General features: G+C 41.8%; 2 protein-coding genes and 1 long non-coding RNA gene across 6 annotated transcripts; all 3 read right to left on the reverse strand.

Annotated features, from left to right (window-relative positions):
- Positions 1-3,727: 3,727 nt before the first annotated feature.
- On the reverse strand, positions 3,728-9,569 carry LOC122427290. The gene is made up of 3 exons (XR_006265382.1): positions 9,538-9,569; positions 8,183-8,282; positions 3,728-3,786 (listed from the first exon to the last, which is right to left on the reverse strand). It is a non-coding gene; the product is annotated as an uncharacterized LOC122427290 (long non-coding RNA).
- A 351-nt stretch (positions 9,570-9,920) lies between these two features.
- On the reverse strand, positions 9,921-57,782 carry THEM4 (thioesterase superfamily member 4). 4 transcript variants are annotated; one of them, XM_043458632.1, is made up of 7 exons: positions 57,264-57,782; positions 45,432-45,618; positions 35,996-36,158; positions 34,716-34,826; positions 26,757-26,881; positions 23,617-23,668; positions 9,921-9,952 (listed from the first exon to the last, which is right to left on the reverse strand). In XM_043458632.1, the coding sequence occupies exons 1-6, from the start codon at positions 57,498-57,500 to the stop codon at positions 23,628-23,630; spliced, it is 864 nt and encodes a 287-aa protein (XP_043314567.1). In that variant the 5' UTR covers positions 57,501-57,782; the 3' UTR covers positions 9,921-9,952; positions 23,617-23,627. The 4 variants fall into 4 exon arrangements, with proteins under 4 accessions (XP_043314567.1, XP_043314559.1, XP_043314553.1 ...); XM_043458624.1 differs by lacking the exon at positions 9,921-9,952 and adding an exon at positions 23,255-23,417 and having other exon boundaries at positions 57,264-57,781; XM_043458618.1 differs by lacking the exon at positions 9,921-9,952 and having other exon boundaries at positions 23,255-23,668; positions 57,264-57,777.
- Positions 57,783-125,730: 67,948 nt separating this feature from the next.
- On the reverse strand, positions 125,731-136,724 carry S100A10 (S100 calcium binding protein A10). Its single transcript, XM_043458668.1, has 3 exons — positions 136,570-136,724; positions 129,501-129,653; positions 125,731-126,141 (listed from the first exon to the last, which is right to left on the reverse strand). The coding sequence occupies exons 2-3, from the start codon at positions 129,630-129,632 to the stop codon at positions 125,980-125,982; spliced, it is 294 nt and encodes a 97-aa protein (XP_043314603.1). The 5' UTR covers positions 129,633-129,653; positions 136,570-136,724; the 3' UTR covers positions 125,731-125,979.
- Positions 136,725-144,179: the final 7,455 nt, after the last annotated feature.

A 144,179-nucleotide genomic window follows, 5' to 3' on the forward strand; every position in this document is an offset into this window, starting at 1 on the left:
AATTGGAATTCCATCACCTCCACTAGCTTTGTTCGTAGTGATGCTTTCTAAGGCCCATTTGACTTCACATTCCAAGATGTCTGGCTCTAGGTGAGTGATCACACCATTGTGATTATCTGAGTTGTGAAGATCTTTTTTGTACAGTTCTTCTTTGTATTCTTGCCACCTCTTCTTAATATCTTCTGCTTCTGTTAGGTCCATACCATTTCTGTCCTTTATCGAACCCATCTTTGCATGGAATGTTCCCTTGGTATCTCTAATTTTCTTGAAGAGATCTCTAGTCTTTCCCACTCAGTTGTTTTCTTCTATTTTTCTTTGCAATGATCGCTGAGGAAGGCTTTCTTATGTCTCCTTGCTATTCTTTGGAACTCTGCGTTCAAATGGGAGTATCTTTCCTTTTCTCCTTTGCTTTTCATTTTTAAAATAAGTTTGGTCTATTGACTGCATAGGCTCTTCTATGCTGATTCTGGTATAATTCCTCAGAAAGAGTCTCAAACTAAATTCCCAAGGGCAAGAAAGCCATGTGAAAGGCCTGCCATCAGATTTGTCTAGGTGGATTTCTCTGTTTTAGAAAGAACCCTTTTTAGAGGTTTTCAAAATATTTCGAGACTCCTGTACATATCAGGAGACAATCTTTTTTTATTTAGCTGATAACCAAAATAACAAAAAATTTTAAAGCAAGCATAAATTACTTAAAGGCAAAGAAATTCATGCAGCCTGCTATCAAAAACAGCATCCCGAGAGAACTTTGTTCTCTCAACAGAGAGAAAGCCAAATTTAAGTCTGGTACCAGCTTACTATTAATCACAAAATTTATTTACCTAATTAAATTCAATCTAGTCCTAATTAATCTTAGAAAGTCCTGACCACATACAAAAGTCTTTTCCCAATGCTCCTTTTGTACAAACCTTTTATCACTTTCTGGATCTATATTAACTTGTCCTATTTTCCCCCCTCCATATACAGTCGGCTCTAGAACAAAATTATTCTCATTTCCTTTGTCAGGTGAGTGTATGCTCCTTGGTTCTTTGTTTCGTCACAACAAAAATTTGGAGTGACGGATATTAAAGCCCCCTGTCACAGCTCTCGGGTCTTGGACAGACAGTGCTATAGCTCTCAAGTCTCGACTGGACCATGTTATAGCTCTTAAATAAATCAGTGTTACAGCTTTATTTTATTTAGATAATAGCAGGAAAATCCATCTTCAAGGCGTGAGGACACATTGATCCAAAGACGTGAAGAGAAGAGCACCCCATCGCGCGGGGGCGGGGGGGGGGGTGTGGGGGTGGGGGAGAGAGAGAGGGAGAGAGCGAGCGTACGCACGCGTGGGAGAGAGAGAGGGAGAGAACCCTTTGGCTCCTCTTTTTATATGTTTTTTCCTTCCCCCTGGGCCTGTTTTATGCAAATTGGGCTTAGGCAGGAGCGCTGTCCTACCTGAAGTCCTCACTCTGGTCCTCGGACCTTCCTTTGACCTTCCTCTGCTCTATTTTCGCGGGCTTTTCCCTTCCGGTCTTTTAGCCACTGCCATTTTGGACTCCTTTTCCCTAGTCTAACTACCTAACATTCCCCCCTCAAGAGATGGGAGGCCCAATTCTTTGGGAATAGGGGCGTCGAGGTCTTTCTGGCTACTTCCTGCTGAACTGGGACTGTGAGGGGTATTGGGCCTCCCCCTCTTGCTAGTCTCAGGCCTCAGAGTTCTCATAGCGGTGTCCATTTTAAGGGTGAGTGATATTTTCCATAGTCGGCTGTAGTTTTGTATCTTTGTTGAACTGGCACCAAGTGTTGTAGCTTGTTGACCTGAGCAGAGACAAGACAGGTTACACAATTGACAGTACATGGAACAATCATCAGCAGCATCAGTATGGTGTAACAAGGACTAGTAGGGGCATTAGCCAGTTTCAAATTTACATCACCAGGATGGCTCAAGTCTCTCCTTGTTCAGAGATCAGAAGATCTATCTCCTGTCTGTTTTGGAGCATTATTTTTGCCAAGCTGTGTTGGCTCTTTAGAGCTATTTTGAGAAATCTTATCCCCAGAGGCCAGATTTTGGGGTTGTTTATTAGAATGGCACTCATTTGTAGTTCTGAATAGGTATCAGAGAGCTCCCAGGGGCTCACAGGTATATTGAGTGTCCTCTTCTGTTTTCTTCCACGGCTGGATTCATGAGTAGTGAATCCAGGAGTCATGTCCTGGTACCTTGACCGCTGTGGGGGTAGAAAGTATTACTGGGTAGGGGCCCTTCCATGTGGGCTGGAGTTGAGCCTTTGGGGACCCATCTTTCCAGACTTTAATTAGGACTTGAGTCCCTGGAGCATACAGTGGTGACTTCTTAGAGTCTTTTGGGTCCTGGTTCATACCCCACAAGCGTATATCCTGTTGGAATTGCCCAGTGGCCATGGTATAAGACTGGAGGGTCTGAACCTCTGGATCTAGGAAGAGGTCATTGACATAAACAAAAGGTCTCCCACACAGCATCTCATAAGGACTAAAACCAACCTGTTCCTTAGGGGCAATACAGGTATGGAGGAGAGCTATTGGTAAAGCTTCCTTCCATCCCAGGGAGGTCTCTTGGGCTATCTTTTTTATCACTGATTTTAAGAATTGGTTGGCTCTTTCTACTTTTCCTGAAGACTGAGGCCTCCAGGCACAATGGAGATAATAAGTAATGCCCAATGCTTTAGAGACTCCTTGGGTGATCTTAGAAGTAAATGATGTCCCATTGTCACTTTGTAATGACCTGGGCAGACCAAACCTTGGAATGATTTCATGGAGCAGTTTTTTTACCACCTCCTCAGCCTTCTCAGTTCAGGTGGGAAAGCCTTCAATCCATCCTGTGAATGTATCTATCATGACTAATAGGTATTCATACCCTTGAGAATCTGGCATCTGGGTGAAGTCCATCTGCCAGTCCTCTCCTGCATAGGTCCCATGTCGTTGGATGGACTGGGCCAGCTGGGGTCTTCGAGCTCCTTGGGGCTTGTTTAATTGGCAAGTGGGACAAGAGGAGACCACTTGTCTTATAGTTGTTTGGAAGCCTGTTCCTCTGAAAGACCTTTCTAGTAATCTTTGGAGGGCCTTTTTTCCTAAATGAGTGGTGGCATGTAAGGAGTTAACCAACTTCCATTGGGGGTTCCCAGGCAGAAAAAAGAGCCCCTCCTTTTGGAACCACCCCATATGATCTTCTTGAAAGCCCTCACTCTTAGCTTTAAGAGTCTCACCTTCAGTATATGAAGGAGTTTCTGGCAAGTTAGTCTGTGGAACTAAGGTGGCAACCCCTATTATGTCATGGTTCTGTAACGCTGCTCTCTTAGCTGCCTGATCGGCTGCTTGGTTCCCTCGTGCCACTTCAGTGCGCTCTTTTTGGTGTCCTTTACAGTGGGAGACTGAAACCTCAGTGGGCAGATGGACTGCTCCAAGAGCCTAAGGATTTGATCACCATATTTGCTTGGGGACCCTCAGGTGGTCAAATGGCCCCTTTCTTTCCAAATAGCTGCATGTGCATGTAGTACCAGAAAGGCATACTTGGAGTCAGTATAAATGGCTATTCTTTTTCCTTTTCCAGCTCTAAAGCTGGAGTCAGGGCTATGAGCTCAGCTAGTTGGGCTGAAGTACCTGGTGGCAGAGGCTTAGCCTCTATGATCTCAAAATCTGAGACTACTGCATATCCGGCTCTTCTTTTTCCATCCAAGACAAAGCTGCTTCTGTCAGTGTACCAGATTTCCTCAGGATTGGTCAGAGGATCTTCTGATAATCCCTCTCGGGGTTTTGTCCAGTGGTCCAAGGTTTCTAGACAGGAGTTAAAGGGGAGAGAGCCCTCAGGGGTAGGCAGGAGGGCAGCTGGGTTAAGAACCTCAGAAGGGGATATAGTGAGGCCTGGATTTTCCATCAGTGTTACTTGATATCTGAGGATTCTTTGATCAGACATCCATAAATGGCCTCTCCCATTTGTTGTTTTACTTGGTGGCTGGTAAAAATAGTTAGTTTGCCCCCAAAGGAGAGTTTTGAAGCATCTTCTATCATGATTACAATAGCTGCAAGATTCCGAAGGCAGGGGGGCCAGCCTTGGGCGGTTGGATCAAGTCTCTTGGATAAGTAAGCTACAGGCTGAGGCTCAGATCCCAACCTTGAGTTAACACTCCTAAGGCTATTCCCTCTCTTTCATGGACATAAACTTGGAATGCTTTTTTTGGATCTGGCAATCTCAAGGCAGGTGCCTGAGTTAAGGCCTGTTTTAGTGTAGCCTCTGCCTTCTTTTGAGGAGTTCCCCACATCAGTGGAATTGAATCATCTCGTCCCTTTAAGCTTTTATGTAAGGGCTGGGCAATTAGACCATAGTTGTGTATCCAGATTCTACAATACCCAGTTAGTCCCAGGAAAGCTCGCAATTGTTTTGGAGTCGTGGGGGAGTGCAACTGGAGGATTCCTTGTACCCGATCAGAGGACAGCCTCCTGGACCCACGTGTAATCTGAACTCCCAGGTAAGTGACCTTTGTCTTGACCATCTGTGCCTTAGCACGGGAGACTTTATATCCCCTTTCTGCCAAAAAGTTTAGAACCTGAATTGCATGTTGTGGGGCATTTTCCTCATCTGGAGAGCAGATTAGTAGATCATCTATGTATTGTAATATTTTCCCATTAGGCCCCAGGTCCAGATCTAGGACATCCCGGCTAAGGGCCTGTCCAAACAAGTGGGGGCTATCTCTGAACCACTGAGGTAATACTGTCCAAGTCATCTGTTGGTGTTTTTCTCCTGGGGCTTCCCACTCAAACACAAAAAGATATTGGGATTCTTTAGCCAGTGGTATGCAAAAAAATGCATCTTTGAGATCCAAGAGTGTAAACCACTTGGCACTGGGTGGGATTTCTCCCAAGATTACATAGGGATTGGGTACTGTGGGATGGAGGGGGACTATAGCTTCATTTATGATCCGGAGATCTTGAACCATTCGCCAGGTTCCATCCTTTTTCTTTACTGAGAGGATTGGTGTGTTACATAGCGAACTGGTGGGGACCAATAGCCCACAAGCAAGGAAGTTATTTATTAAAGGCTGTAGTCCCTCCTGAGCATCTCTTTTGAGAGGATATTGTTTCTGGTTAGGAAACCGAGTGGGATCTCGGAGGACAATGATGACCGGTTCAGCTTGGTGGGCTCATCCAGGAATCCCCTGGTCCCACACCTGGGGGTTAATTTTGTCCTTCCATAGTCTTTGTTCTCTCTCTATTGGAGAAGGTGTAATGGATTCTTCAGTAGTAACCAGAAGCTGTAGGGCCCTAGGGGCTGAAAAGCTTTCCATCACAAGGGTGGTCCCCAGTTTAGTGTGCCGGGGTCCAGCCCCAGCAGGATCCAGGGGGTACCCTCAGGATGAACGGCGTCGGCAAGAGAAAGAGAAGACATGTGAGACTAGCCTTGATAGGGCCAAGTTTGCGAGGGAGAGAGAGAGAGAGAGAGAAATGACCAGAGTCTGGAAGAGTCTGGCAATGATTTATTTTTTACCATAGCTTTTATACCCTAAGTTAGTACATTTCTAAGGGGAAGATAGTTTAACATTACATCAGCTTGTCCTTCACGAAACCAGGGTGTTTTCTGCATACTTCTTTGTTTATGAGGGTCTTGTACATTATCTTCTGGCCTTGGGGCCTATTAACATTTTTGCAGGTCAGGTGAATGTAAACCTATTTTCTGTTTTTATGGTGACCTTAACTGAAAGGTAACAGTGTCATAGGGAAATAGTACAGAGTAGAATTATATTCTTGTTAATACAAAAATTAATCTTTCTGCAAAAGTTGTCAGTTGTGTTTATCTAAGAAGTTTACCCTATACAGACTCTGCGGCTTCAGTGAGGCAGCTTCTGCCTAGTACTCCTGGCTGACAATTAACAACCATCTCATTGTTACCACACTTGGGCTAAGTTCTTATTTCTCTAGATCTTTAACTATATTAACAATGGTTTTTATAACACAACCTTAGCACATTAAAGGCAAAAATATAGCAAGCAAAACACAGCAAGCAAATCACAACCCAATAACCACCTATAGAATATTTTTTCTTATGTTTTCTAATAGGACTCTTTTACCCCTTAAAAGGGCTCTATATCTATTAGGGCTTTTATATAATCAGGTTCTTTATGCTATTTTATGATTAGGATATTATAAGCAATCATGCATATTAGTACCAAGGGCATAAATGCATTTGGCTAACAAACTACCAGCAAAGGAGTTTAAATTAAAACACTCCTTTCACCCTAAATAATCTCATAAAATACCACCACCTGGGAAACTTATTGATTAAATTTCTAAATTGATTCTTATTTGGGAAGAGATCGGGGAAGGCCTTCCTCCCTGTGTCAGAGAAATTAGGGAGTAGTCCATTGAGGCAGGCATCAGAAAGACAGATATCATCTTTAAGGTGAGAGCCGGGGGCAGCTTTTCGAAATCTCTGAAAACCTGATCTGCCTTGCCTGTCAGGCTTTCTCCTCGTGACCTTGTCATGGGTGGGATCCCGTGAGCTGGCCTTTTCGAAAACCCCTGAAAACCTGATCCGCCTTGCCCGTCAGGTTTTCTCCCTTATGGCCTTGTTAGGGGTGGGGTCTCGTGTGTTGGCTCCCGGCATTAGTGAATATGTCTCTTCCCATTAGGGTGAAGAAGGAATTCATAGGGCCTGGACTCCATCTCAGGCCTGTCTGTGCTGATCGTGCGCGGCCACCTCTCCAGTGGACTCTGAACTCTGTGCTTAGCGCCTGTGGGAATGACAATGGAAGGGTAAGACCCCCCTCTGGGCAGGGGAATCTTGAAGAAGAGAAAACAGACACTAATCACCCCTGCCTCCGGACACTATCTATCAGAATGTAAGCACAGGCTTGTCAGTTATTAACTATTTGGAATGTAACTGCGGGCTTATTGATTATTGACTGTTTGAACACATAACACATGAATGATGGGGTTATTGTAGTTGTATTTACCCTTCCTTTGTTTATGTAAGTCTCAAGGGAATTGGGGTAGTGGGTTTGGACACATGGGGTATAAAAGATTTTCACAAATGCTGGTCGGGGTCCTTGGCTAAGAGGAGACTCTGCCTTGGGCCCGCCGGTGTAATAAACTGCACTCCACTATCTGCATTGTCCTTCTGAGTGAGTCTGTTTCCCGGAAAGCGTGGCTATAACAAGGGGAGTAGGACACTCAGGGACCACCAGAAACTGGTGGGAGAATATCTCTCCATCCCAGCAACAAAGAAGTGCTTGGTGAATCTTTTAGTAGTTGCTTTTCCTGTAGCACCCAAAATGGTACAGGTTTGGGAGGAGAAGGCTCCAGAGTAGGAGATCAAGACAGAGTAGGTGGCCCCTGTGTCAACCAAGAAATTCTCGGACCTACCTGCCACATCCAGTTGCACCCTTGGCTCCAGCCCCGTGATGGTTATCCGTGACAGGCGGGCTGGCTGGAGCGGGCTGCTTCAGTCCTCTTGAACCATCGTGAGGGAAGGCTTGGAGCTTGACCTTGAGGCTCTTGGGTCCCGAGGGCAGAGTGCTGCCCAATGTCCCAGTTGATGGCATTTGTGGCAAGCCATTCTAGGGGACTTGTCACGGTTAGGACACTCTTTGGCCCAATGCCCCGCCTGTCTACAGATTAGGCATTTGCCTCGTGCCTTGTCATTCAAGGAATCGGGCTGTGCCATAGGGCTTCCCTGGAGGGCGGCCAGCATCTGGGCATTCCTTGTCTCTTTCTCTCCCTCTCCTGGGCCTTGGCCTCCTTCTCCTGTTCTCTGTTATAAAAGGTATTGGTGGCTGTCTGGATCATCTCATCTGAAGAGGCAGCAGAGTCCTGCTGCTGTAGCTGCTGTAACTTGATTCTGATATCTGATGCACATTGGGACAGGAATTTGTCCTTTAAAATCACCTGTCCCTCGTAAGAGTCTAAGTCCAAATTGGTAAACTTTTGGAGGGCCTCTTTTAGCCTTTCCAGAAAGGCTATGGGGATCTCACTGGGCTCCTGAGTTATTGCTGAGACCCGGGCATAGCTAATTACTTTTTGTTGAGCTGCTTTTAGTCCTGCCTTCACACAGATTAGAAAATGATCCCTTTCCCAGATGTGCTCAGGGTCATTATAATTCCAGTTAGGATCAGAGGAGAAGACTGCAGTTTCCCCTACTGGGTATCTATCACTTGACATGTGAAGCCCTGTTGCATACCTCCAGGCTTCCTTTAAGACCCTAGTATGTTCAGGGTCATCCAGTTATCAAGGATGCATCTCAAAGGCGTCTGCCAGGAAGTGGGTTGGTTATTTCTCATCTGAAAAACAGTCATGACAGGGAGGAAAAGGAAAAGAAAAAAATAGGCTTTTTGAAGCTTATCCTACCCAGTACTGTCGCAACCTGAGAGCCAGGCGTCCCTGGGTCAGGGTGCAGATCCCCAGGCAGGCTGAGGCGTGACAGCCTCCTAGAGATCGAATCCCTGGGCAGGTAGAGGCGTGACGGCCTCCCGAGAATTGGGCCCCTGGGCAGGTCGAAGCATGACAACCTCCTGGGATCCTTGGGACTAGCGGATCCCCGAGCAGGTTGAGGCGTGACAGCCTTTCGAGGACCAGATCCCTAGGCAGGTCAAGGCGTGATGACCTCCTGGGACCCCCAGACTGGAGTTTGGGCATCCCCAAGATCTCCAGTGTGACCAGTGCTAGGTAGGATTAAGGGGTTGGGTATTATACAGTACTTCCCTCCCAAGGCCAGCTCTTTTCTGGTTATCCCTCTAGAAGACTGTAGAGGCAACATTGTGGGCCCAGATGGGGCTGAGGAAAGGAGCATGAAACAGGAGGGAAAGGGGGGCAGAGTACAACCTCTGAAAGAATGACATAGCACAAGGGCATAACGTATACTGATTAAAATCAATTGGGTCCAACATGACAAGCCAAATTCAAGTAAACCTGAATTCCCAATCTATAAGCCAAAAGACACACCCAGAGGTGGCAGAACAGCTCTAAGGTGCTGTCAAAAGACAGAGGAGTGGGTGGTTCCCCAATGACTGGGATGATCCTTCCGCTCATTAGCATATGAATTAACCCTGCTTGCAAAACTTAGTCTGGCCGCAATCCATGACCCAAGCCTTTGCCCTCGGCAATGGCCCACACCCTGAAGCGTGTGCTTCTCGGAATCCTAACAAATCCACCTCTTTTTGGCCCGCTTGGAGTCCTGGGATAGAGCTGAAGGACAGGAGGAAAAAGCAGTGGGAAAAACGTGCCAAGGAATCCCCTTCATAGCCTGCTGGAAAATTTGCTAGATATCTGACCGGTGCTCACAGTTTTCATTGGTCTGATTTTTTTTTGCACAGAGAAGAGTAGGGACAGAAGAACCCCCAACGGCTTGGGTAACAGCTACTGGGGTCCAGCAGATATTGCCTTTGGGATATACCGAAGAGTAGCCTCTCCAGAGTCCCTCAGTTGCACCCACTGCTGCCCGCCTATTTGCGGGGGGTTCAAGGAAATGAGAAATGAGAGATTGTAAAGGAGTTAAGATTTTGTTAGGCATGTCCCTCCAGCCATAGGAGCGAGGACATTAGGAGGTCTTCTGGAATCTGAGGTTGAGCCACGTGGGCTTTCTGCTGAGTTCGTTTTTCGCTGTCCCGGTTTCCAGCACGACAGGCCTTCCCCTGCGCTGGGTTTTCTTCCGGTTCTGCTTCTATCGCGGGAGCTTCGCTGAGTTGGGCTCCTGCTGTGCTTGGCCTCCTCCACGCGGAGGTTGTTTCAGCCAGGTTAAATCCGAGTCACGGCACCATAGATGTCAGGCGGGTGTATGTTCCTCGGTTCTTTGTCTCGTCACAACAAAAATTTGGAGTGATGGACATTAAAGCCCCCTTGGCGGGTCACAGCTCTCGGGTCTTGGATAGACCGTGTTATAGCTCTTAAATAAATCAGTGTTACAGCTCAGTGTTACAGCTCTATTTATTTAGATAATAGCAGGAAAATCCATCTTCAAGGCGTGAGGACACGTCGATCCAAAGACGTGAAGAGAAGAGCGCCCCATTGCGCGGGGCGGAGGGGTGGGGTGGGGGGAGACAGAGAGAGAGAGAGAGAGAGCGTGAGTGAGCGAGTGTACGCATGCGTGGGAGAGAGAGGCGGGGAGAATACTTTGGCTCCTCTTTTTATATGTTTTTTTTCTCCTCGCCGGGCCTGTCCTATGCAAACTGGGTTTAGGCAGGAGTGCTGTCCTACCTGAAGTCCTCACTCCGGTCTTCGGACCTTCTTTTGACCTTCCTCTGCTCTATTTTCGCGGGCTTTTCCCTTCCTGTCTTTTAGCCATCGCCAGTTTGGACTCCTTTTCCCTATTCTAACTATCTAACACCTTTAACAAGATATCTCCAGTCCTTATATCTTCTCTCATCAAAAACATATATCTTACCTGCTTTACACTCTGAAATGCTTCCCTTGTCACTTCAGTGGTTTTGATTACAAATTATAATTTTTAGCCCTTAAAAAACCTTAATTTCTAGTGAAAACCAATATAAAAGCAATTATGAACTATTTGTCATATTGGTAATTTTTGATTAGCAAACTTAAGAACATATTCTATAACCTCAAAAAACATGCATTTTCTCAAGGCACAATTTCTTTTCTCAATGCAATACAAGGCATGTGTCTAACAAGTCCAAGCATCTTCAGTTTCTCTATTGTATTTAGAATTGCTTGATTTGTGAGTGCTTACTTTTCTTTTAAGCCAATTGAATAGAGCTTATTTACAAATTAACCTCAGCAATATTATTCAAGGGCAAAGACACATATTGAGACATACATAAATACAGAGAGAGATATCATGGTTTTCTAGGTGAAATTTAAAATGTCTATTTTCTTCTCTCCCCAACCCCCCACCGCCTCCTTGACTTGAGGTTTCACTAAGCAACCAAAGGCTGAAGTCTCAGGCAAAGTGGGCTATGTTTGTATCTCAAGGACATGTAAGAGTTAACTTCAAGCTTTTTCCTAGGCATATTTTTGTTCTTTCAGTGTCAGAATTCTGAAAAAGTATGTCAAAAGCTAGGTTTTTCTGGGACTTCCCAGGTGGTCCAGTGGTTAAGACTTCACACTTCGAGTGCAAGAGGGTGCAGGTTCAATCCCTGGTTAGGAAACAACGGTCCCACATGCTGTGTGGCTAACAGCAGAACAAAACAAGAACAGTGTCAAAAGCTAGCCTTACCTGATTGGACATGTAAAGAGGACCAGTTTTGCAATTTCAAGACAAAGTTTTATTTTAACCAGTTTTCTCTGGAATCTAAACAATATTGTGGTCATCTTGTCAAAAAAAAAATCATCTTTCCTTTCTGTAGTCATAGTTTCATAGCTAAAATATAGACTAAATAGTGCTCAAACTGACCCTGGTAACAGGGGCAGACTGGCTGATAAAATGTTGTCCCTGCAGGGATTGTTCCTCTGTGGAGTTGGGGGTCTTAGTTTGATCAGAAGAATCTGGAGGAGTATAGGAACTTTCCGAAGTGGGGGAAGATTGGTCCCCCTCTCAGAGTTGGGAGAAGTTAAAAGGGAATCATTTAGAATCTTAGGAGAGATTTTCTGATTCCTCAGGTTTTTGAGTATATGAGAGCCACATAGAGCAGGATTATGATAAGGGGCATAAAGTCTTGAACACAAGGGAACTTAAATTCATTTTCCCATCCTGTGGTGATAAAGATCTAATTGTAGGAGACCAATTTTCAGGCCATTTTTCCATCCCCAATTTATGTAAAGTCCAGGCAGTATAACAGTAAAAAGTTTCCAGCTCTTAAGGACACACTCCAGAGATGTTTCTTCTGGTTTAGAAAAAGATCCTCCCATGTTGAGTAATCTGTGCGTGTTTATACTCAGTTGCTCAGTCGTGTCTGACTCTTTGTAATCCTATGGGCTGTAGCCCGCCAGGCTCCTCTGTCTATGGGATTCTCCAGGCAAGAATACTGGAGTGGGTTGCCATTTCCTCCTCCAGGGGATCTTCTTGACCCAGAAATTGAACTCATGTCTCCTGCACCTCAACCTGCAACTGAGAGCAAAGAGTGCTTCTAGACATGTAATCCAGTGTCCTAAATACATTTAGGAGGCACATGAAATGGACTCAGAGTGTCTCCTGAATTCCCTTTGACCTTATTGCTAGACAGGACTTGAAGTACCCGCTACACCCCTGCTGATTTCTAACCCGATTATCTCAGGTTATTGGTACCTTGCACAAGGTATCCTCCTTTCATATCTGGAGAGGACATTCAGACAGTGCAGAGCGGTTGCAAAATTTTCCTTTAAGTTTTCTTATAAATAACATAATGTCTGGGAGGCAGGCTGCTTGGAAGAGGCCAGCCCAGTAAGTAGTCTGTTACTGTGTACAGGCTGCCAAGTCCTGGAGTAAAAGGGGGAACTCTGGAGTAATTGGAGTTGGCTGCAATGGAAAACACCACGGGAGTCAAGGCCAATTAATTGATATTGACCACAATGGGTTTGGCAGTAGCAACAGTACAGAGTCTTTCCCGAAGAGGGTATTAAAGCATTGGGTAAAGCTATTAGAAACCTAGTTGTGCAGGTAAAGTGGGAAAGAAAATCACAGACGCACAGGAGAGAGAAAGTTAAGAGTATCCAGCCAACAGCATGGGGAGACCAGCAGTTTACCTTGAACTTCTAGGTTTCAGTACCAAATGATCTTGGAGAGGCAGCAGTGGGTGGTCCTGCAAAGAGGTCTTATTTCCCTGCCCAGGAATTACACATGGGTAACCTGGATCCGTATAGTCAAAACTATGGTTTTTCCAGTAGTTGTGTACGGACGTGAGGGTTGGACCATAAAGAAGACTGAGTGCGGCAGAACTGATGCTTTCTAACTGTGGAGCTGGAGAAGACTCTTGAGAATCCCTTGGACAGGAAGGAGATCAAAGCAATTTCCTGAAGGAAATCAACCCTGAATATTCATTGAAAGAACTGATGCTGAAGCTCTAATACTTTGGCCACCTGATGCGAAGAGCCGACTCATTGGAAAAGACCCTGATGCTGGGAAAGATTCCAGGCTGGGGGAGAAGGGGACAACAGAGGATGAGATGGTTGGATGGCATCACTGACTCAATAGACATGAGTTTGAGCAAACTCTGGGAGATGGTGAAGGACAGGGAGGTCTGGTGTGCTGCAATCCATGGAGTCGCAAAGAGTTGAGCACAATTGAGCAACTAAATAACAACTACCAGGATGAAAACCAGGAATCCTAGCCACCAGGCCACCAGGTACTAGAGGCCAGAAGCAAAGTGGCCCTGGCTCTTTCCCCCATTTGAAAGCAAGAGTGTTTCAAGGAGGCCAACACTGTAAAAGCAGGTACAAAGTTTATTTTTTAGAGATACAGCATAACATGTAGGAGAGCAGAGAAACAGTTTATTTAAGAAAGAAGCAAGGCAGAGAGAAAGGTTGTGGGCATTCTAATGAAGAGAAGGAGTGCAGTAAAGAGGTGATTTTAATCACTTATATAGGACAGTCCTTCTGGGACCTTTGTTTACATTTGGCCGGTTATCTTATTTCTTTTTTTCACATCTGACTGATCCTAAGACCCTCCCCAAGATGCATGTGCAACTGTTTACTAAGATGAATCCCATACAGAGGTCTGTGGGTGCATGTCCACACTTATAAGAGGGTGGTGTCCTCTTGACCCCTAAGGAGCCTTCTTGGGAATGTACAGACAGGGAAGTTTTCTTGACCTCCAGAGTGGTCATCTTATCTCTTTACTTCAGCGGAGCTGAGTTTCTGCCATTAGCTTCCTCTTTGGAGTGTCTGAGTGAGAATAAATCTTCAATTTCACTCCACCTATTGATCCACTGCCATGGTATCATAGTTCTTGTGTTCTAGTAACTCTTATTTTATTTAAAAATATCCCCAGAGCACACCATGGAGGAGGAAGTGGCAACCCACTGCAGTATTCTTGCCTGAAAAATCCCATGGACAGAGGAGGCTGGCGGGCTATATATAGTCCATGCAGTTGCAAGGAGTTAGACATGACTGAGCACCACAAGAGTAGTGATTCTGGCAATTCAAATATGTCCAAGGGAATTCCCAAAGAGATAGTGCCTCCTTTAAGTGAAAAGGTGAAAGTTCTCAACTTAAAAAGGAAAGAAAAAAATCATATGCTGAGGTTGCTAAGAAGGATGGTAAGGATGAATCTTCTATCCATGAAGAACTTCATCTTCTGTCATGAAGTTGTGAGGAAGGAAAAAGAAATTTGTGCTAGTTTAGTGTTGCACCTCAGACTGTGAAAGTTATGGCCAGAGTGCAAGGGATGTGCTTAGTTAAGATGGAAAAGGCATTAAGTTTGTACAATAAGCTATTGTGAGAGAGAGCTATCACATTCACATAACTCTTGCAGTATACTGTTATAGTTGTTCTATTTTATTGTTAGTTATTATTGTTCTCTTACTGTGCCTAATTTATAAGTTAAACTTTACCATAATGAAGTGAGTGAAGGTCACTCAGTCATGTCTAACTCTTTGTGACCCGGTGGACTGTAGCCTGCCAGGCTCCTCTGTCCATGAAATTCTCCAGGCAAGAATACTGGAGTGGGTAGCCTATGCGAGCAATCTTCCTGACCCAGGAGTCGAACTGGGGTCTCCTGTGTTGCAGGTGGATTCTTTATCAGCTGATCTACCAGGGAAGCCCCAATTTAACACATGTATATATGTAGAGGAAGAAATGTAGTATATATAGGGTTCAGCACGATCTGAGGTTTCAGGCATCTACTGGGGGTCTTTTAAAGTATCCCCTATGGATAAGGGAGGCTACTTTATTATCTGTAACTGCTTTGGAGCTACAATGTCACAGTTAAGTAGCTGTAACAGATTGTATGACCAAGGAGCCTAAAATATTTACCCTCTGGTTCTTTTGGATAAAATTTGCTGACCTCCTCCCTGTTTACATAACAGAATTGACTAAATAGTGTAAAGGTATTACAGAAAAAAAAAAAAAAAAAGACCAGTTTGTATCTATTTCATAATACTTTTCCTTCAGGGAAAAAGGTTAGGTAGTTTTATTAAGATTTTGAGATTAAGACATAAGTGGGAAAACTTTCTGGTTTCTTATAATTTTGTCAGATTATTAGGCAATTTGGTAAGATTCAGATCATTGTACTGAAAGGTTTTTGAGGGTCAAAGATAAGTTGTATGAGTTTGAAAATGTTCTGCTATTGAGAATGATTGTAGCCTAGGAAGAAACTGGCTGAGAAGGAGTAGAAGAAAATGAAAACTTCAAAGTCTCTTGCTTGGGCAATTTTTATTTCCTCTGAGTAACAAGTTAAAGAAGATTTGCAAAATAAACACAGCAAAAACACAAAATTGATACATTTTCCAGCCCACTTAATTTTTAAACAATTAAAATAATTTATTTGGTATCAATACAAATCGTATTTTTGCTTTTACTAGAAACACCTTATTGTAATAGTATTTTAAGTGAGATCAAAGAAACCGAATACATCAGTCATTGTTTCACTCTTGTAATGTGACTGACAAAGGAATCCTGGTAATATGAGTGATGACTCTGCTGTTTTCTCTTGTTTGCTTTTCAAAAATTTGCTTTACTCAACTTTGATTTTACAAAAGACCTATATTAGTACCTTTTTTCACTAACTGAAAGAAATCTGAAGAGGAGTTTTGCTTTTATGAAAAAAGTTGAAAAGCAAAAATAGCATTCAACATTTGTTTTGCAGTGAGCCTTTTAGAGGCAGCAGGTACCCAAAGACACCCCGAGTGGCACCATCAACTCATTCCCAGGGAATTGCAGCATCTTAGCATCAAGCTGCCACAGCTTTGAATCCTGTCTGTGAGCATCTGTGCTTTGTCTCAACTTACCAGCAAGATGTGTCCTTAGGAAGCTGTTTCTTCCCTTCACCTTATTTCAGCTTATGAAAGGTTTCATAGGAATGCTATGCTTGGGGATAGAGGGGGGGAACATGTGCTTGCATTGTTAGCATTACCTTTTTTTTTTAACAGCTTTATTGATATAACATTTAACATACATTTCACACACTAAAGTGTATAGTATAATTCAATGCTTTCTATATGTTATATTAAATTTTAAAAGTTGTGGTATATATATAATATATATATATAACATAATCTAGCCATTTAAATCACTTTCAAGTGTACAACTCATGGCATTAATTACATCCACAATATTGTGTAACTATCACCACTATTTCCAAAATGTTTTGATCATCCCAAATAGAAATTCTGTACCCATTAAACAAAGCTCCCTATTTGTCAGTCTCTCCAGCCCCCTTTTAACCTCTAATCTATTTTCTGTCTCTCTGAATTTGCCTACTCTAGATATTTCATACAAGTAGAATCATATAATATTTGCCCTCTTGTGTCTGGCATATTTTCTTAGCATGTTTTCAAGGTTCATTCATGTTGTAGCATGTGCCAGAATTTCCTTCTTTTTATGCCTGAATAATATTCTGTTTTATGGATTTTGTTTACCCATTTATCTGCTGATGGGCACTTGGTTTTCTTCCTTTTGGCAATTTGAAAAATACTTCAGTGGGGGACTTCCCTGGAGGCCCAGTGGTTAAGAATCTGCCTTCCAGTGTGGGGGATTCGGGTTGGATCCCTGGCTAGGGAACTAAGATCCCATATGATGCGGGGCAACAAGCCCATGTGCCACAAGTAGTGAGCCCACGGGCCACAGCTAGAGAGAAGCCTGCACACTGCAGCTCAGACCTGAGGCAGCTGAAAATAATAATAATATTAATAAAATTAAAAAATATTGCAATGAACAATAAGTCCTGTTAGAGTCTCTCTTTTTTAAAATTAAATTTTATTTTTTTGCAGTCTTTTGTTTTAAGTTGGAGGATAATTACTTTACAATATTGTGATGGTTTCTGTCATACCTCAACATGAATCAGCCATAGGTATATGTATGTCCCCTCCCTTCTGAGCCTCCATCCCACCTCCCTCCCCATCCCACTCCTGTAGGTTGGCACAGGCTTTGGATTCCCTGTGTCATTCTGCAATTTCCCACTGGCTATCTACTTTACATATGGTAATGTATGTTTCAATGATACTCTCTCAAATCATCCCACCTTCTCTCTCTCCCACTGTGTCCAAAAGTCTGTTCTCTATGTCTGCATCTCCATTGCTGCCCTGTAGATGGATTTATCAGTACAGTCTTTCTAGATTCCATATATATATATATGCATTAATATATGATATTTACTTTTCTCCTTCTGACTTACGTCACTTTGTACAATAGGCTTTAGGTTCATCCACCTCACTAGAACCGATTCAAACGCATTCGTTTTTATAGCTGAGTAATATTCCATTGTGTATATGTATCACAACTTCTTTTTTTTTACTGCTACATTTTGCACAAAATGAAGACAACCAATTGACTAAGCAGTTCCAGAACCATTAGTGTTCATTAATCAAGAAGTAAATGAGGAGAGTGAAAAAGTTGGCTTAAAACTCAACATTCAAAAAACTAAGATCATGCCATCTGGTCTCATCACTTCATGGCAAATAGATGGGGAAACAATGGAAACAGTGACAGACTTTATTTTCTTGGGCTCCAAAACCACTGCAGATGGTGACTGCAGCCATGAAATTAAAAGACACTTATTCCTTGGAAGAAAAGCTATGATAAACCTAGACAGCATATTAAAAAGCAGAGCCATTACTTTGCCAACAAAGGTCTGTCTAGTCAAAGCTATAGTTTATCCAGTGGTCATATATGGATGTTCTGAAAGTTGAATAAAGAAAGCTGAGCACCAAAGAATTGATGCTTTTGAACTGTGGTGTTTGAGAAGACTCTTGAGAGTCCCTTGGACTGCAAGGAGATCCAACCAGTCAATCCTAAAGGAAATCAGTCCTGAATATTCTTTGGAAGGACTGATGCTGAAGCTGAAGGTCCAATACTTTGGCCACCTGATGTGAAGAGCTGACTCACTGGAAAATACCCTGATGCTGGGAAAGATTGAAGGTGGGAGGAGAAGGGGACGACAGAGGATGAGATGGTTGGATGGCATCACCGACTCAATGGACATGAGTTTGGGTAAACTCCAGAAGTTGGTGAAGGACAGGGAAGCCTGGTCTGCTGCAGTCCATGGGGTTGCAAAGAGTCAGACACAACTGAGCGACTGAACTGAACTTTTGTCTCTTCAGGTAAGTTTATTCTAAATATTTTATTCTTTTTGTAGCAATGGCGAATGGGATTGTTTCCTTAATTTCTCTTTCCGATTTTTCATTGTTACTGTATAAAAATACAAGGAATTTCTGTGTATTAATTTTATGTCCTTTGACTTTAATTCACTGATTAGCACTAATAATTTTTTGGTGGCATCTTTAGAGGTTTCTGTGTAAGGAATCATGTCTTCTGCAAAAAGCGAGAGTTTTACTTCTTTTCCAATCATGATTCCTTTTATTTCTTTTCCTCTCTGATAGCTGTAGTGTGTCTCTTTTCAATTCCTTTGGAAATGCTGCGTCATATGGTAATTTTTATGTTTAGCTTTTTGATGAACTGCCAAACTGTTTTCCATAGTGGCTGCCTTATTTTATTTTCCCACTAGCATCATATGAGGGTTAGAATTTCTCCACATCTTGCCAACATTTGTTATTTTCCATTTGGGTTTTTTTTTTTTTTTCCCACCTTTTGTCTATTATGAATAATGCGGCTATAAACTTTTGTGTATAAGTTTGTGTGGACATGTTTCTATTTTTCTTGAACATAGACCTAAGAGTAGAATTGTTGGGTCATTCTGTGCTTAACATTTTGAGGAACGACCAAACTTTTCCATAATAGCAGCACCCTTTTATATTCTGACCAACAATGTAGGAGGGTTCCCATTTCTTCACATTCTGGTTGACACATTTCCCATGAAAAAATTATAGTCATCTTAGTGAGTTTGAAGTGCGGTTTTGATATGAAACTCACTAATGACCAATGATGTTGAACATCTTTCTTGTGTTTGTTGGCAATTTGTATTCCTTCTTTGGAGAAATGTTTATTCAAGTGCTTTGCTCATTTTTAAATTGTGGGCCTTTGGGTTGAATTTTAAGAGTTCTTTATATATTCTGGGTACTAAACCCTTATCAGATACATAATTTGTAAATATTTTCTCCCTTTCTATAGGTTGCCTTTCCACTTTCTTGATAATGTCCTTTGATGGACAGAAGTTTAAAATTTATATGAAGTCTTATATGCTGTAACTTTGCTGAATTCATTTATTAGCTATAGCTTGTTTTTTTGGTAGATTCTTTGGCGTTGTCTATGTATAAACCCATGTCATCTAAACATAGCTTCACTTCTTCCTTTCCAATTTGGATGTCTTTTATTTTTCTTGTTCAGTTACTGTCTAGGACTTCGGTTTTATGTAGAATAGCAGTAGTAAAAGTATGAATCCTTTTTCGTTTGTTTGTTTCTGAGTTTAAGGGGAAAGATTTCAGTCTTTCACTATTGAGTATGATACTAGCTGTGGATTTTTCATAGGTGCCCTTTACTATGTTAATGAAGTTATTTTCTATTCCTGTTTTTTGGAATATTTGTCATGAAAAGATATTGAATTTTGTCAAATGACTTTTCTGCATCTATTGAGATGATCATGTAGTTTTATGCCTTTGTTCTATTAATGTGGTGTACTACACTGACTGATTTTCTTATGTGGAACTATTGTGTTTTTGGGATAAACCCCCATGGTCATGGTGTATATAATCTTTTAAATGTGCCGTTGAAATTCAGTTTACTTCTGTCTTGTTGAGAATGTTTGTAACCATATTCAAAAAGGATATTAATCTTTTGGTATTTTTATTTCTTTTATCTTGTGGCACCTTTGTCTGCAGTCCACTTAATTTTAAATCTACACTTAAGAAGAATCAGCCAATTCTGCAATTCTGTGTTGACCATAGTAGTGCAAGACCAATAACACTATCAGAAGAAATTTGAACCTTTTCTGAGAAGAAAAATCCATGGTTTATTTTCAGTGATATAAATTTGAAAGATTACCTTGTTCCTAAATTATAGTTGGCACTGAAAACTATGTTTTGCTAGGGCTCCATGATGGCTGGTTATTAATGGAACACCAATTTGACTTTACAGCTCCCTAGGGTAGAGGGAATGTCAGGGTCCTGAGAAGGTAATAGGGTGGGCAACACAGGAGACAGGAAGTTGCTTAATAAGGAGTAAGTTTTCCATGACTTCCCTTTGTTTCCATCCACTTTCCAATTAGAGGAAAAAAGTTACCTTTATTTTCTGTTATTTTTTATTTCTCCAATAATGTATTTCTGTACATGACTATCTTCTTATTATGCTTCTTAGACATTCAGAAGCATGGGGTTAAGAGCAAAAACTCACTGCCTTGTTATGTTTGCACTGATAGTTCAAGGATATTTTAACACTGACCAGCATCTATTCCTAATCTTCATTCAAAATGTTATTTTCCATCCAGTGTAGAGGGGAAATGGGCAGTGAGGAACAACTGCATGGGTTACACAGCAAGCTAGTAATAGAGTGAAGGTTGCAACAATTGTGCTCTTACCTACTTCCTTCTTCCTGTTTAGCCACCTTTTGCCAATCTTATGTATTTGTCAAAGTAAAAGTCTGATAAGGGCAAGAATGCCAGGGCTTGGTCAAGCCTAGGAACAGTCTGTTGCAAAACAGGGAACCCATTTTGCCCTTACTGGCTATGGGGGAAACCCTGTGTTAACAGCTACTGAGCTTTTCCCTTAGTTATTTGGTGTAGTCTCACTCATATGCTGCTATGTACCTTGGACATAGACAAAGCAGTGTCAGAACTAAAACTGCACAATGGCTAGAAACGGAGGTATGAGCATATTTGATAGAAAGAAGAAAAATCAGTCATTTGGCATTCTTCCTGTTAGCTTCTTTTCCCCTGGATGAAGGTCTGGTGTGTTGTAGCAGTTTTGTGTGTGCATGCTAAGTTGCTTCAGGTGTGTCTGACTCTAGTGACCCTATGGACTGTAGCCTGCCAGGCTCCTCTGTATATGGGATTCTCCAGGCAAGAACACTGGAGTGGATTGCCATGCCTTCTTCCAGGGGATCTTCCTGAACCAGGGATCCAACTCTCATCTCATGTTTTCTGCATTGGCAGGTGGGTTCTTTACCACTAGCACCACCTGGGAAGCCAGTAGCAGTTTTGTAAGTCTGACCAAATGATTAAGTACTTTCACTGTCTAAATTGTACTAATTAAGTGAAAGTAGATGGCAGTGCTGGCTTCTTCCTTCAGCTTCACATTTTTAACATGCCTAGTGTCCTTGAAAGCGAGCTGTGAGACAGAGCTGTCATAAAAGCCCACTGTCTCTATAGTCCTAGGAGGAGATGGAAGGAAGACTGGGAAGAAAGGGTGGTTGTTGCCAGACATGTAAACTGCAGATCTGCAAGCCCAGGCACCTCCCTGACACTTTCACAAAGCTCTCTCTGAATTTCTAGGGAGACGAAACTACCAGCCTTGCCTCTGCAGTGAGTCATCTGCTGGAGCTTTTCTTGGAGTTTGGGAACTGCAGGTGGGACCTAGAGACAGAGCTTCTAGGACAGGAGACTTGGCCATCCCAGAATCAGTTGCCCCTGGAAGTAGAGGAGTCCAGCTGATCTTGTGCCTGTGGAAGGATGACTGGCTAGGGTACCACAAGGATATTTCTTTTTTCAAAAATTTAATTTATCTATTTTTGGTTATGCTGGGTCTTCATTGGTGTGAGGACTTTCTCTAGTTGTGGTGAGTGGGAGCTACTCTTCCTTTCAATGTGCTGGCTTCTCTTGTTGTGGAACACGGGCTCTAGAGCACGTGGGCTTCAGTAGTTGCAGTGCGTTGACTCAGTAATTGCAGCTTCTGGGCTCTAGAGCACAGGCTCAATGGTTGTGGCACATGGCCTTAACTGCTCTGAGGAATGTGGGATCAAACCCATATCTCCTGCACTGGCAGGCAGATTCTTCATGGCTAAGCCACCAGGGAAGCCACTGGGGAAGCCCTCACAAAGATATTTCTAAGTTATTAGGTTGAGCCATAGGAAATTGTCAATACTGAACCAGTTTGACCTTCGAAAATGGTGATCTCAGTTCAGCCTAAACTTTCAATAAGGAGAAAGCAAGCAAGAAACTGAAGCCCAAAGAATCCATTGCCTGCAATAGATTCAACTCAATCTACTGGAAGCAGAATATATTTTATAGAACATTAGTTTCTCAGTTTACTTTTATTCTTGTCTAAAGTTCTGTTATGGTTTGAATTGTGTCCCCTGCCCCTAAAAAGGTATGGTGAAGTCCTAACCCTCCTAGTACCTCCTAATGTGAACTTGTTTGGAAATATGGTTTTTATAGAGGTAATCAAGTTAAAACTAGGTTGTTAAGGTGGACCCTACCAATATGACTGGTATCCTTATAAAAAGGGGAAACATGGACAGAGGGAAAAATGATACAAAGACACACATGAGAATGCCATTTGAAGGTGGAGTGATGCATCTACAAGCCAAAGGATGCATGAGGCAATCAGAAGCTAGAAGAGAGCATGGAATAGTCCCTTCCTTAGACCTTCAAGGGAGCACAGCCTTGCCGATACCTTGATTTTGGATTTATAGTCTCCAGATCCATGAGACAATGAGTTTCTGTTGTTCTAAGACACCTAGTGTGTGGTACTTCATGATGGCAGCCCTAATGCTATGGTCTGGATGTTTGGGTCGCCCCATCCTGGGCTGGCCCAATTCATATGTTGAAGTCCTAATGCCCAATATGATGGTATCAGTAGGCAGGGCTTTTGGGAAGTGCTTAAGGTGAAGCCTTCAAGAATGTGATTAGTGCCCTTATAAAAAAGACCCAGAGAGATCTCCAGCTCCTTCCACCATGTAAGGACACAGTGAGAAGGTACCAGACATGAACTAGTAAGTGGGCCCACATCAGAAGGTGAACACACTGGCATCCTGATCTGGGGACTTTCCATTTTAACTCATTGTAACTGTGAGCAATAAGTTTCTGTTTTTCACAAGCTACCTGGCCTGTGGTATTTTGTTATAGAAGTCCAAATGGATTAAGACACTTAGGAAATGAGGCTCCTTCCAGTGATGATAAACCATGCTACTGGTAAGAGACAATAACACAGTCTATGTTAAGGTACAGTAGTTTAATCCCTAGGCTCCAAGACAACAGAGGTGAAGGGTCTGATTCTATAGAAACTGGTTGTGTTTCCTACTGTTGCCTAGAGGATTTGTTTAGATACAATGAAGCTAGTTTTGTAATTTAAAATGCATACACCACACACACACACACACACACACACACACACACACACACTCATGTACCCACATATTTATTCCTTTCTACAGTTTTCTGGCATTTCCAAGTTTGGGGTAAAAGTTTCAGTATGAATTTTTCCTCCAGTCCGCAATGGATCAGATATCACGCCTGAGCAACCTTAAGGAGCCCATTCAGATTTTAGGAGAACCAGACACTCACCCTAAGGAGACAGAAAGAATTGCTGATACTCTCACAGGGAGTGTCTCTGTGTTAAAAAAGTTTGGAAGGTGGAAATGGAGCTCCTGGAATTGAATTCAAAAGACTTATTTAGGAAGGTCTGTGTTAGCAGGTTTTGCCTGATGGGGATTCAACAGTGGATGACAAGAGCAGTGCCTTACGCAGATGGGTATGGAATTCACCAGAAGCTCTTTTATGTTAAACTTTTTTCAGGATACAGCTTTATAAATAAACCTAAACAAAATAGAAGGAGATGATTATAAGTCAACTGACTTTAACCTGATGAAACTTCTCTAAGTAGAAATATATATATTTAATATATATAATAATATATATATAAATACACACAAAGAAAAGCACTTTGATTCATATTGGTACTCTTAGGATATCTGCGTACTCTTATTTTTCAGCTAAATTAAGAATCAACTTTTGACTATCACAATACTGTATTAGCATCTCCTGGGTAACCAAGTCATCTACCTCTTGGTCATTTCATGGTTCTTTACCACTTCCATTAGAGATAGTCAAAAAGGTGAAAGGAAGTAAAATTACAACTGTGTCATCTGGTACCTTTATGATACTGAAAGGTTTAGTGAGACAGGAAGCACAAATCACAGCCTGGAATGGGATTTAAATTAACTGTGGATTCAAATTATTCATGATCTTCCCCTGTTTCTTTTATCCATCATTCCTGCAAAAGCTTACACTTAAGGGAAATATGAATTTCTTAAACAAGACACAAAAGCATTCTCTGTAAAGGAAAAAAATTTAATAAATGTGACTATATTTACATCAAAAATTTCTGTTCATAAAAAGATAACATAGCAAATAAAAGGCAACTTACATATTCTAGGAGATATGTGCAGCTTATACAGTCAACAAAAAGATTAGTTTAATAAAAATATAGATAAAAAATTCCTATAAACCGATTAAAAAAGTGAGAAAAAACAATAAAAGAGGTTGAACAAATAGGAATTTTGCAGAATGGGAGACAAATATGATTAATAAATATATCAGGAAAATGCAACTTAAGATCACACTGATATACCATTTTACAACCATTCGATTGGCAAAAATCAAGAAGCTTGATTTTATCAATTGCTGGAAAAGATAGGGATCAAGAGAATCTCATCTGTTGCCGGTGGGAATGTAATTTGTACAGCTTGAGAAAATAATCTGTCATTCCTCTGTAAGGCTGAACACTCTTACACCCCACAACCCAGAAATTCCACTCCTAAGCACAGGCCAAGCTCTTGCCCATATATACCAGCAGAAGACATGAATAAGAATGTTCATAGTAGCCCCATTCATAACTGTCAGACTTCCACCATTAGAGGAGGAGATAAATTCATTGCGGTACAGTCACACAATGGAATATTATACTGCAGTAAATGAACAAGCTACAGAAGCAACAACCTGTGTGAACTTCAGTTATATGAAGCTGAGTGGGAAAAAAAAAATCAAATCCCAGAGAAGCACATACAGTACAATCTCTTTTCTACAAAGTTCAAAAACAAACACCTGAACAATATATTACTTAGGCACACATATATTCTGAATAAAACTTAAAAAGATAAGGTATAAAGGAATGAAAACCACAAAATTCGAGATCACAGTTACTTCTGAAGGAAAAACAGAAGGATGAGATGGGGAAAAGTAATTAGGTAGGGATATAATATTATTAAGATTCTGGTTCTTGTTTGATTGAAAATTTCAAGATGTTTGTTATTAAATTAGAAAAAATAAGTACATTAGTGAATGAGTAAGTTAAAGTTACCTTTCATGTAAATACTAATAATGACTGTATATATCCTACATCAAGAATTCTGACTAACCCAAACATGTGAATCTGAGCTCCATTAAAATAAAAAGAAAAACAAACAAACAAAAAGTACTGGATATCTAAATTAACTTTTCTAAGTCTGAAACTATTGAAGATGAAACTTCTAGGACCCATCACTTGCAAAGGCCCTGTGAGAGCTGACAATATACAAAGTTACTGATTACAACAGTATTTGCAAAGAGCAAAAGATAGAAAATATCCATGTCCACATCGCCCCCTCCGATCCAGGACCATATGGTTCATTCTTATTTGCACTTTTTCCATATCTGGACTCCTCTGAAGTGAGAAGCCGGGTTCCCAGCCTGTGCAGATGCCGCCGTTTCCCTGTGGGCTCCGACACCCATGCTGCTCCCCACGTGAACTCTTTCCTTCCCCTACTTAGACTCAGACATCCAGTGCTGGGCCACCGCCCTGGGCCGACACCCTTTACTCCACTCAGGCTCCTAGACAGGGACAGGCTGTTATAGTCATCCCTCCCCTTGACCCTGCGCTCACCCCTGAGCCTACCACACCCTACCCCCACTCTCCCTAATAGCTTTAGAAATATTTAAGAAGAAAGGAAGGGGTGAAATGGAAGGAAGAAGAAAAAGGGAAGAGAATGGGAAGAACCTCTCTATTTTTTCTGCACTAATGATGGCATAAATACGGTCACTGTCCTGTATCTTGTATTTTTCGTTCAGAATATAGTAATGACATATAGCTCCATATCATACCAAAAGAGTTCCCTTATTCTTATTTGTTGTTTAATTGCTCAGTTGTGTCCGACTCTTTGTGACCCCACAGACTGTAGCCTTCCAGGTTTCTCTGTCCATGGGAGTTGGCTGCCATTTTCTTCCACAATAATTTTTATGGCACACACAATATAGTATATGGATGAACTGTAGTCTCTTTACCTAGTCTCCTATTGATAGATATCTATGTTTGGCCAATCTTTGGCTAGGTCAAATAACATTGCATGAGTAGCACAAATACTAGAACTCTAGAGCAACCTTAGAGGCTTCCCAGGTGGCTCAGTGGTAAAGGATCTGCCTGCCAAGCAGGAGAAGTGAGTTCAATCCCTGGGTCGGGAAGATCCCCTGGAGAATGAAACAGCAACCTATTCCAGTATTCTTGCCTGGAAAATCCCGTGGACAGAGGAGTCTGGCAGGGGGTCCATGGGGTCCCAATTGAGTCAGATAAGACTTAGCGACTAAACAACAACAGAGCAACCATACGCACGTTGTAATGTTGCACACATGTTAGTATACCTTCAGAATAAAATCCTGAAAATGGGCCAAAAGGCACATGAGTAAAATTTTGAGAGATACTGGCAAACAATGAATAACAATAGCTTGTTCTCTGCATGACAGGGAATTAAGAATTTCTGGGCATGCATGGGTTAAAAAACCAAACCAAACCAAACCAACCCCACCCCTCCCCAAACAAAAAAACCCCAAATAGCTGAGACCAAACTTAAAATAGAAAGTGGCAACTTCTTACCTGTTGCCTCTGAGTATAGAGTCTTCTCATCAACACTTCGAACATTACAGGAAGTAAACAATTTCCTCCCCTCAAGTTTATCAAGTTGGCTATTTATCACAACAACAGAACAAAGAGGGACAGGTCTGCAGAACAAAAAAGGGAAAAAAAATCAGTTTTTATCAGATTTATGTAACACTGAGAGATGATCAAGCGCATGACAGGGGTGGAAATTTCTGACACTTGGGTATCAGTGGGTACTGACTGTCTTAGATAAACTGCTCCTAAAGTGGGGCTGACATTACCAGCCGCTCACACTCCCTTGCTCCCAAGCACAACTGCGCTCAGGTGGCTCCTGGGCATCCAGTCCCAGCCTGCTGTTGTGGGTTATGTTCAAAGAGATCACCAGGGATTCGATCTCTGTGATGGCAGGGACTGTCCCATCTGAAGGGAGCTGAAATCCTTTAAAGAAATGAAAATAGGACCATGGAATGGTCCTAGTCAGCTTCTCTCATTTTCTCTGTCATAATCAAAATTTCTCACCCAATCCACTTTAGAGTAACTGTTACTAGAAAGACACTGAATAACAAATTGCTGGTATTAGCTTAATGTGCTAAGTCAGAGCTGTCCAACAGAACTGTAAGTGATGACAGAAATGATAAGCCACAGCTGAGCTGTCCAACATGGTTGCCAGAGATGGCTATTGAGCATTCAAAATATGGCTATTGTGAATGAGAAACTAAATCTTTAAATTAGTTTAGTTTCAATTAATTTATATTTAAATTTATATAGCTATATGTGTCTACTGGCTACAGTCAACTCTGGGAATCTTAGAGATAAAGTGCTGTAGTGAAAAACGTTGTTTTAGTTAGTAGAAACACAAAGTAGAGAAGGATATGTGTTTTATGTTCCCGTAGTACCATCATGTGGATGAAGGAACTACTCCATGTGGAAAGGAAATGAACACTCTGATTACCCTTCTGTCCAGTTTTTGCTCCCATTAGCTTCTCCTGAACTTCTTGATGAAAAAACTGAGCTTTGCCAATCCAGTATTTACTAAGACCTAGGGGACATTAGGTGTTCTTGCCTGTTCAGCATCTCCCTTTCCTACTAACATTGCTCCTTTTGTTTATCCATCTGTTCTACCTCTCACCACTCATCCACACACCAACACTCCCTTTTCTTTGGGGACTCAGTCCCATTTTTAACCCATATATGTCGACTAGGGTTGACAGCTGACTCTTTTCCCCCACACTCCCTGACCATTCCCCTCCCCGCCACGACCCCCACAGTGACTGGTTGCGCATATATGAGCATGAGCTGAGACTCTCAATCCTGGAACTTGTGCTGGAGCCCTTGGGGCTGGGTTCTTTTTCTGTTTGAGTTGCTAGGCTTGCAAGATACAAGCCTGCCTATTAGCTGTGGCACTAAGTTGGGAAAGGCTACCCAAGTATGGAGAAGATCTAAAGGAAAGTGTGACTGAGACACAGGCACAGATTCCTAATGGCATCATTGAAATGCCTGCACCCAGACATACCTGTCTTCTCCACCATGCAAGCCAATATGTTCCTTTTTTCCTTGAGCTATTGTGAATTAAGAGGTCTGTCCCTTAGAATGAAAAGTTCCTTGTTTAATAAGAGAAAGTAAGAGAAAGGAGAAATAGAAAATAATATAACTGTTTATAGAATATAATTTTCTTAATGCAACTAATATTTAGGCACAGATAAACTTGATTGGCATAAAAAACAGGCTTCATATCATTATACTTATCCAGTTTTATTAGACAACTTACTTAGATGTGTGTTAGAAGCAAAAAGAAAGATAATAGATGTACAAGCAAATTTTAAAAATAAAAGAGAAAACACACAATAGAGAGGCTTAAAAAGCTAAACGGTGAATCTGACAAATAGATCAAGAAAACAGAGCATAAATAAATAAAGCAGAAAAACAAACAAAAAAAATAAACAAAAAAAAGAAAAACATCTACGTCTACTTTATTGACTATGCCAAAGCCTTTGACTGTGTGGATCACAACAAACTGTGGAAAATTCTTAAAGAGATGGGAATGCCAGACCACCTGATTGGCCTCCTGAGAAATCTGTATGCAGGTCAGGAAGCAACAGTTAGAACTTGACATGGAGCAACAGACTGGTTCCAAATTGGGGAAGGAGTACGTCAAGGCTGTATACTGTCACCCTGCTTATTTAACTTATATGCAGAGTACATCACGCGAAATGCTGGGCTGGATGAAGCACAAGCTGAAATCAAGATTGCTGCGAGAAATAGAAAAAACCTCAGCTATGCAGATGACACCACCCTTATGGCAGAAAGTGAAGAAGAAGTAAAGTGCCTCTTGATGAAAGTGAAACAGGAGAGTGAAAACTTGACTTAAAACTCAACATTCAGAAAACTAAGATCATGGCATCTGGTCCTATCACTTCATGGCAAACAGATGGGGAAACAATGGAAACAGTGACAGAATTAATTTTTTGGGCTCCAAAATCACTGCAGATGGTGACTGCAGTCATGAAATTAAAAGATGCTTACTCCTTGGAAGAAAAGTTATGACCAACCTAGATATCATATTAAAAAGCAGAGACATTACTTTGCCAACAAAGGTCCATCTAGTCAAGCCTATGGTTTTTCTGGTAGTCATGTATGGATGTGAGAGTTGGACTATAAAGAAAGCTGAGTGCCAAAGAATTGATGCTTTTCAACTGTGGTATTGGAGAAGACTCTTGACAGTCCCTTGGACTGCAAGGAGATCCAGCCAGTCCAACCTAAAGGAAATCAGTCCTGAATATTCATTGGAAGGACTCATGTTGAAGCTGAAACTCCAATACTTTGGCCACCTGATGTGAAGAATTGACTTATTTGAAAAGACCCTGATACTGGGAAAGATTGAAGGCAGGAGGCGAAGAGGATGACAGAGGATGATATGGTTGGATGGCATCACTGACTCAATGGACATGAGTTTGAGCAAACTCTGGGAGATGGTGATGGACAGGGAGGCCTGGCATGCTGCAGTCCATGGGGTTGCAAAGAGTCAGACACAACTGAGCGACTGAACTGAACTTAACTGCAAGGGGAAAAGAACAGTAGAAAAAGCAAACAAAGGAATAAATGTAGAAAAATAGTAATAGGTTTAAAAAATGAAAAATTGAAATTAAAAAAAGAGAAAAGAAAAAAAAAAGGAAAACTCCCCAGAACTCCAAAAGCCCAATGTAGAGGCAGAGGTTTAAAACAACAATAAAAAATGTGACTGAGGAAAAAAAAAGCTCAGAAGCTTAATTAGATTTCATAATGCCAATAAAATTGACAACTGCAAGAGGGAGAAAAAAAAAAAAGGAAAAAAATCCAAAAGAATCTACATAACAAGTCAAAAACATAAGAATAATAAATGTTTTTCTTGAGTCATTGGTGTCAAGAGTTCTTTCCCCCTCTGGGAGTCACAGTCCACCTTACCTCCCTAGGATGCCCTCCAACACTGTGTTGATTTCTGGACCTGCTGTGGGGGCAGCTCAGATTCTAATCTGGTCCTACTCCTGTGTGTTCTTGCCTCCAATGTCCACAGTTGTCAGAAATAGTGCATTTTCTTTTGTGGGAGCTCTCAGTGTCTTTTTATATACTCCATAGACACAGAGTCTGCCTAGTTGATTGTATGGATTTAGTCTGCAGCTTGTAGAGCTGGTGGGAAGGTTTTGGGTCTTCTTCTGTAGCCACACTGCCTCTGGGTTTCAACTGTGGTTTTATTTCCACCTCTACATTTGGGTCATCCACTGGGGTTTGCTCCTGAGGCTGCCCTGGAGGACTTGGGTTTGCCCCTGTGAGGGCCAGATGTGAAGATGGTGCAGCTGCTTGGGTCACAGGGGTTCTGGCAGCACCAGGTACTCAGGGGAGTTGGTGGCTAGGGCAGCAGGAAATGTAGTGCTCTAGAAGGGTATGGTAACCAGTATTGGCCAATATGCTCCAGTATTCTTGGTTGGAGAACCCTCCTGACAGAGAAGCCTGGTAGGCCACAGTCCACAGGGTCGCAAAGTGTTGGACAGGACCGAAGCAACCCTGTGCACATAGATGCAAGACTTTTTTTGTCTGTGGCAGCTCTGCCCCAGTGAGAGTTGAGTGTGAAGGTGGCGCAGCTGCTGGGCTTTCGGGGACCCTGGCAGCGCCAAGTGTGCAGGGACACGGGCTGCCTCCACCACAGGAGCTATGGCACTCTCAAAGTCTTTTTTCGAGCCTCTTGTAGCTGGTGATCAGAAGGCCTCTTTGGCCAGTCTTTCTCTGTAGCTCCACCCATTCAGGCACTTAAGAGTGCTTGCTCCCTTGCCTGGGGCCCTTCTCTGTTGTTTAGCGAGTCAGGCACATAGAGAGGCCCCTTTGGCTGGGGTCCTACTCTGTAGTTTGGCACATCAGTCACTTAAAGGAGCACCCTGGGTGGGGTCCTACTCTGTAGTTCAGTGCATCAGGCATTTGATGGGCCAGCCTCTCTGCTGTTCAGCTGCCAATGCTGGCGTATGGGGAGAGAGAGGCTATAGTGATGGCTCCACCTGCTATGCGTGACTCAGCAGTATCTCCTTGCTTCCATGGCTGCTCTTCTTTCCTCCACAGGTATTTCCCACCACAATCTCCTTCCTCCCCTCCCCTTGATCCATCTCTCCACAGTCAACAGCAGCCCTTGCCCTGGGATTGCTCCACAACCCCTCAACTCCAGCTCTCAGCCTCTGCACCTTCCAGGAGACCCGCATCCCTGTCTGGGGTAGGTATGGCTGCAGCAAGGACTGTCTGATTCTCATTCCATTTAGGCTGCCACAAATCAGCTGTCTTACTCTCAGCCTTAAATGTTTCTCCTCTGACTCAGATAATTGTTCCAATGTGGGGGTCAGACCCCTGCCTCAGTTCTGCCACCCACCGAGGGCAGGTTCAGTCCTACTAACATTCCTGTTTTTCCCCCTAGTTCCTTTATCCTACCAGGTTTTGCGTGGTTCTATATATTCTTTTCCGCTGGTCAAGTACTCCCATCTGCTCTCAGCTGGTGTTCTGCATGCACTTCTGTGTCTGAAGGTGTATTCCTGATGTATCAGTGGAGAGAGATGTACTCCATGTCCACTTGCTCCTCCACCATCTTGTTTTCTCCTCAATGACATTTTTTGTAGAAAAAGAAAAATCCACCTAAAGTTTACGTGAATCTCAAGGGACTCCAAAGAGCCAAAACAATTTTGAAAAAGAAGGAAAAAGTTGGAAATCTCACACTTCTTGATTTCAAAACACATTACAAAACTACAATAATCAAGACAGTGTGGTACCGGCTAAAGACAGACTATATAGATCAATGGAACAGAATAGAAAGCCTAGAAATAAACCCTCACATATACGGTCAAATGATTTTCTACAAGTGACCAAAACCACTCAATGTGGAAAGGACAGTCTCTTATTAAAAAAATGGTGCTGGGAAAACTGGATATCCACAAATAGAAGAATGAAGTTGGACTCTTACCTTAAACCACATATAAAAAACGTAATGTGAAAAGGACTGAAGACCTATATGAAAGACCTAAAACTATAAAACTCCTAGAAGAAAACATTGGGGGAAAGCTTCATGATGTTGGTTCAGCAATGAATTCTTGGATATGACACGAAAGACAGAGACAACAAAATTTAAAAAAAAGGAAATACATCAAACTTAAAAAAAATTCTGTGCAAATGGGAATGTGCATGTGTGCTAAGTCACTTTAGTTGTGTCCAACTCTTTGTAACCCTATGGACCGCAGCCTGTCAGGCTCCTCTGCCCATGGGATTCTCTAGGCGTGAATACCGGAGTGAGTTGCCATGCCCTCCTCCAGGGGATCTTCCCAATCCAGGGACTGAACCTATGTCTTTTATGTCTCCTGCATTGGCAGACAGGTTCTTTACCACTAGTGCCACCTGGGAAATGCAAGGTTAAGTGTAGATGAAATAATAAGATTTTGTAATCACTGAGATAATTTGATAATTAGAAGAAACTAATTTGATGTTTAGTTAAATCCAATTATGTTTTTAATTAGTGCTTTAGTATTTAAAATAATTTATATTGTATTATTTATGTGTGGATTTATTAATATGTCTATAGTTGTAGACTTTCAGGTGGTCCAGTGGTTAAGAATCTACCTGCCAATGCATAGGACATGGGTTTGATACCTGGTCTGGGGAGATTCCACATGCCCCCAGGGCAGCTAAGCTCATAAGCCACAACTGAAGCCTGTGTGTCCCAGAGCCCATGCTGTGCAACAAGAGAAGCCATTGCAATGAGAGGCCTGCATATTGCAACTAAAGAGTAGCCCCCTGCTTGCTGCAACAAGAGAAAGCCCTTGCGCAGCAACCAAGACAAAAAATAAATAAAATTTAAAACAATGTCTGTAGTTGTGTTAGTTGATGACACTGAATTTAATTGGGGTGACAGTTAAGGAACCACTTTCCCAATCTCCTTTAATGCTAATGAGATTAAATGGGTGTGTTGTGCAGTATTTTCAGGAAGTCTCTTTGAAAGAGAGAAGACAGCTCTATCCCTATTCCTCAATCCTGCTGTGCAGGCATGTGATGACAGCTCCTATTGGCACTCTGAACTGTGAAAAGATGAGCTGGGAAGAGCCTGCAACTCTGGAGCTGCCATACTAGATTTCTTTCACATAAGTTTCTATCTTGTTTAAGTTATTTTTATTTTCAAGTTACTATTACTGGTAGTTGGGGAGGAGGAAGTTAAAGCAGCTGGCCTCCAATTTTTTGGTGTGTGTGTGTGTGTGTGTGTGTGTGTTGTGGGGAGCAAAGAGAAATACTCCCAGGAGGCAAGTGACTCTGACTAATTTTTTCTCACTGGGCCTGCAGGTAATTAGACCAGGAGCTGGCAAAGTATGTCTCATTGGCCAGCTACCTGATATGTCTCATTGGCCAGCTACCTGTTTTAAAAATAAAATTTTATTGCAACACAGCTATACACATTTATTTATGTATTGTTTGTAGTTGCTTTTGTGCTATGCTGGCAGAGTTGAGTAGTTGCAGAGACTGTATGGCCCATAAAGCATAAAAGATTTGTAGAAAAAGTTAGGCTGACCCCTGAAATAAAGTAATGATACATGCTAGGGGGAAGAGTCTTCTCCTATAGAATGCCCTGAGTAGGACATACCTGGATAAGTATTACTTAAAGTAAATAAACCCATAATCTATGAAGCATGGCTCCCTAATGACTGCCACAGAAGCCATCCAACTCTCTGGGGTATAATATGGAGATGTTTTGTTACCCACATGTTTCCTACTGTGTGAAATAATAACCCTCAGAAACTTGTTTGGAGATCTTCTCTACTAACCTCTGTTTTTAAACTCTGTTCTGCCCCATTGGTCTCCTTCTCTATGCTCATGCCAATATCCATAATATTTGATTGACTGTAGAGGTATAGCTGCATAATTGAAGAATTAAATAAGATCATGCTGAGCTTTGTTTTTGATGGATACCAAACTTTTCTTGCTGCCCTTTTATTTCTTTGCGTAATGTTATATAAAACTTATGTTTTGTTATGTAGTGGTATTTTGTGCTTCACTCAGATTCCTTTCAATCCTTTTTCCCCTTTGCTTTTTGGATACTTTTCTTAGAGCCTGCTCTGCTCAAAGACTGTGAGAGAGAAGTACTTGGGAATTTATGGTCCCAGGGTAGTTCTTTTCTTATGACGAATGTGTGAGAGAATATGAAGACTCCAGCTCCCTTGCCTGAGGTAGGGACAATCCCAAGGTACACATTTCACTCTGGAATTCTTTGCATGTTCAGGATGAAGCTACCCTTTGCAGGACGGAGAGCCTAACCCTGGGTGACTTCCTTTCCTGTCCTTCTCCCATGCCGTAGCTAGTTTCCTCTGGGAGTACTTTCTCTCTTGCACAGAAATCTTTTTCTCAGGGTCTGCTGCTGGAGAATCCAACTTATGACACCTAGGAAGTAAAGAATACCCATGAATTTACCTTTTAAAATTGATGTTGAGATTTGCAGTCATGACAACTTTGCCAGGTATAGTTGCACATGAACCAAGAGCAGTATCTATTATTGCTGCAATGGCACCTCCATGAAGGAATCTAGGTACAACAGGAGGAAATGAGAAAGATATTCAGAAGTTCTGAGAACAGCCCCTTCAGAGACAAAAATTATCCAAGCATCCCATATAATATATTTCTGAAAGTTCCACTTATTTAATAGTTCATGTTCAAGGTACTAAATATCAAATTATATTCATGTTCTTCTCACCTTTCTTTTGTTCATAGCATAATGCTGTAGTATTTGTAACAAAGCTAGAACCTAATAATAATCAGGTCACAAGTAAGCAAAAAGTTAAAATGCAATTTAGGAAATTTATGTTTTTATCAAACTAACTATATACATCATTGTTTAAAAATTTAGGAAATGCAAACAAACAGAAGAAAAAGAAACTAAAGATTATAAGGCCATCTACTGCTGTTGCTAGGTCAGAGAAGGGAACTCTCCTATACTGCTGGGGGGAATGCAAGTTGGTACAGCCACTATGGAGAACAATATGAAGGATCCTTAGAAAACTAAAAATAAGGGGAGGGGGGATCGGGATGGGGAATACATGTAAATCCATGGCTGATTCATGTCAATGTATGACAAAAACCACTACAATACTGTAAAGTAATTAGCCTCCAACTAATAAAAATAAATGAAAAAAAAAAAAAAAAAAAACCAAACCCTAAAAATAGAGTTACCATATGATCCAGCAATCCCACTCCTGGGCATATATCTAGATGAATGTGTGCTAAGTTGCTCAGTTGTGTCTGACTCTTTGTGACTCCATGGACTGTAGCCCACCAGGCTCCTCTATCCATGGGATTCTCCAGACAAGAATACTAGAGTGGGTTGCCATGCTTTCCTCCAGGGAATCTTCCTGACTCAGGGATCAAGCCCACATCTCCTGCATTGCAGGTGGATTCTTTACTGCTGAGCCACCTTCAGGGAAGCCTATAAGGCCATCTATGACAAACCATTATTAACATGTTAATGATACTCTCTAAAATTATATGCTTGCACTATGTCCTATGCTTTTGTCATTCAATAATTTGCATCTCTCTCTCTCTCTCTCTCTATATATATATATGTATATATATCCATGTCAGTAAATATATATATCTTTCTATATTACCACTTGAATGCCTTTATTGTAGTCCATTGATAACAAGGTGATACTGTAAGATACTCTCTTAGAGCCACATTTCTAGGCTATCATTCTTACCCAGGTTTTCCTTCCAGATAAGGACCTCCTTGAAACAAGCAAACTGTCCTTTTCTCATCATTATTACTGAATATCACATATTCAAAGCCCAGGCCATCCTCAAAGCCTCTGGTGAAGAGCTGGACCTGTGATAGTCGTCCTTCTTTCACAACCTTCTTTTGTTCTGCAGGGCAATCAAATGGATGGGCACATGAGAAACAGGTATGAGAAAAACATCATGTCAGAGACAAATATCTGTTCCCTGCGAGAATCACAGGTCAATGGATGATTGATTAAAATGCCAACCAGGTGCAAAATTGAAGGGGATCGGAGAGTTCCAGAGAAACAGAATAGAGGATATATGCTCCTGTGGAATTGGTCTAAGTGAGGACACAGTAAAAAATAAATGAAATCAAAACAAAGTACTAACACATGGCAATCAGGAAATACAGTACATAAATGTGAAGGGAAAATGGAATAATATAATATAGACAGAAATCCTTCTTCAAATAAGTGCAGTTTAAATGGGATTTAAAAGAAGTGAGGAATGTAATAGTAGAGAAGTTTTCCTTGCAGACATGAGTTTAACCTGAGCAGAAGATAGGTATCATACTGAATCAGAACCTGAGCCAGTTCAACCCAATATTCAATGTGATTATGATGCTTGAGTCCCAAACTCAGGGTCAGAACCATTATGGTTCATGAAATCAAGTTAGTGGGTTGTAAGGCTTTAAAAAGAAACTTAAAAAAAAAATACTCATGCTTCACATATATCCTGGATAAGTACTACTGTACTCATTTAGATATGATTTTTCAGTTATACAACTGTGCACAAGTTGTGTGTTCTGGGTTGTGAGTCAAAATGTAGGTAACTTCAAAATAAAGACTAAAAACTACTGCTCTGAGGAAAGGGCATATTTGTTCTTTCATATCCATTTTAAGATTTAATTCCCAAAACTCTCAGCTTTCTTTTATAGCTCATCATGATTTGCTATGTATAATGCTGTTTCCTTTATTGCTACAAGATTTACATTTACAAACTTGAAAAAGGATATGAGATGAGAAGATCTGGGAGAAGTGGGGAGGACAAGAAAGGATGCCTGTTATTTATGCCTTGAGCATTTGGTGGCAGACACCCTGTCTTTTGGATTCCATGTGCTCAACAACTGGCACATAGTCACACACTATGTTCATTCTTGCAGTTGTTGAGAAATTGAATGATTTGAAGGGCCAAAGAAACTTAAAATTGAGAATCAGTCTCATGGCACAGTAGAAAGAGTCTTGTCCTGGGAGTTGGAAAATTTTTTGTGACTTAGCTTTGGCCTAGAATTCGCTCCTTTCTCCATTCTTTATCCATACAGCGAGTAGATAAATCTAAATGACCCCTAACGTTTGTCCCAACTCTGACATTCTGGGACTTCAGGATAAGATAAGCATCAAATCTTTCTAATTTTTTACTTAGGATTTCAAAACTTCTGGTCTAGATCACTAAACATTGAGGTTACCTCATAAAAATGGTGGAAAAAAAGATGGTGGGAAAGTCTGTTAGAAATGCAGGCTCTTGGGCTCTACTCCTGACCTACTGAAGCTGAACCTACAGTTTAACAAGATTACCAGGTACTTCATCTTCATGTTAAAATCTGAGAAGAACTGGTCTTTTAAAAATACTCCTCTGAAGGTAGCAGAGGAGTAACATGATCAAATTTGCATTCAGAACCTCTGCCAGTGGGATGCAAGGAGGCAGATAAGAAAGATAAGTGAGGGGCTTCCCTGGTGGCTCACCGGTAAAAGAATCCACCTGCCAAGGCAGGGCACACAGGTTTGGTCCCTGCTGGGGAAGAGCCCACGTGCCAAGGAGCAACTAAGCCCGTGTGCCACAGTTATTGAGCCTGTGATCGAGAGCCCAGGAGCCACAACTACTGAGCCCACACTCAGCAACCAGTGAACCCTGTGGGCCATAGAGCCCATGCTCTGCAACAAGAGAAGCCTGCAGACTGCAACAAAGAGTAGCCCCTGCTTGCTGCAACTAGAGAAAAGCCCACACCACAACTATAGAAAGGCACACATAGCTACGAAGACCCAGCATAACCCAAACTGAATAAATAAATAAAAGTGAAAAACAAGAGAGCCTGTAAAAAAAAGATGAGTGAGAAGATCACTGAAACACTATCAAATCACAACCACCAAACTTTTCTGAGTCGAGGGGTGGTTTTCTCCAGCTATGTGAGGGCCTGTGCAAATAAGAGGTGGCAGATGGCTGGATTCATCCAGGGCTGGGGTTATCCCGCACAAGTATGCTAAAGAAGTTCAGATAAAAGAGGGCTATGGAGATAGTGAGAAAGTAGAGGACTCGATGAGATGACAGTCTTAATGAGGCCAAGTAATTTTTTCTGTGGGGCCTTTGCCCAAGTAAGCTGGTAGGAAAAAGGTTGTAGTCAAAAAAAGGATGTCTAAATGTGTGAATTTGGAGCTTGTGCATTTTCTGAAGATGAAAAGGCTCAAGATGTCTAAGGGAGCGTGTTGCTGGGGCTGTGCAAAAGAAAGTTTATGAGGAGGTAAATAAACTGAGTAGCTATGATGTGGATGCTGGGTTGCTGAGAATGGTGTATGGAACTGGGTAGAGAGGAAGACAGTTAACCAGGTGCTGAAATGCTCAACATATGAGGGAAAGGTTGGTAGATGACAGCTACAAGAAGAGGAAGTTAAGGGTGATAAAGTCAGAAGGTATAAACCTCAAAAGGAATGGGGGTTTTCTAAGGAGCAGAGGAAGTAAAGATTTGAAAGCAAGTGTGGGTAGAAGACAGGACTTCAAACTCCTCCCTAGTCTGAGAGGGTCAAGTTTCAGGCAAGACAGGGTAGTTAGGTTGGATGAAAGGATGAATAGAAACATGTGGAAACTGAACCCTGGAAACCACTGATATTTACAGAGTGGACAGAAGGAGAAAGGGAAAATTGCTCAGAGAGGTTTGTGAAAGCCAACAGACAAAACATTTCAAGGAGAATGAAACTAACAGGTAGATCAGCACAGTAAGGACTGAAAAATGCCCATCAAATTTGACAATTAGGTTGCTAGTGGCTTAAGTGAAGACATTTCAGTAGAGCTATTAACATAGAAGCCAGACTGCACTGGTTAAGTATACTTAATTAATTGTGTGATGTGTTCAATAGTTAGAATGGAATTAGTACTACAAACTGCTAAATTTCCCCCTCATTTGTAAAATAGTTAATTCTTATTTCTCTCTGTACTGGCAGTTCTATAAAGAAACTTATAAATTACCATTTTTCTTGGTAAAGGTGCTTTTATTTTTGCTTCATTCCTTCAGCAAATACTGAAGTACTCAGCAAATGCCATGAGGAAACTAAGGCAAAGAAAGGTAAAGTAACTTGCCCAAGGTAACACAGCTTTAAATTGTGGAAGCGGAATTTGAACCCACTCACTAAATTTCAACCATTAGATTAGGAAGTTATCTTTTGGATGGCCTCTAAAGCCATGTGACTGAATAAGATTACCAACAGAGTATAGTGAAGCAAGGAGTACTAAGGTTGGAGACATGGGGCACCCTAACATCAAGTTTCAGGACAAGGAGGAACTGGCAAAAGAAACTAAAAGGCAAGAGGCAGTGAAGTAGAAGAATGTGGTGTATTGGAAGCCAAGTTCAAGGAGAAAGGAGTTGTCAGCTGTGCCAAAAGCTAAGTGAGGTCACTGGTTAGCAACATGAAGCTCACCGGTGACAGTAGTTCTGATGGAGTGGTTGTGAGTGAGAATCTGCCTGGAGAGGGTTTAAGAGAGACTAGGAAGAAAGAAACTGAGATGTGGCATGTCTGTACGCTGATGAGAGAGATGTAGCAGAGAAGGGATGTCCTTAAGTAGGCCAAAGGGCTATAGTACACACATTGACAGCTTGACCGCTCATAAGAGTATGGTTAGTTCATTCACCACAGGACAAAGCAGAACATCAGGCACAGATACAGGGAAGAAGCAGGAGTTGTTTGGAAATTCTCTTCTGATTGCTTTGATTTTCTATGAAACAGGAGACAAGAGCAGCTAAGAGTAAGGCTTGAGAAAAAGAAGGTAGGAAACAGTCATCCAGGAGAGCAGGAGAGTGAATAGACAAGGGAAAAATAAAGTATGTTGGCCAGGCAACATTAAGGGCCTACTTGGGGTCATTAAACAAACAAACAATCATCATGGGAATTCCCTGGCTGTCCAGTGGTTTGAGCTCTCTGCTCCCACTGCAGGTGGCATGGGTTCTAATCCTGGTTGGGAACTAAGATACGGCAAGTCGCACAGCATGGCCAAAAGAAAAAAGAAAACAACCCCAAAACACCACAATCCCCAAATGCTTCCCTAAAGATATGTTTACATGATTAAAAGGTAATGAGTAAAATGAGAAATATCTGTGTAAACTTCATGAAGTCAGGAACCCTATCTGTGCACTCAGGCTTGTTTCAGGAATATGCTTTGTAGAGCACAGATCCTCAACAGATAGTTGCTGAATGAACATACAAAGGGTGTTGCAAATAAGAAACCAAAAAGGCTGACTCTAAAAATAAAGAATGTATACACTTTAGGCATACACACACACACACACATACACACACACACACACACACACACACACACACACACACCCAATATGCTACTGGAGATCAGTGGAGAAATAACTCCAGAAAGAATGAAGAGATGGAGCCAAAGCAAAAACAACACCCAGTTTTGGATGTGACTGGTGATGGAAGTAAAGTCTGATTCTGTAAATAGCAATATTGCATAGGATTCTGGAATGTTAGGTCCATGAATCAAGGCAAATTGGAAGTGGTCAAACAGGAGATGGTAAGAGTGAATGTCAACATTTTAGGAATCAGTGAACTAAAATGGACTGGAATGGGTGAATTTAACTCAGATGACCATTACATCTACTACTGTGGGCAAGAATCTCTTAGAAGAAATGGAATAGCCATCATAGTAAACAAAAGACTCCGAAATGCAGTACTTAGATGCAATCTCAAAAATGACAGAATGATCTCTGTTCATTTCCAAGGAAAACCATTCGATATCACAGTAATCCAAGCCTAAGCCCCTACCACCAGTAATGCTGAAGAAGCTGAACAGTTCTGTGAAGAGCTACAAGACCTTGTAGAACTAACACCCAAAAAAGATGTCCTTTTTATTATAGGGGACTGGGATGCAAAAGTAGGAAGTCAAGAAACACCTGGAGTGACAGGCAAATTTGGCCTTGGAGTACAGAATGAAGCAGGGCAAAGGCTAATAAGAGTTTTGCCAAGAGAACACACTAGTCATAGCAAACACCCTCTTCCAACAACACAAGAGAAGACTCTACACATGGACATCACCAGATCGTCAACACCAACATCAGACTGATTATATTCTTTGCAGACAAAGATGGAGAAGCTCTATAGAGTCAGCAAAAACAAGACCAGGAGCTGACTGTGGCTCAGATTATGAGCTCCTTATTGCCAAATTCAGACTTAAATTGAAGAAAGTAGGGAAAACCACTAGACCATTCAGGTATGACCTAAATCAAATCCCTTATGATTATACAGTGGAAGTGAGAAATAGATTCAAGGGATTAGATCTGATAGACAGAGTGCCTGAAGAACTATGGACGGAGGTTTGTGACATTGTTCAGGAGGCAGTGATCAAGACCATTCCCAAGAAAAAGAAATGCAAAAAGGCAAAACGGTTGTCTGAGGAGGCCTTACAAATAGCTATGAAAAGAAGAGAAGCGAAAGGCAAGGGAGAAAAGGAAAGATACACCTATTTGAATGCAGAGTTCCAAAGAATAGTAAGGAGAGATAAGAAAGCCTTCCTCTGTGGTCAATGCAAAGAACTAGAGGAAAACAATAGAACGGGAAAGAGTAGAGATCTCTTCAAGAAAATCAGAGATACCAAGGGAACTTGTCATGCAAAGATGGGCACAATAAAGTAAAGAAATGGTATGGACCTAACATAAGCAGGAATACTAAGAAGAGGTGGCAAGAATACACAGAACTATACAAAAAAGATCTTCATGACCCAGATAATCACAATGGTGTGATCACTCAGTTAGAGCCAGACATCCTGGAATGTGAAGTCAAGTGGGCTTTAGGAAGCATCACTATGAACAAAGCTAGTGGAGGTGATGGAATTCCAGTTGAGCTTTTTCAAATCCTAAAATATGATACTGTGAGAGTGCTGCACTCAATATGCCAGCAAATTTGGAAAACTCAGCAGTGGCCACAGGACTGGAAAAGGTCAGTTTCATTCCAATCCCAAAGAAAGACAATGCCAAAGAATGCTCAAACTACCACACAATTGCACTCATCTCACACGCTAGCAAGTAATACTCAAATTCTCCAAGCCAGGCTTCAACAGTACATGAACCCTGAACTTCCAGATGTTCAAGCTAGATTTAGAAAAGGCAAAGGAACCAAAGATCAAATTGCCAACATTCACTGGATCATCGAAAAAGCAAGAGAGTTCCAGAAAAACATCTACTTGTGCTTTATTGACTGTGCCAAAGTCTTTGACTGTGTGGATCACAACAAACTGTGGAAAATTCTTAAAGAGATGGGAATACCAGACCTGACCTGCCTCCTGAGAAATCTGTATGCAGGTCAGGAAGCAACAGTTAGAACTGGACACAAAACAACAGACTGGTTCCAAATTGGGAAAAGAGTACGTCAAGGCTGTCTATTGTCACCCTGCTTATTTAACTTATATGCAGAGTACATCATGAGAAATGCTGGGCTGGATGAAGCACAAGCTGGAATCAAGATCACTGGGACAAAATATCAATAACCTCAGATAAGCAGATGACACCACACTTACGGCAGAACGTGAAGAACTAAAAAGCCTCTTGATGAAAGTGAAAGAGGAGAGTGAAAAAGTTGGCTTAAAGCTCAACATTCAGAAAACGAAGATCATGGCATCTCATCTCATCACTTCATAGCAAATGGATGGAGAAACAGTGGAAACAGTGGCAGACTTAATTTTTTGGGGCTCCAAAATCACTGCAGATGGTGACTGCAGCCATGAAATTAAAAGACGCTTACTCCTTGGAAGGAAAGTTATGACCAACCTAGACAATATATTAAAAAGCAGAGACATTACTTTGCCAACAAAGGTCCATCTAGTCAAGCCTATAGTTTTTCCAGTGGTCATGCATGGATATGAGAGATGGACTATAAAGAAAGCTGAGTGCTGAAGAACTGATGCTTTTCAACTGTGGTATTGGAGAAGACTCTTGAGAGTCCCTTGGACTGCAAGGAGATCCAACCAGTCCATCCTAAAGGAAATCAGTCCTGAATTGGAAGGACTGATGTTGAAGCTGGAACTCCAGTACTTTGGTCACCTGATGAGAAGAACTAACTCATTTGAAAAGATTCTGATGCTGGGAAAGATTGAAGGCAGGAGGTGAAGGAGACGACAGAGGATGAGATGGTTGGATGGCATCACTGACTCGATGGACATGAGTTTGGGTAAACTCCGGGAGTTGGTGATGGACAGGGAGGCCTGGCATGCTGCAGTCAATGAGGTCGCAAAGAGCTGGACACGACTGATTGACTGAACTGAACTGAACTGGACTGAACTGGTCCACGATATTCTCCAGGCCAGAATACTGGAGTATGTAGCTGTTCCCTTCTCCAAGGGATCTTTCCAACCCAGGGATCAAACCCAGGTTTCCTGCATTGGAGGCAGATTCTTTACCAACTGAGCCACCAGGGAAGCTCCCAACCTGTTTTGTATTACAAAACTGAGGTTAACTTTTTGCAAGGGAGAAATATCAATAACCTCAGAAATTTACATATAAAGGAAATCACCATCTCTGTATCAGTAAGAGAAGGACAACTCTGTGTCACAAGAGAATCTTTTCAAGGGAGAAAGCAACAACTTACATCTTTTCCTTGTAATCTCCCCATACTGCCTCCTATCCCCAACACTTTTCTTTTGTCTTTAGTTGAAATGGTATTTAACCCAGTGGCTTAGACCATCTAGGGGAGTTACTCACTACTTTCCCCTGGGTATCTCCCAGGTATACATGAGGTATATGTGCTAATAAACTTCTTCTTTTTTTTTTTTTTTAAAAAAACAAAGCAATGGGTAGAAAAGGTGGCTGTACATTGTTCCTCCCAATTCTATATGAGGAATCTCTTTTGTTGTTATTAAAGTGCATCTATTTTTTTCACAGCATGTATTACCATCTGACTTACTTTGTTTTCATTATTTAGTGATTTGTCTCTCATTACTCCAGAAGGGCAGAGATTTTAGGTAAAAAAAAAAAGAAACAAAAAACCAAGTACAGCATCTTAAGCAGGTTCCTTGGCGTGTGTTTCCTCCTTCTCTTCTTATTTCTCTTCTTCCTACAAGTATGTATAAGGCACTTACTATGTACCAGGTACTATTCTAAGCACTGGAGCTATAGTGGGGAACAAAACATACAAAAACTTCTGCCCTTATGAAGCAAACAGTCTAGTGGTGAGAGATAAACCGTTAAAAAAACACAAAGCATTGTCTTATGGAGATAAGTACTATGGAAAAAAATAAATAAATATACCTTAAAATGCATATTATTAAGTGAAAGAAAACAATCTGAAAAGGTTACATACTGTATGTATTTTGGAAGAGGCAAAATCATGGAGAGAGTGAAAAGATCAGTGGTTGCCAAGTGTTTGGAGGGAAGAGGGAGAGATGAACAGAAGGAACACAGTGAATTTTTAAGGCAGTGGAACTATTCATTATGATACATGTCATTATACATTTGTCAAACTTCATAAAGTATTACACAAAGAATGAGCCCTGATGTAAACTATGGACTTAAGTTCATGTTACCAATATAGTCTCATCATCATAACAAATATACTTTACTATGGCAAGATATTAATAAATGGGAACCTGGCAGAGGGAAATAAGGGATATTTGAGAACTCTGCACTCTTTTCACTATAGCCCTGAAACTACTACTAAAAAAAAAATCTATTAATTAAAACACACACACACACACACACAGAGGACAGGAAGTGCGAGCGTGTATGTTGGAGGTGGGGTGATCTGTCATGGGAGTTTAGAGTCTGTGAGATGAGGGGGTGACTTGAGTGTTCTGAGCTTCCTGGGGGGACAGAGCCACATACTGGGACAAATAGTAAATGAAGGTTAGTGATGACAGCCTCAAGACAGAAAGGTGATGAGAATGTGGGAGGGTGGAGGCTTTCTGGGGCCCCTTTCTGCTAATGCTGATGAAGATGCCATGGTGGGGGCAGGCTTATTAATGGCAATAGACTTTATGCTCTCCCACAATCTGCAAAATTCATTGAGATTTCTGGCCTAGAAAACTGGAGAATATAGCAACCTCCCTGCACTCTCCTCCTTCCTTTTTTCAAGTGATAATTAGTGCTTCAATCTGTTCTTACTTTTATATTTGATATTTAAGTATTCTATATGGGAGAGTAACTGTTCCTACCAAGGAAATAGGTCTTGAAGTCTTCTCTAATTTGAGTAGATGTATGTCGATATGAAGGCAAACGTTGCCAGGAACCATCTTCACATTTCTTCATAAACTGGTCAAAAAGGAGTTTTAAGTCCTTGCTCCAGCTGGGGTTGGGGAGAGCCCAGTCCTTATGAATGACTTTCTCAGCAGAAAACAACCTCTAAAAGGAGAAAAAGGAGAGTAAAGGAAGGTACAGCCGATTTCATAACATATTCTATTTTCTAAGACTATCTTACTGCTTTTCCTCTTCCCCAAAGCTTGTCATTTTGAAGTGGAAACAAATTTCTAGCATCACCTGGCCCTCCCTCCTTAGGAGAAATGGGAGATTGAGAGGATAAATGATTTGCTAAAAGTCATCCAACTAGCTAGTGGCAGAGTTGGTATTAAGTCTGCAGAGCCCCTTCTTTTTCTCAAACCTTAATGAAGCACAGGTGAGCTAGAAACTGGTAATAAAGAAAGATGAAGGTCAGACAACTTTTCTCTATGTAAAAGGTGCTACCAGTGGGAAACACGCAGGAAGCCAGAGCACAGAGGAGAGGTATATTCATCTCAGATTGGGTAATCAGGGAGGGGGTCCTTTGACTTGAATCTTCACTAGATTCAATTAGACAAGCAGAAATCAACCAGACAGAAAGAGTATTGTAGGCAAAGGAATATTGTGTGTAAAGTCAAGGAGACATGAAACAGTTTTGAGGGCCTTACAACAACCATACGAAGTATGTAGTAATTATATCCCCATTTTACAGATGATGAAACTAAGGGCTCAGGACTTACCTGGTGTCCAGTGGTTAAGAGTCTGCCTTCTAATGCAGGGGACTTGGGTTTGATCCCTGGCTGGGGAACTAAAAACCCACATGCCAAGGGGCAACTATGACAGTGGACTGCAATGAGAAGCCCTGCAATAGTGCACTAGAACTAAGAGAAGCCCTAGGTGCTGCAATGAAGACCAGTGCAGTCAACAAATAAGTAAATAAATAAATAAAAGAAACAAGGCCTCAAGGAAGTTTGGCATTGTTTCAGTACAAGGGGAGGAACATGACTGTGAGACGCTTCCACATTAAGTTAACTGGTTTGAATTGTATCTGCAGTGCTCTTGGTGAGATTTTAAACAAGGGAGTGACAAGATCAGATTTGGTCATAATGTGAAAGATAGTGAGAGTGATTTCAAGATTGGAATTAGAGGGCCTTGTCTGGAAGCTACTGGAATAACTCAGCTGAAAAATTATGAATGCATGAGGCAGAACTGGTGACTATTTGGATAAAGGAGAGTGAGGGAAGAGGAAAAATACCAGAGCTAATCCCAGGTTTTTGAACTATGTAACAGAGTCGGTGAAAGAGCTAAATGTTCTTTCTGAAAGAGAATAGAAAGACAACACAAAGAAAGAGGAGGAGGCTGGAGGAGAAAAGCTCTTGGAGTCACAATAACCACAGCTTCCACCAGTGCTATTTCCCTGTAGCGTTCAGCACTGCTACAACACCAGTGCCCACGCAGCAGGTGGAAAGGTACAGGGGCCCTGGAGGATGAGGGACAAAGTGTCGTTTACAAAGGAGCTCAACAAAGCAAATGTCCACAGGCACTACAAAGGAAAATCAGTTACTGTGACTTGTGCAGAAATCCTAGAACATTAAGAATGCACTTCCAGTCACCCTTATCAAGTCATTCAGATTCAAAGTATCTGCAACACTTGGACTACACCCAGGGTACAGGGAGGTACACTTACTGTGATGAAATAAACAGCCAAACAGGCTTCTGCTGACCTCAGGGTTGGGTCCTGGTCAAACGGTAAGAATTTAGGGAGCCTGTCTTAAGAACTCTATGGAACTAAACACTTCCTAGCTATAAAAAGTGTTGACTTCATGAGGGGAAATATAAGTAAGATTGAGACTACTCCACTCCCTAGCCTAGTACTTGTACCTTTGTTTTTTTTTTTCCCTATGGTTTTGGATTGGCTCGTCCCTTCAGATTTTCAGCTCAAAAAATTTGGTAAGGAAAGAAAAGAAAAACAAAAAAACTTTAACCCACTTATTATCTCTTCATATTAATATAACTAATGGTAAAATTTTGATATATTTCCTCCAAGTTTTTGTAACTTTTCTCAGTATACTTGTAATCTCAGTAAGAAATGTAATTTTTCTTTTACGTCATCACTTAAAATTCTTTAGTGTTGACTTTCTCACGTCCTAATCTGTTATAACCATTTTCAACAGCAGAAAAATAGTCCTTTAAAATGATATACTATACTTTACTCAACCATTTAAATTGTACATGTAAATTGTTTCCAGTCTTTTGCTGCTTTAAATGAAAAGGACCATTGGAACATTATGAATATGGTATTTTCTCTACTTTGGATTATTTCCTTAGAATTCAGTTCCAATCATGTAGTTTTTAAAGTACGTAAATTCTGAAAGTAACATAATAGACACAATTAGTCATAAATTAGTGTGTATTGACCAATACTTGTCAATTGAGAGAAGAGAATGTGTAAGCTTTGGAGTTGTGAATTTGGGTTTACCTCATCTATAGTTTTCATTCAAAATAGGAATCTCTAGGTTTGATCAGTTCTAGCATCCTTTTATGGGCCAGTGCAATAGAGATAATAGAAGACTTTTAGGAATTAGAATGACTCCCTTGATCCTGGGCTCTCCCACCTGACTTTTTAAAATATTTATTTTTAATTGGAGGATAATTACTTTATAATATTGTGTTGTTTTCTGCCACAGATCAACATGAATCAGCCATAGGTATACATATGTTCCCTCTCTCTTGAGCCTCCCTTCCACCTCCTACCCCATCCCATCCCTCTAGGTTGTTACAGAGCATGGATTTGAGCTCCATGAGTCTTATAGCAAATTACCACTATCTATTTTACATATGATAATGTATATGTTGCAATGTTATTCTCAATTCGTCTCATCCTCTCCTTTCTCTACTGTGTCCACAAGTCTGTTCTTTATGTCTGTGGCTCCTTGGCTGCCCTGCAAATAGGTTCATCAGTACCATCTTTCTAGTTTCCATCTATATGTGTTATTACATATTTGTTTTTCTCTTTCTGACTTACTTCACTCTGTATAATAAGCTCTAGGTTCATCTACCTCATTAGAACTGACTCAAATACATTCCTTTCTATAGCTAAGTAATATTCCATTATTACATGTACCACAGCTTCTTTATCCATTCATCTGTTGATGGACACCAAGGTTGCTTCCATGTCCTGCTATTGTAAATGGTGCTGCAGTGAACATTAGTGTACATGTGTCTTTTTCAGTCATGGTTTCCTTCAGGGTATATGCATGATTGCTGGGTCATATGGTAGTTTTATTCCTAGTTTTTTTAGGGAACCTGCATATAGTTCTCCATAGTGTCTGTATCAATTCACATTCCATCAACAGTGCAAGAGGGTTCCTTTTCTCCACATCCTCTCTAGGATTTACTGTTTGCAGATTTTTTTGATGGCCATTCTGACCTGTGAAAGGTGATACTTCATTGTAATTTTGATTTGCATTTCTTTAATAATGAGCAATGTTGAGCATCTTTTCACATGTTTATTAGCCATCTGTATGTCTTCTTTGGGAAAATATCTCTTCAGGTCCTCTGCCCACTTTTTGATTGGATTGTTTTTCTGGTATGGAGCTGCAATAGCTGTTTTTATATTTTAGAGATTAATCCTTTGTCAGTTGTTTCATTTGCCATTATTTTATTCCATTCTGAGGGCTGACTTTTCACCTTGTTTATAGTTTCCTTCAATGTGCAAAATTAAGTAGGTCCTATTTATTTATTTTTGTTTTTATTTCCATTACTCTAGGAGGTGGGTCATAGAGGATCTTGCTGTGATTTGTGTCAGAGAGTGTTCTGCCTATGTTTTCCTCTAAGAGTTTTATAGTTTCTAGTCTTACATATAGGTCTTTAATCCCTTTTGAGTTTATTTTTGTGTATGGTGTTAGGAAATATTTTAATTTCAGTGTTTTATATGTAGCTGTCCTGTTTTCCCAGCACCATTTATTGAAGATATTGTCTTTTCTCAATTGTATATTCTTGCCTCCTTTGTCAAAGATAAGGTGCCTGTAGGTAGATGGATTCATCTCTGGGCTTTCTATCTTGTTCCATTGGTCTATATTTGTTTTTGTTCCAGTACCATACTGTCCTGATGACTGTAGCTTTGTTGTATAGTTTGAAGTCAGGAAGGTTGATTCCTCCAGTTTCATTCTTCAGTATCAGGATTACTTTGGCTATTCAGAGTCTTTTGTGTTTCCATACAAATTGTGAAATTATTTGTCCTAGTTCTGTGAAAAATATCATTGGTAGTTTGATAGGAATTGCATTGAATTTATAGATTGCTTTGGGTAGCACAGTCATTTTCACAATATTGAATCTTCCAATTCAAGAACATGATATAGCTCTTCATCTGTTTGTGTCATCTTTGATTTTTTTACATCACTGTTTGATAGTTTTCTGCATACTGGTCTTTTGTCTCTTTACGTAGATTTTCCTAGGTATTTTATTCTTTCAGTTGCCATGGTGAATAGGATTGTTTCCTTAATTTATCTTTCTGATTTTTCATTCTTAGTGTATAGGAATGCAAGGGAATTCTGTGTGTTAATTTTATATCCTGCGATATTACTATATTCATTGATTAGCTCTAGTAATTTTCTGGTGGCATCCTTATGGTTTTCTATGTATAGTCTCATTTCATCTGCAAAAAGTAAGAATTTTACTTCTTTTTTTTCTAATCTGGATTGCTTTTATTTCCTTTTCTTCTCTGATTGAGAAGCAGCCAGGACTTCCCAAACTACATTGAATAATAGTGGCAAGAGTGGGCACCCTTGTTTTCAGGTTTTCACTGTTGAGAATAATGTTTGCTCTGGGTTTGTCATATATGGCATTTATTATGTTGAATATTTTCCTTCCATGCTTGTCATATATGGCCTTTATTATGTTGAATATTTACCTTCCATGCCTACTTTCTGAAGAGTACTTATTTTTATGATAGATGGGTGTTAAATTTTATCAAAAGCTTTCTCTGCATCTGTTGAGATGATCATATGGTTTTTATCTTTCAATCTGTTAATATGGTGTATCACATTGATTTGTATATACTGAGGAATCCTTGCATCCTGGAATAAAGCCCACTTGATTATGTGGTATGATCTTTTAAATGTGTTGTTCAATTCTGTTTAGGATTTTTGCATCAAACTTCATCAGTGATATTGGCCTGTAATTTTCTTTTTTTGTACCATCTTTGTCTGATTTTGGTATCAGGGTGATGGTGGCCTCATAGAATGAGTTTGGGAGTTTCTCCTGTCTGATTTTAACTTTGAAGTCCGAGGGGATTCAGCTGAATGTAACATATTTTTTTTTCCCCCTTTTTAGGGCCACACTGTATGGCATGTGGGATCTTAGTTTCCCAGCCAGGGATTGAACCTACATCCCCTGCAGTAGAAGTGTGGAATCTTAGCCACTGGACTGCCAGTGAAGTCCTGCAACAAACTTTTTTGAGCCCTACTATATGCTCTGGTTCTGGGCCAGGTACAGGTAACATAAAGAGAGAAGACTTAGACCCTGTCCTCAAGTACTTGTAGCCTTGAGTGTGAAAAATGCTACAACAGAAGTAGATACAGACACAGAAGAAGTGACTTTTAGGGAAAACTTCAAAAAGACGAGAACTGATGTAGGTGGTTTCTAAAGGATGAAAAGTTCACTAAAGAAACAATAGGCAGGCTGCTCCAAGCGAAGGCAGAGAAATATGGGGGAACTTCTAGGATTTTAGTCTTTATGGCTGAAAGGTACAAAGAGAACAGTAGCAAGATGGGGATGGCAAAGAAGAAGAGGGGTGACACTATAGTGGCTCTTTGGCTTTAATGAAAGCTTAAATTTCACCTTCTAGGTTAATATTTCAAAAGGTCAATAGGAAAGACGATTTTAGGTGGCACAACAACAATAACACATGTATCTTTAAATGAATATTATAAAAGGACATAAATAGTGTATCACACTTTGATTTCGTAAGTATTATTGCCTAGGATGAAGCTATTTAAAGAAAAGGAGTCTTTAAAGAATCATGAAGAATACATGCCAATTGAGTGGCAAAGTACTTTTTTCCATTATGGAGAGCCTTAGGGAGTTTTAAGCAAAGCAGTAACATGAACTGAGGTTTTAGAAAGCTCCCTCTGATGTAAAGGATGAATTGTAAGATGAGAAGCAATGGTAAGGAAACCAGTTAAAAGACTGTTGCAGAGGTCCAGGAGAAATATGGTCAGAAGTTGAACTGACCAGAAGGTAGAAAGGAATGAAAAAGATTTAAGAGATATCTAGGATATCGGGACCAAGGGTCGTAGAGACTGACTGATCATGGGGGAAGAGAAAGTAGAAGAGTTTTGGATAATTCCTGACTTGTGGTTTGAAGACTGGAGTGAACAGAAGGAAAAGAAAGAGGAGGTTTTTGATAATGTTTGTGTGAATGTCAGGAGGTGGAAAGTAGGAGTGGAACCATTAATTTTAGTTTGGGGCATATTGAGTTTGGGACCACAGATGAACACTATGATATTGTGAGAAATAAAAATAATGAAAGTTTCAGTTCAAGGAGATGAGAACCAAGTGATACTTGGAAGTAAAGGCACTTATAAATTCACAGCACAGACTCTGTGCATGAGGGATAAATGTTAGGGATAATCACTACTTTTTGTTGCCCTGAATAGGGGAAAGGTCTTGCTAGATGTTTGATTATGTGTGTTTCAAGTGGGGCTTAAGTTACAACTTTTTAATGTATCTCCTTTTAAGATTAAGTTACTGAACCAAAAGAGGCATGATTTGTAAAGCCTGTAAATACTACTGTTACAAAGTCCATAAATATTGTTAAATATTCTCAACATAGACTACCAGACACCAACATATAATTAAAGAAATGAATCTATCTTTGTTGTAAGATGAGCACAGGACAGTTTTCTTTTCAAATGTATAAGACGGTGGTTGTGGTTCAGTCACTAAGTCGTGTCTGACTCTATAGACCTCATGGACTGCAGCACACCAGGCTCCTCCATCCTCCACTATCTCCTGGAGTTTGCTCAAGTTTAAGTCCACTGAGGTGGTGATGACACAGGATTAATAATGGATCTGTACTCGTTATTCTTGAAAAGTAAGTTGGCTGGGCTCTGGTTCTAAGGGAAATGCCATAAAGCCCGTGTTGCTGCCCCCGGAGAGCTTGAGGGTATGGTTGGGCCTTGTCCTACCACAGTGGCCTGCTTGCCTGTTGGGGAGGAGGGCATTGCAGTGGCCCTCTCTCTGCCTCAGTATTTGGTAAACAGAAGCCCCAGTGAGAAGAAATTTGCCAAATTGGCTGGCTTCATGGGTATCATGAATAACATTCAGAAACAGTGATTTAAATTCACTACTCAACTATAGTTGAATCTACAGTCTACCCAGGTATTTATACCCAGGGTCAACTTGAAGTCATGCTGGGAGAAACTGACTGCAGAACCTTGTTGACAAGCTACATAAATACAAAGAAAATATTGTGTGATGTGATTCTTATGGTCCAGGAACAAAAGATACCTTCTCATCATGTTGTCCTTGGTGCAGCCAGTCATTTTTTTTTAAACTTAAAGCTCACAACTCACATGCTTGAATCAAAGACCTTTGAAATAGAACTCAAAGATGCTGCACCTGACATTATCAAATAAGTTGTGGAATTTGCTTATACCATGAGAATTTCTGTGAAAAGCAACAATGTTCAGTCTTTGTTAGATGCAGCAAACTGGTACCAGACTGAACCTGTGAAGAAGATGTGTGTTGATTTCTTTTTTTGGCTATGCTGGGTCTTTGTTGCTACATGTGGGCTTTCTCTAGTTGCAGCTAGTGGGGGCTACTCTTTAGTTGAGGTAAGCAAGGCTTCTCATTGCGATGGCTTCTCTTGTTGCAGAGCACAGGCTCCAGGGTGCTTTGGCTTCAATAGTTGTGGCATGTGGGTTCAGAACTTGTAGCTTGCGGACTCCAGAACATGGGCTCAGTTACCCTACGGCATGTGGAATCATCCCCGAGCAAGGATCAAACCCATGTCCCCTGGATTGGCAGGCAGATTCTTAATCAATGGACCCCAGGAAGGTTTGTGTGTTGATTTTTGGAAAGAACAAGCTGATGCTTCAAACTGTCTCAGTTTAAGTGTGCTAGCAGAATGTCTAGACTGTCCCAAATTGAAAGCAACAGCAGATGACTTTATTCATCAGCATGTTATTGAAACTGATGAATGTCTGCAACTTGATGCCAAGCGAGTTACACATCTCCTCAACCAGGACACTCTGACCGTGAGAGCAAAGGATCAGGCTTCCCTGGTGGCTCAAACAGTAAAGAATCCACCTGCAATGCTGGAGACCTGGATTGGATCCCTGTGTTGGGAAGATCCCCTGGAGAAGGGCATGGCAACCCACTCCAGTATTCTTGTCTGGAGAATTCCATGGACAGAGGAGCCTGGCAGGTTATAGTCCATGGGGTCGCAAAGAGTGGGTCACAAATGAGTGACTAAGCACACAGCACACAGTCTGGTGGTTAAAATATGGTGAACCTAATCGCCAGCCATTTATGGCTGATATCCTTGTTATGGGCTTCCCTGGTAGCTCTGCTGGTAAAGAATCCACCTGCAATGCAGGAGACCCCAGTTCAATTCCTGGGTCAGGAAGATCTGCTGGAGAAGGGATAGGCTACCCACTCCAGTATTCTGGCCTGGAGAATTCCATGGACTGTAGAGTCCATGGGGTTGCAAAGAGTTGGACATGACTGAGTGACTCTTGTCAAAGTCAGGTTTCCACTTATAACAAAGAATTTAAGTAAAACAGTACAAACTGAACCACTTATTCAAGATAATCCTGAATGCCTTAAGATGGTGATAAGTGGAATGAAGTATCATTTCCTGTCTCAAGAAAATTGAGAAGAACTGGCAGAAGGCAAAAGGCCCAGAAGAAAGAAACATGACTACTGAATAGCCCCATTTGGAGGCTCCCAACCACAGTCTTGTAGATATTTTTTAACCCAAAGTTGAAAAGAGAAGCATGTTCTGCATAAGCCTGGAAATGAGCCTATAACTTCAAAATACTCTTTTGATGTCTTTGCTCTTATGTATACTCATACATAATGCTCTTACATAATACTCATACATAAAGCCCATACTTAATGCTCTTCTGTATTGCTCTTCAACCCCAAGTTTTTAGACTTCTAGTGAAAAATTTAAGTAATTGAGGAAATAAATACCAATAAAAAACATCCTTATTTCATCAATTATTACTTATTCCATACAGCTAATACCATTAGAATCCCATTATAATACTAATTAATGTTTCTATTAAAAGTATCAGCCTTGGACTTCCCTGGTGGTACAGCAGGTAAGAATCTGCCTGTCAATGCAGGGGACACAGGTTTGATTACTGGTCCAGAAAGATCCCTCATGCTGTGAAGCAACTAAGCCTGTGCATCACAACTACTAAGCCCATGCTAGAGCCTGGGAGCCACAACTACTGAGCCTGTGTGCTGCAATGACTGAAGCCTACACATACTAGAGCCTGTGCTTCACAACAAAAGAAGCCACTGCAGTGAGAAGCATGTGCTCTGCAACCAAGAGTAGCCCCTGCTCGCTACAACTAGAAAAAACCCCCAAGAAAGCCCGGGCACAGCAACAAAGACCCAGCACAACCAAAATAAATAAACAAAAAGGTACCAGCCTCTCCTTTCTTTTTGCTAAAAATTTCATCTTGAAATTTTTCACAATTTACTATTACTTGAATATTTTAATATGTTAGTTGTCTTTATTATTTTTAATATTAAAATAATTGGGGAAGCTAATTTTATTGTAATTATTATTAGTTCCCTTGAATCTTCCAAGGTGAACATTATTTCATTATTCAATTCAAGTAGACTGCTTAATAATAAGTACTGTATAGCAATTGTTTCAAAATTCTTAAACTTAACATTTTCAGAGATGTTAAAATGGTTTTAACTATCATGCATGGAATCCATTTGCGCATGTCCTATAAGAGCCTAAAATGATTATTTTCACCAAACTGGTCTCCTTCAGAGAGGACAATTTAAGCAATACAATTTAATTGAATTATCTAGAGTTAAGTCAATATCCTTATAAACTATTATCTTTAGATATTCCTTAGATATAGCTGGTGAGAGTCAGCAAATATTTGTATTAATTGCGAATAGAAAATGATAAGAAAGAAAATCTTATTTTTTCTAGTAGATAAAGTAGTATATAAAGAAATCTTGGGTTGCTATACTGAAGTGAAATGATACTGTTCTTGTCTTTGTCCTTTCAGGAAGCCTGCTGAGTCTCCTCTCCCCCACCTGCACCTGTTTTTAAAGTTTTCAAGTGCTTAATGATTACTAAAAGAGTTATTTATCTGAATCCAGTGCTCTGTTCTCTTAGTACTGGTGTTTTCAAATTGTAACATGGGAATGACTTATGATATTAATGCCTAAATAAAAGTTGACTTAGTTGAAAATAAATAAATAAAAACAAGGTACAACAGCTTTTAGTTCATGCTCAAAATGGAGTTATTCCCTCCTCTATGGACCCTTAGTACTTCCCATAGTTCATGTATTTAAAAGTTTTGTACTCCTTCCTCCCAAATTAGACTTGAGCTCTCTGAAAGGGTTGTTCCTTATTCATCTTTACAGCATTAGAAACTGATGTCTGGCATATTGTTAGTGTTCAATTAATATTAATTGACTATATCGATGAATCAAAACATAGGGATATAAGAACAGGCAATGTTTATTTATTGAGAATCCCCAGGTCAGCAAGGAGATTAAACCAGTCAATACTAAAGGAAATTAACCCTGAATATTCATTGGAAGGACTGATGCTGAAGCTGAAGCTTCAATACTTTGGCCACCTGATGCAAGAGTCACCTCATTGGAAAAGACCCTGATCCTGGGAAAGATCCAGGAGGAGAAGGGGGCAACAGAGTATAAGATGGCTGGATGGCATCATCGACTCAATGGACATGAGTTTGAGCAAACCGAGGGAGACTGTGAAGGACAAGGAAGCCTGGCGTCCATGGGATCCCAAAGAGTCAGATATGACTTAGTGGCTGAACAACAAAAACAATGGGAAAGTACTAAGGGTACACAGAGGAGGAAACAGTTCTCCAACAGGCAATATTTATTTAGGGCATCCCTGGTGGCTCAGGGGTAAAGAAGCCAATGCAGGAGATGCAGGCTCCATCCCTGGATCTCCTGGAGAAGGAAATGGCAACTCACTCCAGTATTCTTGCCTGGGAAATCCCAGGGCCAGAGGAGCCTGGCGGGCTACAGTCCATGGGGTCACAAGAGTCTGACAGGATTTAGCAACTTAATAGCAACAATATTTACTTAATACTAACGCCAGACATCGCTGTTACATACTTGCCTTATCTCACTTAAATCTTGTAACAAATATTAAACGTGAGGAAACTGATCCTCCTGAGGGTATAAGGTAATAGTTATTTGCCAGACTGCTTAGGTTCAGATTAACCTTGCTTAAGTCATGACCCTTCTTTATTAGTAGTAGTGGTATACTTTGACTTGCTGACCCGATTCAAGCATCTTGCACACTGCCTCAAAACCTCGTCACCCTCCTGTCCAATTTCTTATGGCTTGACTCTCAAGACTGAAAGATCGGATCCTGATACGTTTTGGAGCTAAAGTTAGCTTTCACTCTGAGGTCAGTTGGCTGAGGAGAGGGATAAACAGCTGAACATACCCTTATCACAGGCTAGTTCCTGACGAAAAAGTCCTACCCTTCTGCTCATTTTCGCTGCCCGGCTACCCGGACTCACCGGCGCGGGTTGTAGGTCCGTGGATGGCCGGGGCACGCCTTCCCTCCCGCCGCGCAGGGCCCAGAGCGAGCGAAGTCCCGCGGTGCAGCTCCTCAGCATGGCTCCCAGAAGTGAGGGAGCTGGCTCGCGCCAGCTGAGGTAAAGACTGACACTCACGCAGCTACCCACCCGCCAGCTCTTCTTCTTTAACTGAGGCGACGTGAGGGCGGGGCCTGGCGCGCCGGTGGGCGGGGACATGGGTCTCGGAGGGCCAGTGGGAGTGAGGGGCGTGAAGGCTGGCTCGGCGTCCGGTAAAGCCTTTAGCTGTCCTCCCGCGCCGGAGCCACTTCTGGGGAAACTGTCAAGACTTGTGAAGGCCGCTGGAGCGAGGGGCGAGAGGCAAAAGCGGCCGCGCGGCCTGGGGAGGGCGAGGAGGCCAGAAGTGCGGGTCCGCGACTATGGCTCAGCCCCTCAGCCCCCGCACCTAAGCGCTGCTGGTGAGGATTCGCTGGTCTTTTCCTCCTCTCTTGCTAGAGGGCCAAATTCTGTGCTCTTTCCTAATAGTTCTCCCTCCCGCCGCTGGTGGCGCTAGTGGTAAAGAACCCGCCTGCCAAAGCAGGAAGCGTAAGAGACGCAGGTTCCATCCCTGGCTTGGGAAGATCTCCTGAAGGAGGGCAAGGCAACCCAATCCAATATTCTTGCCTGGAGAAAGAATCCCATGGACAGAGGAGCCTGGTGGGCTACAGTCCATGAGGGCTCAAAAGAGTTGGACACGACTGAAGAGACTTAGCACTGCCCTGCCGGCAGCTGACTTAAGCCCTCAGGCGGGTAGGAGCGCACACAGAAGATTGTAGGAATAGAATATTTTTCTTGGAGATCACTCCCCCCCCCTCCCCCCCGCACACATCTTTAAGGGAGCAGAGCTAAAAAATTCTTTAAGTCTGACTTTTTAAAAAATAGAAATTGTAGCAACACCTGAGGGATGCAGTCATCTCTTAGCTCTGGAGACATAACTGAGCTCAAAGTCCAGTGCACCACCTAACACCGTGGGTGGGTTTGTATTTAGTGACTCAGTCTTATCTGACTCTTTGTGACCCCCGAAGACTGTAGCCCGCCAGGCTCCTCTGCCCATGAAATTTTCCAGGCAAGAATACCGGAGATGGGTTGCCATTTCCTCCTCCAGGGGATCTTCTTGACCAAGGGATCCAGCTGGGTCTCCTGTGTCCTCTGTATTACAGGTGGATTCTTTACCCGCTAAGCCAAGGGGGAAGCCCTGTAACACTTTGCATACTTTTTAACTGTACCTGGCCTCTTATTTCTTCATTGTTGCATTAAAAAGAATATATCAAGTTTTACTTGTCACCAGGACCTTCTCCTTCAGTAGGCGTCACTTAAGTTAGAAGTTATTTGACGTTACCTTGTATTCTGCTCACAGAGAAAATGACCCCAGGCTAGTAATGCGTTGAAACGGGGCTTGTATAGACTCGTTAAAATGGTAAGAATTTGGCTAGCCAATTCTTAAACACTTCCATTATTTAAAATGTAAATTATATAAACTTACAGTTAATAAGTTGTATTTAAAAAATGAAGGTATTGTTACAACACCCCTGAGTCAGTCCCCAATAAAGGTCCTTCTGCCTGGTATCTTGGAGCCAGTAGGAGATCAAGTCTGGTTCAGAATCAAAGGAAATCAAAAAATGAAGAGGTGTGAGCTCCAGCTCTAGAGTACTTGGGTCTTCCTCGTAGGCGTTTGGCCTGGCTGTTTCATAGGGTTCTTGCCTGCAGGGAGGGGGCGGGCTCTTGGCAAGCACCTCCCCCCACTTTTGCTGCTCAAACTTTCAGAAGGCGATGTGGGGGAGGGGCAGCATATCTGCCCTGGGCCTGATAGCGATCTTGAATTGCAATATTACTTGCAGTGCTTCTGAATACGGTTCCTGGAGCTGAGGTGTGGGGGCACAGCCTTTTTGCACTAGGAACTCTGGTCTGAAGGGCCTGGTGTAAAATCTCTGCACACTGGCACCCTGTGAGCAACTGAAACTAGACTAAGCACAAAGGAAAAGAAAAATGTTAGATTTTATTTTACTACCCAGATTTTATTTCCTGGGAATTGTTCATGGGCTTTGCTGGTGACAGTATTAGATACTAAAAACTGTTTATGTTCTTGAAGTATGTTTCATCACTGGCTACGGTTTTAAGTGGAAGTTGACTGCCTTTTCATAGCCACAAACAATTATAAGTGCTGTTCTAATTCTGGTGTATGAAACTTCTTTTTAAATATTTCTTTAGGAATATAGTGAAATACCAACAATAGCTTGGTTTATGCTCTGTAATAAATTATTAGTTCTTTTATAATGTAAAAAACAAAACTGCTGAATTATTTTTACTACATTTTGCTGTTGTATGTGTTCTTGAGGTTATTTATCTCTATCGCATTTGTATGGTGGGAATACAGGCACCCCTTTCAAACATTGCATTTGGTCACATCACAGTGGTAGCTTAAAACTGACTGATTGGGAGTATTCATTCAGATATTGCAACTGAGGGCTTTCCTTTCTTACCTTATTAAATATTTACCAATATACCACAGTCTTAGTTTTAAGTCTTAAGGGGTGCTAGAATTGCTTACCCCTAGAACATCTGTATACAAAGTTTTTCTGCCAACCCAGCTCTGTAACTACTCACACAGTAAAGTGGGACTGGAGGAATCATCAGGAGAGATTTATCAGAGATAAACAAACTTGACTTTGGGTTTGGGTCTAAGTTCAGAGATCCTCAGTCTACTTTTTTTTTTGTGAGCAATTAGTATTTTTATTTAAAATATCTTTATATAAAAATCAGATGTTTTGCTTGACTGGGGCTTCTCAGGTTACTTAGTGATAAAGAATCCACCTGCCAATGCAGGAGACTAGGGTTCAATCCCTGGGTTGTGAAGATCCTCTGAAGGAAATGGCAACCCACTCCAGTATTCCTGTCTGGGAAATCCCATGGTCAGAGGAGCCGAGTGGGCTACAGTCCATGGGGTCACAAAAGAGTTGGACACGACTGAGTGACTTAACAACAACAGTTTGCCTTGATTATGTGAACTTCTCCATCAGTTTCTCAGTAGGAAAGAATGCCCAGTATTTTAAACCCACAATATTAACTGGGGGTAAAGGTATACCATTCTGAGACAGAGGGAATTTGAGAAATAAAGCGTGTAAGAATGACTCAGACTGAAGATGATTCAGCATAATGTTGATGTTCTGTAATTTAAGCAGATTGCCTAAGTTGTCTCCTTTTCAATACAGTACTCCAGTTTCCTGAGGGCATGGATGGTGCCAAATTGTCCGGTTAATTGTAGTACTTCTTTTAATAACTCACACAAATTGCTTCAATACTTGTTTGGCAGCAAGAGCCCAAAGTATCCTATTGTCTTTCCACATGGTACATGCAGATAGAGGCACATTATAAATCAAACCCATAAATCAAGATGACTTCTCTTAATAAATAAGAAGGTAGTTTATACAGATAACTTAAAAGTGTATATATATATATATATAAATTACAGTGTAGGTAGAATCCATCAAAACACCTAAATAGACTCCAGCTCTGCTAAGATTGTAAAGACACCAACAGCTCTCCTAGGTCAGTTACACTCAGTATAACTTCTGCATATGTCAGATAGTAGAGAAGATCAGTCCTGGGTGTTCATTGGAAGGACTGATGCTGAAGCTGAGACTCCAGTACTTTGGCCACCTCATGCGAAGAGTTGACTCATTGGAAGAGACCCTGATGCTGGGAGGGATTGGGGGCAGGAGGAGAAGAGGACGACAGAGGATGAGATGGCTGGATGGCATCACCGACTCGATGGACATGAGTTTGAGTAGACTCCAGGAGTTGGTGATGGACAGGGAGGCCTGGCGTGCTGCGATTCATGGGGTTGCAAGGAATCAGACACGACTGAGCGACTGAACTGACTGACTGAGCAGTGTATTTGGCCCTGCCACCCACACTCTGACTTAGAGCCTTCACCAGGCATTTTTCCAAGGTATTCATGTTGACAACACATATGAAATGTCTGGCCAAGTTTGCAGGGAGATGGGGAAGGTGACAATCTAGCAATAGAATTGGTAGCCTGTGGATATGGAAAAGTTTTTCTTTGGTGTTTGTGTGGCTTACATAAAGAATATGTTTTCTTCCTTGTTTTTGATAGAACTATAATGAAATAAGCCAACTGTATGAAACTTAATAGTATTTTCACCATTCTCCTTTAATATTGTAAGCAGCTTTATTGAGGTTAAATGGGGACATAAAATAGACCCCATGTATTTAAAGTGTACAAGTTGTAAATTTTGATACACATATATACCTATGAGGGCTTCCCAGGTGGCCCTGAGAAGGAACCTACCTGGTGATGCAGGAGACATAAGAGACATGGGTTCAGTCCCTGGTTGGGAAGATCTCTTGGAGGAGAGCACGGCAACCCACTTCAGTATTCTTGCCTAGGGAATCGCATGGACAGAGGCGCCTGGCAGGCTGTGGTCCGTAGGGTCACACAAGAGTCTGACATGACTGAAGAGACTTAACATGTACGAACACATACACCTACAGAGCCATCACTGCGATCAAGATAATGAGCCTATCTTGCACCCACAAGTTTCCTCCTCGTGTCCTTTGTAAACTCTTCCTCCTACCTTCTAAGTGAACACCGATCTGCTGTCACTTTAGTTTGCATTTTCTCAAGTTTTAGATAGAATCATATAGTATATACTTTTTTTTTTTCCTGAGATTCATCCATGTTGTTGCTTGTATCAATTATTCATTCCCTTTTATTGATTAGTATTTCATTGTTTGGATGTACCACAATTTTCCCATTCATTTGTCAATGACCATTTAGGTAGTTTCCAGTGTTTCTCTATTACAAATGAAACTGCTCTGAGCACAGGTCTTTATATGAATAAATGCATTCTTTTCTCAATTCAGTTGTCCTTGCTCCTGGATCAAAAAATTGATTATCTCTCTCTCTCTTTTTTTTTTTTTTTGCCACACTAGAAAACTTGTGGAATCTTAGTTCCCTGACCAGGGATTGTACCCTTGCCTTCTACAGTAAAAGCATGGAATCCTAACCAGTGGACTGCCAGGGAATTCTGTGGTTATCCACTTTTGTGTATTGGTCTGGATTCTCTATTCCGTACCTTTGATCTAGTTACCTTTCTTAATACTAACATCATACCATCTTGATTCCTGAAGAGTTGTGACTAGTCTTGAAATTATTTTCAACTTTGTTCTTTATCAATGTTGTTTTGGCTATTCTAGATATTTTACATTTCCATATAAATTTTAGAATAATTTTTTCAATATCTACAAAAAAACCTGCTGGGGTTTTGAATTGCTATCTTAGCAAATTGAGTCTTCTCATGAACAAATTATATCTTTAAACAAGTTTTCTTATGAACAAGTTATTTTTCTTCATTTATTTATATCTTCTGTAATTTCCCCCAGCTGCAATTTGTAGTACAGGTTTTATACATCTTTTGTCATATTTATCTTTAGGAAGTTTATATATATTGATGCTACTAAGAACATTTAAAAGTTCAATCCCTGATTGTTCATTGCTTGTATATAGCAATAAAATTACTTTTTAATTTATTGATCTTATATCTGTAAACTTTAAATTCACTTACTATTTCTAGTAAGTTTTTAATAGAGTCCTTAGATTTTTTACAAAGATGATCATGTTATCTGAGTTTTACTTCATCTTTTACTATCTGGACAGCTCTGTTTTTTTTTTTTTTTTTTGCTTTATTGCATTGTCTAGGACTTCCACTACAATGTTGAATAGTAGTGATGAAAGCAGATATGCTTGTCTTGTTGCTGATCTTAGGGGGAAAGTATTCAGTCTTTCACCATTAAGGATGATGTTAGCTATGTGTTTGTTGTAGATGCTTATTAACATAAGGAGAAATCCTACCTAAAGTTCCTCGTGTGCTGAGTTTTTATTAGGAATGGATGCTGGATTTAATCAAATGCTTTTCCTGCGCCTATTAAGATGATCATGTGTTTTTTTCTTTTAAAATTTATTATTGTGAATTACCTTGATTGATTTTTAAATTTTAATTAATTTTCGTCTGTGTTGGGTGTTTGTTGTGGTATGTGCGAGTTTCTCATCTAGTGGCTTCTCTTGTTGGAGAACACAGGCTCTAGGCACTTGGGCTTCAGTAGTTGGGGCATGCAGGCTCAGTAGTTGCAGCATGGAGGCCTTAGAGTGCACAGGCTTCAGGAGTTGTGGCAAGGGGGCTTAGCTGCCCCACGGCATATGAGATCTTCCCAGACTAGGGATCCAGGGATGGAACCTGTGTCTCTGCATTCCTCTGTCTCTGCATTGGCAGGGAGATTCTTAACCACTGGACCACCAGGGAAGTCTACCCTGATTGATTTTTGAATGTAAAACTAACCTTGTTTTCTTGTAGTTTCTTTTTCTAGTTGTGATATTAGAATAATGCTGGCTTTATAGAATGAGTTGGAAAGTATTACCCTTTTCAATTTTCTGGAAGAACTTGAGTAGAATTGGCATTTTAAAAAAAATATTGGGTATAATTCACTAGTGAAGCCTCCTGGGCATGGAGTTTACTTTGTGGGAGGGTTTTTAACTATACATTCAATTTCTCTGATAGATGCAGGACCATTCCTACTGTAAGAGCCTTGCAATAGTGTTGTTTCTTCTCTCATGACATTTATGCTCTTTTTATCATGCATTTTACCTTTTCAAATATTAAAAACCCTCACATTACATTGCTACTATTTTGTTTAGGCAGCCATTTGTCTTTCAAAGAATTTTAAATAGTAAGAAAAAAATCTTATTCATTTACCATGTAATTGTCATTTCCAGGGTTCTTCAATTCATTTGTGAAGATCCAGATTTCCATCTGGTATCATTTTCTTCTGCTTGAGGACTTCCTTTATATTCTTATACTATGTATCTATGTGTGTAGTGTGGGGGTCTTCTAGTGGGTACTTTTGTAATGAATTCTTTCAGCTTTCATGTGTTTGAATATGTCTTTATTTTGCTGTTACTTTTGAAAAATTTTTGCTGAGCATAGAATTCTGCATTGACAGTACCCCCCCCCCCCCCCCCCCCGCCTGGTATTTTTAAGGTACTGCTCTACTATATTCTCACTTGCATTATTTCTTTTTTAAAAAAAACTTTTTATTTTGTATTGGATAAAGAATCTGCCTGCCATTGCAGGAGACTCAGGAGATGTGGTTTTGATCCCTGGGTTGGGAAGATCCCCTGGAGAAGGAAATGGCAACCTACTCCAGTATTCTTGCTTGGAGAATCCCATGGACAGAGGAGTCACAAAGAGTTGGACATGATGAGCAAGCTGCACTTACATAGCTTATTAACAATGTTTTGATAGTTTCAGGTGAACATTGAAGGGACTCAGTCATGCATATACATGTATACATTCTTCCCCAAACTCCCCTCCCATCCAGACTGCCACATAATATTGAGCATTGCTTGCATTATTCCCAATGAGAGATCTGATGTCATCCTTATTTTTGTCTATATATGAGATGTCTTTTTTCTCTGGATGCTTCTAAGATTTTCTTCTTGTCTTTTTTAAAAAAACAATTTGGTTATGATGTGCCTTGATGTATTTTTAATATTTCTGGTGTTTGGGGACTCATTGGGATTCTTAGATCTGTGGATTAATAGTTTTCATCAAATCTGGAAAATTGTTGGCTGTTATTTCTTCAGCTATATTTTCAGTTCTCTCCTCTCTCCCCTTTCTTTTAAGGACTCCAAGTACTTACATATTAGGCCATTTAACATTGTCTCACAGCTCACTGATGTATTTTCCTTTTTGAGTGTCATTAAAAATTCTCTTATCTCTGTTTCATTTTGGATAGTTTATATTGCTATACTTTCTAGTTAATGAATCTTTTCTTCTGAAATATGTAATCTGCTATTAAATCCCATCCAGTGTATTTTTCATCTAAGACATATTAACTTTTATCTCTAAAAATTTGATTTGGGTCTTTTTTTATAGCGGCCATATCTCTGCTTAACCTATTGAATTAATAGAATTTAGGTGTAATAACTTTTAATGTCATTTTATGCCGCTTCTTATGTCTGTGTCAGTTCTGACTGGTTTCGATTGGTTGTTTTTTCCTGCACCTCTTCTTGCCTGGTAACCTTTGTTAAATGAGGAAGAAATGAATACCAGACATTTTACAGAATTTTACAGAATTTTATCCTGTCAAGTACCACAGTTTTGTAGTCCTATAAAGCTTGAGCTTTGCTCTGGGATGCAGGTAATTTACTTGGAAACACTATGATCCTTTTGAGTCTTGCTTGTAAGGTCTGTTAGGAAGGACAAGAGCAGTGCTGTATCTACAGCAAGGTTTCTCAGCCTCAGCACTACTGACATTTTGGACCAAGTAATACTTTGTTGTCAGGGGGCTGTCCTGGTCACAGCAAGGTATTTAGTAGCATCCTTGGCTCCCCACTAAAATCCTAGTAGCACCTTGCCCCTAGTCCTTACAAATCAAAAACATCTCTAGATATAGACATTGTTCCCTGGGGGAGTGGAGCACAATTTCCCCTCACTGAGAACCATTAGTCAAGGGCTAATTATTTCCCATAACTGAAGAAAGACTGTTGAATACTCTACCCAATGCCCTATGAATCATGAGGTTTCCCAGTATAAGCTGTTGGGAACAGGCTGTCTTCCCAGTTCTCTGTGAGTGCTGAATGCTGTTTACTCTCGTTCTCTCAATAATTCTCTCCCCAGCATTTGTGGGATAGTTTCCTCACACAAAGGCACCAATCAATACTTGGAATATCCTCTGCAGATCTCCAGAGTTCCCTCTCTGTACAGGTCTCTCCTCTCTAGCATTCTGTCCCACAGACACTAGCCACCTTGGGTTCCCCATACTCTCAGCTGCACTTCCTCAACTCAGAGACTCCAACAGGTTCCCCTGAGTTCCCCTCCCCTGTGCAGTAGCCTGGGAACCCTCTGAAGTTAATTGCACAGCTCTCTTTATTGCTTCCAGTCTCTCAGGGATCTCTGTTCTTTATGGCAGATGTCCAGTATCTTGAAAATTGTTGTTTCATGTATTTTGTGTGGTGGTTGGTGGTGATTTTTGTAGGGAGTGAGGCGGGGTCAGAGTTATTTAAGGTAAAAGGGTAAATCCAGTTAACAAACTGCATCTTGGACCACAAGCCAGTCCTTTAATTTTTAACTTAAGACTGGGTGCCTTATTTCCTGGTAAACTTTTCTCTCCGTCTCTGGTTAACTTTTATATTACATTTTTAAAAACTGCAACTTAGACCTCTTTATAAAACAGAAGTCAGAATTATTGTGAATGGGTAAGCTATAGTGGACCTTAGATATTCTTGAAAGTTAAATTTTAAGACCTTCACAGATCTCCAAAATTTCCAGTATCACCACTGAGGAGGAGCAGAATATGTGACTCCAAAATACACCACTTTGGCATGTGAATTATTTTGAGTTGATAAGGCCCAACAGACTCTGAAAGAGCTGTTTACCTTCCCTTTAACTGCCTAAAAGAATTTAGACTGATGGCAGAAAAAGAACTAATACCAAAGATAATTTTTTATCAGAGAGACTTAGCTACATGTTATGGCAAACAGTTGCTTACCAAGCACTTGCTCTTCTCATCTTTCTGTGAATTGTCTTCCCCCCTTTTGAAACCCCAGACCCTTCCCTCTTCTCCTTAGCTGAGGGTGGTGTATAAGCCTCAATTGTTTGCCTATCTTTGTGTTTTATATCTTTGGGGCTCCCTTATGCATGAAATTTGTTTCTCTCCTGTTAATCTGCTTTATGTCAATTTAATTATTAGGTTATCCAGAAAGGAAGAAGGGAAAAGTTTTCCACCTCTATACCATATATACCATCTCCTCCAAAATTTAATAAAGTAGGGAATTCCTGGTGGTTCAGTGGTTAGAACTTAGTGTTCTCACTGCTGGGGCCTAGAGTTTGATCCCTGGTTGGAGAACTAAGATCCCACAAGCCCCATGGTGTGGCCAGAAAAAAACAAGTATAATGGAAAATATTTAAGAGGTACCTTAATGAACCATGAATATACATGAATTTTTTTTATTATTATACTTATTATATAATGAGGGAACCAATAAGATTTATAACTATTTTAAAGTAGAATTCAAAGAGAAAATATGTAAATGTAAAATCAGATACACTAAAATAAATTTGTTACTATAAATATAAATTCACAAGGCAATAATTGCAAATTATTGCAAATACACAGGACAATTGCAAATACACAAGACAAAGTTAATTTCCCTCATCAGCAGTTATTTGCATTGTTGTCAATTCTCTATGTGAACATACATGAATTTTGGGTTAATCTCAAATTTATATTTCCTGGTTATAAATCTAGGAATCACCTTGGACGTCTCCTTATTCCATACCACTATATCCCATGCACTTAGCATATACTCTTCAGTTAATCTTGTAAGCCAGATGTCTTCACATTTTTGTTTTTTCCTAGAATAACCTTAAAATAATTTTGAAAAAAATAAAAAAATAAAATAAAATAATTTTGAAAAATTGTTTATTCTCATACATCTTAAAATTGATATTAAAATTTTTCTCATAAATAGTTACAAGGTTTACATTTTTTGTGTATTATATAATGAATATGTACTTTATATTTTTGTCAAAATCTTAGGGCTGCAGATTAAGCTCACTTAAGTTTTGGAAAATGTTTGCCATGTGAACTAATTGGTAAAGTCAATCCTCATTGGAAAATTGGTCAGGGAAATCAATCTTTCTATTAGAAAAAGTCTGTAATTTTTCAATTCAAGTAATGCTGTTAATATGTATCCTTCTGATAGATAGCCATTTCACATTTGAATTTTAAACTGAATTCTGAACCTTGCGTTTATATGTAGCCTAAGTGTGCTGTGCTTAATCGCTCAGTCATGTCCGACTCTTTGCCACCCCATGAACTGTAGCCCTCCAGGCTCCTCCTGTCCATGGGCATTATTCAGGCAAGAATACTGGAGTGGGTTGCCATGCCCTCCTCCAGGGGATTTTCCCGACTGAGGGATTGAACCCAGGTCTCCCACATTGCAGGTGGATTCTTTACCAACTGAGCCACAAGGGAAGCCCATATGTATCCCGAATGACAATAAAAATGCTGCCTTATTTAATATTTCTTGCTGAATTTCTCTCTGATTTGCTACTCTAGGACTCTTCCTCAGAAAGAATGTATTCTTGAATTGTTATTCCCAGGACAGTCCACCAAAGTGAGATGCTAGATGGGTGAGAGTACATAGCAGGAGAAGGGTGTCTATGAGAGGGGAGGTTAAAAACAGACTGCAGGCTAATTTTCAGGTAGATGCAATCCATTTGCATTGTTACTATTTGGATACAGTATCTAGAATTGTGTGTGTGTGTGTGTGTGTGTGTTTTAATATTTGTTTATTTATTTTGGTTTCTTCTGGTCTTAGTTGCAGCACAAGGGCTCTTTTACAATGTAGATTCTTAGTTGCAGCATGTGGGATCTAGTTCCCTGACCAGGGATTGAACCCTGGGCCCCCAGCTTTTGGAGTGTAGAGTCTTAACCCGGAACCACCAGGGAAGTTCCTGTTGTGTGATTCTTAAAGTGATTTTAATCATATGGGGGAAAGGGAGATTTCTGCCTTGGGTGGCTGGGTAGAGGGTGGTACTGTTTGTTCAGTTGCTAAGTCGCGTCCGACTCTTTGCGACCCCACGGACTGTAGCCCACCAGGCTCCTCTGTCCATGGGATTTCCCAGGCAAGAATACTGGAGTGGGTTGCTATTTCCTTCTCCAGTGTATCTTCCTGACCCAGGGATTGAACCCAAGTCTCTACAAATTCTTTACCTCTGAGCACCTGGGAAGCCCAGAAAGTATTATTTCCTAACTATTGTTTTCTAGCTATTGAAAGGTTATTGCTGAGCCATGAAAGATGCTGGAATTCTTGGCCTCTGGAGGAGAAAAATTCAATCCAGGGCCAGTGACGAGGCTTGATCACTCATAGATATTGTGTAATAATGTTTTATTGAAGTATAAAAGAGAGAAAGCTTCTGACATAGACATCAGAAGGGGGCAGAAAGAGTGCCCCCCTGCTAGTCTTTAGTTGAATGTTATATGACTCAGTTCAGTCACTCAGTCGTGTCCAACTCTTTGCGATCCCATGAACTGCAGCACGCCAGGCCTCTCTGTCCACCACCAACTCCCGGAGCTTACCCAAACTCATGTTCCTTGAGTCATTGATGCCATCCAACCATCTCATCCTCTGTCGTCCCCTTCTCCTCCTGCCCTCAATCTTTCCCAGCATCAGGATCTTTTCAAATGAGGCAGCTGTTCGCATCAGGTGGCCAAAGGATTGGAGTTTCAGCTTCAACATCAGTCCTTCGAATGAACACCCAGGACTGATCTCCTTAAGGGTGGACTGGTTGGAGCTCCTTGCAGTCCAAGGAACTTTCAAGAGTCTTCTCCAACACCACAGTTCAAAAGCATCAATTTTTTGGTACTCAGTTTTCTTTACAGTCCAACTCTCACATCCATACATGACCACTGCCAAAACCATAGTCTTGACTAGACAGACCTTTGTTGGCAAAGTAATGTCTCTGCTTTTTAATATGCTGTCTAGGTTGGTCATAACTTTCCTTCCAAGGAGTAAGTGTCTTTTAATTTCATGGCTGCAATCACCATCTGCAGTGATTTTGGAGCCCAGAAAAATAAAGTCAGCCACTGTTTCCACTGTTTCCCCATCTATTTGCCATGAAGTGATGGGACCGGATGCCATGATCTTAGTTTTCTGAACGCTGAGCTTTAAGCCAACTTTTTCACTCTCCTCTTTCACTTTCATCAAGAGGCTCTTTAATTCTTCATAAGTGTGGTGTCATCTGCATATCTGAGGTTATTGATATTTCTCCTGGCAGTCTTGATTCTAGCTTGTGCTTCTTCCAGCCCAGCATTTCTCATGATGTACTCTGCATAAAAGTTAAATAAGCAGGGTGACAATATACAGCCTTGACGTACTCATTTTCCTGTTTGGAACCAGTTTGTTGTTCCCTGTCCAGTTCTAACTGTTGCTTCCTGACCTGCATACAGATTTCTCAGGAGGCAGGTCAGATGGTCTGGTATTCCCATCTCTTTCAGAATTTTCCAGTTTATTGTGATCCACACAGTCAAAGGCTTTGGCTACTAGCAGTCTGCTAATTAGAGAAAGGAAATGTCTTGAGACTCAGAGTGGCACCAGGCCCTTCACCCACAGCATGCGTTTTGAAATAACATTGACACAAGGTGAATCATCTCAGGCCATAAAACAATTGACATGAATCTTGAAGAAAGGCAGGTTTCCAAGCAAATATATCATTTCCTTACCATAGGAAAACAATTGTATGAGTAAAACATACTGGTTTGTCAAGTCGGTTCTGAGTCTTAGGCAGAACCAACTTGAAGACAGAGTCCAGGGTAAATGCGTAGTCCATTAACATAGCTTAATGAAAAACATTTCCGTAAGAAAAATACATTGGTTAGCTCAACGTTTGAGAAAAGTTAAGTTCAGGTGGAACCAGGTGTTGTCATGACAACACAGAATTTTAAGAGAAACCTCTTTTTAATTTTGTATAGAAAAGGGAAAAAAATCTGACACTTGTAGTTCGTTTCCTCCCGCCGCTTAAGAGAGAGATAAAAAACCATCTGACACTTGCAACCTATTTCCTCTGTTTGGAGACTCCTAGCCTTCCTTCCTGTTACCCTCTCACTGTCCAGGTCTCCTTTCTGTTCTGGGAACATCCTAGGCTCTGTCCTGCCTCAGGGCCTTCTTGGATGTGTTCCTCAGCTGACGGTGCTTTTTCATCCCATTCACTACCTAGCCAACTCCAACTAATCCTTTGCTGGCTGCATAATTGTCACTTTCTTTCTTTTAAAGATTTTTTTGATGTGGACCATTTTTAAAGTCTTTATTGAATTTGTTACAGTATTGCTTCTATGTTTTGGTTTTTTGTCTTCACGGCATGTGGGATCTTGGCTCCCTGACCAGGGGTCGAACCCCCACCTCCTGCATTGGAAGCCGAAGTCCCAACCCCTGGACCACCAGGGAAGTCCCTAACTGTTGCTTTCTTAGTGAGGCTTTCCTGACTAAAGTGTTTACTATGTGTCAGACACTATGCTAAGTGCTTTACATACAACGCCTTACTTAATCTGAATGTGGTCCTCATTACATTCTCCCATAATAGCTGGAACTTTATCTTTAAAGTACTTATTATAGTTTACAGGTAAATGTATATTTCTATGCCTCCTTCAAATGACTGTAAGCTTTCTCTGTGTCTCTTTGGCTCACCCCTGCATCCCTAGTGCCTACCACAGTAACTGACCTTGGGCACTCAGAAAATAGTTGATGAATGAACAAATGAATGGGAAACATTTGGAAAGTAGGCTGGGATTTTTTATTTCTCTCTCTCAACTCACTCTCTTTTCTCATCAATTGTCAATTTAAACACCTTACCCTGATGCTCCCAACTTTTTATCTCCAGTAAGTTCTCTTTACTTAATCATCTGAATAATTGTGTGAAATAACCATTATTATCTCTATTTTATAGTTAGAACACCTGGAGAAGATTATATCTTCCAGTACTATCATCAAATGTAGGGTTTTGTGGATGTTATAATGCGTTCCTAAGAAGGATTTACTGTCATTCTCATGGCAGAGTGCTGGGTCAGTCTTTTTCAACATGACTTGCATTGAATTCAGAGTTAAAGACTCCTATAAAATTTGTTATGTAGACACCTGGATTGATCTAAGTATTAGATAAAGATTCTGGTAATGAGTGGGGTCTGTTGAACTGGATAAGGAGCATTCTTTACAGAATTAAGATTTAAGAAAGTTTATTTTTGCCTTGGTATACCATGAGTAACAAAAGGTACCATTATAAATACTATACAAGTTTTAAAGCACCCACATGTTACTAAAGAAACAAATCGACTTCTGTCGTTGTAGCTTTACTATAGGCCCTACTTTCTTTCCTGTTGTATAAAACCCTTTAGGATTAGACACTAACTCAAATGCCTTAAGAGTCTTGAAAAGGAAAGCTGCAACAGATTAACATTAATACTGTCCCTGTGTGAGTTACTGAATCTCTGAGCGAGTGACGTCTGAGTTAAGTCACGAGGGGCAGGAGTTGGCCCAGGAATGAGGTGGGAGAGGACACTGCAAGTGCAGTGTGTCCAGGTGTTACCCTCCATGCCAGAGGACAGCATCGGGTCACTCAGTCAGGGAACTACTACCAGTTTCTGTGGGGTTTGGGCACGGTTAGGACCGGGATGTAGGGAGAGATGAGGCTGCAGCAGCAGGCAGGCCCTTCAAGATCCTGAAGGACCATTACCACCCGTAATATTAATGACATGCTGGGGGTTTACTCTGGGACTCTGGGCAGCAGGAGCCAAGGAGGACTGCTAGTAGAGCAGTGACATTGTTTAATGGACATTTCGGAAAGATCATGTTGGAGACCATCAGAATTGTATTGTAACTGGGACTTCCCTAGCAGTCCAGTGGTTGAGATTTCACCTTCCAATGTTGGGGGCGTGGGATCGATCCTTGGTTGGTTGGGGATCTGGGGTCCCAGAGGCCTCACAGCCAAAAAAACAAAACATAAAACAGAAGCAATATTGTAGCGAATTGAATAAAGACTGAAAAAAATGGTCAAAAAATCTTAAAAAAAAATTGTACTGAAATTAGGATACACTTGAGACTCTGTGGGGATGGATAGGAGTGAAGGGATTTGGTAATGGATGAGACCTGGGGCATGTGAGACAGGAGGAATCAGGGTGTCACTTGGTTTCTGAGCTTGGATGGGGGATGGTGGAAGGTACTCTTCAAAGTGGGGAAAGGAGAAATTTTGGGGGCAGAGGGAAGAAAGGTGAGCTCTGTTTTAGACATACCTGTGGAGATGTCCAGTGAGCAAATAAAAGAGTCAGGAATTTGAGAGAGAGAGACCTGAAAATGCCCTTTGATTTAATTACACAGAACATATTAGAGACCTCAACAAATGCTATTTAGATGAAGTGACGCCAGAGGCTAGACTGGAGGGCATGGAGAATGAGTAGAAAGTGAATATATGTATGCATGAAAGTTGCTCAGTTGTGTCTGACTCTTTGCAACTCGTGGACTGTAGCCCGCCAGGCTCCTCTGTCCATGGAATTCTCCAGGCCAGAATACTGAAGTGGGTAGCCGTTCCCTTCTCCAGGGGATCTTCCCAACCCAGGAATCGAACCCAGGTCTACCATATTGCAGGTGGATTCTTTACCAAGTGAGCCACCAGGGAAGTCCTGTGAATAGATGCGTACAATCAGGAACAGACTGTTCTTTAGACAGCTTGCCCCAAGGAGGGGAGAGGGCAGCAGCTAGGGGGTGAAGAATTCTTTTTAAAAATAAGGATCTTTCTTTTTTTGGCACTTTTTTTTTTTAAAATACAGGGACAATATCAATTGTACATGCTAAGAAAATTTAACAACACAGAAATTATTAAAATAAAAGTAAAAACTTTTCAAGCCTATTTTTTGACCAGACTCTTAAGCTGTGGGCCTGGCACCTACCGTTAAGTACTCTCCACTTCTGGCTGATCCAACCAGTCCATCTTAAAGGAAATCAGTCCTCAATATTCACTGGAAGGAGTGATGCTGAAGCTGAAACTCTAATACTTTGACCAGATGAGAAGAACTGACTCATTTGAAAAGACCCTGATGCTGGGAAAGATTGAGGTCAGGAGGAGAAGGGGATGACAGAGGATGAGATGGCTGGAAGGCATCACCGACTCTATGGACATGAGTTTGAGTGGACTCTGGGAGCTGGTGAAGGACGGGGAGGCTGGGCGTGCTGCAGTCCATGCTGCAGTCCATGGGGTTGCAAAAAGTCGGATGCGACTGAACTGACATCTGGCCCATTTCCATTTAAACCTGGCTCAAGCCTCTTTCACCCAATATTGAACAATCAATAATGATAGTAGAAACCCTCATTCCTATAACACTATCCCATTGCTACCCCTTCTCTTTCTACCACAGCCACAGTTCCCAAGGGGAGAAACAAACAAATTTTTCAACTCATTAAGTTCAGGCCCTGGGTACTCTTTGAATTGCCATTCATGGCTACTAAATTCAGTAGATATTTGTCAAGCCTTCTCTTATTTAATCTCTTCATAGCAGTTAACAGTATTGATTACTTTCCTTTAAACTTCCTTTTTTTCTTGGTTTCCTCAACATTATCTCATCCAAGTTTAATTTGTATGTCTCTGGAAATTTTCCTCTTTGTGCAATCATTTACTTTGTTTCTTTTTAAAACTTTCTGGCTGTGCCACGTGGCATGCAAGCTCTTAATTGCCTGGCCAGAGTTCATTCCTGCACCTTGTACTGTGGAAGCACAGTATCTTAACCACTGGACTGCCAGGAAAGTCCTTGGAATAATTTACTTTCTTATTAAATTTTGGGACATCTGTCCTTTGCCCTGTATTCTTTTCATGTGGCATGATCTGGCAAACTTAATTACTCTTTAACTACATTGTAGTCAAAGGCTGGGTTCAAACAGATTCTGTCCCCTCATGGCTGTTTCATTTTTCAAATGATCAGTACTCCAATTTTCTGATACCAACTGGGTGTTCAGTAATTTAATTCAGTTAAAACTCCCACTGCTTGGAATCAGTACACACCTTGGATTAAGGGCTTGATCCCACAAGACTGCTCCCATTGCAGATACTGGCTGCAAATGGGGTGCCCAGCTTACCACCACTTCTGCCTGGCTGAATTATAAATTTAGAGAGTCTCATGCCCCGCTCCCTGCACACCCTGCCACAATCCAGTAATTCACAAACTCAGAAAAGCATATACTTTCCATAGCAATTTTATTGTGAAGGATATAACTCAGAGACAGCCAAATGCAAGGTCTGGGGTAGAGGTGAGAGGGTGGATGAGTGTTGGCACAGAACTTCCATGTCCTCCCAGCACATCAAGTTCTCCAACTTGAACTCTACCTCAAACCTTGTCAGAGTGTTTACTTGAGGTTTCATCATATAGGCACAACTGATTAACTCGTTTGTCACTGGTGATTGAATTCAACCTCTAATACCTCTCCCTCTCTAGAGGTCGGCAGGTGGACTGAGAGTTCCAAACTCTAATCACATAGTTGGTTCCCCAATTCTAAAGATAATTTAGGGTCTCTACCATGAGTAATACTCTTCACTAACCTCATTAGTATAAATTCAGGTATGGTTGAAAAGGGCTTGTTATGAATAACAAAAGATACTCTGTCACTCAGGAAATTCGCTTTATGTCTGGATATTAGACTCACTTAGGTCTTTTTCCATCTCTGGTTGTTTCTTCTGTCTCCTTTGAAAGTTCATCCCCTTTTATTAAACCTTTAAATGTTGGCAATATTTAAGATGTGCTTGGTTCATCCATTCACTCATGTATTGAGTCTACTCAATAAAGGGTTTATTAAACATCTCCTATATATCAGGTTCTCTTCTGAGTGCTAGGCTTAGAGCAGTGAAAAAAATATACAAAAATATTTTAAAGTCTTTTATGGGTGTTATTAATATGATGCATACCTCAGAAGATTCTGTTGTATGGTTCTCATTATAAAATGCTGGCTTGGTGTTTCTCAACATTGCTTTTGTGGAGTTCAAAGTTAGAAGGTGATCAGAATTAAGGAGAAAGATAAACTAGAAAAAGCTGATAGGAAGTACCAGAATGGGGATTAGATTACAATTAAATAGGCTAGTCAGGGTAAAACCTCCCTAAAAAGATGATATGTTAACATAGACTTGATGAAAAGGAAGGAGCAAACCATTCAGGTATTTGGGAAGATGGCAGATGCAAAGGCTGAGGTGGGAGTAGGCTTGGTTTTTCAAGGCATGTCAAAGAGGCTACTGTGGCTACATCAAGGTTAGTGAAGTATATAGAAAGAGCTAGGAAGGCTAGAAGGCTGAATTGCAAAGAACTTTGTTGGTCCTTGTAAGGACTTTGGCTTTTACACTGAGAGAGATGGGGCACCGTTGGAAGGTTATGAGTAGAGCAAGGACATGATCTGACTTACATGAGCTAGCTTAACAGTATTACTTCTTCTGTTAGATAGAGAAGAGGCTGAAAGGGTGATTTTCTTCCCTCTGCCCCCAAATCAATTTCTTTCCTTTCCCACTTTGGAAAGCAGTTTCCAGCATGCAAACCCAGAATCCTGGATGGTAACAGACTCCTCATTCTCTCCCATGCCTTTCATCCAATCAGGTACCACTAATCATGGTGACCAGTTAAGAAGTTATTGCAGTAGTCTAGATGAGGGCGATGTTGGCTTGGACCAGGGTGGGAGTGGTAGAGGTAGTTATTCCAGATGTAATTGCACGTTAAGGCAGTAGGGTCTGATGAATTACAAGTGGAGTATAAGAGAGAGAAAGAAGTCAGGGTGATACCAAGGATTTTGGCCTGAGTCACTGGAAGTATCGAGTTGCCCACAGCTGAGACGGGGCAGACAGTAAGAGGAACAGGCTTAGGGAAGAAGATCAGGAATTCAGTTTTGGGTGTATTAGGTTTGAGATAGACAAAAAGACTCATGTAGTAGAATAGAGTGCATAGACACAGACCCACCATATGTGGACACCTGATTTACAATGAAGGTGTCCCTGCAGTCTGGCAGAGAAAATATGATCTTTTTATGAAAGGGTGCTAGATCCATTGCATAGCTGATGGAAAAAAAAAAAAAAGAGCCTTGACCCTATTATATTTCATGCACAAAAATCAGTTCCAGATGGATTGTAGTTATAAACATGAAAGGTACAACAGTAAAACTTCTAGAAGACAACCTGGAAGATCTTCATGATTGTTGTTGTTTAGTCACTCAGTTGTGTCTGACTCTTCATGAATTTATAATTCAGCCAGGCAGAGGGCCTGCCATGCCCTTCTGTCCATGGGATTTTCCATGCAAGAATACTGGAGTGGGTTGCCATCTCCTCACCCAGAATGACCCCAGCTCCCCACTGAGAAGATAACCTGGAAGATCTTCATGACCATAGAGGTAATATTCCTTGACAAAATCACAAACCATAAAGGAAATATATTGATAAGTTGAACTTCATTATAGTTGAGAATTTTTATTAACTGAAAGATCCCAGTAGTAATAATGAAAAGGTAAGCCTCAGAGTAGAAGGAGGTATTTGCAAAAACACATCTGATGAAGTATTTTAAGTATGAAGAGCTCCTACTCACCAAGAAGGACAATCTAACAACACACACACACAGACACAGACACACACACACACACACACACAGACACACACACCCTGCACACTTGGGACTCTGCAAAGATGCTGGTAGTGTTCTACCCTGATGTTCCACTTCTTAACATCTTACAGGTCATTTTGAAATGATAGGTTACAGTTTTGATCTGTTTTGTGGATATGTCTTTCTGGACACACTGTTGTTTGTAGGGGTGTTAATTTGCTCCTTAGTCTTTTTTTTTTTTTTAACATAAAAACTTCATGAGCATTCAACCTAAATCCTTTTTTGTTGCTGACTTTTATGTATTTTTCTTTGACTTTAGAGTAAAGCAGGGAAACTTTTATAACTTCATAGAGCTTCCTCTGTGTTTTGGTATAATGTTAAAATATGAAGCCTGCTTTCTGAGATTTGCCGTATCTGTTCTCCTGGACTTTGTTCAGGACCTTGCCTCTCTCTCTCTCTCTCTCGTCCTTGCTCAATTTTGATTCTCCTCCCTGAATTTTCTCTGCAGCTGGGGGCCCTGTTCTGGAGGGAAGCCCTGGGACATGAGTTCCGAGAGTTCATAGGAACCAGACTGCCCCAGCCCCCTCAGTCCTGACGGGTGTCCCTTACACACTCCATTTCACCTGTGCCTTCTGTACCTGTTGCTATTTTGGAGTTCTGTTCTCGATTGCATCAGACACTGCCCCATTTCTTGTCTGTTCTTATATTGATGCTGATACTGTGCAGCACTGGATTATTGATTTGTCCCCTCTTGCTTTCATCTGGGGATTCACAGGGATAATTTATCACTGAAGTTTTATTGTGAATATTCATAGCGTTTAGTTTTGCTTTCTAGTTGCTCTGTTTTTATGTGAGGATTCAAGGGGATTGAAAAACTATGCTGCTGCAGCTATCTTCCCAGAATCTCCTATGCGTATACTTTATTGTATACTTTGACAAAAGACCTTTAGTTTTTAGAGAAGTTTTAGATTCACAGAACAATTGAACTGAAACTACGGAGAGTTCCCACACACTCCCTCTCCTCCAGCTTCTCCTACTATTAACATCTTGCATTAGTGGTACATTTGTTATAAGTGATGAACCAGTGGTGTTAACATTAACAAAAGTCCATAATTTACATTTGGGTTCATTCTTTGTAGTGCTGTGTTTTTTGACAAATGTATCAATGTGATGTATATTATGTTTTTCTAAAAGAGTTTTAAAAAATAATCCTCTGCTTAGAAACAGCTTACCGGTTTCTGGCACTGAGACCTTAAGACATGGATTTGTACATAAGTTCTCATGAGGGAATTCTATGGTGGTGGTGGTGGTTTAGTCTTTAAGTAGTGTCCGACTCTTGAAACCTCATGGACTGTAGCCCACCAGGCTCCTCTGTCCACAGGATTTCCCATGCAAGAAAACTGGAGTGGGTCCGTGGGATTTCCTAGGCAAGGAAACTGGAGTGGGTTGCCATTTCCTTCTCCAGGGGATCTTCCCAATGCCGGGACTGAATGCGTCTCCTGATTCTCCTGCATTGGCAGGAGGACTCCTTACCACTGTGCTACCTGAGAAACCTCTGTAATACCACTGAGCACACACGAAAAGAACATCACAGAATTTGCTGACGGTTTGGATCCATATGGCCTTCCCTGGTGGCTCACACAGTAAAGAATCCTCCTGCAAAGCACGAGACTCAGGTTCAATCCCTGGGCTGGAAAGATCCCCTGGAGATGGGAATGGCTATCATATCCAGTATTCTTGCCTGGAGAATTCCATGGACAGAGGAGCCTGGAGGGCTACAGTTCATGGGATCACAAAGACTTGGAAACAACTGAACGACTAACACTTTCACCTTGATCAATATTTTCTCACCAACACTGCACATTAACTTTAATAGCCAAAATACTTTCTATGGTGCTGTAACAAACAAACAAACATAGTGGCCTAAAATGACATAATTTATTATCTTGTAGTTCTGAGGTCAGAACTTTGAAATGGGTCTCATGGAGCTAAAATAGAGATGTAAGCAGGGCAGGAGGTTTGGGGGGAGAATCTGTTTCCTTGCCTTTCTCAGCCTCTAGAGGGTGCCTGCATTCCTTGGTTTGGGCCCCCAGCCAGCAATTGGATATCACTCAAAATTCTCCAAGCCAGGCTCAACAGTACATGAACCGTAAACTTCCAGATGTTCAAGATGGATTTAGAAAAGGCAGAGGAACCAGAGCTCAAATTGCCAACATCCGCCAGATCGTTGAAAAAGCAAGAGAGTTCCGTAAAAGCATCTACCTTTGCTTTATTGACTATGCCAAAGCCTTTGACTGTGTGGATCACAACAAACTGTGGAAAATCTTAAAGAGATGGGAATACCAGACCACCTGACCTGCCTCCTGAGAAATCTGTAGGCAGGTCAAGAAGCAACAGTTAGAACTGGACATGGAGCAACAGAGTTGTTCTAAATTGGTACAGGAGTACGCCAAGGCTGTATACTGTCACCCTGCTTATTTAACTTATATGCAGAATATATCATGCAAAATGCCAGGCTTGATGAAGCACAAGCTGGAATCAAGATTGCCGGGAGAAATATCAATAACCTCTGATTCGCAGATGACACCAGCCTTATGGCCGAAAGCAAAGAATTAAAGAGCCTCTTAATGAAAGTGAAAGAGGAGACTGCAAAAGTTGACTTAAAACTCAACATTCAGGAAACTAAGATCATGGCATCCGGTCCCATCACTTCATGGCAGATAGATGGGGAAACAGTGGAAACAGTGGCTGACTTTAATTTTCTGCGCTCCAAAATCACTGCAGATGGTGATTGCCACCATGAAATCAAAAGTCGCTTGCTCCTTGGTAGAAAAGCTATGACCAACCTAGATAGCATATGAAAAAGCAGAGACATTACTTTGCCAACAAAGGTCTGTCGAGTCAAAGCTATGGTATTTCCAGTGGTCATATATGGATGTGAGAGTTGAATAAAAAAAGCTGAGCACCAAAGAACTGATGCTTTTGAACTGTGGTGTTGGAGATGACTCTTGAGAGTCCCTTGGACTGCAAGGAGATCCAACCAGTCCATCTTAAAGGAAATCAGTCCTCAATATTCATTGGAAGGACTGACGCTGAAGCTGAAAGTCCAATACTTTGGCCACCTGATGTGAAGAATGGAATCATTTGAAAAGACCCTGATGCTGGGAAAGATTGAAGTCAGGAGAAGAAGGGGATGACAGAGGATGAGATGGCTGGATGGCATCACCGACTCAATGGAGATGAGTTTGAGTAAATTCTGGGAGTTGGTCATGGACAGGGAGGCCTGGCGGGCTGCAGTCCATGGGGTTGCAAAGAGTCAGACGTGACTGAGCGACTGAACTTACTCACTCAGGTATTCCAACCTGTCTGTCTTCACAACTCCTTTAACTTGTTCTGCTTGCCTCTTTCACACATAAGGACTGTTGTGATTACCTTGAGCCCAGGCAGACAACCCACGATCTCATTTCAAGATCCCTAATGCAATCACATCTGAGAAAATCTCTTTTGCCATGTGGGTGACATATTCATAGGTTCTGGGGACTAAATGTAAATATCAGGACCTACTATTCTGCCTGCCACAAATATATTTAGATAATTACCTATTTCTTCCATTTCCTTTTAAAAAATTGAAGCACAATTGATTTATAATATTATATTAGTGTCAAGTATACAAAATAGCAATTACTATGTTTATAGATTATACCTTATTTAACCCTTCCATTCTGAATCTTCTGAATTTCTGGCCAGTAGGTAAAATTTTTGGCTATTAGAAACATCCTTTGAGGAGTTAAGAAAATTTTATACACTATTATTTCCAAATGTACTTTAAGGCTAATTTTCCTCAATAAGCTAAGAGGTATGCTTATCTCAATACCTAATAGTTTGTACATTTAGCTGATGATCACTTTTATTAGGGGCTTAGAAAAACTTCAAAATTTAGTCTGCTGGGCCTTACACAGAGAAAGATTGCTCCATTATTTAATCTTTTTGGTTTCCAAATTGGGTATATAAGAACTAACATATATCAATATATAAAATGAGATCTTGGGGACCCTGTCCTCTTCTGTAAAAAGAGGGATAAGAGTATGACTCAGCAGTTTCACTACTGGACATATACCTTGAGAAAACCATAACTGAAAAAGACACATGAACCCCACTGTTCATTGCAGCATTATTTGCAATAGTTAGGACATGGAAGCAGCCTAGATGTCCATCAACAGATGAATGGATAAAGAAGTTGTGGCACATATATACAATGCAATATTACTTAGCCATAAAAAGGAATGAATTTGAGTCAGTTCTAGCGAGGTAGAGGAACCTAGAGCCTGTTATAGAGTGAAGTAAGTCAGAAAGAGAAAAATAAATATTGTATAATAACACATATGGGATCTAGAAAAATGATACTGATGAACGTCTTTGCAGGGCAGGAATGGATAGGCAGACCCTGAGAAACAGACTTGTGGACACAGTGGGGGAAGGAGATGGTGGCATGAATTGAGAGAGTAGCAATGGAAACATATACATTGCCACATGTAAAATAGATAGCTGCTGGGAAGTTGTTGTATAACACAAGGAACTCAACCCAGTTCCCTGTGACAACTTAGAGGGGCGGGATGGAGCGCGGGGTGCAAGGGAAGCTCAGGAGGGAGGAACATAAGTATACTAAGGCTGATTTACCATGTTGTATGACAGAAACCAATACAACATTGTAAAGCAATTATCCTCCAATTAAAAAAAAAAGAGCAGTAAGATGCTCCTCTTGTCTTTCTCCAATTCTTGTATCCATGGCAAGACTAAATATGCTGAAGGATAGTGGAGTATGTTTAGCAGTTTAAACTAGCTCAGAAATGCCTATCCTAGCTAGCTCTCCTTGAAACCTGGACTACAGTGCTTGTCCCCATCAAATCTCATGGAATAGCAGAGGGGATGGATTTCTGAGTTGTTGCCTTTGGGGTACTTTGCCAGTGGCTATATTGAGAGTAGCTCATTAGCAGTATCTGTGTCCTCCCCACAGTGGGATTACGGTCGGAGAAAGCAGGTTCCAAGGCATAGGAATCTATTGTGTGAAAAGTCTGTAGGTCCGCCAAGTTTCTAGGGCTGCAAGACAAAAGTACTTAAAGTTCTAAGGGCCCTCCTAGAAAAACGAGTCACATCGAAGACAGTGCTTTCTCACAGGGGAGCTGACAGCCTCAGGAAGCAAGGGCTCTACCTGCAGAATTCCTCACTTCAGAGCAGAAACCACAGAAACCATAACCATCTTTACTATAGAATGTGTTAGTCGCTCAGTCGTGTCTGACTCTTTGTGACTCTATGAACTGTAGCCCTTCAGACTCCTCTGTCCTTGGAATTCTCCAGGCAAGAATACTGGAGTGGGTTGCCATTCCCTCCTCCAGGAGATTTCCCAACCCAGAGATTGAACCTGGGTCTCCAGCATTGCAGGCAGATTCTTTAGTGTCTCAGCCACAAAGGAAGCCCGTAGCATAGAGGGACAGATAGGGCAGAGAGAGAGAGAGAGAGAGAGAGAGAGAGAGAGGAGGATAGAGGGAAGAAGAATAAAGAACATAAGACTCTTATTTACATTTCCTTGGTTTCTAATATCACAATGGTTATAGAGATCTTAACGTATTATTTTTCTTTTTGAAAGTGAAAGTCGCTCAATTGTGTCCAACTCTTTGTGACCCCAAGGACTATATAGTCCATGGAATTCTTCAGGCCAGAATACTGGAGTGGGTAGCTATTCCCTTCTCCAGGGGATCTTCCCAACCCAAGGATGGAACCCAGGTCTCTCGCATTGCAGGCGGATTCTTTACCAGCTGAACCACCAGGGAAGCTTGTTTTTGTTTTTAAAATAAGGTAATAAAAGCTACCATTTATTAGGGAGCTACCAGGTACTAGATATTGAATGAGGCACTTTATGTTCATAATATCTCACTTAATTATCTCATAGCAACCGATAAAGTATGTCTTGATATCTTCATTTTAAAGGTGAAGAAATAGCTTCAAGAGATTTATGAACTTTCCCAGGATCATACAGTTAGTAAATTATAGAGCAGGAATTTGAACTCAGTTCTTTTTGACAACATAAATCATTGCGAAATCTCTCATTTAATAGACATGGGTAATTCCAAGGCATAATCTCAATATCATTCCTGGAAATATACACTTGGGGAAGCCTGTAGTTGTTCTATCGCATTGCAGGATACAGGTACTTAATCTTCTCTGTAAAGATTAAGTACCGTCTGATAAATTACCTTAAAGGAGAGAGCAAGAGAGTGAACAGTTAGCCTTGAGGACCTGCAGGGGGCATCAGAGGCCCACTGAGCAATAGTATTACTCAGTTCTGTCCGACTCTTCTACCCTATGGATTGCGGCCTGCCAGGCACCTCTGACCTTGGGATTCTCCAGGCAAGAATACTAGAGTGGGTTGCCATTCCCTTCTCCGGGGATCTTCCTGAGCCAGGGATCGAACTGTGGTCTCCTGCAGGCAGATAGATTCTTTACCATACGAGCCACCAGGGAAGCCCTGTTGAACCTTAAGACTCAGCACGGTTCAGAAAGAAGCCAAAGGGTACTGTGACCAGGAGTGTTGCTCTGTGTGTGGAGATGAGGGGCAGAAATAAAAGGCAGTGAACCTTATAGATGGAAGGAGGAGATATTTCACTTTGCTCCCTGCTGTTTTCCCACCACATTTCTCTTCCTTTTCTTTTTATATTTTTTGTTTTCATGCTCTTTCAACTTTCTTCCTAATCCTGTTCACCATAATTGCATTTCTCTCTTTTCCCTACCTTTCCCCCACTTACCTTTAGATTATTTCTCTCTCTTTCTCTCTTTTTTCTTATTTTTTTTGGCTGTTCCACACACTTGCAAGATCTGAGTTCCCCAACCATGGACTGAATCTGCCCTAGCAGTGAAAGTGCCAAGTTCCAACCACTCAGGGAATTCTCTTTCTCTTCTTTTTAAGAACTTCAGATTTGTCTTAAAATTTGCCCTCATACAGGGCAGCAAAAGAGACACAGTTGTAAAGAATAGACTTATGAACTCAGTGGGAGAAGGTGAGGGTGGGATGATTTGAGAGAATAGCATTGAACATGTATCTTGCCATATGTAAAATAGATGAGCAGCGCAAGTTCGTTGCATGAAGCAGGGCACCCAAAGTCGATGCTCTGGGACAACCCAGAGGAATGGGGTGGGGAGGGGCGTTCAGGATGGAAGGACACATGTGTACCCATGGCTGATTCATGTCGATGTATGGCAAAAATCATCACAATATTGTAAAGTAATTATCCTCCAATTAAAATAAATTGATTAAAAAAAAAATTGTCCTGGGCTTCCCTGGTGGTCCAGTGGTTAAGAAACTGCCTTGCAATGAGGGGTACACCAGTTTAATCCCTGGTCCAGAAAGATCCCACATGCCGAGAAGCAATCAAACCTGTGTGCCGCAACTACTGAACCATACTCTGGAGCAGATGAGCCGCAACTACTGAAGCCCATGTGCCCTAGAGCCTATGCTCTGTAGCAAGAGAAGCCATTCCAATGAGAAACTTGCACACCACAAGTAGAGAGTAGCCCCTACTCACTGCAACTAGAGAAAGCCCATGCAGCAATGGAGGCCCAGTGCAGCCAAAAATAAATAAATAAAATTTTGAGAGATATATGTATAAAAATTGTCTCTATACATGTAAGTTAAATGTAATACAATGGCAGCATCGATATTCTAAAATAAATAATTACTACCAAGAGAGAAGAGTACTAAGTGCTAGGAGGTGCTTGTTGGTTTTGGTTTTAGATGGTGGGGTGGGGGGTGGTGAGGGACACTGAATTAAAATCAAATGGAGAATTCCCTAACAGTCCAGTGGTTAGGACTCAATGCTTTCACTGTGGGGGGCCCAGGTTCAATCCCTAGTCAGGGAACTAAGATCCTGCAAGCTGTGTGAGCTAAGTCATTTCCGTTGTTTCCAATTCTTCATGACCCTTTGGACTGTAGTCTGTCAGCCTCCTCAGTTGACAGGACTGTGTTCCTTTCAAGAGGCTTCAGGGGAAAAATGTGTTTATTTGTCTTTTCAACTTCTAGAGGCTACTTGCATTCCTTGGCTCCTGGCCGTTCTCTTCCATCTTCAAAGCCAGCAGTATCGCATCTGTCTGTAACTTTCTTTAATAATCACATCTTCCTTGACTCTCACTCTTCTGCCTCCCTCTTCTACTTTTAAGGACTTTTGTGACTACATTGGGCACACTTGAATAATTCCTAGCTTAAAGTCAGCTGATTAATAACCTTAATTCCACCTGCAATCTTAATTCTCCTTTGTTATGTTATCTAACATGTTTATAGATTCTGGGGATTAGGATGTGGACATCTTGGTAGGGGCCATTATTCTGTCTGCTACATCAATTACCAACATAGTTGACATACTTAACATCTATCAACTAATTTAAAGAATTTGTTATTTACATAATCTGTCAGCTAATGAATTCTCTTTAAATCGTGGGCTCTGTGAGTATGGTTCTTCCATCACTTATGGTCCAACATTCCCTTTCATAACAAATACTCTTACTCCCTTTACACTCCTGAAACAAAATTCGTAGATAATATAACATCTAGGGGCTTCTCAGGTGGCACTAGTGGTAAAGAACTTGCGTACCAGTGCAGGAGACACAAGAGAGATGGGTTTGGTCCCTGGGTCAGGAATTTCCCCTGGAGGAGGGCATGGCACCCATTCCAGTATTCTTGCCTAGAGAATCCCATGGACAGAGGAGCCTGGCAGGCTACAGTCCATAAGGTCACAAAGAGTCGGACGTGACTGAAATGACTTAGCATGCATGCATGCATAACATCTATATGCATAACCTAAAAAAAAGAATCTGATATGCAAATAGTCATGTAGAAGAAAAATAAAAGGGAAGTAATTTATAATAATACACTAAAAAACAAAAAAATTGAAAAACAAAAACTGCTATCAGTTCCAATAGGTAATTTCTCAGACGAAGCTCCCTTGGACGACATCATGATGGAGTTGGAACCTCCCAAGTACACATAGAAGCCCTGTGATTCCAATAGCTACAGATACTGGTTGACACAGGTATGCTGAGGACTTAAATTATTGTTGGTCATCTAATTTTGCAAAATGTGAACTATTCCTTGGAAGGGTCTGAACAACTATTCTTAGGGAAGGGTTTGAGCAACAAGAAGTTTAACTTCCCTTGATTTACATGATAGTTGTGTTCCTGGAAAATTTAGTAATATTTAAGCTGTGCAGAAAAATATTTTGCATTTATATGTAAAATGGAATTAGGCTTCAGGTTCAGATAATCAAAAAAATTTTTTTTTAACTTACATGAAGACTGGGAGGATATATAAAGCTGTGTAGGATGTGAGGCAGTTCACTATTGTGCTGACCCATTAATTGTAGAACATCTAGTATCTAACCCCAACCTTAACCCTACCCATTGAGTGTTGGCAGTGCTTGCCAATCATTGTGACAACCGAGCCAAAGCCTAACAAAACAGAACATCTCACTTGTGAATTTCCCAGACTAGTGGTGACATCATCCTTGATGAGAAACACCAATGGTCAGCATTTTTGAATTACCAGTGTTTTTCATTGGGAGAGGTGATAACATTAAAGTCGATATTTGTTGAGTTCTCATTATGTGCCATCCACTGTTCTAAATTTTTAATCTATTTAAACTTGTTTAATCCTCACAACAACCCTATGATGTAGAGTCTATTATTACTCCCAGTTTATAGATAGGGAACTAAAACTTATCAAGTTTAGGCAATGCATTCAAGAAAACCTAGCTAGAGAATTGCCTGGTGGCCTAGAGGTTAGGACCCCATGCTTTCACTGCTGAGGGCCCTGGTATAATCCCTGGTCAGAGAACTAAGATCCCATAAGCCTTGTGGCATGACCGAAAGGCAAAAAAAAAAAAGAAGAAGGAGAAGAAGAAAGAAGGAAAGAAAAAAGAAAAGAAAACCTAGCTAGTAAGTAAAGAAATTGGAATCCAAACCTGGCAGTCTGGTGCTAGAGCCCTTGTGAGTAACCATTGCACCCCACTGCTTTATGGCAGAGGCTGCTCCGTCTTTAATCACTTCCCCCCAAATAATAGTGATTCCCATTAAAATTTATCAGATGGTCATAAGCTATTGTGACTAAGCCTGCTGCTGGGATAATTGATCAAAATATTTGACTCCCTTTCTAACTGTCTTGCCCATTTCTCTCTTTCTGTCTCTCTCTCTCACGCACACACATACCACAGTCACACCACTTTTTCTTTCCCTCTGGTTCACTGGAAGGAATGATGATATCAAAGCTACTGCAGCAGATCTGTGAATGATGGTAGTAAGGATTGGAGAAAATGAATCAGGGGCCATTCATTGGAAATATTATGTGTGTGTGTGTGTGTGTGTTGTATTTTCGCCACGATGTAGTAGCTTGGTTACAGTTGCTTGGTAACTATTTACTGTTATAAGTAATTAAAAAAAAAAAAAAGGAAACTGGCTCTGGTAAAACTCCACACAGATTTTTCCACCCCCTTTACAGTCTCTAGTTCTCACTACTATCATGGGAAAACAAAAATCCAGTAGTGCTCCATGCTTTACCTTTCCTCTTATTCCTCCTTGTGTTTGGCAGCCTCTCACAGCACTCTGCCAAATTTCACAAGTTCAGACGTTTGAATGCATGGCATGAAATTGCTTCACAGTAGCTTTTTGAATGACTAGTTTTAGATATTTACTGGCAAAACCATAACACTGCAAAACTGTAACACTCTTTCACTAAAGGAGAAGAATTAATCCTACCACATGGAATGTGAATGTAGTAATACCCTAGTCTGAGAGTGGGCTCAGTGGAGTTCCAGGACTGTAGGCCCAAAGTGCAAGTAGAGCCCCATGCTGGAGGGCATGACTGCCCCGTGACAAATCCCCAAGGTGGATTTGCTTTGGGACCTTGGGTAAGTTACTCAAACTCTTTGAGACTAAGTTTTCTCATCTGGGGATGGAAATAGTACTAGTCCCTAAATCAGTGTTATTGTGGGGGATGAAATGAGATAATGGATGTATAATAGCCAAGCCTTTAGGTACCCAAGCAAATAATAACGTGGGACACTAAAATAATATCATGAGTGCTCCAAGGTCACCAAACCTTTAAAGGTCAGGTGCAAATGTTCCAGGGTGTCTGCTATGGTCAGAGGTTGTGAATTACCTATTTGGTCATCCATGCTGTCCTTGAAAAATATTTTAGCAATTTGCCAACTTTAAAATTCAGGAGATTTTGTACAACACTCTGAATTTCTGGCTTCTTGTGAAAATGTGGGAATGTCTAAAACTCCCCTGCTTTTCCTACACAGCAGCAATAAAGCAGCGCTGAGTTGGGGATGTACCCCAGGGACTCTGTCTTGTTATCTACCGGCTCCAAGGCATTTGAGTTAGCCACCACCTGGTATGCAGAACATCTTAACCAGCACCCGTACCTAGAAACAGTAACAGTCATTGTATGTCCAGCCCTTCCTGTGTCGAGGAGCTGGGAAGCAAAAGCCCAGTAAAGCAAAGTTACTGAAAGTCCCATCACCCACGAACTCCTGTTACTGAACTGGAGCATACATGATTTTACTAGTTTTAGCAGTTTTAGGCCCATTCTTGAGAAACATTTCAGGCTAGTGGATGAGACATGCCTGTTATATTGGGGTATTTAGCTGAAAATTCAAAAGGAAGTTCTTAAAATCAGGAGAATGTCTCTGGTCAAATAGCATTTCTATGGCCTGCCTTTTCCCTTTTCTAATACATCTAGACAAAACCTAGTTTTGAAGTATTCCAGGATGCCTCATTGATCTTGGTGGCGAAGGGGAGCGTGGGAATATAGGAAATTCTCAAAATACCCTTAAAGCATAATTGATGCACATTCTTAATGTATTAATAATTTGCCACTTTGCCATAGAGTGGGAAATGAGAGAAGTGGCAGTAATCAAGGAGCAATTTGGGGGACATTGGCCCCTCATTCTCCTCATGAGTACCTGCTCCGTGGCTGTGCAAGTAAATAAGTAAATATGCCACTAAGTAAAACAAATCTTTTTGCTATTGTAAATGAAACTGCAAGGCAAGTACCCATGCCCTCCCGCATCGTCCCCCAGACTGTTATCATTAGATCCATTCTTTGTAGGAATTCTGAAGAAATGTGAGAATGTTGATGGCAGCTTGCACCCCTCTCACTGAAGGGTGTTGTGAGTTAAAACAATGGGGATCGGGTCCCATTCCTTAGAGCTGGCCATTCTTGCATTAGTGGGTTCACAGCAAAGAAACGTTATGGTTTGTTTTTCTGAAATCCGTCTGACCCCTCTGCTCCTGCCCTACTCCACTGCCCTTTGAACTTGATCCAGGTGCTTGGTTGGGACTGTGATCAGAATCACAGGATTTTAAAAAGAAACTGTGCTAGACTTTGCCCTGTTAATGTATGTATGTGTGTTCTCAGCTGTGTCCGACTCTTTGTGACCCCACAGTCTGTAGCCTGTCAAGAGCCTCTGTTCATAGGATTTTCCCAGAAAGAATACTGGAGTGGTTTGCCATTTCCTTTTACAGGGAATCTTCCCAACCCAGGGATCAAATCCACATCTCTTGCAGCTCTTACATTGCCCTGTTAGGGCTCCGATATTCTGGGGAGGCCCTTTTGGCTGTAAGTACTTTAGAAAAACTAAACATGAGCAAAAGAGAGACAAATTGATAAAATTTAAAAGACCTCTTCTTATACAGTGTCCTCCCAATTCATAGGCTTCACAGGTTGCACAATGGTAAAGAATCCGCCTACCAGTGCAGAAGATGCAGGAGACGAGGGTTCTATCCCTGGGTTGGGAAGATCCCCTTGAGGAGGGCATAGCAACCCAGTCCAGTGTTCTTGCCTGGTGAATCCCATGGACAGAGAAGCCTCTCAGGCTACCGTCCATAGAATAGCAAGAGTTGGACACAACTGAGTGGCTGAGCCCATGCACACACACTCCCAGTTAGCAGACAAACTGACCTTCCAAACAAAGCATATCTCAGGGGTCAGACTGAGCTCAGATGGAAATGAGTAAGCTCAACTGAACGACAAAGTTCTTAAATCTAAGACTGAAACGTGTGGCAAGGTGTCCAGGAAGCACCTGGTGTGAGTTAGTGTCCCTGATCCTCAGAACCATCTAAAAAGGTAGGAGCTATTACTATCCCCCTATTTTGAGTAATGAAACTGAGGGGCAGAGAATAAAGTAACTTACCCAGTCCATAGCGGCAGTCAACTGCAGTGGTGGGTGATGAGCTCGGACAGGTCTGCTGTAGGGTGTGCACTGTAATGGTGAGATGAATTTCTGGCAATCACAGGTTGCTGACCTCTCCAGGACAGGCTCACAGTAATAGGTTAGTGCCCTTGCTTCTGTGGCATAGCCATTTTGCATTATGACACAGCACAAAGCATTAAGCCCATAGTTGCTTCATGATCTGAATTAGGTCTAAGAAAACTGCTAGCCAACAATGTCAGAATTCTTAAATTACTTCAATGCCTAAAAAAAGTGATTCCATTTAATCCCCAGTTGGCATTTGAATTTAGGTTCAACCAGATCTCTTAGCTGAGCATTAAATGAATGTGGTCATTGCCTCCCTTTTTATCTTCTAAAATAATGGCTCTGGACCCAAAGCTAGTAGCCCTGTCTTGAATTCAAGCAATTCAAGAAGTGAGAGGGGTGTCCTGGCAAATGAGGATGTTACTTCAGGGCATTAGGTTGTCATGGGTGTCCCTGATGGCCCTCTGTTGGTAGGATAGGTTCTGTGGGTTGTGTTCCAGTCATGGCGGTGGAGTTGTGCTGATCCATCCCCAGCAGAAGCCCCCTCGGGATGTGGGCTGGGGTTTGTAAGATGCCTGGCCAAATTGGGTGGAATCCTTGGGTGTGGAACAGTAATGATGCCAAGCATAAGGAGGAATTTAGTTTGATTGGCAGCAAACAGAACTTTCTCCATGCATCTGTGAGTGGAACATGTCCATCCTACCAGCTGGGTCTCTACTCTACCACTTCCTCAGTTTTTGCTTGTTTATCAGTTAACTGACAAATTAGCTATCCTGTTTTAGTCTTCAAAGCCTTGAAATAATTTAACTTTAGTTGGCAAAAGAGATCAACAAATAACACAACCAGAAGACGCATGAGGATCTTCCTTTCCTGTAACCTGTGGTAATCAGATGTAGTGGTTACGAGGGTGGGTCCTTAGCTCAGACTTCCAGAGTTTGAATCCTTGCTCTGTAATTTACCTGTTGTATAACCTTCATCTCCGAGTGTCTCAGATTCTGCATCTGTAAAACAGGAATAAAAACAAGTGATGTTGTGAGGATTAGGACGCCTCATAGTAAAACCTCAGTAACTATCATTATCTCTATTTCCCATCTTCCTCAGGTAGTTCGGTGTTATGTGTGGCTAATGTCACAGGAGAGACATACGTTTTGTTAACAGAGTTAAAAAGTTATTACCTATTTATTTTTGGTAACAAAAAATTAATTGTGCTGTTTTGGGTCTCCTTCTTTTCTTTTCTTTTTTTTTTTTTGGTCGTCTTCTTTTCGTTTTGCTTCTTGCACTGCTATGGTGACAGCTCTCTTGTACCACATGGCCTCTTCCTGTGATTATTATTTCAAATCTATAACTAGTCAAACAGATACCAAAAAAAAAAAAAAAAAAGGCAGTAGTATTCAGTCTAACCACACCCGAGTGAGGGCAGATGTTTGGCTGTTGCCATGGTGATGCAGAATATTTTGTAAAACACTTGGCCTGGGGGGCAGGTGATGAGTCATTCTTGGGGCTGGGTGGGGAGGGCAACTGCTTTCAATTAAAACCACGGCAGCCAGACCAATAGTTGAATTGAGAGACTCCCCTGTTTCCTGCAGTAAATCAGAGACATCTCAGGTCTGGGGATTTGTTGTACACGTGGTTCATTTGCCGTGTGAATGTTTTCTTTTATTTTCTTCCTCTGGATAGATGGAACTATTGATACTCTTTTGCTTTTCTGCATATATCAAGGAACAGCAAACTTAGTTTTGATAAAAATATGGTCTGTTTTCCCATGTAGTCCTGACACAACTAAACCTAGAATTGTGAGCTGCTTCTCTCATTTCCTGCCTCTCCACACATACTTACTGTCCATAAGTAAGGCATGCTGAAATATGTTATTCAGCATTTTCTTCTCAGTAGGAGTAAGGCACATGGGAGGAGATTTTTCAGACAGAAGTGTTTGAACAACTACAGGCATTGTAATTTCAGGATGGAAAATCAGTACCAGATATGACTCGCCTGGAATTTACTAGCTGGCTGAAGTCAGTAAATCAGCAGCCAGAAATCTGAGAAGCAGAATGCCATGCTAGCCCCTGATAAGAATGTGCCATGGGTCTCAAGTGCCATGGGTTCGTTTAAATTAATACTGCTCAATTGTCATTGACCATCCATAGCATATTGGGCAGGAGCAGAATTTACACATGCCCTCTGGGTCTTACTCAGCTGTCATCATGCCCAAGGCACCATGCTAGGCCAGAAGCAGAGATACAAATGCTCTGAAACACAACTGTTACCTTCTAAGAGTTTCTAATCTAGGTAAGAAAAGACAGAAAAAAAAAAAATAGCAGGAAAAATTATCTAGCAATAATATGAGGTGCAAAGTAATATAAAATGAATAGTATCAGCAATGGTGGCACATGTGTGGAAGAGAGAGGAATCACCCTGGACTGTGGTGAAGGCAGGTGGGATCTGAGATGAAACATGATGGATGGGTAAAGAACAGGGAGAGTGCAATAAAGAAAGAGAAAGAAGAGTAACATGCAGAGGTCGTGTCCCATCAGTGGAACTTGGTGTAGGAAGGGGTATTTCCACCAGCCTGGTGGCTCAGACAGTGAAGAATCTACCTGCAATGTGGGTGACCTGGGTTCAATCCCTTGGTCATGAAGATCCACTGGAGAAGGAAATGGCAACCCACTCCAGTACTCTTGCCCGGAAAATCCCATGGACAGAGGAACCTGGTGGGCTACAGTGCATGGGGTCACAAAGAGTCAGACACGACTGAGCAACTAACACTAAAGGAGGGTCAAAAACTGAGTACAAGGCAAGGCACTGGTGTGGGTGCTGTTAGCCTGTGATGGTGGTGGTGGTGGGGTGGTCAGTGGCACAGAGTCTAAAGACTACAGAGTCAAACAAAACCAGGAGAGCCGTGTGGGCTCCAAAGGAGGCTGTTTAAAAATGTGTGAGTTACGGCCTTGCCGAAGAGTTGACAGAATTTGCTCAACTCAAGCAATAAAGTGCAAAAGTTTACAACATAATTCTATTAGGTTCAAAAGATATGATGAATTGGCATTATATTATAGTGACTTGAGAGCCAAATGAAAGGTCTCATCAATAGAAAAAAAATTAAAAGTAAAATATACTAAATCTACAAAGTCAGTTTTACACTATTTGCTGCTGCTGCTGCTAAGTCACTTCAGTCGTGTCCAACTCTGTGTGACCCCATAGACGGCAGCCCACCAGGCTCTGCTGTCCCCGGGACTCTCCAGGCAAGAACACTGGAGTGGGTTGCCATTTTAAGGGCATTTAATTAATTTGTGAAAGCACATCTTAAAAATGATTATTGAATTTTGCTTGATTAATAACTAGAATATCAAGATTTATACTAGAAATACTGGGCTTTAAAATTTAACTTTGATAAACCAAATGTTAATCTTAAAAATCAAAGCGTCTGCTAATAATCTCTTTCTGTGTACAAGCGACACTTTGGTGGACACCAACAACCTGATCTTGGCGTGGGCCAAGTTTCAGGTGCAGACCTTCTGGGGAGGAGGACGAGGGCTGGCTGCAGGCCCAGCACACTGTGGGGAGGTCCTCTGTTGGCCATAGGTGACCAGGAGAGGGCTGTCGGCCCCTGGGACTGAGGTTCGAGGAGGGGGTTTAGTTCCGAGAGACGTGGAGAAGAATAAGATACAGGGACAGCGTAGGATCCCAGGCCGGAAATGGAGTCAGCTGTCAAACATTCTAGGTGGCAGAAAGTCTTCTCTCACAAGGTAAATGAGCACGGCGAAAAAGAGAACTTCTTTTAGAGAAGAACATGTGAAATCCAATTAAGCGTTTTGCTTTTGCTTTGTATCTAGCGAAACCCTGTGTAAACAGGAATAACACTGGTACTGGTCTCTTTCTTACATTGGACATTAATTAATCATTCATCTGGACCTTTTAGTAGAATTCAGTGTGCACTGAGATGGGGCCAAAATTCAGAGGCTGATGTAAAGCACGTTAGAACAGGAGAGCTTTTAAAAAAATAATACTGATTTAGACCCTGCTGCTGACCAGTTGAATCAGAATCCCCTGGGTGGAGACCTGGCATCCCTGTTTTTACCTAAAAGCTCCCTCATGATTTTATGCACATCCAGGGCTGATTCTTTGAATAACCAGTGTGATGGAAACTGTGATCCAAACTGAAAGCCAAACAACTGGTTTCAGAGTCCCAGGTCTGAAATAGCTCACCGGGTGTTCCCCCAAGGAAATCATTTTAACTGGGCATCTGTTTACTTCACTAAGTAGGATTGTCCCTTAACTAGTTCCAACATTCTGTGATTCACTGAGGAGAAACTGCCTTCTTTATTAGCTCAGATACTGATCAGTCCACAACCTGGTGGCCCACTCATTCTGGAGGAATTTCACACAGGAAAGAAGACGTGAGCACTCACTCCAGAGGCAGGCAGGGCTGGTCAGGCAAACAGATGAGAAAAGAAGCAAATAATAGCAACAACAAAAGCCGACTCACTTCCCTTGGCTTGCCTGAATCGTTTTTTCTAAAAGTGAACTGGGACAGGCAAAGAATAATTAGATCTCAGGTGGTGGCTTATGTCTTGTATTCATTTTTTATTGTTGCTGTAACCAATTACCACAAACTTAGCAGTTTAAACACCACAGATGCATTATCTTATGGTTCTCTAGAAGTCTTACATGTTCTCATGGGGCTAAAATCCTGGTGTCCACAGGCTGCGTTCCTTTCTAGAGGCACTAAGGGGGGACTTGTTTCCTTCCTCATTTGGATTGTTGACAGAATTTAGTTCCTTGCTGTTGTAGGACTGTGATCCCTGAATCCTTGTTGACTGTCAGCTGAGGGCTGTTCCAGAGACCTCTCCGTTCAAAGCCAGGAATGGTAGGATGAGTCTCCCTTACCCTTCCAATCTCTCCTTCTTCCCTTTCTTCTCTCTAACACAGCCAAGAAAACTTCACACTTCTAAGGACTACTGTGATAGAATGAAGCCCACCCAGATAATCCAGGATAATTTCCTTATTTTAAGATTCTTAACCATAATCACATCTTCAAGGTCTCTTTTTCTGTGTGAAGTGACATATTCATAGATTGCAAGCACTGGGATCAGGACATGGGGTGGGGGTGTGTGTGAGGAACAAGGCATTATTCTGCCCACATTCTGCCTCCAGGTGAAGATTTTTTAAAAAGATAAGAAACAGGAGTGGGAGTTTGTGGTACAGGGTAGTTCTAAGGTTTATTTTCAGAATAACTGCATACTGATCCTGGAGGGGATGAAAATGTTTATCTGATCTAAATGATTTCCCAGAGTAGGTAGAAGGGAATCCCAGACTCTGAGAGTGAAAGGTTGTTGTCTTTCTTTTGATGCTGAAACTGAAGCTCCAGTACTTTGGCCACCTGATGCAAAGAGTTGACTAATTGGAAAAGACACTGAAGCTGGGAAAGACTGAAGGCGAAAGGAGAAGGTGGTGTGTGGCAGAGGATGAGATGGTTAGATAGCATCACTGATTCAATGGACATGAATTTGAACAAACTCGGGGAGATAGTGAAGGACAGAGGAGCCTGGCATGCTGCAGTTCATGGGTCATAAAGAGCAGGATACGATTTAGTGACTAAAGAGCAACAACAAAATAAGAAAATATCATGTTTAATTCTATTAGTGTATATATTATTTGAGAGTAAGCAATAAAGGCTGAAAACACCCTCCCTTCTGGGCAGAGCTTTTCATCACTGTCCCATGGAATTCTCTGCTTCTCTAGAATCCTTTCTATTTTTAAAAATTTATTTATTTTAATTAGAGGCTAATTACTTTACAATATTGTAGTGGTTTTTGCCATACGTTGACATGAATCAGCCATGGGTGTACATGTGTTCCCCATCCTGAGCCCCCCTCCCACCCCCCTCCCCATCCCACACCTCAGGGTCATCTCAATGCACCAGCCCTGAGCACCCTGTCTCATGCACTGAACCTGGACTGGCGATCTGTTTCACATATGATAATATTCATGTGTCAGTGCTATTCTCTCAAATCATCCCACCTTTGCCTTCTCCCACAGGGTCCAAAAGACTGTTCTATACATCTGTGTCTCTTTTGCTGTCTTGCATATAGGGTTATCGTTACCATCTTTCTGAATTCCATATATATGCATTAGTATACTGTATTGGTTAGAATCCTTTTTAGAAGGAAGGTCTGACCCTGTTGGTTATGCTTAATTTACCTCCAGTTCATCTTCTTAAGCACTAACAACATAAAGAAATGGAATTTGTTAAGATGCTGAACATCACTCATTATTAGAGAAATGCAAATCAAAACCACAGTGAGGTACCATTACACGCCAGTCAGGATGGCTGCTATCCAAAAGTCTACAAGCAATAAATGTTGGAGAGGGTGTGGAGAAAAGGGAACCCTCTTACACTGTTGGTGGGAATGCAAACTAGTACAGCCACTATGGAAAACAGTGTGGAGATTTCTTAAAAAACTGGAAATAGAACTGCCATATGACCCAGCAATCCCACTTCTGGGCATACACACTGAGGAAACCAGATCTGAAAGAGACACGTGCACCCCAATGTTCATCGCAGCACTGTTTATAATAGCCAGGACATGGAAGCAACCTAGATGCCCATCAGCAGACGAATGGATAAGGAAGCTGTGGTACATATACACCATGGAATATTACTCAGCCATTAAAAAGAATTCATTTGAATCAGTTCTAATGAGATGGATGAAACTGGAGCCCATCATACGAAGTGAAGTAAGCCAGAAAGATAAAGACCAATACAGTATACTAATGCATATATATGGAATTTAGAAAGATGGTAACGATAACCCTGTATGCAAAACAGAAAAAGAGACACAGAAATACAGAACAGACTTTTGAACTCTGTGGGAGAAGGTGAGGGTGGGATGTTTCAAAAGAACAGCATGTATACTATCTATGGTGAAACAGATCACCAGCCCAGGAGGGATGCATGAGACAAGTGCTCGGGCCTGGTGCACTGGGAAGACCCAGAGGAATCGGGTGGAGAGGGAGGTGGGAGGGGGGATCGGGATGGGGAATACGTGTAACTCTATGGCTGATTCATATCAATGTATGACAAAACCCACTGAAATGTTGTGAAGTAATTAGCCTCCAACTAAAAAAAAAAAAAAAGAAATGGAATTTGGGGCATTGACAAAAGTGAATGAAAGAAGCTTCTAAAAAAGATGAAAATAATTTCTATTTTTCAGATCCTCCATGTACTTAAAAACTGAACTCCAGGTTACAAGGCTTTGAACTCTGATTATACAGATGGCGAAGACGTATTTGTTCAGTAAGCGTTTATTGGGTGCCCACTGTATGAGACACAACCAGTCCAAAGATCTCTGGAAGGAAGAAGCAGGGTGTTGTTCTAATCAAAACAGGCATGGAGCCAATTCCGTGTTCTTGTGAAAGGGCTGGCCTTGTTGACTTGGAGTGTGTGCAACTCACACAATTGTTTAACGGCAGAGAGGAATCTGAGTCTCCTTGGAGTTATGTCCCTTAATTATATAGTAATTAATTAATTGTTCAAAGATGGTTTCCACTTTATAGCAAGAAGAAAAAAGATACTGTATTTTGCCTTTTTCTTGGCTTTCTTGGAACTTTTTTTTTTTTTTTTCTGGCACACTCTGGCAGGGAAAGGAAACAGGTTTGTTTTGAAGAGGATGGAAATATTGCATTCCAGTGGCTTTCCACTCTGGTGGATGATACTGATAAGCGGAATTTGGAAAATATTGCTGGAAAACAGTAATTTATCCTGATCTTCCATTAAAATATTGTGCATGACTTTCTCTGCATTAACTTAACAGTGTCTTTGATTTGAAATATTTCAGTTCTGCGTATTGAAGTGTGCCATAGTGGGAAGAGCACAGATGAGAGAGCCCAGTTGGCCTAGATTCAAACCCAGCCCTGCCCCTCCTGGGTTATATCTTATTTTGTAGGTCATTTAGCTTCTCTAAAGTTTTGATTTCCACATGGGGGAAATGAGATAATATCCACTTGTATCAGCCAGAGTTCTTAGTTTATAACAACAGAAACCAGCTACATATTTAATTGCACAGTTAAGCCCATAGGGATTTATTAAATCGGTATTGGATAACTCGTGAAATCTAGAGAAAGGAAAATCCATAGGAACAGGGGAGGCCAGGCAGGGGCCAGGACTTCAGGGGAAGTATGTTAACAGAACTGGTCCAGTGGGGACAGCAGTGTCCAGACACTGACGCTGCTGACACTGGATGTTAGCTGGCACCTCTCAGGATTGCTGCCCTCCTGCCCTGCCACTGATTCAGTGGATTCTCTGCAGTCTCTAACTAGTGTCACTAACTTCCAAATCAATGCTTGGGGCCAGGCATGTCTGCTTGGAGAACTTAGGTGGTCTGCTACTCTTAGCAGTGACGAAATCTGAGAAATCAAGTATGTAATGTTTCAGTGTCAGTAGTGTGAGGTGGCTCTGCGCATTCAGCCAAACTCCCAAGAGTGGAGAATTTCCAAGTACAGGAAGAGGGTCCAGATGCCACATGGCCAAAAAAAAAAAAAAAAACCCATAAAAAACCCACAAACACCACCCCCCCGAAACAACAACAACAACAACAAAACAACCAAAAATCTCAAAAAACAAAATCCCCAAAATATTTCCGACTGGAATCCATCCTTTTGGTAGCCCAACAGTGACCTACCTCCTTTTCCCTATATTTATATTCCAAAAGAAAAAATTTCTCCTATTCAGCTGAATGCAGCTATAATTTGTATAATTTAAAATGCTCTCACTTCTTCCCCAAGGGAAGTCTCATCTGAGAAAAGTTTCATGCAGAAGTCTCACCTGCTTGTCTCCACATTCAAGCTCTCTAGGTGGTGTCCATCCCTTCTTCAGGTCTGGCAAGATTCCATCTCAATGTTCCTTAATGTTATAGGCTGAGTTGTAAAGTTAATCATTAACAGCATATCCTAAGTAAGAGAGAGAAAGAGAAAATTAATTTAAATATGTATTTACATATATATATATATATATATATAAAATTGTAAGAAAGAAACTGAGAATAAATGTTATATTCCACATGCTGCATCAGGTCACAAGGCCAAAGTAAGTATTTAACTTCGACATTCCCCTATTCCACATCCTCTTATCTTGGCAAACTGATGTTCTTTTTTTTTTTTTAATTTTTGGCTACATGGTATGTGGAATCTTAGTTCCCTGACCAGGGATCGAATCCATGCCCCATGCAGTGCAAGTACAGAGTTTTAACTGCTGGACTACCAGGGAAGTCCCCTGATGTTCTTCAAACAGTGGTGGTGCTACCCAGACCTCCACTCCTGGCAATTCAAGCCCTCGGCAATCCTATCTGTATCTTTTCATTCTGGTCATTGGACATCATGGTAGTACTAGGAGTTATCCCCAAGCATCTCCTGGATCCAGCAGTCCCCTTTCCAGCCTCATTATGTAGCAGCATCCCTATTTCCTCCTAATATTCAGGGTCAACCATCTCTAAGAACTGAATACCAGGCACAAAGCCTGTTTCACCAGTGGCATCAGAGTCTGACCTTGTAGTTGGCACTTCAGCACATGTGTTTGGTGTGGGACAGTGTGGTTTGATTGTAGGAGATGAGCTGGCTTCTCCTCAACGGTGCCTCACTCAAATGACAGAATTATCAGGAGAGGCTGCAACAAGTCTCCCTGGACAAAGAGGGAGTGGCAGCTTTGGTTGATGAGGAAGCTTCAGTGAGTGAGGTTTTTGAGTGCTCTGAGATGACCAAATGATACCATATTTCCCAATTCCAGTACAGTGTACCTTGGAGATATTGTAGGTTCAGTTTCAGACCACCACAATAAAGCAGATATCACAATAAATTGAGTCACACAAATTTTTTGGTTGCTCAGTACATGTAAAAGTTATATTTACCCTATATTGTAATGTATGCAATAGCATTATGTCTAAAAAGACTTAGTTATATATCTATCTATCTATATATATATATCTTAAATATATATCTTAATTAAAAATGCTTCATTGCTAAAAATTTTAACTATCCTCTAATAATGCAGGTTGCCACAAACCTTCAATTTGTAAAAAAAAAAAAAATATATATATATATATATATATATTTATACATAATATCTGTGAAGTGTAATAAAGCAAAGTGCAATAGAATGAGGTATGCCTGTACTTAGGGTTAAATTCTTTATGCACAGTACCCTGAATATCACACAAAAAGTCTTGCAAGGCCATGAATTAAACATATAATTTGGTGACCCACAGAATCAAACTTTGTGTGTTTTTTTACTATCTCAGTGTTGGGGCAGTAAGAGATACGAGTTTTATATTTATTTTTTAAAACATTTTTAAATGGTGGTAAAAAACATGAGAGCTTTATTTTTCAAGTTTTATAGTTTTGGATATCAGTGTATGTCATGTGGGTAAAATGTAAGAATTTGTGCTTATTACTCTCTTCATTCTGCCCAGTGACATAAGAAGAAACCACTCTTTTATGCAGTCCTTGGAATGGAATTCCCCATACTGTTCATGTTGGTCGATGATTGTTTTGGCTGTCATATCATCCCTTCATTGGTTCTATATTCCATGTGACCACACGTAAGCATTTAATTAGCAGAGATTCTTCATTGTTGCTGTTTCTCTGGGTCACTAGCTTCTGACTCAAGACTGGATCACTCCATCTGATAGGTGGTACCTGTGTGTGTGCCAAGTCACTTCGGTCGTGTCTGGCTCACTGTGACCCTATGGACTGTAGGCTGCCAGGCTCCTCTGTCTATGGAATTCTCCAGACAAGAATACTGGAGTGGGTTGCTGTGCCCTCCTCCAGGGGATCTTCCTGACCCAGGGATCAAACCCGTGTCTCTTACATCTCCTGTTGTGGTGACACAGGTCTCCTGCTAACTTCCTAGCTGTAAGGGAGTCTTAGAAAGTGAGTACCTGGCTTTCCGTCATTTTAGAGGAAGTCAAGCTGCCTCCAGCAAGACACCTACGATAGAGAATTCCTCAAACATTTGCAGGTTTAGGTGCTGGGCAGCCTAAAACCTGTCTGGGATTTACTGGAATTCCTTGTGAGGTTGTTAGGGAGATTAAAAAAGATAGTAAATATAAACAAAGTAGACTGTGTTCAGTCTCAACAGTTTTCTGTGGATGAAGATGGATTCAAAGTTTGTTTAATTTTGAAATTTTTTAAATAATAAGAACCAGATGAAAATAGGTGAGGTGGTTTTATTAAAGAACTTTTTTTGGAAAAGATGAATATAGTCGGCCATCTGGTATTCACAGGTTCTAGTAGCTCAGGTAGTAAAGCATCCGCCTGCAATGCAGGAGACCTGGTTCATCCTTGGGTCAGGAAGATCCTCTGGAAAAGGAAATGGCAACCCACTCCAGTATTCTAGCCTGAAGAATTTCATGGACAGAGGACCCTGGCGGGCTACAGTCCATGGGGTTGCAAAGAGTCAGATGTTACTGAGCAATTAACACATGGGGAGATTGAAAAAATATAATAAATATAAAACACCTAACATAATACCTGGTATATATTACCTCTCGATCAATGTTATTTCCTAGCATCTTCCTGGTGAATAGAATTAACTGGACTGAGCCATGTAGTATGGGACTGTGAATACATAGTTAGACTCAAGCACTGAAACCATGATGTATGATTTATATCAAAGTTTGCTAGGCAGGTTAGGAGAGGTTATATTAAGTCATTGTCTTCTGCTATGTAGAGCACTTCTATTTTTGGTATAAATATTGACATTTTAATTGAGGAAACGTGTGAATATAGTAGTCCCTCAGCATCCATGGGGGGATTGGTTCCAGGACCCTCAGTGAGACCAAAATTTGAGGATGTTCAAGTCTCTGGTATAAAATGGCCTAGTGCAGTTGGCCCTCCTTATCCGAAGATGTGGAACCTGTGAATACCAGATGGCCAACTATATTCATTTTTTCCATAAAAAGTTCTTTAATAAAACCACCTCACCTATTTTCATCTGGTTCTAATTATTAAAAAAAATAAAAAAGCTAAACAAACTTTGAATCCATCTTCATCCACAGAAAGCTGTTGAGACTGGACACAGATTTTCTGTTGTTCTGATGTCTCATTGGACAGGAACCCCCTCCTGCTTGCTGTTCCATCTGGGTGTCTGAGTTTGTTTTGCATGTTTGGTTTAAATTTATGAATATGTACAAAAGGGTTAGTGAAAATGAGAAAATATTGTTTTGACTTCCCAGCTGAATCTGAAATCAGAATTAAATTGTTCATGCAGTTAGTCCACAAGCTTCATTGAAATTAGAGGCCCCAGAGGCATAGTTATGGGCTTGGAAATAATATCTTCATCTGTTGGCTTCTATAAGCAGCAAAAGAATGTCATCCCTCAAGATTCACTCTGCATGACTTGTGATTCCTTCACATGTGTATACACGCATTAACACATTTGTCAAACATTTATGGAGCTCCTGGTACAGATTGGATATTTTGCAGGCTCTGAAAACCCATGAAAAGACTTGGGCCCTGAAGTTAAGAAGTTCACAGTCTAGTAGGTAGGATAGATGTTTAAAGCAAGTAGTTGTAGTGTAGTGATGGTTAATGTATGTGCCAAGAAAAGTGGTGGCTCAAAGGAAAAAATGGTTAACTATAGTTGGGGGAGGGGGGGAATGTGGATTCACAGAGGAGGAATCTTGAAGAGTAACATAAGTGTGCTCTGGGACAAGGGGATAGGGCATTTCAGATGGACGCACAAGCATGAAGGCACGAAGTTGCCTGATGCTTTGGGGGAACTGCAGGTAGTTTGGAGCCTCTCATGAGAGAAGGAGTGGCAGGGGACAAGACTGGAGGAGTAGGCTGAAGCCAGTCCTTGGTGGGCCTTTGATGTCATGCTGAGGAAGGTGCCCTTCATCCTAGAAGTACTTCAGAGCCATTGTGATTTAAATGGGGCAGGTGTGAATTTAGAGCAACTACTCTGAAAGGACACTGTATGATCAATGGGAAGTGGAGGTGGGGGTAGAACAGCATGAAACTAGAGGCAGGGAAGTCTACAAGAGTAGAGAATGTTGTGAGTCCTTGTGAGAGAAGCTAGCGATGTCCATCTTTGACTCTGTCTCCGTTTAATACGAAGAAGGTGCTGTAGCTACAGTTCAGTTTCCTGTGGCAGAGGCAGCTAGGTGACCACCAAAGGTCTGTGTTCCTCTTCCATGGCCTAGGACAGTTGTTGGAGAGCAGGTTCCCAGCCAGGAGCTATGTTAGCAAGTCTCTAAGCTTGTATCTTGGTGGGGACATGTGACTGGTACTTGCAGAGGAATGTAAGTGGAAGGGAATGTGCTTACCTCAGGGCAAAGGCAGTTAAATATCAGATGTGAGCTCCTTCATACTCTCTGTCTTCCCTCTTCCCTCCTCCCCTTTGCTGACTAAAGTCACCGAGTCACCACTTGAAGGAGAGCTGCCAGGCCTGAGTGGACTTTATTTTGCTGTTTGACGCTGCAGTTAACCTATTCTGAGACAGCCTGTTTGATCTGTTGTAAATTACAGAAATTCATTATTGGATCTTGAGGGCCTGCTGCTAACTTATTAAGGCTCACTGTAAATCAGTTTATGAATTATAAATTTTCTTGACAGTGATGCTATCCATAGATCTACATAATTTGTGTCATATTTATTGAAAGCTGTTTCCATGACTTCTGGAGTTGGAGGTTGGTCCATCCTGTGTTCCTCAGAGTGACTCAGATGACAATCAGGAGGAAGTTGAACTACAGCATCTTGTGCCCCTTCTCTGAACTGTGTTCTGACAGCTTGGCTAAGTTACCCTGTAACTTGTTTTGAGCACTGTTTCAAATTCTTTCAGTTTCCACAGATATTTTTTGGCAACTATCATGTGCTGGGCCCAATCATAAAGTTTTGTTTTGGACTTAGAACTGTGGTAGTTTGTTCTGGTGCAATAAGGAACAAGTACTCCTGAAACTTAGTGAGTTCTGGTGGAAGCAGAAAAAATTAAGGAAACCTACAAAATCATATAATAAATGCTGTATTTGGGAAGCATAGGATAACTTGAGAGCAGATAGAAGGAACACAAAACATGAACTTGGAAACTCAGGAAGGCTTCCTAGAGTAAGTGACATTTAAGCAGATATTTCAGGGTTGAGTAGTAGTTAGTCAGGTGAAGAGTAGAAGATAGAGTGTTCTAGGAGAAGAATGAACATGTAAAGGCCTAGAAGAGTGAGAGCATGAAGTCAACTGAAAGAAGTTCTATGCATCTTGAGAACACCTTGCAAATTGAGAAGTGGTAAAGGCTAATGTTGGAACAGGAAGCAGGGCCCTGATGATGAAGGGAATTTTAGATCGTGTAAGGGCACTTTCTTAGGTTGGATAGTTCCCAAAAGCTGGAACTGGGGCAAGGGTTTGGGTGGAAGTAGTTTATTTGGAAAGTGGTTCCAAAAAGCGTGGTGAAGCAATGGGGAAGTAAAGCAAAGAAGGAAGAAAGCCTATAAAGGTTGTGTTAACCTGCAGGGTACTGCTCTGGGCAGTTGACGCTCATGGCCGCTGGAGCCCCCTGAGAGACCATGTAGGGCATGCCCCTTAGCTGTCACAGTGATGTGAGGAGGAAGGGCCATTCACCCAGCACTCTTGTCCTTTGTGGGCTGGAGCTTGTTCCTGAGGACCTGCCCTAGCTTCTCTGAGAATGTCCTCAGGCAGTCCAAGAGACATAAAATCATTGCCTGTTTGGAAGTGGCTTGTCAGCGATATCCAGGGTGAGCCAATGGGTTGTGAGCAGGGCACTCACAGCATCTCCTAACTGTCTAAACTTTGCCCCAAGAACAAATGAAATCTATTGCAGGGTTTTAGTAATGCACTTAAAACACTAATTTATCTGGCTGTGCCAGGTCATAGTTGCAGCATGTGGGATCGAATTCCCTGACAAGGGCTCAAACCTAGGCCCCTTGCATTGGGAACGTGGAGTCTTAGCCATTGGACCATTAGAGAAGTGCCAGGAATGCATTTTAGAAAGCTCACTTTAGCTTAATGGAGAGGGTTGATTGGTGTGTTACAAAACTGAAGTAGATGAGTTAAGAGTTCCTTTAATAAAAATTTTCTTCCTGCTTCAGTAAGTCCAAGTGAATCTTATTGTTTGAACCAAGGACTTAGTAAAAGATCAGATTTTTAAATATGTGGTGTGTGTTAGGGTAGGGAAAATGATGATTATAGTTTTTTTAAAAAAATTGGAATTCCCTGGTGGTCCAGTGGTTAGGACTCTGCTTTCACTGCCAAGGGCCTGGGTTCAATCCTTAGTCTGGGAACTAAGATCCCACAAGCCACATGATATGGCAAAAAAACCTTAGACTTTATTTTTTAAAGCAGTTTTAGGTTCAGAGCAAAATTGAGTAGAAAGTACAGAGTTTTCCCGTACAAACCCTGCCTCCATCCGCACAGCCTCCTCCCCACTTTATTAACACTCCTACCAGAGTGGTAAATTTGTTACCCTGATGAGCCTACATTGAGGCATCATTACCCCCAGAGTCCATAGTTTACATTAAAATTCATTGTTGGTGTACATTCTATAGGTTTGGGAAAATTTATAATGACATGTATTTACCATGATAGTGTCATGCAGTCTAGTTTCACCGCCCTTTGTGACCATCTGTTCATCCCTCCTTACCCCTTGGCCTCTAGCAACCGTGGATCTTTTACTGCCCTTTCTAGATACAGTTGGAATCATCCTGTACGTATCCTTTTTAGACTGGCTTCTTTCACTTATATACATTTGTTTCCTCTGTGTCTTTTCATAGCTTGATAGCTTTAAAAAAAAAAAAGCTAAATAGTATTTCATTGTTTAGATAAACCATAGTTTATTTATCCATTCACCTGCATCTTGGTTGCTTCCAGGTTTTGTGAGTTATGAATAAAGCTGCTATTAACATCCATGTGCAGGTTTTTGTGTGGACATGAGTCTTTTCAACATCTTTGGGTAAATACTAAAGAGCATGATTGCTGAACTGTATGTTAAAAGTATGCTTAGTTTGGTAAGAAACCTCCAAACTGTCTTCCAGGGTAGCTGTGCCATTTTCTATTCCTATGGCAATGAGTGAGAATTCCAGGTGCTCTATATGCTTGTCAGCATTTGATGCTATCATGGTGTTCTGGATTTTGGCCATTCTAGTGCATGTGTAGTGGTATCTCACTGGTTTTTTTTTACCTGTTTATTTTATATTAGAGTAGAGCTGATTGACAATGTTGTGTTACTTTCAGCTGTACGGCAAAGTGATTCAGTTATACATATACACGTATTTATTCTTTTCCAAACTCTTTCCCCATTTTGGTTGTTACATAGTATTGAGCAGAGTTCCCTGTACTATACAGTAGGTCATTGTTGGTTATCCATTTTAAGTATGGTAGTGTGTACATGTCAATCCCACACTCCCTCATTATCACTTCCTTCCACTCTTCCCCACTGGTAACCGTTAAGTTTGTTCTCTATAAGTCTGTTTCTGTTTTGTAAGTTTATTTGTAACATTTCTTTTTAGATTCCACTTATAAGGTATGTTACATGATATTCCTCTTTGTCTGACTTCACTCAGGTATGACAGTTTCTAGGTTTGTCCATGTTTCTGCAAATCACATTATTTCAATTTTTTAAATGGCTGACTAATATCTCATTGTTGTTTTAATTTTAATTTCCCCAATGACACATAATGTGGAGCACCTTATTATATGCTTATCTGCCATCTATAGATATTCTTTAGTGAGATATCTACTGAAGTCTTTAGCCCATTTTTTAATGGGCTATATGTGTTTTCTTACTGTTGAATTTAAGAGTTCTCTGAATATTTTGAATAACAGTTCTTTATATGTCCTTAAAAAGCTTTTTTTTGCTAGCCCTTTTATAAGGAAATAATTTTCTTTTGTGATGGAATATAGAAATGTACAGACATACAAGGTTGTTCAGTCTATTTTGGGGCAGGGGAGGGGCGAGGTTAAGGTAAGTAGATGCTTATATGCTGCAACCCTGAGGCAAATGAAAAGATTCTTCGTGGCAGTAGGAAAACTGTGGTACCATACAATGTGGGACAGACATTAAGAACAAATGTCCTCCCCTAAGTGAAGTGAGTCAGAAAGAGAAAGACAAATACCATATGATATAACTTGTATATGGAATATAAAATATGACACGAGTTAACATATCTACAAAACAGAAATAGATTTCTCTCATCAAAACTTTACGGTTTTCCTCATATAGATCTTTTTTAAAAAATTAATTAATTTTTTATTTTTGGCTCTGCTGGGTCTTTGTTGCTGTGCAAGTTTTCCTCTACTTGTGGCAAGTGAGGGATAGTCTGTAGTTGTGGTGTGTGGGCTTCTCACTGTAGTAGCTTTTGTTATGGAGCATGCGTTCTAGAGCACAGGCCCTCAGTAGCTGTGGCACATGGGCTTAGCTGTTCTGCAGCATGTGGGATCTTCCCAGACTAGGATCAAACTCACATCTCCTGTGCTGGCAGACAGGTCTTTACTACTGAGCCACCAGGGAAGCCCCTCATATAGATCTTTTATATATTTTGTTAGATTTATATCTAAGTATTTAATTTTGGGAGGGTGCTATTGTAAGTGGTATTATATTTTTAATTTCAACTTCCACTTGTTCATTGCTTGTATTTGTTATTCAGTTGCTCAGTCGTGTCCAACTCTTTGCAAACCCATAGACTGCAGCACTCCAGGCTTCCCTGTCCTTCACCATTTCCCAGAACTTGCTCAGATTCATGTCCATTGAGTTGATGATGCCATCCAACCATCTCATCCTCTGTCATCCCCTTCTCCTCCTGCCTTCAGTCTTTCCCAGCATCAGGTTCTTTTCTAATGAGTTGGCTCTTTGCATCAGGTGGCCAAAATTTTGGAGCTTCAGCTTCAGCATCAGTCCTTCCAATGAATATTCAGGACTAATTTGCTCTAGGATTTACTGGTTTGATCTCCTTGCAGTCCAAGGGACTCTCAAAAGTCTTCTCAAACATCACAGTTCAAAAGCATTAATTCTTCACAGCTTAGCCTTATTTATGGTCTAACTCTCACATCCATACATGACTGCTGGAAAAACCAGCAGCTTTGACTATATGGACTTTTGTTGGCAAAGTAATGTTTCTTCTTTTTAATATGCTGTCTAGGTTGGTCATACCTTTCTTCCAAGGAGCAAGCGTCTTTTAATTTCATGGCTGCAGTCACCATCTGCAGTGATTTTGGAGCCCTCCAAAATAGAGTCTCTCACTGTTTCCTTTGTTTCCCCATCGTGACGGAACTGGATGCCATGATCTTCATTTTTTGAATGTTGAGTTTTAAGCCAGCTTTTTCACTCTTCTCTTTCACCTTCATCAATAGGCTCTTTAGTTCCTCTTTGCTTTCTGCCATAGGGGTGGTGTCATCTGCATATCTGAGGTTATTGACATTTCTCCTGGCAGTCTTGATTCCAGCTTGTGTTTCATCCAGCCTGGCATTTCACATGATATACTCTGCATATAAGTTAAATAAGCAGGGTGACAATATACAGCCTTGACGTAATCCTTTTCCAATTTTGAACTAGTCTATTGTTCCATGTCCAGTTCTAACTGTTGCTTCTTGACCTGCATACAAGTTTCTCAGGAGACAGGTAAGGTGGTCTGGTATTCCTAGCTCTTTAAGAATTTTCCACAGTTTGCTGTGATCCACACAGTCAAAAGCTTTAGAGTAGTCAATGAAGCAGAAATAGATGTTTTTCTGGAATTATCTTGCTTTTTCTATGATCCAGTGAATGTTGGCAATTTGATCTCTGATTCCCCTGCCTTTTCTAAATCCAGCTTGAACATCTGGAAGTTCTCAGTTCATGTGCTGTTGAAGCCTGACTTGGGAAATTTTGAGCATTACCTTATTAGCGTGTGAGCTAAGTGCAATTGTGAGGTGGTTTGAACATTTTTTGGCATTGCCTTTCTTTGGGATTGGTATGAAAATTGACCTTTTTCAGTCCTGTGGCCACTGCTAAGTTTTATAAATTTGCTGGCATATTGAGTATAGCACTTTCACACCATCATCTTTTAAGATTTGAAATAGCTGAACTAGAATTCCATCACCTCCACTAGTTTTGTTTGCAGTGATGCTTCTTAAGGCCCACTTGACTTCACATTCCAGGATGTCTGGCTCTAGGTGAGTGATCACACCATTGTGGTTATCAGGGTCAGTATCTTTTTTGTGTAGTTCTTCTATGTATTCTTGCCACCTCTTCTTGATATCTTCTGCTTCTGTTAGGTCCATACCATTGCTGGCATATGGGAAAACAATTGACTTTTTTATATTAACCTTGTATCCTGCAACCTTGCTATAATCACTTATTAATTCTAGGAGATTTTTTGTCAGTTCTTTTGGATTTTCTACATAGATGATTATGTCATATACAAACAAAAACAATTATATTTCTTTCCAATCTGCATATCTTTTATTTACTTTTCTTGGCTTATTGCATTAGCTAGGACTTCCAATATGATGTTGAAAAGCAGTGGTGATAGGGGACATTTTTACTTTATTCTTGATCTCTGTGGGAAAGTTCCATGTTTCTCAGCATTAAGCATATTAGGTATAGGGTTTTTTGGTTGGTGTTCTTTGTCAAGTTGAGAAAATTCTCCTCTATTTCTAGTTTATTGATAGTTTTTGTTATGAATAGGTGCTAGATTTTTATCAAATGCTTTTTCTGTATCTATTGATATGATCAGTGATTTTATTTTTCTTTAACCCCTGATTTGGTAGATTACATTACTTGTTTTTTGAGTGCTGAATCAACCTTGCCTATCTGGGATAGATCTGCCTTGGTCATTGTATATAATTCTTTTTAGACATTGTTAAGTTTGATTTGCTAATATGGTTGGCCCTAGAACAGTATGAGGGTTAAGGGCACCAACCATCCCCGTGTCAAAAATCTATGTTTAACTTTATACAGTCAGCTCTCTGTATCTGTAGTTTCACATCTATGGATTCAGTCGACTGTGGATCATGTAGTACTGTAGCACATATTTATTAGAAAAAAAAAACCCAGGCCTAAGTGGACCTGTGCAGGTTAAACCTGTGTTGTTCAACAGTCAGCTATATTTTATTGAAGATTTTTGAATCTGTGTTCATGAGATATATTGGTCTGTAGTTTGTTTTCTTGTAATGCTTTTGTCTGGTCTTCATATTAGTGTAATGCTGGCCTCCTGAAATGAGTTAGGAAGTATTCCCACTGCTCTATATTCTGAATTGGTGATTTCCTTACGTATATGATAGGATTCACCACTGAAACCATCTGGGTCTAGTGCTTTTAGATTGTCTGGTTCTGATTCTTGTTCTGTCTTTTCACACTGTATTTTTTGGTTTTTAGTTTGTTTTATAATTTCTTCCTGATACCCAGATATGATGTACTAGGTAAAAGGAAATAAGCCTTTCCCTGGTGGCTCAGATGGTAAAGAATCTGCCTGCAATGCAAGAGACCTGGGTTGGATCCCTGGGTTGGGAAGACCTCCTGGAGAAGGGAATGGCTACCCGCTGTAGTATTCTTGCCTGGAGAATCCCATGGACAGAGGAGCCTGGGGTCTACAGTCCATGGGGTCGCAAAAAGTTGGACATGACTGAGTGACTATCACTTTTATTTTCAGTGTAGTGGTAAGGTGGGGGCAGGGGGAGGGGAAGCATTCTGTAGTCCTGATTAGTCTCAGTCTTTTAGTGAGCCTGTGATCCTAGACTGTGAACTCTACACATACTTCTCCGTTCCTTCTTACCTCCCTTTAGGTGGGACAGGGTGGCTATAGTAGGCTGAAGTTTAGCATTTCCTTCTCTTAACTGTGGAAGGCTAGAGTCAGCTAGAGATGGGTATTTCCCTTCCCTCAGGTCAGTTAGGCTCTGATAAAACCCAGAAAACTCTGGTTTAATAGTTTTTTCTGAGGACAGACCTTGTTAAGAAAAACAGAATACTCTGGAATATTTCATAATGGTTCTGTTTCTCTTCCCCCTGCTGGAAGCACTTTGGGAGTTTTCTCCAACATTCACGGTGAGAACCTGGTGGAACTTCAGGAGATAAACTTTTTAGAAGCGTTGGGGCCTCCCAGTGACTGGGCCTCCTTGGAGTTTTTGTCTCTCAGACTTGCCCACATTGAGCCTCCAGCAGTTTGTCAGTTACAGTTCAGATTTTCCTACTCTGACACTGATTTTTATGGACTTTTCTGTTGTAGTCAGTTGTGATTCTCTGTATTCTCCTATTGACCTATCCAATTTGGGGGGCAGTGGTTTTCCCTGTGATCTGACTTCTCCCGTGGATCTAAGAAGAGCTGTTGATTTTTCAGTTAGTTCAGCTTTTTGCTTGTTAAGATGAAGTGGTGACTTCCAAGCTTCTTACGTGCCAGACCATGAAAGTGAAAAATGTTAGTTGCTCAGTCATGTCTGACTCTTTGCAACCCCATGGACTGTAGCCTGCCAGGTTCCTCTGTCCATGGGATTTCCCCTAGGCAAGAATATTGGAGTGGGGTGCTACTTCCTTTTCCAAGGGATCTTCCCAACCCAGGGATCGAACCTGGGTCTCCCACATTGCAGGCAGATTCTTTACCGTCTGAGCTACCAGGGAAGACACATGCCAGACTGTAAATTCATAATTGTAGGTTTTATGCTGAGTCTGAGAGGCCTGTGGTACATCCAAGTGGGGTTGTTCCTACACTGATAGTAACTGAATGGGAAAGGAGGTGTGGTAAATAAAATTACCCAAGGCAGAGTTAATGTGGGAAAAGAAGAGGACCTCGGCAATATCCTTAAGAAAGATCAGCATTTAAAGAAGAAGAGGCAATGCCAATGAGGGATAATATGAATGAACCTGAGAGGAAGGAGGGAAATCAGAAGAATTTGACCTTGTGTAACCCAAAGGGAGAATCTTTTAAAAAAAGGAAAAGCCAATAATAGTGAATCCTGCTGAAAGATAAATATATTAAAGGCTAAAACCTATCTATTGGAGGGAGTTTTTGGTAGGTTAATTCAGTGAAAGCATTTTTGGTAGAGTGGTGTGGGTATAATATAGACCAGGAAGAGTTGAGAAGGAGGAGGTGAGGAATAAAATATGGATCTGAGGGAGTATTTTTTTCTTCTAATAGGAAGATTTAAGCACATAAACATTGATGGAAATGAGTGGAATGAGCTGGTAGAGAGAGTGATGGGAAGAAGATATAGAAAACAGTGGATGACTGGTGGAGTGGAATCTCTTGGAAGTCAGGGAGGAGCTGAGAACCAAAACACAGGAGGAGGGATTAACCTTAGAGGGGAAGAGAGATATCTGGATTATTTTAAAAGGAGAAACACAGGAAAGAATCAGTATGGGTTATATATTATGTCATTCAGTCATTACAAACTCTCTAGTGGTGGATATTGTTTTCCCCAACTTTTAAGTTACCCTGGAAAGTTGAATAACTTGCTCAAAGTTACAAAGGAGAACCTAGGTTGCTTTGAACTCAAACTATGATGCTCCTTTGCCTGTGGTATAAGCTTAAGTTCCCCATAGAAAGTGCCCTGAAAGTGATTAAAATTTAGTTATGCCTTTGATTAATGACTTGATAAGCTAGAATGGAAAGAACTTTTACTGTCACAAATATGCGGTGTCATTCGGAAGACATTGAGCAAGAGAGGCTGCCTTTAATTAATGTTTGACCAACTCGGTGCCAAAGGTCTGACTTTTCTTCTTGAGCAACACTTTGCTAGAATGAACAGTCTTGCTTCTGCCTCTGCATATGGCTAAGAAATACCAACATGTATATTTTATGTAATTATCTCCTTTATCCCTAATAATCCTGCCACTTGGATATTATTGGGTCTATATTACAAATGAGAAAACTGAAGCTCAAAGAGGTCAAGTAGCTTGCCAAGGCCACAGAGGAGGTGGTGAAGTAAGAGCTGAACCCAAGTCTTTCTGAGTCCAAAGCGCTTGCTCTTTCAACAAAGAGTTACTTCATGTAGCTTGAGGATAGGGAGGGACCTGCTGGTTGGAAGATGAATTATGTGGTTTTGTAATAACCCCTGGCATATAACTGGTCCACCAGGATTTTGTCTTTCTCTTTTTCTCCTACTTAAACTTATGGTGAGCAAAAGTTGTAAGGCTAATAATAGTCAATATTTATATAATGTGAAGTGTTGTTCTTAATAACTTAATCTTAGAGCAACCCAACAAGGTAGGTTCTGTTATTGTCTCCATTTTACACAGGAGAAAACTAAGGCACAGAGAGGTTGAGTAACTTGCTCATGGTTACAGAGCCTATAAGCAGCAAAGCCAGAATTTGAACCCATAAAAAGTGTGGACTCTAAATAATGATATTGCCTTGCAAGCTGGGATTGTTGGTCTCTAATGAGGAGAGTAGACTTCCCAGGTGGTGCTAGTGGTAAAGAATCAGCCTGCCAGTGCAGAAGATGCAAGAGACACAGCTTCGATCCCTGGGTTGGGAAGATCCCCTGGAGTAGGAAGTGGCAACTACTCCAGTATTCTTGCCTGGAAAATTCTATGGACAGAAGAGCCTGGTAGGCTACAGTCCACGGGGCCACAAAGAATTGGACATGACTGAGCACACATAGAATGAAGAGAAAATTAGACTTGATTCTCAGATCTGTTTTTCTGACTTCTTCCCTGTCTTAGTTTGACTAGAGATATAAACTTTGGAATCAGACTTAGTATGAATCACAGCTCAACCACTTAAAAAGCTGTGTGATCATGGACAAATTACTTAACTTCTCTGCCACTCAGTTTCTTCATCGGTGATGTGGGGACAATAATAATACTCAACTCAAAGAGTTGCTGTGAGGATTAAGTGAGACAAAACATTTTAAGAGCTCAGCAGAATGCCTGGCCAGTAGAAATTGGGCAATCAGTTCAGTTCAGTTGCTCAGTCGTGTCTGACTCTTTGCAGCCCCATGAATCGCAGCGTGCCAGGCCTCCCTGTCCATCACCAACTCCCGGAGTTTACTCAAACTCATGCCCATCGAGTCGGTGATGCCATCCAGCCATCTCATCCTCTGTCGTCCCCTTCTCCTCCTGCCCCCAATCCCTCCCAGCATCAGGGTCTTTTCCAATGAGTCAACACTTCACATGAGGTGGCCAAAGTATTGGAGTTTCAGCTTCAGCATCAGTCCTTCCAATGAACACCCAAGACTCATCTCCTTTAAGATGGACTGGTTGGATCTCCTTGCAGTCCAAGGGACTCTCAAGAGTCTTCTCCAACACCACAGTTCAAAAGCATCAATTCTTCAGGGCTCAGCTTTCTTCACAGTCCAATTCTCACATCCATACATGACCACTGGAAAAACCATAGCCTTGACCAGACGGACCTTTGTTGGCAAAGTAGTGTGTCTGCTTTTTTTTTTTGTATGTGAATATTTATATTAATATTATTTATTTATTTTTTTGAAGAATGATATTTTGTTTTATTTACCCATTTCATTGTTCTTTCTTTCTTTTTTTATTTTTTAATTTAAATGATTTATTTATTTTACTTTACAACATTGTATTGGTTTTGCCATACATTGACTTGAATCAGCTATGGGTGTACATGTGTTCCCCATCCTTAACCCCCCTCCCACCTCCCTCCCCGTCCCATCCCTCTGGGTCATCCCAGTGCACCAGCCCTGAGCATCCAGTATCATGCATCGAACCTGGACTGGTGGTTCGTTTCACATATGATAATTTACATGTTTCAGTGCCATTTTCCCATATCATCCTGCCCTTGCCCTCTCCCACAGAGTCCAAAAGACTGTTCAATACATCTGTGTCTCTCTTGCTGTCTTGCATACAGGGTTATCATTACCATCTTTCTAAATTCCATATATATGCATTAGTATACTGTATTGGTGTTTTTCTTTCTGGCTTACTTCACTCTGTATAATAGGCTCCAGCTTTACCCACCTCATTAGAACTGATTCAAATGTATTCTTTTTAATGGCTGAGTAATATTCCATTGTATATGTACCACAGCTTTTTTATCCATTCATCTGCTGATGGGCATGTCTCTGCTTTTTAATGTGCTATCTAGGTTGGTCATAACTTTCCTTCCAAGGAGTAAGCGTCTTTTAATTTCATGGCTGCAATCACCATCTGCAGTGATTTTGGAGCCCAGAAAAATAAAATCTGACACTGCTTCCACTGTTTCCCCATCTATTTCCCATGAAGTGACGGGACCAGATGCCATGATCTTAGTTTTCTGAATGTTGAGTTTTAAGCCAACTTTTTCACTCTCCTCTTTCACTTTCATCAAGAGGCGTTTTAGTTCCTCTTCACTTTCTGCCATAAGGGTGGTGTCATCTGCATATCTGAGGTTATTGATATTTCTCCCGGCAACCTTGATTCCAGCTTGTACTTCTTCCAGCCCAGCGTTTCTCATGATGTACTCTGCATAGAAGTTAAATAAGCAGGGTGACAATATACAGCCTTGACGTACTCCTTTTCCTATTTTGAACCAGTCTGTTGTTCCATATCCAGTTCTAACTGTTGCTTCTTGACCTGCATATAGGTTTCTCAAGAGGCAGGTCACGTGGTCTGCTATGCCCATCTCTTTCAGAATTTTCCACAGTTTATTGTGATCCACACAGTCAAAGGCTTTGGCATAGTCAATAAAGCAGAAATAGATGTTTTTCTGGAACTCTCTTGCTTTTTTGATGACCCAGCAGATGTTGGCAATTTGATCTCTGGTTCCTCTGCCTTTTCTAAAACCAGCTTGAACATCTGGAAGTTCTCGGTTCACGTATTGCTGAAACCTGGCTTGGAGAATTTTGAGCATTACTTTAGTAGCGTGTGAGATGAGTGCAATTGTGTGGTAGTTTGAGCATTCTTTGGGATTGCCTTTCTTTGGGATTGGAATGAAAACTGACCTTCCCAGTCCTGTGGCCACTGCTGAGTTTTCCAAATTTGTTGGCATATTGAGTGCAGCACTTTCACAGCATCATCTTTAAAGATTTAAAATAGCTCAACTGGAATTCCATCACCTCCACTAGCTTTGTGATGCTTTCTAAGGCCCACTTGACTTCACATTCCAGGATGTCTGGCTCTAGGTGAGAGATCACACCATTGTGATTATCTGGGTCATGAAGATCTTTTTTGTACAGTTCTTCTGTGTATTCTTGCCACCTCTTCTTAATAACTTCTGCTTCTGTTAGGTCCATACTATTTCTGTCCTTTATCGAGCCCATCTTTGTATGAAATGTTCCCTTGGTATCTCTAATTTTCTTGAAGAGATCTCTAGTCTTTCCCATTCTGTTGTTTTCCTCATGGATGTGAGAATTGGACCATAAATTCTTAGAATTTCCATATGGATGTGAGAGTTGGACCATAAAGAAAGCTGAACACCAAAGAATTTATGCTTTTGAACTGTGGTGTTGGAGAAGACTCTTGAGAGTCCCTTGGACTGCAAGGAGATCCAACCAGTCCATCCTAAAGGAGATCAGTCCTGGGTGTTCATAGGAAGGACTGATGTTGAAGATGAAATGCCAATACTTTGGCCACCTGATGTGAAGAGCTGACTCATTTGAAAAGACCCTGAATTGTCTAGTGGTTTTCCCTACTTTCTTCAATTTAAGTCTGAATTTGGCAATAAGGAGTGGTACCTTTTCTTATCAATGAGTTATAAAGTTGACAATAACAGGCAGGATTTGGGCTCAGTTTTACTTGACTCCAGAGCCCCCAAATTAAGTACTGTATCAAGTACCTCCCAAACGTTCTCATCACAGCCTTCTCATCATCAAGCCCCTCCCCCAGGTTTCTGGGGTGTTGTCAATGGACCGCTCAATCTTCTGTCCACTTAAGCAGTTCCTTTGCCCCTTCCTCTTGCTGTTCCCACTATGATGAGTAGTCAGTGATGAAAAGGCAGAACCAGACTGAGAGTTGGAGGCCAGTGAAGGAGAGATAAGAAGACGAAACATAGTTGATGAAGTGTAAATGGAAGGCATAGGAGTAGCCAAGGTTACACACCTGACCCCCATGTTGCTGACAGATCCCAGCAGGAAATGTGCAAAGCCGATGGGCTAATGCCAGGTCCAAGTAAGGATGTGGTTTAGACAGATGCTTCTATATAATGATTCATTGTAACTGGGCTTCTTTTGAAAGTCTGCCACCCTAGCCCCCAGCCCCAATGGGTTAAGCTTGCATAGATTTTGAAGGTGCGTCTAATACTTCTATCTTCTATCCATTTAAATCAGTCATTGAGTTCTGTTGCATTTTTATTCATTTATTTGGCTGTGTCAGGTCTTAGCTGTGGAGCACAGGTTCTTCATTGTAGAGAAGACCTTAGTATCCTGACCAGGGATTGAACCCTTGTCCTCTGCACTGGAAGGCAGATTGTTAACCACTGGACCACCAGGGAAGTCCTGAGTCCTGTTACATTTTTAAAAGACTTTGTGTGTGTGTGTTCTGGCCCCTCAATCTGCCATCTGAGAATGGCTGGAGGGGGTGGTGCTCCCTGGGAAGCTGCAGTCATTTAGAAGGTCCTAGATTTTACAGGGTGGTCTGAGAAAACATAGATTAGGGAGAATCTATATTAAGGAAGGAAGTCAGAGTTGTTATCATGCAGAGTGTGAGTTTGCCCCAGTCCTAAAGCTGGAGCAGGCCATAAATAAGAGCATAAACAAAGAGGTCAGACATGGGGGAGATGGGAGATTGATGAGCCTGGAGGATTAGGGCAAATGGTGGAGGTCTAATGACAGAAGGGGTGTAAACATCTGAAAGATTGCCATGTGGAGGGGTTTGTATTACTTGGGGTGAGCCTGGCTGCTCAACATAGATTTCTCAAGCAAGTCCTCCAAAGTGCTGGTCATAGCAGAGGAAAGTGAACACCTGTGTGTGTGTGTGTCTGTGTGTGTGTTGGGATGGTATCCAAAAAGAGCAGCCAAAGGAACACCCTGTAGAAGGAAATTTTCTTAGAAGTCCTGTGTTTTACAATGATGCTCTGTTTTAATATTTAAAAAAATTTAAATGACACCATTAAGTAAAGTGGGCATTCCAGAAGAGTGCTCCCTACTTAAGCTATGACATATAAAGTTTTTTTGACCATGTTGTGTGGCATGTGGGATCTTAGTTCCCCAACCAAGTATCAAACTTGTGTCCCCTGCAGTGGAATCATGGAGTGGAATCATGGCTAACCACTGGGCCACTAGGAAAGTCCCTAAACTATAACTTGAAGAAACTTTGTCATTTACCTTCACCCAAAATCCCTGGCCATAGTGTGAAGAAGCACAGGTTAAGGTTAAAAGTGAAAAGTGAAAGTATTAGTCACTCAGTTGTGTCCGACTCTTTGTGATGCCATGGACTATAGCCCACTGGGCTCCTCTGTCCATGGAATTTTTCAGGCAAGAATACTGGGTTGGGTAGCCATTTCCTCCTCCATGGGATCTCCCCCACCCAGGGATCAAACAGGGGTCTCCTGCATTGTCCTTAACGGATCCTAATTACCTGCTGTTCACTATGTGTATACAGTGTGAAGAGTGGCTTTTGAAGAATAAATTCTTCTTCAATTCCAATACCCATCCTCGCTTTTGATGACCTTCTGTCTATGTGCATCCACCTCATTCTTACATTCCTGCCTCAAGTATCCTAGTTTTACTCCTTAACTTTTCTTACTCTGATTATTACAATATGCACTTCACACCTTAAAAAAATAATATTAAGCTTTGATTATTGCAACAATACAGGTTTACTAAAGATAGGAAAGTTCTTTGAAATATTTTTTAAAAGCAGAGAATTTTATTAATTCTTTGTATCTCTACATGGACTCAAGTTCTAATGATGCAAAAGAACACATAAATATTTTCCTTCCCAGTTCCTTTTCTGCTGGCCATCCTGTTCTTTCTGGAAAGCATGCAGTTTCATCAGTTTCTTGTATATTCTTTTAGGATATGTTTTTTGCATATTTAGGTAGTTGTATGCATATGTTCTCCCCTGTTATTTCTCCACAAATGGTTGTTTAAGAGACATATAGACAGACGACGCACATTGTTCTGTACTTTTTCACTCCAATGCTGTGTCTTGGAGACCATTCCACACCAGCATGTTGAGATCTTCCTCAGTTTTTCGTGACAGTCCAGTGAGTAGTAGACTATTCATCAGCAGGTCTCTGGTCTCTCCCACATCTGTCATTTGTGTCACATCACTTGTGCGGAAATACCACTCACTTGTTCTCCTACCTTGATCAATCCTACCAGCGACCCCCAACCCCGTCAGCAGTGCGGAGGTCCATGCGCTGCTCCATCTGACAGCACTCCCGTCCCAGGTCACGACCCTGCCAGGCTTCTCGGTGTTCCTTCTTGCCTTTTCCTCATTTTCTGTGTCCTCCTCTCTGCTCTTCCCAGCCTCCCTTGCTTCAAACAGATCTTCCTCTCAGACCTTTCTGGCCAAAGTGCTTCCTCCATGAAACCCCTAGCCCTCAGAGCTAACCACCGAATCTGCCTGCAGTGCAGGAGACACAAGAGACACAGGTTCGAGCTGTGACTCCAGTATTCTTGCCTGGAAAACCCCATGGCCAGAGGAGCCTGGTGGGCTACAGTCCAAAGGGCTGCAAACAGTCGGACATGACTGAGGGCCTAAGAACACAGCACACACACACTGTCTTGTTGCTGTGATATGAACAGCACTTGCCCCACCAATCTGTAAACTCTGTAGGCAGTGACCACATTTTCTTTGTCATTTACTATTTCCTGCAGTGCTTTAAATCACATTGTTGAAAGGAAATTTCAATATTTGTAAAATTTGTAAGAAGGTCAAGAAACTGGGCTCTGTGCGCGCTGACTCATCCAGGATGGGGTAGGGCAGAATAGAGTGCTCCCTGCAGAGACCAAAGCTGAATCATCTCCCTCCTCCTTCTAGAAAAACAGGCTTGAGGCTAAGTGCTATTAATGCTCATCAGAGTCTTGATGGATGTGCCTAGAAGAGCTTGAAAGGAACAGGCTGAACCTTTGCAGGAAGAACCCACAATGCAAGGTCTAGTCATTGATTAGCTGCTGTGCCTAATGTGACAAATAGGATTTTTACATTGAGCAGCACAAGTTCTGTGTCCGGAGAGTTAATTGGTATTATTTTTCCACTTTTGGTATTCAATCTTATTGAAAGGATGATGTAAAAATGTTAAAACTTTAATAACAGGCTATTTTTACTTCTATATAACCTCTTCCATACTTTGCCCTAAAAATATATTGGATAGCTGCAGTCAGAGTGAACATACCATTTTTCAGATAAATGGGAATTTTGGTGGGACACAAGGTGACTTCATGTTCTATGGAGGTGGCTTTCTTACCCAGACCTTATGACTCCATCATCTTGATCATCTCCCTCTCTTAGTTTTGGTTTCCCAGGTGGCTCAGTAGTAAAAACAAACAAACAAACAATAATACGCCTGCCAGTTCAGGAGACATAGGAAATGTGGGTTTGATCTCTGGGTTGGGAAGATCCCCTGCAGAAGGAAATGGTAACCCACTCCAGTATTCTTGCCAGGACAATCCCATGAACAGAGGAGCCTGGTAGGCTATAGTCTATGGGGTTGCAAAGAGTCAGACATGAATAAGCACACAACGCTCACTCACTCACACTCTTGGTTTTGGCATGGCATGTCAGAGCTCAATTTTTTTTCCCTTCCTCCTCGGTTCTCAGAGCTAGAGAAAGATAAATAAGAATCCCCACTCTGCTTTATCTTTTGTAAACTGGAATGTGACTGGAATGTGAGAGCTGGAGGAAAGTGGAACATTCACAAGAACACATTTTCTGCTGATTACCTCCTTTTAAAAAAGAGGCTCATCTCTGTCTCCCAAAGGAGTAGAAATAACTCAGACCTTAGATTTGTGGAGTTTTTGATCCAGTGACCTCACCCACTGTACTTCTCATATCATTTAGTATTTCCCAGTTGTCATTCACTTATCACTCCCTACCTTCCCGGTGCTACCTATGTACTTTCTCACGTGATACACTCCATTCTAGGCCTGCTGGACTATGCACGGCCTCCTCGGTGTTTGGATGTTTCTTTGTGCTATCATTGCCATGTCTGGAGATGCAACAGAAGGAGTGGTTAAAACCTTAGATGGTCTAGATTCAAATTCTGTCTCCACCACTAATCAGTTTGGTATCCTGGTCAAACCCCCTGTAAAGTAATAGCACCTGCCTCATAAGTTGAGAGGTGTGTGTGTGTATGTGTGTGTGTGCTTGGTCATGTCTGGCTCTTTGCAATCTCATGGACTGTAGCCCGCCAGGTTCCTCTGTCCGTGGGATTTCCCAGGCAAGAATACTGGAGTGGGTTGCCATTTCCTTCTCCAGGGGATCTTCCCAACCCAGGGATCACAATGAGTTAATATTTATAAAGCACTAGAACAGAGCCTGGGTTGTAGTAAGAATGTTATTATCCAAATTTCTTCTAATATTTGAAGACCAGATAAGATCCTACCTCTTATGCAAAACCCTTCTCTGACTAATCTTGCCGAGCCCACAATGATCTCTTACTCCTTTGAATATTATAACATGTGTGATATTTAATTTACTGAAACAGCACCTTGATACAGCTGCAGAATAAAAAGGAAGGAAGAGAAAGGAAGGAAGGAAGGAAGGAAGTAGGACAACACCTGAGTTCAAATCTTGACATTGTAACTTACTGTGGGACTCTGAGGGAGTTACTTGAGTCTTGGTTTTTCCATCTGTGAAATGGCTATTTAATACCTTAACAGGGTTATTATGAGGGCTAAGTAAGATAATGCTTGAGAAGTATCTCATACACATCTTGACTCATGGTAGATCCTCAATAAATACACATGCTCTTTTTAAAAATATTATTCCAGATTATAAAAGTAGAATTGTAGAAAATTTAGGTAATGTAGCAGGGTATAGAGAGGAAAGTTGAAATAACCTCATAAACTTCTTTCTGGAGACAACAATTTCCCTAGCCAGTAACTCCTACCTTGGAAACTAAAACACAGGTGGGTATATTTCCTTTGGTCTTTTTCTGTGAGTGTGTGCTGACACACATATGTTAAAAAGGGAACAATTCCATTATATACCAGTTTTATTGTCTGCTTTACTTTACATAGGCAATTCTCCAACTTATTTAGTATTCTTCAGCCATGGTTTTCCTGAGTCATATCATATTCTGTATACATCTATACTTATTTAACCAAAACTGTATCGCTGGATGTGGAGGTTATATTGGGGTTTTAACTAAAAAATGCTGCATTATATACCTTTGCATGTGAATTTTTTCACTATCTTTGATTACTTTGTTATGAGAAATGCTTAAGAATAGAAATATTGGATCCAAGAAAACACATCAGCAGATCCTGGTGCCTACTGCCAACTTTTGCCTCTTCTAGAATATGTATAAATTACATTCTTACCAAAAGTGACCAAGGGTGTCCATCACATCTCACCTCTGCCAATCTTTAACTTTTTGTCTGTTTCATCTGTTTACTTTAACCCAATTATAATCTCCCTGAGCAGGCCATGCTGCTTCTTTGTATCCACCACAGAACATTTTCTGGTGTCCTTCAGGTAGTAGCCCTCATGAGTATTTGCCAAATGACTGAATTTTATTCACAACTATTCCTCTGTGGTTAAAGAGCCAAAGGAGGTACTGGAACAATCACTTTCAGATTGGTCAAATTGAGAGAGAGGTTTATATACTCGCCCTTGGTCTCCCACTGAGATGAGTAGAAAAGTATTAAATCACAGGTAATTGGCTCATGATCAGGAGCTAAGAGAGAACATGAGGTATTTTTCAGGGTCAGCTCTGCAGCATGTTTGAAACTGGCTTTCTGTACTGCTATCCATTCTTCCCTCACAACTGGGTGTGGAGAGGGGCGGGATCTGCTTTTACAGCTTTGCTGTGTGGCAGAATGAGGGGAATTTTCCAGATAGTTCCTCTTGATGGCTGTTGGCACAGTTGCAGCTTCGCCTCTGGGAGCCATCAGGCTGTGGCTCCGAAAGCCTGGACAGCTGTTTCAGCAGGTCAGATTGTGGGAGCCCTGTGTTTTCGTTGGCATGGAGAGCCATGTAGGATTTCAAACCATGAATACCCTTAACATTTTCCCTGTCCTGGCTTTGAGTAGTGGGGCTAAAGTGAGGAAAACAGTTATTGTCTCTTTTCCCTTCCAGTCCTCTCCTCATCAACACACACCCCAAATATAGTGACCCAGATGATTTCCTGCCACTTTTCTGAATGCCAGAGTTTCTGAGGCCATCTTCTGGGAATAATGCGTTCCTTTAGAGATTTTTTTGAACCTACAAATCCACTGTGAAGAAGAATGATACCTCCTCTCCCAGCCCCAGAGCCCTGTCTGCTGGCATAGTTCTCTTTTTAGGTAAAGAGGCTTAGAGTGTGAAAGCTTGCTATGGATTTGGGGACATCTAAGCCCATAGTATCTCTGTGCTAGTTTCACCTGCCCGTTTGCAAACTGAACGCGTTTTACAATGCCCAGTGAACAGTTGCCCCCAGAGGCAAGTGGTATAAACCGAAAGGGTAAATCCAGGCTGATACACATTCTCATGGAGAGTTTGCTTTCCTGGGAAGGGCCAGTGTGATTCTGTATTCCCTGTAGCTCTCAGAGGTCTTAGAGCAAGTATCTTTAAACTACAGGTTGGAAGACTTCTCTTAGAATTAAGAATTGTCACTGTGGTAGGTGTAGTGGACTAGCAGGCCAACTCCTAGTGTGTAGAGGTTGGAAAATATAAAGCTTTATTTCCCGGACTCCCTTGCAGTTTGGGTTTTGATGGGATTGAGGTTCTGCTAATTAGATCCACTTCTTTTGATACTTGGATGTGGGAACCAAGTCACGTGTGGGAAGAGCCATATGTGGTACTGTGGAGCCATGGTCGTGTGGTTCTGGAGCTGCTAGCTTTAGCAACGGTGTCCCAACTCAGCAGGCAGCTTCCTGAGCTAAGCAGCTCCCTTGGTGGCCCCGATCTATGGCATGGATTCGGGGGAATCACTCCTGGAGTCAATTCCTTAGCTAGCCAACTCCCCCCTTCCATTTAATATTTGTAGTAAACCCCTCTTTGTAAACCTGCTGACATAACTCTGTAGCTGCAAAGCTATCCATTGTCTTATCTTGTTCATTTATTGGCTGAGACAAAATAAAATGTTGGAATTTGATCTTTGACCTTGATTTTATTACAGATATCCTTTCACCAAAGATAGTTTTGGACTATTCTGTTCCCTTTTACATGCATTTCCTGGTGATAGTGGATGACCTTATGTTGAACTTTTCCCCAGAATTATGTTGATTGAACTGTTTAATTGGTACAATTTCATGTGTCAATTCATACCTTATCTTTCCGTAAAGAGTATTATATTATTAATAAGTATAGCTATTTAATAATAGCTATGGAATGCATATCTGCTGAAGCTTGTAACAGACACAGAAAGGACTGGGAGAAACACTTTGCTGTTTATCAAGACATAAGTACTGGTATTTCAATTTCAACAAAACAGCACTACCCTATTATATAAATCATGGTTACGTTAATTCTTGACATCACAATACAATCATGGCATCTCATGACAACTCAAAAAATGTTAATATGATATTGTTCCTGAGGTTTCACACTAGTGTCTGATTTTAATCAGTTGTCTTATGGACTTATTTTTACCCTAGTTTGCTGAAACGTTGCTATGAAAAATGGACTAAAGATATTTCAGGCATACAGGGCGCTGGTTGGAAAGGCACTGATTTAACTGGGCAGGACTATGCCCAGAAATTATAAAGTTGGAATATATTCCTGAAGGGTGTTCTTTTAATCCTTGAATGTTTTGTCCTTCAGCTAGACACAGCTATAGGGCAGGTCAATTTGAGAAGTTAGACTGCAAGCCTGAGTAGAGAATGCTTTCTCATCTTGCAGGTTCTGTGGAAAGAGCTCTTCGTTATGCTAGATGCTCAAGGACATGTAGGAAAAAGCATTTCTGAAGAAGGAATGAGCATTCTGTCTGCAATTCAGAACTAAAAAAGGGATTTGTTTATTGAGAGCAAGAGGATGCAAGCAATATAAAAATCAAAAGCTTATCTGGCTTTAATTGACTTTTCTTTCTCTGCTTCTCAAAATGGAGTTGGATTTTATTTGTACATTTTCTATGGGTCCCATCTGCTCAGAAATCCTTATACAGGGGAAGCTGTGGGGCAGATTCCTTAAGTGACCCTTTATAAGAATTCTTATCAGGGTGGGAGTAATTGCTCAATGCTGCCTACTTCTTCCCCTTCTGCTTCATGTGTACTACAAAATAGTCATTGCATGCGATGGTGAGCCCAGCGATTAGCGAAAAGAAGCTCTGGAAGCCCACTTTGCCATCTCGACACTGGTCCAGGTCCTTCATTATTTTGTCCACGGCCAGAGGGTCTTTTTGATTCTGAAAAAAAAGAATAGAAGCAAGAACCGTCAGTCAGTGGTTGCAGTGACGAGCTTCTTTGTTCTGCTGAGTACTCTATGTATAATCTCCTCATTATTTGAATTCTTGCTTTAGATCACAATGATATTTGGAGGTCTTCTAAATGTACTTCTCTGCTTTGAGAAAGCATTTCAGTAAATTCATATTTATTGCAGACTAGGAAAGAGGTTTCCATGGCATTCTTTTGTGTAACTCAGGGACTAGAAACAGTCTATTTCTAGAAAGAGGAGATACAGTGCTAGAGAAGGGAGATCTACGACTCTGAATTCTCAGTCCACTTAAAGTCTGACCTGCTTTACTCACAGCCCAACTGTTACCACAATTTTTTTTCCTTTTAATTTTTTTTAATTGGAGGATAACTGCTTTTCACTATTGTGTTGGCCTCTGCCACACAAATTATTTGGAAGGTATGGACCATGGAGTTAAGCGTTAGTTGCTTAGTTGTGTTCAACTCTTCCCAACGCCATGGACTGCAGCCCGCCAGGCTTCTCTGTCCATGGAATACTCCAGGCAAGAATACTGGGGTGGGTGGCCATTCTCTTCTCTAGGGGATCTTCCTGACCCAGGTATTGAACCTGGGTCTCCTGCATTGCAAGCAGACTCTTAACCATCTGAGCCATCAGGGAAGTCTGTTACCACAGTTTTAAAATTTATATTCTCTTAACAAATTTTCATTCCTTATAGCATGGTCAAGTCCTTAAAAAAGAAACTCCTATGAAAGACCTCATGAGATTACTTTGGGAGTAAATTTCAGATCTTTGTCCTGTGGATTTTGAAGCAATGCTAATGATACCCTGGGATGGGTTAGATTTAAAGAGGACAGGCAGTTGGTCCTCTCTTGTTGGCACAGCTGAGGCCAACCTAGTGTGACTTAATATCATATTAGCCAGGTGAATAAGTGACTTCACACACCTTGGTGGACCTTCATGTAACAGCTAAGAACTGAGGCTGGACTTGCTGCAGAGTGTCTCTAAAATCACTTCTGTTTTTAATGAGTTGGCCAATCCATGTCATCCTATACTCTTTGCTGGATGTTTTACACTGGATATGTTTCAAAAGTAGTACATGTGATGGAGACATAAAGCTTCCCACAACTCTCAATGCCTTAGCACAAATGCATGGAACTGGAATGAACAGGTAAGATCCCCTTTGTTTTCCCTTTTCCCTTGCTTTCATGGGTGACTGGTTTAATCACTCCTTTTCATTGTGTTCATGCTTAGAAGTGGGAAAGTGTAGTTTCTCCTGTAGGGTCCATGCCATCAACCAGAAGTAAACATGGCCATTTACAGGTGTTAAAGGGTTCAGGGGGACTTTCCTGGTGGTCCAGTGGTTAAGACTCTATGCTTCCAATGCAGGAGGGTGGGTTTGATCCCTATTTAGGGAAGTAAGTTCCCACATGCTGTGTGGTACAACTGGGGGAAAAAAAAAAAAAAAACAACCACATTAAGGGCTCAGGGTAAAGCATTTATGAATCCTGTTGACTGCATACTTGAGTAAGGGAACTGACACACACTGTCTCAAGTGTGCTGGATGTTTATATAAACTGTGCTCAGAAAGCCTTTAACGTAAGCAGCATGCCCTAAGCATACAACTATAACCTGTCTATGCAGCTACCTCCCTCTTTTGGTGGGTTTCAGTTAATTCTGGCCTCAACCCCAGCTTCCTGGCTGTGGTCACAAGCAGTGCAATTTGGATAACATAAGGGATCAGATTTAGAAACAAAACGCTGTCAACGTAGCCACTGTGGGTGTGCCTGGAATAATGACCCCATGCTTAGAATAAATTGTACTGCCATGTTCAGAACTGTGTTGAACACTTTATGTTTATCAAACCACAAAGCCTTTAGGAAGGGTCTTTGTCTCAGGTGATAGTCATCCTGGCTTCTAACTTATGTAACAGCACAATTAAGGAGTGTTTAGAAGTAGACTGAGAGCATCTTTGTGTGATGGGCAGGTTTACAATGAGCACATTTTGTCCTTGAATTTTATGCTTGCCTAGAAGGATCACAGAAAGTGAAAGTGGTCTCGGAGATGATCATGTCCAGCCTCTCATTTTAGAGAGGGCCTGAATTGAGGCACAGAAAGCTGAAGCAACCTTCCCAGTGTTAATTAGGGTCCTGGTCTGGGTTTGTATCACAGAACTGTAAGAAAGCAGAGCAACAGTGTCCTCTAACTCATTCTAGGATGGCACTGTGATAAGTGCAGCTCTAAGATACAAGTTAAATGATTTCTATCTGTTTATTTGACTGATATTGATAACCCTATAAATCATCATGTACTATAATACCTTATGTTTACTGGGTCAGGAGTTAGGGGCTTAACTACTGCTGTTTACTATGCAGATGACAAGAGGCAGGACTCTGCCTTTTACCATCTCCTCCCCAGTGGTTCAGATGGTAAAGAATCTGCCTGCAATGCAGGAGTCACAGGTTCAATCCCTGGGTCAGGAAGATCCTGAAGATCCCTCCAGGGGAAGTTCGTCCCCTGGAGACAGTCATGGCAACCACTCCAGTATTCTTGCCTGGAGAATTCCATGGACAGAGGAGCCTGGTAGGTTACAGTCCATGAGGTCACAAAGGGTTGGACACAGTTGAGTGACTAACACTTTCACTTTCCCTTCACCCTTTAGAGGCTAATGCAGTGTTCCACACCACGTACAGTACTGATCCCTTTAAGTGACTCTGGTTGTAGCAGGCAGAGAAGGGTTTGCATTTCAATCTAGTAGCGCAGGCATAAACTCAAACTGTGCTCCTGTGTTCTCATAGCATCATCAATGTGAAAAGCAGATTGTTCTGGAGCGATGCTTGGCTCTCATTCAGCAGACACTTGACACCATTCGTTTAGAGTAGTGTTGGAAAAAAGTTTGAAAGTCTTTATCTAAAGGAATTTAATTTAAGAAGGGACATAAGTGGATGTGACTAGGACGGAGCACCTCCAATGCCAGGTTTATGGACCTGAGGGCAACAAGGCAACCTGGATGATTACTCTGGTGAAAGACCTCTTTCCCGCAATTCTGTCTCAATGGACACAGTGAGTCCAGATGGAATCCTTCAGCACCTCGTATTGTGGTGATTTGTGTGTAGTCTCATTTCATTTCCAAGCTGTTAAGTTCCTTAAGAGCAGGGGCTCTGTCTTCTTTACTGTCTGTTTCCTCCCATAGTATCTTACAGACAGGAGGCACTCAATGACGTTTAATAACTAAATGAATGAAAACACCTTTCTAGTAGTGACTTCCACAGGGAAGGGCTAGAAAGAGGAAGGGAAAGGGAACAGGGCCCATAAGCATGACGACTGATTCTTTCTGAGCCTTTCAACACTTACTTCCAAAAATCCAGGGAACTCCTTTTCCATCAGTACTCTCAGGTCTTCCTTTGTTAAGTAACCTTTATCACCAGCAAATTTGTGAAATGTGAACATCATGGTTTCCATGGCGTGTTCCATTTGAGACGGCATTTTGGTGAAGTCTGTTGAAACCTGTTAAAGGATGTAAAGAAACAATCTACATTAACTTTATAAAAATTTTATTCATTTATTTATTTGGCTGTATTGGGTCTCAGTTGCCGCAGGCAGGCTCTAGAGCACACAGGCGCAGTAGCTGTAGACCCACACGGTGTAGTTGCCCCAAGGCTACGTTAAGTGACAGGAATTACCAGTCTTTTGAAAATGACTGGAAGAGCTCATCCATTCAGTCCTTTTCCAATTCACCCCAGGTCTGGGGCCTTCCTCCTGCTGATGGAAACAGGCGCTTCAGGTATTGGTGCTCTGAATGAGGGATTTTATCTAGTTGCCTGCTAAGCTTGCATAATGAAGAATAAAAACTCTGATCATCTGGAAAAGCAAGATCAGTGCCCCTTTGTGTAACTGACAAAGCACCTACGGAGAGAACAGATGTTTCACCACTTCTCTTGGTGGCGGCGGTGGCGGGCACTGGTAAATGGGACTCTTCCATGTGGATATGGCTGAATACCAACACCCACAGTCAAGCCTGATTAATAAAGGAACTTCAACCCTCCAAGCTTCACTAGGTAACCTTCTTTGGTCTCATTCTAAGGTTTAGAAATCTGCTTAAAAATGAATTTCATCTTCTGAGCACTTTTTTGTGTGTGTGTGTGTGTGCGCGCCACACAGCATGGCTTGTGGGACCTGTGTTCCCCAGCCAGGGATTGAACCCAGGCCACTTCAGTGAAAGTGAGGAACCCTAACCACTGGATCACCAGGGAATTCCTGGTATTCTTTACTAAAGTTCTGAACTTGTTATTGATCGTAACAAAGTCATTTGCATCTTTGGTAGTAAAATCAGTTGCCCTACCCAAATACAAGCTACCCAAAGCCTTGAGAAGGAACACGTAACAGAATATACTAATCATTTTGGGGATCTGATATATTTTTGGCATCACTAGACAGAAGAGCTACTCTCACAGTCTGAGGTGCAGTGGGAAAGGAAGAGCTTTTCATTGTGAATAGCTTAAAGAAAAGGATTTGTCAGGTCATTATATTCAGGTATAATATAATCTGGGGGCATTTGTCTCATCAAGGCCCAATGCCTGGTGCTTAAGAGGAGCCCAGTGAATTTTGCTTAATTGGAAGGCATGCTTCAGCAAAAACAGAGTAGCTTTGGCTTACACCAACTAAAATCACTACTGGATAGGAAATAGATGAAATTGAATTGAGACTAATATACCACTCGGAAAAAAAAAAGTCAGGAATTGGTTTAGAGTAGCAGTCCCCAAACGTTTTGGCACCAGGGACTGGTTTTGTGCAAGACAGTTTTTCCACAGATGGGGAAGGAGAATGGGGGATGATTTCAAGATGATTCAAGAGCATTACATTTATTGTGCACTTTATTTCTAATCTAATGCCATCACTGATCTGACAGGAGGTACTGGTCCACAGTCCCAGCAGACAGGGACCCGTGGTTTAGAGCAGTGGTTGAAGGGGAGGCTGGGCATCTTCTCCTGAAGAGTCTCAATAGGAACTGGAGACATGCATTCATTCTGGTTCCTGTTGCTGACATATGCATATTCAACACAGATCCCTAAATGCTATCTTTTACTGAGGAGAAGGTGGAGCTGGTGAACACGAGGATTGAGCAATTACACTTTGAGTTGAAAGTTCTACCCCTTAATCCCCAGAAAAGTACAGGAATCAGCATGCCAAAGAATGTGCTACTCTAGAGAATGCTATAAGCCAGAATCTGGATGATTCATCTGAAAGACTTCTCATGGAGAGAGCAACAAATCCAAGGTCCACTGTGCGATGAATTCCAGAGGACTCACATCCTTTCCCCTCTCTCCTGACACGGCCAGTATCTGGCTTCACATGGCAGGGGCTTAGAGGGAGTCACCCTCGCCTGGATTGGCTCTGCAAGTCCAGCAACATAAGAGATAACTAAGAGAACTCAACTGAGTGAGTCACCTTTGGGAGGAGACTGTGGCATCCCACTTCAGTTCTGAAATATCTCAGGAAAGGAGTCGGCCACCACAGAGGTTTAAAAATACCTGTGCCCAAGCTCTACGGCCAGAGCACTTCACAGTCAATGCCCAAAGATCTCAGAAACTGATCTGGCTGTGGGACACCTCGTTCACTTTCTTCACAGGGCGGAACAGAAGGAAAATGCACTGCAAAGCCAGAGAAGTAAGAAGGGGAATGCAGCATGAAAAGGACCCCTAAGGCAGGAAACAGGCTACTTCAGGAACTTCCAAGAAATACAGGTTGTAAGATAAGGAAGTCCTGGCCACCCTTGAATACCTTCTTCAAGAGAGTGAGACCCGTCTTCCTGGAGTGAGCAGTCAGGTCTCAGGACACTCCAAACCCAGCCAGGGATGGTCTGCGCTTACTATGCACTGTGGGAGCTTTTCTGCCCCCACTGGATCCCCCTCTGCTGTTTACTTAGCACGTGGGCTGCGGCCACAGCAGCCAGCACAGACTCCGTTTGTTCCCTAGTGCTTGTACTCAGTAGGCAAGTCACGTTCAACTCTTTGCGACCCTGTAGACTACAGTCTGCCAAGCTCTGTGTCCAAGGGATTCTCCAGGCAAGAATACTGGAGTAGGTTGCCATTTCCTTATCCAGGGGATCTTCCCCACCCAGGGACTGAACCTGCATCTCCTGCATCGGTAGGTGGTTTCTTTACCATTTGAGTCACCTGGGGAGCCCGTTTGTTCGGTAGACCTTCTGCAATGAGAATGCAGAACAGGGGCTACTCGGGAGATCTAAGGTTGTGGAAGCAGAAATAGGTTTGAAAATCAGAGATGACCACCCTCTTCATCAGTAACCAGGGCTCCTGAGGGCACGGGCCGGGGCTAGGAGCAAGTCATTAGGTTTTGAAGGTGAAGCCAGCACACTGATTTTAGAGTAAGATGAAGGAAAAGGGGAAGGTGTGATGAACACTATTCTCTTGGCTAGTGGATGGACCCTCCAGTTCTTCCAGAGTGTGGTGGTTGCCCTACTGAGCCAGCCTGCCAGGCCCTCCCATCTTGGGCGTGGCTTACCCGGGCTGGGCAGATGGATTGGTTCCTAAAGCAGCAGTTCAGGAACTTGATCTTTCCATCACTGCCTCTGCCCCGCCGCCGTGTCCCGTTCTCCAGCCACCTGATGAGAGCTCCACCCCCAGGTAGGGGTGGTACTCTAGCTTCTGGCTCGGAAACACTTCTACTGGATGGCCTTGGGCTGAGAGGCAGCGGCATCCTGTTCCCCAGACAACCTACTGCCATTTCATCATTTATCTGCCTCTCCATCCTCGATTTAAGTTCTTATAGGGTAAGGGCCATTATTCTGTTCTGTCTAGAAACCACTAAATATAGTGGTATAGTGTTGCTAACGAGCGAATGAATGAATCAAGCAATTCCCTTGGCTGGAGCTGAGGTGCAGGTGTGATTGCCCAGGTCTGGGCTGAAACCCTGGCCACTGGAGCAGAGTGGGAGGTGAGGGCTGAGAAGGGGCTGGGAAGGGCCTGGAAAGGGGCAGTCAATGAATGAACAGTAGCATACATTCCATAGTGTAGGAGAAAACGGTGTGTCCTGCTAAACAGATCTGGTCACCCAACACTTTTTCTCTAGTTTTGGCTTATCCCTCTTTATTGCTCTCTCACTGTGAGCTCCACAAGCTCTAACTGCCTCATTGTTGGTCACTCACGTTTTTACTGAAATCATTTTGTTGTGACGTCTGTGTTTCTCCTATACAGGTCTGAAGAGTGGATGCTCACATATGTTTCTTTGTGTAACTGTCTCTTCAGAAAAGAATTCTGGGCTCTACAAATTTAATTACAGTGGTGGGAATTCGATTTTTGCTGTACCTACACTGAACACCTACTTTGCATGACTAGGCTCGTGCAGGCCCCATCTCCACAGCCCCCACCCCCATGGTGCTTGACTTTGGGGAGTTCACCAGCTAAGGTCATACTGTTTAAAAATATGTCCTGAATTCAAGTTAACTGTGCTCTGTGTCTTTCTCCACTAAACTGTGGGCTCCAGGAGCAGAGTCCTAGAAGCTAGCACCCTGCCCTCAGAGTCTGCTCAATGAATCAGTAAGAAGGAAATTGACAATAATAGAAATTTTGATCCTTCTGGAAGTAGCAGGGAAGTAGGAGTCCTCCTTAGAAAAGTGTCTGCTCCTAAGCAATATCAAATGTTTGCTCTGGACCCATGCCCAGATCCAGGCCATAATTTCAAAAAGGAGATTTCTAAAGAGCAAGAAGTCTGATCTCTTCTGTCTTATCCATACCCTAGTTTTCTTACAGCCCACCCAGAAAACAATTGGCAGAATGTTAGTAAAAACAAACATGTTATCTAAAATGTGTTTTAGGTGTCCTTCTTTTTGACGATTTTAAAAAGAAAAAAAAAGGGGGTGGGGGATGGGATCGGGAATTGAACCCCAAAGGCATTCTTGAATTTAATCCCTAAAGGGAATTCAGAAAAAGTGAGTTGAGGCAATGGATCTAATCCAGGCTTTCTCTCCCATCTTTCACCAAACACAAAATTTTCCCATTAAGAAAATGAGCAGCAAAAGAAGAGTTCCAGATACAATCCAACAGGAAGAACTCTGAAGCCTTCTCTACCCTAACAGAGTACATCCAATTTTCCGTGAAGAGTTGTCAGGTCTATCAGCCAGAACTGGCAAACAATAGCCATTGTGACAACAGCTATTAAATCCATTGTTGGATTAGGTGGTAGTTATTTAATAAAGGGCTAGGAAGTGCTGAAAATTGTTAAAAATAAATTCATTCTTTTTGCTTTTGATGTGAGATTCCTAAATTGTTGAGTCCCAGAAAAATGAGAAGCTTAAGACTCTAAAAAGATCAGCTTTCCTAGCAGGCTGAGTGCTAATCTACACTTTATATCTCTGAAAGGATTCCATTGTTTCCTTCAACTTTAAAAGACTGGACTGGATCAAGGCCATACCAAGTGGGTAGTGCCCTAAAAAAGTTGCAGGGTTAGAGCTGTCCGTGGAAAGCAAAGAGGCACTCAGTCTCAGCTCCACCCAGCCCAAGGCCTGACCTCACTGGAGAGTAGCTGCTGGAGAGGTTGGCCAGGTGCCAGACATGGGAGGAAAGGGGGCCATCTGATGTTGTACGCGGGAAAAGCCGGGCAAGAGCATCACCTAGAAATCAGGGTGCTTTATGCCCAGTAGACCGTCAAGAAAATCTGAAGAACCAAAATAAGAATCTCCAAATGGTGGATTAAGGACCGCAGTGAAGAAAGTAGCTTCTGGCTGTCAAGGGAGGAATACATCACTTGGAAGAGATGATTAAATAGAAACTGGACAGGAATCTGTGGGGGCAGGGCTGATGAAGAAATTTCAGATGAGTTATGAACTCATTCCTGCCCTAATGCCTGGCATCACCTTTTGCAATTTGATGAAACACGCCGGAGGCAAAGATCACTGACAGGGTATTTCTGTGGGCCTGGCCTCACCTGAAGGGCAGGATATAAGTCCACTGCTGCAGGTTGAAACTCATGCTGTAGGGGAAAAAGAATCTGCAGCAACTGCAGACCTCTCAATGGGAAGCGCTACCTCCCAAATAAAGCTGAGGCAGCCTGCCAGTGGGCATCCAGGCCAATAACCCTGCAGCTGAAACGCCATGACCCTACCAATCTAACATGTCCTCAACCACAGTTCAGTCAAGAAACCTCTCCTTCAGATGGCCGGCCTGTCTGGGTGTGACTCATTTCCTCTTGGAAAGTGCCCTCTAAAATGGCACAGTTCCCCTTTTCCTTCAGGGAGTGTTCTGTCTGAACCATCTGCAGAGAGAGTCTGGAACCATCCAGGCCACACCCACATGGTCTCACAACTGAGTCACAGGCTTCCACTAGGAGAAGCCGGGAGCCCTTTGTGCTAACCACGCCCTGCAGAAACCTCAAGGGAGGGATGCGGGTGGGCTTAACGTATTCCAGAGTCTGGCCCAGGCCCCGTGGTGCCTGGCACAGGGCTAGCTGCTCTGCTGGCCCCTCCACCCCCGCCCAACAAGGCAGATTCCCGGTTTCAGTTAGGTGGAGACCGCCCGAGGCTGGAGAGCGCGGTATTCAGGTCTGGGGCGAAGCACCAGACCTCTGCCAGGCTCAAATTGTGTCCAGGTACCAACAGCTCATTGTACTGGGCCAGGTTAATCTGGGGTGTTAGATCCTTCATTAAACTTGCTCTTCCTCTATCTCTGTATAGTTCCACTTGTTTAACTAAAATAGCAAGAAGGGAACCCTTTCACTTCAAAACCCACTTCAGTGGTGGCTACCCCCCACCCCCTCAGCAAAACTGTGTTATAAGGAAAAAAAATAGGATCTTCTTCCCTCCGTTGGTAGAGAGAAACTTCTCGTCTAGCAGAGAAATAACAGGAAGCCCAACCTTGAAGCTTGGAGGAGAGGCACAGAGGGGTGTCCTTTAGGGAAAGAACCCGCCAACCCTCTCCGAGTCTGCACGGACCGTCCAGCTAGAAAGAGGCTATGAACATCTGGACAGAAGTCAGCCTGCAGCCGGAGCCCACAAAGAAACAAGCCGGCCAGGACAGGGGGCCAGAAACAGGGAGTCGGTAACTGGGGAGACTAGTCAAAAAGCAGGAAGGGGTCTAAGGAAAGATACACCAAAAAGTAGGAGAGAGCAGACCCCGGGGCACCGACACCGAAGTACTAGTAAAGGCCAAGTGCTCCTTCCTCCGGGGGTCTGGGGGGTCGCGCCGGGGAGGGACAGGGGAGGTGCTCGCCCAGCTGGGGTGTGGCCCAGAGCTGGGGGAGAGGACACCCCCACACGCCCAGCAGACGCCCGACCACCACCATCGTCCCACCCCCACACCTGGGATGCCCGGCGAAGACCGCCTGGCCCGCGGGAGCCGCCGATGTGGGGATTTCCCCGGGCGCGGGATGTGGGGCCGGGGACCGCCCGGGACCGGCGGGCAGGACTCACCTTGGCAGGAGGCGCAGCGGGGACGCTCGGCTGGGGACGCGCGGCCAGTGAGCACAGCGCCGCGGGCAGGGCGCCTTAGTACGTGGGGATGGGGGGGCGGGGGGAGGCAGGAGGAGCCTGGGCGGGTGTCAGGGCCTCGGCTCACCCCACCTCTTCCCCTCCCTCCTCTTCCTGCCCGCCTCCCTCTCCCCCCGCCACACTCACACCCCGGGCGCAGCGCACACACCCTTCTCTCGCTATGCGGAGTAGCCTCGCTTCAGGCCTCCACCCGCCCCCAGAGAGAACGAGATTGTAAACTCTTCCTACTCAAATGCTCTCGAATATTTTCGTGCCCTTCCTCTCGGGTTTGCTTTTAGCGAGTAAGTGTGGAAATCAAAGAATCCAGTCGCCCTGCGGGTGGGGCGCGCTGGCCCAGAACCGGATTGTAAGCTCCTCGTCTGTAAACTACAGGTCTAGGAATTATTTTCTAGATGATATTGTAGGGAGGGGCACCTGGAGTCCTTAAAACCGCGAAGGAGTCAGACTTGGTTTCAGATTAGGCACTAAGAGGTAAATTGGGAAGGGGGGGGGGGTGTTCCAAGGCCTGCGGGGGATCGCCCCCGCCGCCCGTTCTCGGAGAAGCCGAGTTCACTACCCTCCGCAGTGAAGGTTGTGGTGGTGCTGCTTGGCTTTTATAGCTCCAGGGCATTACAAACCCTTGGTTGAACTGGAAATTGACCCCTCTTAGCGTGCGTGGCAGTTGGTCTAGCGTTCAGTTTCGGCTGTAGTTGACATTATTAAAACCTGTTTAAGAATCTCCTTTTTTCCCTTTTTTTGCCCTGAAATTGGCCTGTTTGGTCCTCAAAGCACTTCAAAAGGAATTTGGAGAAAACCTAAGGGTTTCCTAGCTGGTGTTATCCACTCCCCTCCACCCCCGACATTTATTTTAATTGTGGTTCAGGGTTAAATGCAAACTACTAGCAGCTGTTGGTGGAAAAGGGCCCAGTCCCAAGTCTTGGGTTTTCCTTTGTTCCCAGGGGAGGTCCTGGGAGGAGTGAGTGATCCCTGAGGAATGAGCAGTCTTGGGGAATCCTCCAAATGCCTCCATGTGACTAATCTGAGCTCTTGCCAGGAAAACTCGGATTTCAGTTCTCACTCCACTGAGTTCCTCAACCCTGGTGCTGAACGTGGCGCAGTTCTGCAGTCTTCCCATAGGCTTCCTAAACTCTTCCTAGGCTATTGGTTACAGTCAAGAGTGGAGAAAATTCTTGATCCCTTTAGTTCCAGGAAAGATGCATCTGGATTTAGAATGGGAACACCTGAGTTCCTATACTATGCACTCCTTGATTCCTTCATTTGATTTGCAGTGTTTAGGAATGCTTAGTGTATGTACTAGGGCCTGGGGATTCGGAAATCAAAGAATCAGTCTGTCCCTCAACTTCAAGCCTTGTTGGAAGATAGATTAGCAAACAAAATCCACTGAGCTCAGTGAATGGTAGAGGATGCTATCAGACACTATGAGCATTAAGGAGGCGCCTCCAAGTCTCCATGGAATGATCACAGAACAATGTTTTAAAGATAATATTTAAATATTTAAATTTAAATTAAATTTAAATATTTAAATATAATATTTTAAAGATAATATTTACCATGACTTTTAAATTTGATTGTAAAAAAGGTGCATTCTTCTTGTAGAAGGTTTGGAAAATATACCAATGTATAAGGAGAAAAATAAAATCACTTGTAAATGCATGGACCAAAGATAAACATTTTTATGTATTGCCTTTTCTTTTTTTTTTCATATTTATGTGGTTGCATTGAGTCTTTGTTGGGCCCAGTAGTAGCCGCATGACATGTGGGATCCTTCTGGACCAGGGTTCAAACCCACGTCCCCTTCATTGGCAGGCAGATTCTCAACCACTGGACCACCTGGGAAGTCTTGGGTAGTAGTTATGTAGTGAAGGGCTGCTGCTGCTAAGTCACTTCAGTTGTGTCCGACTCTGTGTGATCCCATCGACGGCAGCCCACCAGGCTCCTCCATCCCTGGGATTCTCTAGGCAAGAACACTGGAGGGGGTTGCCATTTCCTTCTCCAGTGCGTGAAAGTGAAAGTGAAGCTGCTCAGTGGTGTCTGACTCTTAGTGACCCCATGGACTGCAGCCTACCAGGCTCCTCCGCCCATGGGACTTTCCAAGCAAGAGTACTGGAGTGGGGTGCCATTGCCTTCTCCAAGTGAAGGGCTAGGAAGTGCTAAAATTTGTTTAAAAAATAAGCAAATTCATTCTTTTTGCATTTGATATTGAATTCCTAAATTGTGACCACATTGATTATAAAATTATGTATTCTATTTTTGCTCCATAACTTATCTTTACTATTTATGTCATCAAGAGCATGATTGTTCATTTACTCATTCCTTTTTTTTTTTTTCAGTCAATGAGTTACTGCAGTTGACTATATCTGAGAGTTCTTCATCCTCAGATTCAACCAACCATGGATCAAAAATATCCAGAGAAGTAATTTCAGAAATGTCCAAACAGCAAACTTGAATTTGCAACAATTTGCATAGCATTTACATAGTCTTTACAATTATTTGCATTCTGTTAGGTATTAAAATGAACTTATAAAACAGAAAGATACAGACTTACAAAACAAACTTATGGTTGGGGGCAAGGAAGGTATAGTTATGGAGTTTGGGATGGTCATGTACACACTGCTGTGTTTAAAATGGATAACCAACAAGGACCTACTGTATGGCACAGGGAACTCTGCACATTATGTGGCAGCCTGGATAGGAGGGGAGTTCGGTGGGGGGAGAATGTATATGATGACTGAGTCCCTTCCCTGTTTATCTGAAATTATCACAACATTGTTAATCGCCTATACCCCAATACAAAATAAAAAGTTCAAAGAAAAAAAAAAAAAGAAAATCTAGAGGTGATTTAAAGTACACCAAAGGTTGTGTGTAGCTTATATGTGATACTATATCATATTATATAAGGGACTTGAGCATCCGTGGATTTTGGTATGTGGGGAAGTTTCTGGAACCAGTACCTACAAGGACACCAAGAAACCACTGTATTCAGTTACACTGTAGCCCCTTTACTCTCTTCTCTGGCCTGCCAGCCAGACTCTCAGGGCTCCCAGGACTTAGTGGCTACAGCTTCACAAGACGGATGGAACTTGGGTTTCCAAAGCACTGTGCTAAGTGCTGAAAGTATAGTGGTAAAAATGGTTGCAGGATGGACTTCCCTGGTGGTCTAGTGGGACAAAATCCACCTGCCAATGCAGGGGACACGGATTAGGTCCCTGGTCTAGGAAGACTCCACATGCCACGGAGCAACTAAGCCTGTGTGCCACAACTACTGATCCTGCATGCCCTAGAGCCTGTGCTCCGCAACAAGCGAAGGCACCTCAATGGGAAGCCCACAGAGAGCAACAAGAGTAAGCCCGTGTGCAGCAACGAAGACCCAATGCAGCCAAAAGTAAATAAAGCATTTAAAAAATGGTTGCACACTGGTTAGACACTATCTCTGCCCTCCTGTGACATTTTTTTTTTTTAAACTCTAGGTACTGGTAGATTCATAAAGCTCTAAGTACCTGCCATGCCCTTTATTTCTCTCTAGGAGAGGTGGTCACAGGCAGTTCTTTCTCCAGAAGGTGGTTATCCTTTATAAACCACAGGTTAACAGAGCCAGCTTTTTCCCGAGTGACAGCTGATCAGACCAGGGACTAGTGCTTGAGGCAGAGCTGCCCACCAAGGATGGTAGGGTGGTAGAGGGTGGGGGGGAGATGTGGGGAGAGGAGCAGACTGAATGGCCACCAGAAGAATGGGAGCAGATTGGAGACAACGTGGTTCCTAGAACAAAGAGGAGGTGGTATTCATGTTCTCGATCAGGCCCATCGCACATTCCAGCGTAGGAAATACTGGGAGCAGGGGATGTTGTTCTACTAATGAGGCAATATTGGGTATTTTCCCCAGTTCTCCATGTCACATAGCAACGAAACCCACTTCCCAGTGGTTCTCAACTCTTGCGTCTGTGGTTGCAGCAAAGAGGGCATGGTGTCCACCAGAAATGTGTTCTTCCCGTCACAGTGTAGAGGTGTTGCTGAGAAGAGGCTGCTGAGCCAGAGATTATATTCTTAGCACCTCTTGCTCTTCATGTGACTCAGTGACTAGTCATCAGCAGAATGGGGCTGGAAGTGATGGGTGTCACCTGCAGGCCAAAGGGGTTAAGAGATGACTTTCCATGTTCTTTTTCTTCATCTTCTGAATTCCGAAATTCCAGGGGTAGAGGAGCCACAGCTGGGAGGAGCCTGAGTCCCTGAATCACTGAGTGGAGGAAAACCACCAGCTAACCAGGAACATTTTCATCTGACTAGTTTTGTGGGTGAGAAAGAGCCTCATAATTTGGGTATGTATTTGTTACAACAGGACAGGGTGGCATTTTTTTGAACACTGGTATTTTGGCAGCATACTCAAAAGATTAAGTGGCATGTATAGTAATCACACTATTATACTGGTCACTTTTCAGCATCATGGTGGCACTGTTTAAGTAGACCCTTTTAGTGCCCTGATCACGCTCAGATACTCATGAGACAAGTTCTGTCAAGTCTGCCAAATGCATAGTTTCTTTGTTTCTTCATATGCTTCAAGTTGCGCCCTGCACCACACAGAAACTATGGGCAGCAAAGGTCAACATTCTGTCTGCTCAAACATGGTATTAAGGTTTTGAATGATAGTTGTAACAAAAGGAAACTTTATTCATCAATTATGGAGCCCTAGGAAGGAGTCACACCAGTCCTCTACAGCAGTTCAGTTGAGAACTATCAGTTTACAGTTGCCTGGTCAAGACTTTTTGCTAGCAACCCCCAAAACAAACAAAACAACAGGAACTTTCCTGGTGGTCCAGTGGATAAGACTCTGCACTTCCAGTGCGGGGGTCACATGTTTGATCCCTGGTCAGGGAACTAAAATCCCACATGCTGAGCAGCTGGGAAAAAAAATAAAATAAAACAACAGACCTCCGCCTTCCCCCCACCTCCGCTGTGTGGCTTTACGAAAGTGAAAGTGAAAGTCATTCAGTCATGTCCAACTCTTTATAGTCCATGGAATTCTCCAGGCCAGAATACTGGAGTGGGTAGCCTTTCTCTTCTCCAGGGGGTCTTCCTAACCCAGGAATTGAATCCAGGTCTCTCGCATTGCAAGCAGATTCTTTATCAGCTGAGCCACAAGGGAAGCCCAAGAATACAGGAGTGGGTAGCCTATCCCTTCTCCAGCAGATCTTCTTGACCTAGGAATCAAACTGGGGTTTCCTGCATTGCAGGCAGATTCTTTACCAGCTGAGCTATGAGGGAAGCCCGTGGCTTTACTAGTATACCCTAAATAGGGGAATATAATTTATTCAACATTTCCCATATTTTTTGACATTTAGGTTGTTAGCAGTGTTATCCTGTCATAAGTAATAATTAAATATAAAAGGTCTACTTTTGAATAAATAGCTTTGCCCACACGTTTATTTTCTTAGGAAAGATTCCTATCAGACTCTGTCCTTTTTCTTTGTTTACATGGATCTTAAAGGACAAGTAGGGTCTAGCCACATTCTGTGGGGGCAGATAGGAGGGAGAAGCATGTGCCAGGGCATGGAGTTGTGAGGTATCCTGTTTGTTCCAAGAACTGTCCCTGCATGGGGAGAATGCAAAGTCCCTGAGGGCCTTGGAGGGGGGTGAGTCCCAAGAGGAGGCGCATTTCTGGGGGCACCTCGTTTGCTTGCTTGTTATTGAACCAGACTTGGATCTGTTTGCCCATGTGTAGTAAAGTCAATCTGCTAATCCCAGGTTGTAGCAGAGAAAAGTGTAGCATTTATTGAAAGGTTTCAAACAAGGAATCCAGGGCAGCTAATCCTCAAAAAACCTGAACTCTACCATGGGTTTCAGGGAAGCATTTTTTTTTTTAATTTTACTTTTAGTTGGAGTATAATTGCTTTACGACGTGTTGGTTTTTGCTATACAACAACGTGAATTGGCTATGTGTGTACATATATTCCCTCCCTCTTGAGCCTCCCTCCCACCTTCCCCCATCCACCCCTCTAGGTCATCACAGAGCACCAAGTTGAGCTCCCTGTGCTGTAGAGCGGTCAGGGAAGCAGGTTTAAAGACACGGTGAGGGCGGGGAGTCACAGGCTGTGTGATCGGCTTGTGCACAATTCTTTGCTTGTTTGACGGTGAGGTAATAGGGCCATGTCACAGGGATTAACATTATCAGTCCTTGGGTTCCAGTAGGTCTGGGGGCTACAGTGCTCATGGTCATCAAGCAGCTAATGCCTCTCGTTGTGGTGGGGTGGAGGGGAGGGGGCGGGTTTCAGTATCTGTAAAACAGCTCAGGAAATGTGCATCAGATACTGTTATCAAGGTACTTCAGAGAGGAACTAAAGATTCTGTGAGTGTCATATGGCTGACTTACTGTTTAACTTCTTATCAGTTCTCCTGCCCCAACCACTGTTTTTGCCAGTACGTGTTCATGTCCTTTCAATCCTCAATTCTTGAACCAGGCTTTTGTGACTCAGGGGAGGCCTGGGAGACGACAGCTATTTTACAAACATGAGGCAGGCAGAGGACACGGGGGCGGGAAGGGGGTCTGTCCCAGGAAAGCCCTATAGGGTCCTGCTTGGTTATTGCTAAAGAATTTGGAGCTCGTTTCTAAAGGTAACAAGGAGCCACCAAAGAATGGCTTACCAGTCGAGTGGCTCTGGGGAAGTCATCTCACCTCTGGGGAGAAGTCATTCACTGTTCAGAACCTGAGTCTCCTAACAGTTAAAATAGGGATAGATACTCATCTTCTGGGGTGATGACAAAGAATGAAGGCATCTGTTTGGCCCTGGCATGCAGCAGTTTTCAGACAGCAGATCAGCTTCTTTGTGATCCCTCCCGGCAGAGAAGCTTTAAGGAGGCCAAGCAGGGCTGTTCTGTGGCCCGAGGTCTCTCCTGTGGGAACTGTGGGCAAACATCTTTGAGACTTCCTTCTGGGACACTGGGAGGACTCCACCAAGGCTGTGCTTCCTATCCTAACGTATCTCTTGGAGCAGCAGAAGCTGAAGTTCTGTATTATTATTATTTTGTTTTTGTAAATTTATTTATTTGACAGGTACACACTACTTTATTTACTATTTTTGGTTGAGCTGGGTCTCAGTTGCTACATGCGGGCTTTTTCTCTAGTTGTGGACACCAGGGGCTACTCTCTAGTTGCAGAGCACGGGCTTCTCATTGTGGTGGCTTCTCTTGTGGCAGTGCACAGGCTCTAGGCGCATGAACTTCAGTAGTTGCAGCATTAGGGGCTCATTATTTGTGGCTCGTGGGACCTGGAGCATGCAGGCTTCAGTAGTTGTGGTGTGCAGGCTCAGTAGTTGCAGCTCTTGGGCTCTAGAGCACGGGCTCAGTACTTGTGGCACATGGGCTCAGTTGTGCCGAGGCATGTGGGATCTTCCCGGACCAGGGATTGAACCTGTGTTCCCTGCATTGGCAAGCAGATTCTTATTCACTGCCCCAACCAAGGGAGTCCCTTATTATTATTAAAATAATTTTACTTATTTATTTTTGGCTGTGCTGGGTCTTCATTGCTGCATGGGCTTTTCTCTA

Source organism: Cervus canadensis, chromosome 2 (genome assembly GCF_019320065.1).
Source record: "Cervus canadensis isolate Bull #8, Minnesota chromosome 2, ASM1932006v1, whole genome shotgun sequence".
In the NCBI taxonomy this organism is placed as follows: domain Eukaryota; kingdom Metazoa; phylum Chordata; class Mammalia; order Artiodactyla; family Cervidae; genus Cervus; species Cervus canadensis.

Excerpts from the sequence above, each read along its gene's own strand:
- THEM4 (XM_043458632.1), bottom strand. The coding sequence starts at position 57,500 with ATGTCCCCGCCCACCGGCGCGCCAGGCCCCGCCCTCACGTCGCCTCAG. Across the intron at positions 45,619-57,263 it reads CGGACCTACAACCCGCGCCG|AGGTTGTTTTCTGCTGAGAA; the intron begins GTGAGTCCGGGT and ends TTCTCCTTTTAG. Across the intron at positions 36,159-45,431 it reads CTTCAAGACCTATTTCCTTG|AACAAAAGAAGGTTGTGAAA; the intron begins GTAGGAACAGTT and ends ATTGCCCTGCAG.
- S100A10 (XM_043458668.1), bottom strand. The coding sequence starts at position 129,632 with ATGCCGTCTCAAATGGAACACGCCATGGAAACCATGATGTTCACATTT. Across the intron at positions 126,142-129,500 it reads AGTTCCCTGGATTTTTGGAA|AATCAAAAAGACCCTCTGGC; the intron begins GTAAGTGTTGAA and ends CTTTTTTTTCAG.